At 44.0% G+C, this 121,896-nt stretch overlaps 1 protein-coding gene across 2 annotated transcripts; it reads left to right on the forward strand.

Annotated features, from left to right (window-relative positions):
- Nucleotides 1-19,846: 19,846 nt before the first annotated feature.
- XPO6 (exportin 6) lies at nucleotides 19,847-114,971 on the forward strand. 2 transcript variants are annotated; one of them, XM_069486774.1, is made up of 24 exons: nucleotides 19,847-20,465; nucleotides 49,382-49,472; nucleotides 52,838-52,950; nucleotides 53,785-53,982; nucleotides 57,969-58,128; nucleotides 59,314-59,391; nucleotides 63,762-64,215; nucleotides 68,027-68,153; nucleotides 75,477-75,586; nucleotides 84,789-84,897; nucleotides 86,143-86,235; nucleotides 87,367-87,436; nucleotides 94,268-94,427; nucleotides 98,352-98,444; nucleotides 98,979-99,123; nucleotides 101,664-101,810; nucleotides 102,656-102,845; nucleotides 105,637-105,792; nucleotides 106,878-106,992; nucleotides 107,168-107,339; nucleotides 108,700-108,861; nucleotides 111,096-111,194; nucleotides 111,359-111,589; nucleotides 114,300-114,971. In XM_069486774.1, exons 1-24 carry the CDS (start codon nucleotides 20,463-20,465, stop codon nucleotides 114,399-114,401), a joined length of 3,378 nt encoding a protein of 1,125 aa, XP_069342875.1. In that variant the 5' UTR covers nucleotides 19,847-20,462; the 3' UTR covers nucleotides 114,402-114,971. The 2 variants fall into 2 exon arrangements, with proteins under 2 accessions (XP_069342875.1, XP_069342876.1); XM_069486775.1 differs by having other exon boundaries at nucleotides 86,146-86,235.
- Nucleotides 114,972-121,896: the final 6,925 nt, after the last annotated feature.

Consider the following 121,896-nt stretch of genomic DNA (forward strand, 5'->3'; position numbering starts at 1 on the left):
ACTTGATGTTTTGAGTTGTTTCCCAGAAACGGTGGATTTTCTGCAAGACAAAGGAGCTGAGGTTCTGAAGGCCCCTGGGTCAACTTCCTGACAAGATACACGATCCCCCCAACTACCTGTCCCCAATGCACGTAGCCTCTTGTTAGTTACACCACGACTTGCCCCAAGGCACCTGGCCCCCTCCTTTAAAACCCCGTGATCTCCCTCAGAGAGACGGATTTAAGGCGGCTATTCCTATTCTCCCGACAAGGCCACAAGGCGTCTGTGGTCCACAAGGCGTCTGTGGTTCCTCTCTTCCTTGGCAACCCTCATTGTCTCCATAATTGGATCTTTCTGTGATGGGCAACCGGACCCAGATGAAAACAATGGTAAGTGCAACAAGAGGTAGAACAGTGAAGAGGGATGGGGTGGGAGGTTTGCAAGTTTAGATAAGGGGGTTGTGGATGGCCTCACTGATAAAGTGACACTTGAGTGGCCCAGACCTGAAGGAGATGAGTGGAGAGCTACGCAAATACTTGGAGGAAAAGCATTCCAGACAAAGGTTCCAGACAAAGGAGCAGGGACGGGGAATTCACTACCACCTGTGGCTGCTTTAGGCAATGCGAAGAGCTCCCTCTGCCTTCAGCCTCCTAGCCCTTTGTCTGTCCTTAGGGACTCATGCAAAATAAGTAGAATCCCTCCCCTGAGGACAGCCGTTCCATCAGCTGCCAGCAAGAGGGCTGCCCCTGCCGTGTGACCCCGTGTTGTGAGAAAGCTGCCCAAAAAACTGCAGTGGCACCTTAGTGGCCTCAGGGAAGGAGCTGGATTCTCAGCCCAGTGGGGTCAGTCCCTCGCCACAGGGGACTCTGCCCCCAAGTCTGGATTCTTCTCCTGGAGAGGTTTGTGGCATGAAGGAGGAACCAGGAGAGAGAGGGGGCTGGGAATGACATCTTTGGGAGGACAGACTTGGGTGGCTTCCAGAGAAGGTTGGTGGCCCGGGCCAGCAAACCTCAGCACTCTTGCAGGGTGTGCAGACCTCAGCAAGGCGGGTCTTGGATCTGCGAGAGCAGCCCTCTTAGGCTTTGTCGAGCCCTCCTTCTGAAGCCGGTAAGATCAGTTCCAGAATTTCTCTGTAGACGTCTTTGAGACGCAGGCAATCTAATTAAAAGAGGAAGAGAAGTGCTGGGGAGTTTGTTTCCGGGAGGCATTGGAGGGCAGGCGTGCTCTTTAACTCAGAATATGTTTATTTGGGAGGACTTTGGGCGGATTGAGCACATGGTAGTGTTACCAAAAGCCTGGCGCTTGTCCCCAAGGTTGCATCAGAAGAATGAGGACAAGTGGTTGAGAAAAAGGAAAAAGGTTTCTAAATTTGCCAGCAAATGAAGAAAATGGCAGACTCCTGCCTTAAAGTACCAATTCCCGATCACAAACAGAAATACAGAGCTTTTAAAGGGAGGGTTTTCAGTTGCAGGCTATCAGTTGATGATTCTAATTGGTCCCGTCTCTGGGGAAGGCAATCTCTTGACCTCCACCCAGGACGTCTGCATGAACAGTTCCAGCTGAACCGTCTCCTGTAGCTCAAAGAACAAAGGACACTCTCCTGCCCCTCTGACCACTGGCCTGAGTCAGGGATGCAGGTTTTAGCTCTCCAAGAGGAGTGGGGAAGGTTTTAAAGAGACGGAAATTCAGACCATTCTCTCTGTTACAGTGGGAGGGCTAAAGCCCCCTCAAGCCACCACACCTTGGCATGAGCATTGCCCCAGGGTCACAGGAACAGGACAGACCCCTAAATCCTTCTCGCTTCCCACCTGGCAGTGTGCCTCTTGCACCCCCCCTATGGACGGAGTCTACCACGTTTGCACGGTCTTGGCCTCAGCATTTCAAAGGTGAGTACAAAAGGGGTAGGTTTGAGCTTAATACCGGGCACAGGGGAATTTTATTCTTTTTTTTTTTTTTTTTTTTGAGACAGAGTCTCACTCTGTTGCCCAGGCTAGAGTGTCGTGGTGTCAGCCCAGCTCACAGCAACCTCAAACTCCTGGGCTTAAGCGATCCTCCTGCCTCAGCCTCCCGAGTAGCTGGGACTACAGGCATGCACCACCATGCCCGGCTAATTTATATATATATATATATATATATGTATAATTTTTTTTTTTTTAGTTGTCCAGCTAATTTCTTTCTATTTTTTTAGTAGAGACGGGGGTCTCGCTCTTGCTCAGGTTGGTCTCGAACTCCTGAGCTCAAATGATCCACCCGCCTTGGCCTCCCAGAGAGCTAGGATTACAGGCATGAGCCACTGTGGCAGGCCTGGAATTTTAAATTAGCGAGGAAAAGACGAGTCCTTGGAAAAATAGAAAGCTGTACTCTCAGTCATTAGATAACGCACTCTTTAAGACCTTGGAAACAACAGATGATCAGAGATTTCGAAGTTAAAAATGAAACTATAAAATAATTAGAAGACAATATGAATGATTTAAAAAAATAATCTCAACTGGAAAGGCATTTCCAGATGAGAAACCAAGTTCGGAAAGCATAAATTTGACTATAAAAATGTTAAAAATTGTCTATGCAGCAAAAACTACCACAAAATAAAAACAAATAGCAAACTGTTTTTAAAGTGTGTAACGCAAAGGACAGATAAAGGCTCATTTCTGTAAATCAAAATTAGCTCTCACAAATCAGAAAGAAAAAGACCGTGAACCCCACGGAAAAAAGAGCAGAGATTGTAAACTGGCAGTTCCAAAAACATAGAAACAGTAAGTACGTGGGAAAATAGTCCACTTCTCTCATTACTAGAAGGTCTTTGCACTTCCTGTTCCTTTGCCAGGAGCCCCCGTCCTCCAGGTAGTAAAGCAGCTTGCTACTCAGTTCCTTCAGTTCCATGTCACTCAAGAATCTAAGGGCAGGGGGAGGGGCAGAAAGAAAAAAAAGAAAAGACTCTAAGTTAGAATAGCTCAGTGGGAAGGACTGTCCAAGGTCATCTGGGCTAAGCATCCCGAGATTAGGCTGGTTTTGATCTTGATCCAAAAATAAGCAGAGGCCCATGACGGCAAGGGAGAGACATGATCAGATGTGTGATTTGGAAAGATCCCTCTGGGGGTGCAGGATGGTGATGGGGACCCATGCAGGAAGAGGTGCAGTGGTCCAGGCTAATGGTGACATTGCCCTGGACCAGATTGGTGGCAGTGAGGATGGGGAGAAGTGGATGAATGAGGATGATTTCTGGCGTGGGGATTTTGCCACTGAAACGGGGAGTACCAGAAGAGGATGTGGAAGGCAAGCTGGGCCTCATGGGCCCTGGGGCCGTGGAAGCATCCAGGTGGGGCCGTGGAAGCATCCAGGTGGGGCCGTGGAAGCGTCCTGGTGGGGCCGTGGAAGCGTCCAGGTGGGGCCGTGGAAGCGTCCAGGTGGGGCCGTGGAGCAGCAAGTTAGATGCACAGAACTGACTGCAAGGGGAGGTTGGGGCTGTGGATACAGCATAGAGACAGGGTGCGGGTGCCATTGATCAGATTCAGTGCGGGGTGAGAGGAAATGAGGACCTAGGACCCAGCCTTGAGGATCCCCAACATTTAACTGCAGCTTAGCAGGGAAGGAGTCCGCAAAGAGGATGGAGGAGGGGTAGCCAGCATCACAGAAGTCAGCTTTGCAAGAGGAGGGGGAGTCAACAGTGCCCAGTGCCATTGCAAGGCCGGGGTAGACGAAGACTTTTTAAAAGTCCACTGGATTTAACTTTGCTGTCGGAGGTAACTAACGCGGGATTTCTCACCCTCAGCACTGTTGACACTCCGGCTGGATAATTCTGTGTTTCGGGCCGGCTGTTCTGTGCCCCAGAGGATGGTTAGGCAGCAGCCCTGGGCCTTACTCACCAGATGCTAGTGGCACCCTATGCCCCAGTTGTGACAGCCAAAATTGTTTCCAGACATTGCCTAATGTCCCCTGGAGGGCAAAACGGTCTGGTCGAGAGCCCCTGCCTTGGCAATGTGCTTTGGGTAGGCATGCAAATGGAGGCAGTGACATTGCATAATTCTTTCTAGAAGTTTGCTTGTAGAGAAGAAACGAGAAATAAGGCAGTGTGTGGAGGGGGCAAGGGAGAGTTACTTCATTACTTTTTGAAGAGGGGGGAACCTTGAAATGTCTAAATATCGATGAACTGTCAAGCTTTTGGATTTTCTTGGCCACCCTTTGATGGTGAAAAATAGCCTCTCCGTGTGCGTTTGATGTGCGTTTCTCTTATCATCTGTGAACGTGGCATCTTTTCATAGGTTTTAGGGGAAATTTTTCTTTAGAGACTGCCTTTTAAAATGTTCTTTGCTCATTTTGCTCTTGGGTCATTGATCTTTTTCTTATTAATTTCCAGAATTCTATATCTTAGGCAGAATAGCCCTTCCTTTGTGATAGGAGTTGCAAATACCTTCCCCCTAGTTTGTCACCTTTCTTTTGACTCCAGGGGGGTGAAAAAGACACAGCTGCTTGTGTGCACTTCTGATGGCTTGTGCAAACTGGTGCCGGGCCTGTGATTGGCGGTTTGGGGTTGTCTATCAAAACTCCAGCTGCATTTACCCATTGACTCAGCAGTCTCACTTCTGGGAATTTTTTTTTTTTTTCTGATCAAACAGCTCAGATTGTATTTTTTTTTCTTTCATTTATTGATTTTCTTAAACACTTCCGGGAATTTTTGCTCCTTGACATGGATGAAAATATGTGTGTGTGTGTTGGCTGGTGCTGTTGACTTTTTTCTTGCAAGACTAGAAGTAGCCCAGGAGGTCTCAACAGGAGACTGATGAAATAAACTATGGTACATCCGTAAAATGGAGTATTTTGCTGCTATAAAATAATGAAGAAAGTTTCTATGTACTGTAATGAAAAGATCTCTAGGATATACTATTAACTGAAAAAAGCAAGAGGAAGAAGAGTATATGTAGTATGCCATCTTTTGTATAAGGCCTGGGGGAAATGGGCAATATAACAATATATTTGTATTTGCATAAAAACACAAATATAAATAAAGTATATTTGGGAATACAGTAAAAGGTGGTTACCATAGAGGGATTGGGGTGTGAAGAAAATGGAAACAGGGATGGCAAATGTAAGTTTATTTTTGTTTTTAGTCTTTATTGTTTTGAGACAGAGTCTTGCTCTGTCACCCTGGCTAGAGTGTACTGGCGTCATCATAGCTCACAGCAGCCTCAAACTCCTGGGCTCAAGTGATCCTCCTGCCTCAGCCTCCCAGGTAGCTGGTACTACAGGTGTGTGCCACCACACCTGGCTAATTTTTTCTACTTTTTTAGTAGAGACAGGGGTCTCACTCTTGCTCAGGCTAGTCTCGAACTCCTGGCCTCAAGTGATCCTCCTGCCTTGGCCTCCCAGAGTGCTAGGATTACGGGCATGAGCCACCTTGCCTGTCCTAGTCTATTTTTTTTAAAATGTGAATTATCTACTCTTTAAAAAGTTAATGAGAGGGATCCAATTGAGAGAAAGTGGTTGAAAATACAGAAGTTCCCGAGAAGGTGGGAGGGTGCAGGATTCAAGGCCCAGGTGGAAGTGTAAGTATTTGCCTCAGTTTCCCCATCCATACAATGGGGGTTCTGGAGCCAACCACGAAAAGCACTTGGCGCTGACTTTTGTCAAACTTAACTCTTGCCTCTTCGCTGAGGTCCAGGGCAGACTGGGCTCAGAGCCAGCGGGCAAATGCGAGCCTTGGGAACCACCCTTGTCTACGACTCCTCCAAGTGCCTCTCAGGAGGACAGTCAGTGGTCAGCGAAGGGCCTGAGCCCTTCCTCGAGCCTCACTGTGGGGAGGGCAGGGAGACCTCCAGCAAAGAGGGGGGAGGGAGCCTGCAGGCCTGGCGCCATCTCTTTGTGAGTCCACCCACACCCTTCTTCAGCTCCACCAAGCAAGCCCACGATGGGGACAGATTGGTCCTAAATTTAGCTAAAAAGCAGCCCCGGAAGGAGCTTTTAAGAAGCAAAATGAACAGCAGCAGCCATCGACACCTTAAGCCCTTTGGTTTACAAAAAAGGAAACTGAGGCTGAGCAAGGGCAGGGGCGTGTGCTTCCAGAGCTTCACTGCAAGGTAGGCCTGACTTCTGCTAGTAAGCGTGTACTATGAAATGAAATGTGTCCTCAGCCCCCCCAAATTCATATGTTGAGGCCCTAACGCCCAGTACCTCCGAATGTGACTGTATTTGGAGACAGGGCATTTAAAGAGGTAACTAAATTAAAATGAGGTCATATGGGTGGGCCCTAATCCAACAGGACTGTGTCCGTACAAGAAGAGAGATTAGGACAGATACACAGTGGGAAGACGCTGTGAAGACACAAGGAGAAGATGCCACCTACAAGCCAAGGAGAGAGGTCGCAGGAGAAACCAACCCTGCCCACACCTTGATCTTGGGCTTCCAGTCTCCAAAATTGTGAGAAAATAAATTTCTCTTGTTTAAGCCACCTACCTAGTCGGAGGTACGACATCCCTTGGTATCCGTGGAGGACTGGTTCCAGGACCGCCCCCCTTACCAAAATCTACAGATGCTCAAGTCCCTGACATTAAGTGGGCTGTAGCATTTGCAAATAACCTACGTACATTCTCCAGTGTACCTTAAATTATCCCTACGTTACTTATAATACCTAATGTAAATGATATGCAAGTAGTTGTTATATTGTATTGTTTTTTAGTTTATATATTTTTTACTATTGTATTGTTATTTTAAAAAACTTGTTTTCAGGGTTGGTGCTGTGGTGCATGCCTGTAATCCTAGCACGTTGGGAGGCCAAGGTGGAAGGATCTCTTGAGCCCAGGAAGTTGAGGTTGCAGTGAGCTATGATGATGCCACTGCACTCCAGCCTGGGCCACAGAGCGAGACCCTATCTCAATCAATCAATCAATCAATCAATAAAATTTTCAAATATTTTAGATCCACGGTTGGTTGAATCCGTGGATGGAGAGCCTGAGGTACAAAGAGCCAACCGCACTTTGTTACGGCGGCCCTACAAACTAATGCAGTGCATTCCCATTCGTGTCAACAACATCTAGAGGTGGGCAGCCCAAGACCCTATGGCCATGTCACAGAGACGCACACTCCATTTTCTTTTCCACCTTCCACCAATTTTCAAAGTCACCTCTTGGGCCGAGATGGCTGCTGTAGCTGCCTTATTGCAGCCACAAGGAAGAAGGGACAAAGCCTGTGTCCCTCCCTCTGAAGACAACTTCCTGCAAGTCCCACAGAGCAGTTTTGCTGACATCTTATTGGCCACCACTTGGTCACATGATGACAACTGGCTTTGAGGGAGCCTGGGAAATGTGCCCAGGTAAAAGTAAGGGTTCACTGCCAAGGAGGAGGGGAAGAATGTGTGCTGGGGGAAGTACCCAGCAGTCTCTGCACGGGCTACCATCACAGACCGCACGCTCAAGGGTGCGTGAAGAACTCTTGACTTTTCATATAACCCAGCAGAATTTCTATTGCAAGCTAGGATGGCACTTCCACTTTTCTTTGTGAATGTGTCTGTTTCCTCAGTGGCTTTGCAGTGCCAGGCTGTGGTGGTCAGTGTCCGTCCTGAAGTTCTCTGTCCATGCAGGTGTGCCCGACACAATACCCTCAGCCATGGGCCCTTGGCCGTCGGCTCTCTCAGGCTGCCCAGTTTCTGTGCAGTGGCTTTGGCCTCTCTGGCCATGTTCAAAGCTCAGAGGTCATTCTGCTGCCCCTGCACCTGCTGAGAACCAGGGCATTGTGTAAGGCATTCTCCCCGTCTGCTCTTGACCTTCTACAACCTCTCTCTGGGGTCTCACTGCTTTCCCCCCAAGAAATAGGGTTCAGAGCTTCTCCCTCTGAGACTTCTCAAACTCCCTCTCTTTTTCCCCATTACCTCTCCTCTGCCTGTCTCTTCTTCCCCTACCTCAGGGGCATCTGAAGGTGGCAAGCCCTATTTTTGGGCTTTATGTTTCTCCAGTAAGGACTTAAACTACAGGGACACAAAACCCAGAAATTCATGAACTTTATTCCTGCTTCCCACTCTCTTACATTCCTCTCCTGGGGTGATAAGGACAGGTTTTGACTTCACAGGAGGGAAGAAAAAAGAATATAAAGATTCAGAAAATTCAAAAGAACATAAGTTCATGTCTCAAAAAAATATGATCCTGCTATATTTACAATAAACTGTTCTGTGGTTGACACTATTTGGCATTCCTCATTCCCTTCCTCTTGCTATTGCCATGTACAATCTAGAAAAGCTAAATGTTTCCTCTCCCGGTCTCTCTTGTAGCTTATGCAGGTTGTATTTCCCAATTCTGGTCCATAAGATGGGAGCGGAAGTCTGCTTGAGGTTTACAGGAAGGGGATCAGACCAGCCTGAGCAACATAGTGAGACCCCCATCTCTACAAAAAATAGAAAAAATTAGCTGGTTGTGGTGGTACATGCTTGTAGTTCCAGCTACTTGGGAGGCTGAAGCAGGAGGATCGCTTGAGACCAGGAGTTTGAGGTTGCAATGAGCTATGGTGATGCACTGCATTCTAGTCCAGGCAACAGAGAGAGATCCTGTCTCCAACTCCATCCCCCAAGCAAAAAACCAAAAATAAACAAGGGAGCCAGGTGTGGCTAGCATCATCCCTTTCCTTCAGCTTCCAACTTGGAATGTGAACACAATGCCTGGAGCTACAGCAGTCATTTTGCCACCATGAGGGCAAGGCTAAGGGAATCATAGAAGCATGGTGCCATTGAGCAGCTGTGTCTGTACAGTATCATTTATTTACTATTAAGCAAGAAAAATAAACTCCATTTCTAAGTTTTTGTTACTTGCTACTGAAAGTATTCCTAATGTATATGATATAACTTTAAATTAGCACAAGTGCCTTTCTCTTTATTGTCACAAATGGTGACAGGTGTCTTGAATTCTGGACCCCATGGATATACGACAGTTCCTAACCATCCCTCTGTCCTAGTAAGCCCAGGTCCAGCTACCGGTTCTGTCCCAGTGTCCCCATGCTAGGCTCTACTTTTCAGAGTGAGTCATGTGGGTACCAAGTGGAAAATCTCAGCCCTTCAGGCAGGCTGGAGGATGGAGATCATCCTCAACTATTGTCACCCTTGGGACCCACCCCCTCTCCTTGGCACCCTGTCTGAGCAGCAGAGGCCTCAGAAACTGAGTGTTTGAAAAAAATCCAGAGCTGTCTACTAAAAGTTTTCTATAGGATATGTCATTGCTGTGCTTGGAATGTTTGTGTCCCTCCAAAATTCATACATTAAAGCCTAACCCCCAAGGTGATGGCATTAAGAGGTGGGGCCTTTGGGAGGTGGTTAGATTGCGAGGGTTCCATCCTCATGAATGGGATGAGTGCCCTTATGAAAGAGGTTTGAGAGAGCCCATTTGCCCTTCTGCCATGTGAGGACACAGCAACAAGGCGGCATTTGTGGGGAATGGGCCCTCACCCGGACACCAAGTATGCCAGCACCTTGACCTTGGACTTCCCAGCCCCCAGAACTGTGAGCAATAAGTTTCTGTTTATAAATTAGCCAGTCTAAGATGCTTTGTTATAGCAGCCCGCGTGGACTAAGGCAGTCATGATGTACTGCACAGGTTCCTGACTGCTCCAAGGGAAGGTCCCAGGCTAAGAGCTCCCCTTCTTTGAGGAGAAGTCACTTTGCTAGTCCCTCATTTTTACGTCCTCCCTCAGCTGAAGTCACCAAGGCTTGGAAATAGAGGCATGACAGAGTACAGATACGTTCAGCGTGTGGGACATGTATACCATGGACTTCAAATCAGATTCTGGCCAGCTCGAAAGCGATGGCCCAAGCCACACCAATCAGAATAAGTCGTAGGACTCTTTCCAGAACAATTCAGGAAGAGAAGCTTTCTTTCCTTTAGACTTAATCCTGAGAGGATGACCCCTTAGAATAGCCAGGGTCCATCTGTAGGGGTAAGCATGCCCAAAAGTAAAGCAAAAGCTAACAGAGAGACCAAGTACCCAGGACGTGGTAGGAACCCCTGGATCAGGCTATACCTGAAAGCCACCTACACCTAGACTTTTAGTATATGTGAATCAGAATATATCCCTGTTTTGTTAAAGCCAATTTCAATTGCTTTTCTCTCTTAAAAGTCTTGAGAATTTCAGCCCATGACAAACATTGTGATATGCAGACATTTAGGCTGAAACCTAAAGCCAAAATTGCCTGCAGTCAGATCCATTGCTATGCACTGATTGACCACAGGCTGAATCCAAAGTGTCCCTGGGAGAATTTATGTACACATAGCTTTTCCTGGTGTTTGTACTCTGCCTTGTCTCTGAGGGTTTCCCAGACCATTGGGTTTGGCCCAAAGTACCTCTCTCTGCACTCCACGTTTGTCAGTGCAGTGCATTTGGCACTGAAGTGTGTGCCATCTCATCTGTTATTGTCCTGGGCTGGTCTTTAAATCTTGGCAAACTTGGGCTGCTCTTCAACTTTTCTCTTTTGATGTCAATTCCTCCAGGCCAGGGACTGGCTCCTATTGATTTAATTTTTCCACACAGCTCTTAGCACAGAGCTCAGCACACAGATGGAAATTTTGGGTGGCAGCATGGGTTGATGGAAGAACCCTGGCTTTGAATCCTGGCTCTACTACTTACTAGCTGGACGATCTTTGGCAAGTTACTTAACTATGTTGAGCCTTATGAGAATTGCAAAGACTTAACACCATAACATGTCTTAATCCATTTGGGCTACTATATCAAAGGATACACTGGGTAGCTTATAAACAGCAAAAATGTATTGTTCTCAGTTCTGGAGGCTGGGAAGTCCAAGATCAAGGTGCTGGAAGATTTGGTCTGGGGAGGGCCTGCTTTTTGGTTCATATATGGCAGCTTCTAGCTGTGTCCTCACATAGTGGAAGGGGCAAGGCAACTCTCTGGGCCTTTTTTACAAGCTTACTCATCCCATTCATGAGGACTCCACCTCCATGACCAAATCACCTCCCAAAGACCCTGCGTCCTAATACCATCACATTGAGGGGTAGGATTTCAACATATGAATTTAGGGGATATACAAACATTCAAACCATAACTACATGCCATTCATTTGTTTGTTTATTCAATAGTTGTTTATTGAGTGCACACTCTACATCAGGCATGGGGCTAAGGACTGAAAATACAATGGTGAGTGTATCAGTTAAGATACACTTTGGTTGGTTGCAAGCAATAGTGGCAAACCCAGTTTCTTTATTCTTCTGGTATGCGATTATACTATATATCTTGGCCTCCTCTGCAGTTGGGTGGTGCCATATCACTAAGTTTTGGCCAATGGAATTTGGGCAGAAGTGATATAGGTCACTTCTAGGCCTTTCTCCTAAAACACCTCCCAGGAGAAGATCTGATACAGGTCCAAAGACCTATAGGACGGATGAGCCACAAGATGTAAAGGGCCTGGGTCCCTGAATGACTACGTGGAGCAGAGCCCCACTGCCAACCCACTGTGACTGTGACATGAATGAGAAATTGACTTTTTCTGTGTTAAGCTACTGGGATTTTAGGTTGTTTGCTATAGCAGCATAGCCTACTCTGATATCAACTGTGGCCAACTTAAGCAAAAGTGGATTTCTTGGAAGGAAATGGGCCACTCATGGAGTCAACAGGAGGCTTGGAAATGGGCATCTCCAGAGGCTAGAAAGGAGGACTGGTCACATAGAGCTGGCACTGCTGCCATCATCCAACAATTTCAATTTCTTTGTCTTTTTTTTTTTTTTTTTTGAGACAGAGTCTCACTCTGTTGCCCAGGCTAGAGTGAGTGCCGTGGCGTCAGCCTAGCTCACAGCAACCTCAAACTCCTGAGCTCAAGCGATCCTCCTGTCTCAGCCTCCCGAGTAGCTGGGACTACAGGCATGCACCACCATGCCCGGCTAATTTTTTCTATATATATTTTTAGCTGTCCATATAATTTCTTTCTATTTTTTAGTAGAGATGGGGTCTCGCTCTTGCTCAGGCTGGTCTCGAACTCCTGAGCTCAAACGATCCGCCCACCTCGGCCTCCCAGAGTGCTAGGATTACAGGCGTGAGCCACCGCGCCCGGCCTCTTTGTCTTGATATTAAAATTCCTGGAAAGAAGGGCTCATCTGGCCTAGTTTTGATCACATGCCCTGCCTTGGGTTAGAGGATAGCAGACCTTTGATTTCAATTTCTGCTAACTGTATTTGATGAGAGGGGGAAACGTCGAGAGGGAATTGGGGGAAGATGGATGACAGGGAGACTGAAAACAAGTGCTGCACACAGTGAGCACAGACCCTTCCCTTTTAGAGCTCTCAGCCCTTGGGAGGCCCATACTAATCACACGCTCCCACACAAGTGGTACAATGGATGGGAGTGACCTCCATGATGGGGAAGTACAGGCCAACCAGACTTGCTAAGGCTGAGAGGTCAAGGAGGGCTTCCCAGAGAAGGTGATACTTGAACTGGGGCTTGAAAAGTAAGAGGAGGGCCGGGTGTGGTGGCTCACGCCTGTAATCCTAGCACTCTGGGAGGCCGAGGCAGAAGGATCGCTCAAGGTCAGGAGTTCAAGACCAGCCTGAGCAAGAGCGAGACCCCGTCTTTACTAAAAATAGAAAGAAATGATCTGGACAACTAAAAATATATAGAAAAAATTAGCCGGGCATGGTGGTGCATGACTGTAGTCCCAGCTACTGGGGAGGCTGAGGCAGAAGGATTGCTTGAGCCCAGGAGTTTGAGGTTGCTGTGAGCTAGCCTGACACCATGGCACTCTAGCTCCGGCAACAGAGTAAGGTTCTGTCTCAAAAAAAAAAAAAAAAAAAAGAAAAGAAAGAAATGTAAGAGGAATATGCTATGTAAAGAGAGAGGGGCATGGCAAAGGAAAAAACAGATGTCAAGGCCAGGAAATGCAAATTTCTCTCCTCTTCCTCCTCACTGAATGTGCAAGGCTGAAGCATATGAGTTTTAGTTTTCTCTAGAAAAATGGGAAAAGGGAAATGAAATTAACATGATTTGCCGATGATGCAGCTTTATATCTGGAAAGTGAATCTGTTGCAAAATGAGCATTAAAAATATTCAGTTAGTTAGCAGGGTCAAAAATTAAAATAAGGAAATCAATAGCTTCCCTATTTATACCAACCCCAACCACTTAGAGGAATAATGGAAGCGGTGACCCCATTTACAGTAGCAACACAAAAGGTAATGGGCCTAAGAATAGACTTAACAAGAAATGCTTAAAATCTATACGAAGGGAACTTTAAAATGCGGCCGAATGCTGCAAAAGAAGACTAGAACTCATGGAATGGCAGATTCATACTCGAAAGAGAAAGGTGAACAGCATAAACATGCCACTTCTCCCTCAGATGATCTATACAATTAATGCTATTGCAATTAAAAATAATTCTCCATCTGTTAAAAGCTCACCAATTCTTTAGGGCTCAGCTCAAATTCAGACTCCTGGTCAGAATTTATTGCTTATAGTTCATTGACCTTTATTCTGCTTTTGGCCTTTTATTAGGATTTGTGGCTGATACATGTGACTCCCCTTTAAGAATAAGTACTTTTGGAAGGTAAGGACTCTCTCCCACCTGTCTCCATGTAATGGTGACCTTGAGACCCAGGAGGCTTGGAGCCACAGGATTTCCCAAAGATCAGGCAGGCTTTTTCTGGAGTGCAGAAGAAGCTTCCGAGTCCCTTCTGCTGGTCTCCTTGTCCCCTGCTGGCTGGGACCTTGGACTTGCCACCTGATTCTGCTTCTTGCCATCACCCTTGGTGGGACATGATGTTGCCTCCTGGTGTCCTGGAGTTTAAACTTGGCCAGTTCTGGACACTTCTTTTGTTCCATGCACCAGGTCCTGGCAACTGGCCTGGCCTCTTTCTGGGAACTAAGTCACCTTAGTCTGTCTCTGGTTTGGGTTTGTCTTCTTCTATCTCAAACAACAGCCTGGATTCATAGATACCTTGCACTATACACCAAAATAGACTCCAAGTAGATCAAAGATTTACCTGTTAAAAAAAAAAAACTATAAAAGAAATTGAAGAAAGCACAGACAAATTCCTTTACAACTTTGGCAGGGGCGTATCCTTTCTAATCATCACTCAAGATTCAGAAGCCATAAAAAATTGCTTCATCCAACTATAAAATATAAATTAAAAACAACCCAAGTTCCCATCAATACATAAGTGGATTAGTAAAATATGGTATATGTATACCATGGAGTACTACTCAGCCCCAAAAAACAATGGTGATTTGGCACCTCTTATATTATCCTGGATAGAGCTGGAACCCATTCTCCTAAGTGAAGTATCCCAAGAATGGAAAAATAACCACAAAATGTACTCACCATTAAATTGGTTTTAACTGATCAACACCTAAGTGTACATATAGGAATAACATTTATTGGGCGTCAAGCAGATGGGGGGAGAGGGGATGGGTATATACACACCTAATGAGTGTGTAATGGGGGACGGACATGCTTGAAGCTCTGACTCAGGTGGGGCAAAGGCAATACATGTAACCTAAACATTTGTACCCCCATAATATGCTGAAATAAAAAAGAAAAATAAATAAATTAAAAACTTGTTTTTTTTGTTTATTTTTCTGGTTTTTTTTTTTTTGTCTTTTCACTAACTTGGGATAAAAACCTAGTCATGAAAAAAAAGCAGAACCAAAATCAAAAGAAAAACAACAATCTGAGAAAAATATTTGCAAGTCATATCACAAATGATCTCCCTATTATATAAGAATTCTTAGAAATTGAGATAAACGAGCCCAATAACTCAATAGAAAAGAGGAGTAAAGTACATAAACAGGCAGTTCACAAAAAAAAAAAAAAATTGTGATGACAATGAGATACTATTTGTTACCTCTCAGATTGGCAAAAATCCAGAAGTTTGACAATATATGCTCTTGGCCAGTCTACGTGGAAATAGATACTGTGTTGCTGGTAGGAGCGCACGACTCCTGTGGAAGGTGATTTGGCACAATCTACCAAAAACACAAAGGCATTTATCCTTCGACCCACCAATCCCCTTTTGGGACTTTATCCTATAGACATACCTGCACACTTATAATAAGTACATGTATACATAAGGCTATTTTTACAGCGTTGGTTTTGTTAGTAAATGAATGGAAACCATATTAGCTTAGGTCACAAGCTCACTCCTGACACCAAGGGGTAGGGTCAGCCCCACCCACACTCCAAGAACCGAGCGTCAAGGCGCGATGGTCCTTCACAGGAAAACTGGAATTATCAGAAGAAGGATTGTGGGAAAAAAAGAAGAAAGTGTGAAAAAAAAAAAGCAGGAAAGTTTTAAGTTTTTTGCTATGGAGAGTGTGATGTAAGACCTCTCTTCCGTATCCTTATGAAATCTTCAGTAAAGGTAGTGCCCTATGGCATTGGTGTTGGGTTTCTCAGTTGAGGGTAGTACTGCTCCTAGGAGCATTGAAAATGGGGGATGGTTTTACTTCTCGAAGTGACTGCTGGGGTTGAGGGACATGATGTTACTCATTGGGGGACCAGAATCATTCAGAAATGGTGAGATGTCTCTTGCACAAGGCCAATGGCATCCACATTGGAAATATTGCTTTGATAGGAGTGAATTGTTTCAGGAAACTTAAAGATGTACTGAGTTTTACATCCAGGTTGACAGTGGGCAAAAAAAAGGCACCAGGAGCCAGAGGACAAAGAAACAGCTGACACCTGGATGGCACCTGTATTTAAGCCTTTGATTATATTGTAGCTACATGATTTCATGAATCTTTTTTTATATCTTCTCTCATTACAGCCCCAGATTTATTTCCTCATTTGTCATCTGCTTCATAATAAGTTGTCCTTTCAGTTTTCTGCATTTACTTTTTATTAGTTCTAATCTGCATATAAAATAGAGGTATTTTGCACTCAAATTGTATTCATTTATCCAAGGACCAGGACTCTTCTTTTGTCACATCATGTTTTTGGATCTATTTGTGATCTTGTATTATCCTCACTATTTTCATTTGCCATTAATAAAGGAATTATTGTTCAATAACACACTGAATTTCCTAAATTTAGATCTTGTCTGGGAAATAATCTAGATAAAAATAACTATTACACACACTGTTCAGAATTGAGGTATTGTAATTTCACAGTTTTTTTTCTATTCATAATCTATATACCCTGCTTTATTGCTTCACAATTTCTTCCAGCTCTCGCTGCTCTACCTTGCCCTATCTCAGGAGGTTGACCTCTATGAACTACATCACCAGGCTCCCTTGCTCTCTGGCTTGCAGTTGAATTTACCCAGTGGGACCCCCAGCAGGAGATTACAGAGTGGGAGGAGAGTGAGGTCAGAATATTTATTTATTCACTGTCTTTCTCCCTGCAGGATGACCTTGGCTGGCTGCTTCCCTCAGCTGCTCCCCTCAGCTGCTCTCACAAAATTCTTCCTTCCCAGATTCTGGCAAACAATTCCTCCTCTTGTCCCCTGAGGCTTAGCAACACTAATAGTCCTGCTGCTAGACCTGGGGTATCCTTCGTAGGGTTTCCTTATGCTTTGCTCTTTTTAAATAGTCCCCTTGTTAATTCTTTAAATCCTAATTTGAGTTTCCTGATAGAACCAGGCTGATACAAGTACCTACCCAGCCAAGCAGGTACTAGAATTCTTCCCATTTTATGAATGAGGAAACTGTGGTTACAAAGAGTTTAAGTGACTTGCTCAAAGGCCACACAGCTGCTTATAAGTCTGACTAAAGACTCAACCCGGACAGTCTGGCTACAAAGTTTCAAGGCTTTCAAAGGCTTTGAATGCAGAGTGTATTCTCATCACCTACAGAGGGTGCTAGACTGTCATCCTCTCTTCCTTCTTTCATTAAATCCATACTGAGTTGACGCTGTTACTCCTATGCCTGTTGAGAAACCGACATGTTTCTGTATCTGCAAAATGAGAGAAGTCTCCAAGCTCTGATGTCCTCACAGAGCTGTGGTGGGGCCCGGAAAGATCTTGGCCATTGAAAGAGCTATTCTGGAGCTTGGAGTAGCCTATAACCCAGGTCTAGCCAATCGGAGCATCACCGCATTCTGCCAGCCACAGTGATTGGCTCAGGAGTGGGCATGTGGCCCAATCAAAGCCAATGGGACTATTTTCCTGGGATATTGGTAGAAGAGGCATGCTCTCCTCTCTGCCAGGCTTCAACCTGGGAGAACATAAAGCCTGGATATGGGACCACCATGTGGCTAAAACCCCGAATCAAAAAAGCAGAATCGGCCGGTGGCTCACCCCTGTAATCCTAGCACTCTGGGAGGCTGAGGCGGGTGGATCGCTCAAGGTCAGGAGTTCGAGACCAGCCTGAGCAAGAGTGAGACCCCGTCTCTACTAAAAAAATAGAAAGAAATTATCTGACCAACTAAAATATATATAGAAAAAATTAGCCGGGCATGGTGGTGCATGCCTGTAGTCCCAGCTACTTGGGAGGCTGAGGCGGTAGGATCGCTTAAGCCCAGGAGTTTGAGGTTGCTGTGAGCTAGGCTGACGCCACAGCACTCACTCTAGCCCGGGCAACAAAGCGAGACTCTGTCTCAAAACAAAACAAAACAAAACAAAAAAAGCAGAATCAACAAATGGAGAGAAACTGACTTCTGTGATATTTCATACCCTGAATCCATCATATCTGAAATCCACCTAACCCCTTTGGAATAGTTCTTTTACATGAGACAATATATTCTCCTTTTTCCTTATGACAGAGTCCCAACTGTAGGGTCCCAATCTTGTCACTTGCAATGGAAAGAGTGCTGACACAGTGGAAGACAAGTTGGAGTGGGAAAAGGAGTGAAGATTCTGCAGCAGCTGGGTGAACTTCTATTTATCCATCAAGACCCAACCCAAAAGTTACCATTTTGTTCAGCCTTCCAACTACCCTCCCCGTCAGCTAGTTGCTTCCTCTCCACTTCCTTGCATGCTTAGAAAGTTCATGCACATCTCTGTTATATCACCTCTCACCCTGTGCTGGAATTGTTTGAGCGGCTGTTGCTGATCTAGGCAGTGAACAATTTGCGTGAACCTCATTCATCTTGGAATTCTTAGTTTTTAGCAAAAGGCCTGGCCCAAAGTTGATACTAACTTACTGAATGTTTGTTGAGCAAATAACTGAATGAATGAGACCAGGGCAGTAGCAATAGGAATGGGCAGGACGAGATGGATGGGGGCCAACAAAAAGTAATAGCAGCCTTAAATCTTTTTTTGGAATAAGACAGACTTGAGATTAATATTAATAGCAAGATGTTATTTAGTTGACTTGGCCAAAATCCCTGGAGTAAAATTAATAATAGCTGTGACTTATCTCATGCCTTATGTGCCAGGTGTTTTATGTACATTAAATTCAATCTTCACCCTTGCCTGGCAATGGAGGTATGATGTGGTCATTCCACACATTTGGTTTATTCTGAGGAACTGAAAGCAACTCCAGGGGAGGATTCTTTAAGCCAATCATAGCAATTCCTTTCTCTTTCACTGTGGCTAGATCAGGAATGGGCAGACCCAGGCCAATTAGGACCAACAGGATAAAGCTTATTGCCATAAAAAAATGATGTGCAAAAAGGTGCTCTGTCTTGCTGGATATGAAGAGGGAAGTTTGTGGCCCTGGCGGGTTCCTGGTAGGTATCTTGACAACATCCTGATACGTGGGGAGCAGAGCAAGGAAATCCCGGAGGAATGGATCCAGGCCTCCCGTCACACCCAATCTGAAGCTGACCTATTCCTGGAAGTCCAGTTCTGGGAGTTATGTCAGCCAAAGGCATACCTATTGAGATGGCTTCTCTTCACATGCTGTTTCTACTGCCTAGAATGTTCTATGCCTTTCTCTTTGCCTAGCAAACTCCAACTTATTTCAGGTCCCAACTTAAATGTCACTTCATGACTTCCTCCCTATCCTAAACTCCCAGATTCACTTAGATTCCTTGGCTATGTTAACATATAACTATGTTAGAGTTATCTCCTGGTGGTTTGAATTTTTCCTTCATTGCTCCTATCACAATTATAACTGGTTCATTATTGTATACTACTTTAAAAATTATTTGTCTCTAAATTCCATACGGGTACCAGTATGTCTGTTTTGCTCAGCACTGAATCCTTGGAACAGTGGCTGTCACTTAGTGGGCAATAATGAAGATTTGATAAAAGAATAAGTGAAAGCTATTGCTTGCTGTGGTAATGAGTGGTTCGAACTTCTGGGCTCATGAGATCCTCCTGCCTCAGCCTCCCAAAGTGCTGGGATTGCAGACTGAGCCACTGAGCCAGGCCTGGTTCATAGTTACTGAGTACAAGGGGCTTGTTGTCTGATGTGGATGGGAGTTAATATTCCAGCACTGGGTTTTTGAGAAATTTGCTACATTTCCGGTTTAACTCTTTGGGGCATGGTTTCAATAACACAGGACTGCTGGTAGTTTCTACAATTAATTTATTCATATGCTCTTTACTTGTTGTTCATGTGCTTTATCGAGGTCAGGGACTAGAGAAATTTTGTTTACCCCCCAGTCCTAGCACCCACAGCAGTGTCTGTGCCATGGCAGGGCCAAAGTGTGTGTGGACTGAATGAATGTAAGCTCCACGAGGTTGTGTGCCGCTAAAATTCTAGGCCGGTGATTGGCACGTAAAAGGCGCTCAACAAAGATTTACGGAATGAATTAGCTAAAGAAGCGAAAGAGAAACCGCGCCTTTACTAAAATGGCAGCCCCGGCTCCCTTTACCAAGATGGCTGCCCGCCCGCGTGGACGGGCGAGCGGTGGGCGCAGGGGGCGGGGCCAGAGGGAGGCGGGGCTCGCTGGAGTCGTCAGGTGCGGCCCCGCCCTCCACGCTCCGCCCGCTCTGCCCCCCTCCCTCTCGCCCGATTCCGGATTGGTCCGGTTCCAGCGCCGCAACCCGGCGGCCGCGCCGTGGGGCCGCCCGGCGCTCGCCACTTCCGGCGCGTTAGGGCTGTTGGTTGGGGGCGGCCGCGCAGCATGAGCGGGCGGCTCTGGGGCGGGCGCGCGTAGGGATGCTCTGGGGGGCGAAGGCGGCAGCCGAGTGGGCTGAGGAGGCGAGGACAGCGCGGGCCCCCGGGCCTCTCCTCTGAGCCCGCCGCCCGGGCCGCGTCGCCCCGCCAAGGCCCCTTCAGCCTCCGCCCCATCACCCTCGGGGCCGGGCCCGCCGCCACCTCTGTCCGCGGAGGCCGGGGATCCCCTGCCTGGGCCCGTAGCCTCCCCCGCGGGGGTCGGGCCCGGGCGGGGGGGGGGGCCCGAACCGCTGCCCTCCTCGTTGGCTTCCGAGCCCCATTTCCTGCTTTTTCAATTTCCTTGGGGAGGGACGGGTGGGTCTGGATGAATTGTCCCGGGAGCCCCCGATGAGACGGACTGGGCAGCCGTGCTCTTTTTAAAAGCGGGTCCCCGCGGGGCCCGGTGGGGAAGGGGTTGTCTTTGCATGGGCGGGGGACTTTCCAAGTCTGCCGGGACCATGACCTGAACTGTGCGAGCACGACGTGTCCGAAGCCCACGAGCTAGCTCACCTGAGCCGCCCCCTCCCCGGCCAGCATGGTAAGTGGGGTCGGAGTCCCCTTCCTTCCTCGGGCGTCCGGCCGGAGGGGTGGGAACCGGCCCCGGGGCTGCTGAGCCATCGCTGCTCTCCCCGGGGCGGGGAGAGGCTCGTGCCGTGCCTGGCCGGTGACACATGCGTGCAGGGTGTGTAGCCCGGCTCTGCTCTCCCATCCCCCCAGGGGTGTCTCAGGACCAGGAGGGCCTTGGAAGCGCAGCAGGCACAGCCTTTGCCTCTCTTACTGCAGCTCATCATGACGATAACTATCACTTATTTATTGAGGGCTTCCCATGCGCCAGGTCCTACGCTAAGTGATTGGCGTGTATTATTTAATCATCACACCAGCCCTTAGAACAGCCCTGTGTTCTGAAGTGGGGAGACTGAGGCACAGAGCAATTTACCCAGCTCAAGGTCAAGCGACATTTAAGTGACAGTGGTAAGATTTGGATCTAGGCAGTCTGACTTTGGAGCTCCTATTAAATATAATACACTTAAAAGAGCTGGATGGATTCTGGGAGAACATGTCATCTAGCTGTAAGTTTATGTATAGGGAAGCAGGGATTTTCAGAGGTCGCTTACATAGATAATGGCAAAGTCGGAAATGGTCTATTCTTTTGACACTGAGGCTGCTGTTCTTTCTGCTACATGCTCTCTGGCCTTTTCCCTGGTAGTGCCTGGAAAACCATCCTTTCAGGTCCAGCTCAGAAGCCACCTCGGAAGATACTGCCCACATTTTCTAGACCTATAGATATTCTCAGTACTCCCTTAGATTTGTGTACTCACATCAGTTTGTCAAGCATTTGTCTTTTCATTATTGAAATTATTTCTGAGACTTATCTGTCTATTACAGTGGACTCAGCTCCCTCAAAGATGAAATTGTCTGAACCTTTACCTGCCCCAGCTCTTGACACGTTGTAAGCCCAGGGTGAGTGGTTGATTGCCCAGGGCTGTGTTTGGGCACCTCTAGGGATAGAACTGTCCTCAGTGTCGCCCATTTTATCCCTGCCAAGTTAGTAGTGTGTAGAGAAAGGGCTGCAGCTACATCTTCTGTGATATAGATGTGAAGGCATGTGTGATTTTCAAAACATTCAAGAGGCCTGTGGTGGCGTGTTAGTTCCTGGTTATAGAAAGAGGATCTAAGGCATAGCCCTTGTCCTTATGGGGCTTACAACTAGCTGGATAAAATGCACCACTAATGCTGAGCAGCACTGTATGGTATATGCTACGTATGCTCTCTATTTAGTGTATTTTAATATATGTACACACACACAGTGTCTATAGTGGCAGATCATTTAAGCTCTTTGAGTTCTAATTTCCTCATCTATGAAATGTGGAGACAGGACTTCTCTTAGGAATAATCCAAAGATACGAGGTATAATGTTTACTGGTTGATGAAAGTAGTACTTATTCCTAACTTCATTTATTCTTTCAATGATTTTTAAATTTTTTTTTGATTGTAGTAAAATTTACCATTTTAACCATTTTTAAGTGTACAATTCAGTGGCATTAAGTACATTCACGCTGTTGTACAGCCACCACCGCCATACATCTCTGTAAGTTTTTTCATCTCCCAAAACTGAAACTCTTCTCATTTGACACTAAATCCTATTTTCCTTTTTCCCCAGTCCTTCCCTCTCCCACCCCACCCCCCACTCTTGACAACCACCATTTTACTTCCTGTCTCTATGAATTTGACTATGTTAGGGACCTCGTATAAATGGAATCATACAGTATTTGACGTTTTGTGACTGGTTGATTTCACTTAACATAATGTCTTCAAGTTTCAGCCATGTCAGAGCATGTGTTAGAATTTCCTTCCTTTTTAAGGCTGAATTCCATTGTGTGTGTGCACCAACGGTTTTGTTTATCCATTCATCCATCAGTGGCTACCTGGTTTGCTTCCACCTTTTGGCTATTGTGAATAATGCTGCTATGAATATGGATGTACAAATCTTTCAGTGAATTTTAAGTAGCTACTATATGCCAGGCCCTAGGGAATGTCCAGACAGACAAGACAAATAAGTTTCTTCCCACAGGAAACTTACAGTGTTGCTTTGGGACCCTTGGACAGAATTTTTGTTATCGAATAAGCTAGCCAAACACTCTTGTATTCAGGTTTCATTTGAATTGGCAGTCATAGAGCGTTATGAGAGTGATAGCCTTTGAGTAATTAATTGTACAGTAGTTGACTTCATGATCTCCATGTATATTTTTTTCTGAGGTAAGTTGTGAGTTTTTGTAACCTAGACCTGGATTATTTAGGCACGTAGTGGGTGGCCATAGTGGGTATGAAGTGTCTAATTGTGTCCTTTTTGTGTCACTGACACCAGTGGTTCATCTATAGGCATCTTAGGGTCAGGGGCTTGGTTAGGGGAGGGCTTGTCCCCCAAAGGCAAGGAAGCTATTGCCTGGTTTGTCTCTTGTAGGAAGAGAGTCTTTTCCCTGGAATTCCAGCTCTTTATTTATTCCAAGAACTTATTTCCTGCCCTTTTCTTACTGATTTAACATTTTTACTTCATACAGTATTAGTTGGCATAAACTTGAGCCTTTTTAGTATCTTTTTTTAAAACTTCAACTCTCATAAGACTTGCAAATGGGGCGGGCAGGGTGGCTCACACCTGTAATCCTAGCATTCTGGGAGGCTGAGGTGGGAGGATCCCTTGAGGTTAGGAGTTTGAGATCAGCCTGAGCAAGAGTGAGATTCCATCTCTGCAAAAAAAAGAAAAAATTAGCTGGATATGGTGACATCTGCCTTTAGTTGCAGCTACTTGGGAGGCTGAGGCAAAAGGATCACTTGAGCCCAGGAGTTTGAGATTGCAGTGAGCTATGATGACGCCACTGCACTCTAGCTGGGGTGACAGGGTGAGACTCTGTCTCAAAAAAAAAAAAAAAAACTTTGGAAAATGGTGTGACTTGATTTAAAAAAGCTTCTATTTATTAAGCATATTTGATATGCCAGCTACTTTTCACTTACTGCTTTTTCCTTTAGTCATTCAGTGTCATTAAACCATACTAGCCCTGCTAGGTTACATTACTGCTGTTACTACCAGAGGTGGGGATTAACAGACTTGCTCTAGGTTACCTGTTTGACAAGTGGTAGAGCTGGCATTTGACCCAAAGTGCTCTACTCCAAAGCCTGTGCTCTTTGCATTGTGCAGCCTCATGGGTAAGGTGATCAGAAATGTCATCCAAAACTTTGTTTTGTTTGGATCTGAGCTAGATACTGGTGGGGAATAGAGAGTATGGAGAATTTTCTTTAAAATCTCCCTCTAGGAGGAGGGATCTTGACCTGCACATTTAGAACCAGTTAAAAAGATTTGTAGTTGTAATATAGAATTACTAGGACAGCTAGCCGCACTCTACATTTGATTAAATCATCATTTTTGGTTGAATTCCCATGCCTTTTTTTTTTTTTTTGTTGAGACAGAGTCTCACTTTGTTGCCCAGGCTAGAGTGAGTGCCGCGGCGTCAGCTTAGCTCACAGCAACCTCAGACTCCTCGGCTTAAGCGATCCTACTGCCTCAGCCTCCCGAGTAGCTGGGACTACAGGCATGCGCCACTATGCCCGGCTAATTTTTTCTATATAGATTTTTAGTTGTCCATATAATGTCTTTCTATTTTTAGTAGAGACGGGGTCTCGCTCAGGCTGGTCTCGAACTCCTGACCTTGAGCAATCCACCCGCCTCGGCCTCCCAGAGTGCTAGGATTACAGGCGTGAGCCACCGCGCCCGGCCCCCATGCCTTTTTAAGTGGTATAACATGTTAGAAGCTCCCACTACTTCTCTGAAGAATTGTTACTTAATATTGAATGAGTTGTTAATATAGCAATTTTGTACAAAATTGAGTTCTTGCTTAAATTAGTGTTTCTTTTTTGGTTGCCTAGAAATTGAGTTGGTTACAAAGATTTCTTAATTTTTAATGTCCCCTACTATGAGTGGCCTCTGAAATGGAGTCAAAATCAAACCTTAAATTTGGCCACTCACATGGCATGTCTATTCATTTACAGCGTTGCATTGGACACCGTGCTGTGACATACTGGTATGAAGAAGCCGCGGTGGTGTAGGGAGATGGCAGGGAAAGATTCAGCAGGACCAGAGGTTCTGTATGTCAGTCACATCATTAGTCTGAGGAGAGTTAAATATCAAGAAATGACTTTGCTGAGTGTGGTGGCTCACACCTGTAATCCCAGCAACTTGGGAGGCTGAGGCAGCAGGATCACTTGTGCCTAGGAGTTTGCGGCTGCAGTGAGCTGTGATCATGCCACTGCACTCCAGCCTGCGTGAGAGCAAGAGCCTGTCTCTCAAAAAAAAAAAAAAAAAAAAAAGATTTTAACAGCTTTTGAAAAAATTAGTACATGACGTGGTTCAAATGATGAAATCACCCGATGAAGTAAACAAAAAATGTGGTAGACAAAATTAATGTGGTATGGGGAAATAATTCTCTTCAGTAAGCCAGAGCTCTTTAGTGTCTCAGGTTGTTCATTTGTGAAATAATTTATTGATTTCCTGCTATCAAGCTTAACACATTGACTGCCACACTAGAAAAAAAATTTTTTTCTTGGGGCCACAGTGTTTTATTACAAAAATAGAATAAAAACTTTGAAAGCAAAACACTCTTTTCTAATTTAATGAAAAATTTGTTTTTGACTTCTGTACATTTAATCCACGTTTTTAGAATTAAATTGTCGGTATTGTGACAATTAGAACATCAACAAGTAAGATTTTCACGAACCAACTGCAGAGTTTTGCCCAGATTTTGCTTCACAAGGCCCCGGGCTCAAAACTAGAGTGAGTTAAATAAAATTCACATGGCAGTTAATGTGTTAAAATCCTAGAAGCTGTATTACAGTATAGCAATATAATAGTTAATATGTACATAGGGCTTAGTATATGCCAGGCATTTTCCAAGCAATGCCAGGAGGTAGAGGGTATTTTTATTTCTCATTTTACTGGGAGGTTAGGCAACTTCCCAAGGTCACACTGCAAGCCTCAGTGCTCATAACTGTTACACTTTCAGGGTAATATTGCCCCTGTCCCCTAGGAGTCTGTTTAGTGGGGAAGATAAGACATATATTCTGATAAATACAAGACTCTGTGACAAAGGTGATAGTAGAAGAATATGTTGGTACAAAGAATACGTTGATAACCAACTTGAGGGAGATTGGCTGAGGAGAAGGGTCAGGGAAGGCTTCCCAGGAGACGATATTCGAGTCTTGAAGGATAAGGAGAGGTTTGACAGTTGGACAAGGAAAGAAAGGGCCTTCCAAGTAAAAGTTGTTTACAGAGAGTTACAAAGATCAGATATAGATCAGTAAAGATAATAGAACATAATGGGTGTCAAGTGAAAGTGAAGGAGGGAAGAATCATTTGTTGAGTGCTTAGGGCTTTCTAGGGCCTTATGTGCATATATGCATAGATACATGCACTGCACAAACATGCTATTTTTTCTCATCTTAAAACCTTTACTCGTATTTTCCTGGCCAGATGTTGCCCCATTTGTTTGTCCCCTTTGCAACAAAACTCCAGGAAACGGTGGTCTATACGTGGTTTCTTAATTCCTCCCTTTCCATTCTCTCCTAAGTTCTCTTGTCAAAGTCCTTCCCAGCACCGTTGCTAAATGCAGTGGTTAGCTCTCAGTCTTCATCTCATTTGATCTATCAGTAGCTTCAGATAAGTTCAACACTCCATCTGCAGTTGAGTCTGCCTTCACTTGGCCTCTAGGACACTAAGATGTACTCTTGATTATCCTCTGTGTTTTTTCTTCGTCTCATACAGCTGGAGTGCTGTAGGTCTCAGACTTAGTGAATTCTTCCAGGGCACCTATAAGCCAGAACACCTGGGCCAGACCTCTCTCCTCAGCTCCAGTTCTCAAATATCCAACTCACTGCTTAATGTCCAAGCTCATTTTCAGACGTGTCAAACTTACTCTCTGAGCTCACCTCCTCCACCCTTTGTTCACTCTGCTCCGGCTCCCCTGGCCTCCCGACTGTTCTTCAAACCTTCCGGGTGTGTTCCTGCTCCTGGGCTGTGGCCTGGCCATTGCCTCTGCTAGGCCTGTCCCCTAGGAATCTGCATGACTATGACTAAACCTTCAAGCCTTCTCAAGAGTGACCCTGCCAGGAGGCCTACCTTTACCACCCTATTTAAAATGGTAATCCCACTTCAGAACTCCAAGGCCCCCACATCCTGGTTTGCTTCTTTTTGTTCAGTTTTCTAACATTTTATATGCTTAATGTTATTTATGAGGCCTACTTTTTGTTGTCTCCTTGTGGTAAAGTATTAGCTCCATAAAGCTAGGGATCTCTCTTTTGTTCTTTGGTGTATCCCAAGAGTCTAGAACAATGCGTGGCATAGTAGACAGTTAATTGTGGCATAGAAATGCTGTGGAGGTCTTGGATGTTCCAAGGAGGTTTTAGAGAGGGAGTGAGTGAGGTTCCTAGGATGAGTAGAAGTTGCAGGGGATATTTCAGAAGAGAAGGTTAGATTGGTGTGGAAAACCAGATACAACACCATGCCTGTGTGGATGTGACAGGCCTGTTCTTGGATGTAGAACTAGGAGTGCAGAGGAAGACTTGGGCCAGAGAGTTGTTACTTAAAACTCTGATTCCAGAGTTAAGGGATGAAGAAGAAGGATGGCTCAAGCTGATTTTCGAAGGCTTTAACCTGGTGACTAGGAATAGTGGGAAGTTTTAATTAGTTGGTGATTTGGTAGGAATGGAAGAGATGGCAGGTAAAGAAACTGACAGGAAGAGACGACAGGAGATGGGCCACGTGCTGGTGAAATATGGGACTTGGCCATGTCTCTGGACAGGTGGGCAGTTGCAGCTATGTTGAGATGAAGGTAACTGGCACTGGGCAGGACAAAGATGTCGAAGTTAGGTAGCTGGATTGTCAACATGCATGTCCAAGTCAAGGAAGATGTGCTAGCATGGGCTGGGATGAAGAGGGTAGGAATTCTGAAATTGTAGCTGCTACTTTTTCAGCCTTCCACCCCTCCTTTCTCCCCAGTCATTCATTCCACAGTCCATTGCAGACCAACTCTTTGTATTCACCACTTCGCAAGATCACGTGTAACCTCTGTGTGCTGAGTCCAGTATAATGCACATTTTCAGTTTTTATGCCATCTGACTTTTCATTATGGCCTTGGCAGTCACTGGTCTCCTTTTCTTGAAACACTTTTTCTCAGCTGCCTTGGCATCCATGATCTTACTCTCTTGGTTTTAGTCTCTCTTGATCTTCTTTCCCATGGCTTCAGCTATGACCCATGTACCAATGAGAACTAAACCTTCCTCTCTAGCCTTGGATATACACCTAAGTGTGCTGTAGACCAGCGGTTCCCAATCTTTTTGGCACCAGGGACTGGTTTCATGGAAGACAGTTTTTCCCGGGGTAGGGGGGACCAGGGCTCAGGCAGTGGTGCGAGCGATGGGAGGCAGCTCTAAATACAGATGAAGCTTTGCTTGCTCACTGCTCACCTCCTGCTGTGCAGCTTAGTTACTAACAGGCCACAGACTGGTACTAGTCTAAGGCTCCAGGGGTTGGGGACTACAGCTGTAGACAGCAAATGAAGTTGTCTAAAGCAAATCTATCCCCTCAGATTAGTGCTTCCTCCACCATGCCCTAGTTCTGTTAATGGCCTTATTCACCAGTTACTCAAATGATAAACCTGAGTCATCTTTAACTTCCTCTTCTTCTTCAGTCTTCCCCTACCCCCCAGACCTGCTGCTGCTGCTGCTGCTAACATGCTTGTGTCCTGACCCTGGCCTTTCCCTCCATTCCCTCTCCTTTGCTCAGGCTGTCGTGGTCTCTCGCTCTGCCTGTTGCCATCTTGACCTGGCCCCACCTTCCAGGTTCTCTCTCCATCAGTCCTTCGTCTGTACTCCTGCGACGCTATTTCATGGAGCTCAGATGTGATCCTACTACTTGAACCCAAACCATTTAGAGCAGAGGGTCCCCAATATTATCAGAGAACGAGTTTTCATCATGGTGTAGAGGAGTGGCACATGGCCCTGAATTTTAAGACAGTTACACTTTTGGATGTCTCAGTAAGGATGAAGATGATTTATTAAATATTTGGAATGTCTTTTGAAGACTTCCCAAATTATACCTTGTTTTCTAGCCACAACAAACCACGTGTCCATTGCAGAACACTCAATGTACTTTAATACTTCTCTGCTTTTGCTCATGCTGTTCCCCTGCTTGAATGTCCTTCATTTTTGCAGGTGACACCTATCGATTCAAGGTTACCATAAACATCACCTCTTTGAGGCTTTCCGGCCACTAGTCTAACATATATCATCTTGGATTATAGTTAGGGTTTTTTTTGGCTTTCATTAATTTGATTTATTTGCTTTTGTTATGTAAAAATTACAAGACTACCTTCTTATAGTAAGTGTCAAATGATTCAGAAGTTTAAAGAGCAAAATGTGAAACTCTGCCTCCTTTCCTATTCTCTCCTCCTGGGGTGGGGAGGATTACTTTTCTCTGAGAGTCCATATCAGAGTGAGTCTTACTCCTTTTTGCTTCTCCAATGCCTAGTAAGCATTCAGCAGGTATGTGGATAATTAAAAGAGCCAGGTGCAAAAATAAACCCAAGAAGGTCAAGGTGGACCCTTAAGACTAGTAAGCCAGAGCAGCAGTATTTGGAGAGTGTGGTAAGATTGAAATAGAGTATGAGTACAGTAAACACCATGTTTTTCCAAAATTCATGCAACCAGCAAGCTCAGCTAAGTGTATTTTTCCCCTGTATGGGTGGAGGTGGGCAGCAGGTGAGCAGGGGGAAATGTTAGAACAAATGCCATGTAAGATGGTGTGCTTACTGGGAAGCTCCAAAAGCTAGTTGCTGCTGGTGGGGAACAATGAGGAGTTGGGGGAGGGAGTTGTGGGCACTGACTGGGGAAAGCCACAAGGCAGAGAAGTGAGGGAGGTGAACCAGGCGAATGGCAAGGGAAGGAAACTGGGCTGTAGAGGGACAAAAAGTTCTGTGTGTTTCAGAATTACACGGTACCAGCCATCGTTAAGGGGCTCTAATGCATACTGTGTACAGCACATCATTTAGTCTCTCACAGCCACCCTGCACGGTCGGTATCATGTTTCCATTTTACAGTTGAGGAAGATAAGGACACTGAGGCCCCGGGAGGGAGGAGGGTACTGCTAAGTAGCTTGTCCAGACTTACATAGCTAGTTGACAGAGCCAGGATTCAGACCCAAGGTCCCAACTGCAAAGCCCTTGGTTTTTCTAGATCGCTAGGTTTCTTCTTAAGCCTATGCACATAGACATAGGCATATTTACTTAAAATGTAGCCAAGTTGGGCATGCCGTACCAGGAAAAACCAGCTAATCTTAAAACTTGAAAAAATTTACCTCCTAGTGGAAAGGTCAGATGGTAAAAGTCTGCTGATGTGGTAACAAAAGAGAAAAATAGTTATCTCTGCATATCCTGTAATGTCATAGAATAGAAAAAGTGTAACTGTTGAGGGCATAACAGTAGTTGGTCCATGTTACAGGACATCAGCAGAAAGGAAGGTTGCTTGAATTGAGTTTCAGTTTAGGTAAGGCCATTAGGTAAGGCCACATGCAGTAGGTTCATTTACATTAGAGCAGCCTGCTGCTGTTTTATATGAGGGTTATAATGAAAAAGATCTCTGGTCTAGGGCTCCCTGAAAAGGTAAAGATATTTTATGAGCTAAGTGAAGCTGGGAGAAAAATCATTGATTTCTAAATTGGCTAATAATCAAATCTGGAAAGTTCTTCATTTTAGAGTAACAGCTGAGTAATTTTTATTAAAGTGACATATATACTCACTTAAATTGAAAAAGTACGAAGAACATGGCAAAAAAGTTATTCTACTCTACTTTTTACCCTAAACTGATTAACCTTATATAAACATTCCATATGTCTTTGTATCCATTTATATGGATAAGGGGGATGGATACCCAAAATAAGTACTTTTATTAAAAAAACGACTAATCCAATTTTTTGGATCACATTAGTTTTAAAAATAAAAGAAAAATAATGCCACTTGTATTTTTTTTTTTAAAACTTTATTTTGAAATGTATACTTAACAAGAAGTTGTAAAACTAGTACAGAGGAGGTCGTGACCATCCTGGGCAAGATACCGAGAGCTTGTTTCTTAAAAAAACCCAAACCCAAAAAACTAGTACAGAGTCCTGTGCATCTTTAACCTGGATTTCCCCATTGGTGACATCTTATATAGCTGTGTGCAATATCAAAACCAGGAAATTGACATTGGTACATGTCAATTATTGACTAGACTAACAGACCTTATTGAGTTTTCGCTTTTTTAAACCTGCATTCATTTGTGTGAGTATGGCTCTGTGCAGTTTATCCCATGTATTGGTTCATGTAACTAACAACACAAGGCACACAACTGTCCCACTGTCATAGAGGAAACTCTTTGTATGTGTAGCCTCCCCAGCAACTCCTCATCTGCTCTCCGTCTTTGTGGTTTTGTCATTTTGAGAATGTTATATGACTGTGATCAGAGTATGTGACCTTTTGAGGTTGACTTCTTTCACTAAAGCGTAATGCCTGTGAGGTCCATCCATCTCACTTAAATTTAATAGCAGAAAAAGAAACTAGTGAAACGGAGAGGAATTGTCAAATTCCTCTTCGCTTAAATAATGATTGGCTCTTGATAAATCCCTATAGGTTAAGGCCCGAGACTTAATGAAAAATTTTAAGAAGATGGCATCATTTTTTATATATATTGCATATTTAAGTTTTAGGCAGTATCAGTGAACTCAGGATAGGGAGATAAGAAAATTTGTACTCTTTCTACTTCTCCCTCCTCACTTTTGATTATTTTACTTTGTCAGTGGCCTAGAGCATTTGTAGTCTGCTTTATAACCATAAATTCCTTAGTATTTAGTATTTTATATTTTAAAGGATTCAATGTTCTCTACTGGTTCTTTTAACTAAGATTTTCTGTGTTGAATTCTTTGATTCCATCTCCCTGTTGGCTGGATTTTATTGTTCATTTTTAAAAAGAGTCCTTATTTGGTAAATTAAGAATGTCTGCCTTTTTGAAGGACATCTTGGCTAGGTATACCATTCTTGGATTGTATTCTCTTTTTTTTTTTTTTTTTTTTTTTTTTTTTTGAGACAGAGTCTCACCCTGTTGCCCAGGCTAGAGTGAGTGCCGTGGCGTCAGCCTAGCTCACAGCAACCTCAAACTCCTGAGCTCAAGCGATCCTCCTGTCTCGGCCTCCCGAGTAGCTGGGACTACAGGCATGCGCCACCATGCCCGGCTAATTTTTTCTATATATATTTTTAGCTGTCCATATAATTTCTTTCTATTTTTTTTTTTAGTAGAGGTGGGGTCTCGCTCTTGCTCAGGCTGGTCTCGAACTCCTGAGCTCAAACGATCCGCCCACCTCGGCCTCCCAGAGTGCTAGGATTACAGGCGTGAGCCACCGCGCCCGGCCGGATTGTATTCTCTTTTCCTCTGATTTTGTAGACATTGTTTTACCATCTGGGATTGAGTATCCTTTTGATCCTTTTAATACATTTAACATTCATTTGCTGATTTTTTTTTTCCCCCCAAAAGAGTTTGTGATTGCTGTATTCTCTGAATTACATGTTTAAAAATGTCTCTGTGTTGTCCTTATCCATGAATGGTAATCTGGCTGGGTATAATACTCATGGTTCATACCTTTTTTCCTTTTTTTGAGACAGGGTCTTGCTCTGTTTCCTGGGCTAGAGTGCAGTGTTGTCATCATAGCTCACTGCAGGCTCAAACGATTCTCCCACCTCCCAAAGTGCTGGGATTACTGGTGTGAGTCACCACACCCAACCCAAGGGAGACATTATCGATTTGCCCTGGAGCATGGTTCGCCTGCTTTACTGTATTTACCTAGTTCTGTAATGTTGGTTATTTTACATTTCCAGTATTTGCTGTTGCTACCATCAATACTGCAACAAACAAATTGAACATATCTTTGCATACTTTGTGTAGGATAAATTTCTAGAAGTAGAATTGTGGGCAGATGGTAAGTGCATTTAAAAATTTTGGTAGATAGTGCTAGTCCTCCAAAAAGTTTTTATCAGTTTACACTGTTACTAGTGGGATAGTTCCTGTTTCCCCACCTTGTGGACAACACAGTTAAAACTTTCATGTGAAGGGTGAAAATAGCACTTCAGGAATGACATGTGCAATCCTTTAGTTATAAGTGAAGTGGAACATCTTTTGATATTTTATTGCCATATGTATTTTTTTCCTACTTCAGCTAATTATTCTTGATCTCCTGATCTTTGTACATTTTTCTGCTGGGTCAACCAATATTTTTTTTTTAATGTAATTTGGCTGAATAATTTTAGAATGTTGATGAAATTGATCAAGTTTGTAATAGCTTGCATTTTTGGTTGAGCAGTTGCAAGATGCATTTCATGCTGCTGATTTTAGTAGGGTGGGGAACCTGCATTCTTGGGGCCACATGTGGCCTTCTGGATTCTTGAGTATGTCCTTTTGACCGAATCCAAACTTCACAGAACAAATTTAAAAGGATTTGTTCTGTAATTTGGATTTGGTTGAGGGGCGGCACTTGGGGATCTGGAGGGCCACATGTGGCCTTGAGGCCACAGGTTCCCCATTCCTAAAAGAACCCTTTAGAACTACAGGCTTAATTCTAGGTAAGCAATTCCATTACCAGAAAGCTGTGAAACTTTCTTAGTGAAGTGATCTCCTGGTAATTATTGCTGGTTCTGTTAGTTGGGTTTATGAACCAGAGTGTTAATTTAGAATGTTAAAGGCTGTTATGAACTAGCTTCACAGAAGAGTCTACTGGTCATGCTTACGGTTTCTCTAGTTTTCAGCTAAAATTCCCCTGATGGTAGAGAGAGCCCATACTTGGTCAAAGGAAGGCACCTATCCTGAGGCTGTGGGTCATAGCAGCTCTCTGTAAACTTGAAATTTCTTGAAAATCTTGGGTAGTACCCTAACCATTTATTGTTTAAAAATTAATATATCTGCTGTCAAGAGGGTACAGGAGAAAATAAAATAAAAGAAAAAAAATTAACGTATATTCCATCTATCCGTCTATCATAACTGTTTTCCCCAGTCTTCACAAGAAAATGAAAGGTCAAGACAGATATGTTATATTTGAGGAGCACTATGTGACCTTTATCTCATTTTACTTTTGGGGTGACTGGTCTATGTCTCTGGAACTCTGTGGACAGACATATAGTCGTGTGCCACATTATGACCTTTGGTCAAGAGGGGACCGCTTGTATGATGGTGGTCCTATAAGGTTGTAATACTGTATTTTTACTGTATCTTTTGTATGTTTAGATATGTTTAGATACACAAATACCATTGCTACAGTTGCCTACAGTATTTAGTACAGTAACACTCTGTACAGGTTTGTCATCTAGGGTCAGTAGGCTGTACCGTGTAGTCTAGGTGTGTATCTGGTCAATCATCTAGGTTTGTGTAAGTGCACTCTATGATGTTCACACAACAAAATCAATTGCCTGATGACATTTCTCAGGATGTATCTCTGTCGTTAAGTGACTAAGTGCTGAAAAGTCGTATCCTGGGGTATCTGTAAATGAGACTTCTTATGATGGGAAAAAACTTGAAGGCTTTTGAAAAGACTTCGAAGAAATACAAGAAAATATTTTGAGAAATAGTAAAGAATCCCCCTTTCCTCCTCAATAGTGAGTAGATTGAAAGTGAAAGAGTTTTGAGTTGACAGTTTTTATTGGGATATTCAGTAGACCCTTGATATTTCACATTTGTGTTTTTGACTGTCAGTAACCTTCAAAGTCTTTGATAAATAATTTGTTATTTTTGAGAAGATATGATTTGAGTTGCCTCCAGTTGTCTGGAGCAAGTCACTTAGCTGGCTGGTGAGTGGGCTCAGCTGAAAGCAGTTCCTAAAACAGTGAGTACAGGGCCATTGCAAAAACTGCTGATTACTTAGAGAAAGTTGTAAAGATGCTTGTGGTATGAATCTATGCGCTGAAAAGTGTGTAATTTGTAACTCTTTACTGAAACTGAAAGTCAAGATCAGGAGGAGGCATTGGTGAATCTGGGGGATCACTTGTAACAGAGTTGCAAAATAATTGGGAATGCATCTAGCCTACAGTTATTAAAAGGATGGAAATGGGTGAACAGAAGATCTGGAAGTTTCTAACCCTGGATGAGTTTCCAGCCTTGCGCATGTTAACAGATGATTACAGTGTTGGGTAATAAGTGCAGACAGAGAACCTTGGGAGAGGCACAGCTGCACTTAAAAAAAAAAAAGCCTGGCTAAATTGGGAGTGAGAAGGTTGTATCAGGGAAGGATTCCCAGGGGAGGTGATGACTAAGTTGGGTTTCAAAGCGAACATAGGGAAGTCACTAGGCAGAGAATTTGGGGCATGAGGTGGGGAAGCAGAAGGGCATTTGGGGAGATGGAGCCACAGATTCACATTAAAGGGGGAGATGGCTGAGTTGGCTCAGGTCAGTTTGTGAAGATGGAAGCTTTGAAATGTTGAGGAGTAAGGCTTCTAACAGGCAGCACAGGTGATTTCTGTGAAGGCAGCTGCTCCAGAAACAGCTTTGGTTTAATTCATGAGGAAAGGAGCCATGTGCTTTATTATTGCCCAGGAAATTATTCATCTACATTCTTCATTCTGTTGTTAGCGAAAGACAAATTAAGTGTTCTATCACAGATTTATTTATTTTAAACATCTTATTTTGAGATGATCTAAGACTTGTGGAAGAGTTGCAGAAATACTACAGTATCTGTATGTTCTTCTCCCACAGGAACTTATTAAAAAACAAAACCAAAAACCAAAATGATACTAGCCAACCCTGCCAACGTTTGTGACCAGTAATTTAGCTCAATTTCTGCACCTTCTTTATTCTAGTACCATTTGGCAATTAAAGTAGGTACTGATGCTACTATAGAATCACAAAATCTCTTGATTTTGCTTACATATTATTCTGATTGCAAAAAGTATTTTGAACTCTGTAGATTATTCGATAACTATTAAAAAAGACAGAAAATTACCATCTGGTTCAACCTCTAATAACATTTTGGTTTGCTTCCTTCTAGTCATTCTTCCAATTTACTTTTATAATATAGCTGAGATTACACTGAAAATGCACTTTTTTCTTCTGCCCTTTCCACTTAACATTATAGCATAAGTGGTTTTTCAAGTCATTAAATACTTCATAAATATTTACAATGACTGTATAATATTGCATTGCATGGATTCTTAAGCAATTAGATTGTTCCATTTTTTGCCATGGTAAATAATATGTGATTAATGTCTTTGCAGAAAGCTTTTTGTGCATTTTAAAAAATTGCCTTAGGATAGATTCCCAGAAAGGCCTAAGGGTATGAAGATTCTTTTTTTCCTTTTCTTTTTTAGAAACCTTTTATCTTACAACAGTTTTAGTCTGAACATTTTTAAAGCACTTCATCACATGTTTTCCAGAAAGGTTATACCGGTTTATTCTTCCCACCAGCTGTAGATAAATATACTCATCAGCTTTGGGTAATCTTAGGAAAATTATTGTTAATTTAATAGGTTAAAAAATGGCTTCTCGTTAGTCTTTCTCAATATCTTTTTTTGTGTGTGTGTGTAGGAAAAGTTATCACCAAGTTAGATTATATTTCTGTCCATTTATGGGAGACAGATCCCTTATGCTTACTTTACTTACTATTTACTTAAGTATCCCTTATACTTATTTTAAGGTATTAGAAATGTACCTTAATATATTTTTATTTTTTCCAGTCTTAAGATGGTTACTTTATTGTAGTCAAATATAACATAAAACTTGCCATTTTAAAATGTACAATTTGGTGACATTAAATATATTCACCATGTTGTGTAACCATCACCACACTCTAGTTTCAGGCTTTTTCATCATTCTAAAGGAAACCTGTACCTGCTAAGCAGTCACTCCCCATTTCCCCCTCCCCCAACCCCTGGCAACCACGCATCTGTTTTCTGTCTGTATGGATCTGCTTATTCTGGATATTTCCTACAAATGAAATCATTAAAGATATGGCCCCTCAGTATCTTCTAAAGCATTAAAAAAAAAAAATGAATTAAGGGAAGTTTGAATTGAATCTATGTATTGTATTTTAAAAATTGACAATTCATTTATGGCAACAGTCTTGAATTCAGCATATTTAATTGATCAGGATGCCCCACACCCAGCCATTAGGAAGAAATAGTGTACAATTATTGTCAGCCGATAGCTATACACATTGGTGTGGGATGGAACTTAAAATAGGGACAAAGACAGGAAAAGTATGGTGCTTGGAGAGTGAAAGCCAGTGAATGACAGCATGTTCTATGGGTGTGGTGGCTCATGCCTGTAATCCTAGTACTTTGGGAGGCTGAGACAGGAGTTCGAGACCAGCCTGAGGAAGAGCGAGACCCCTGTCTCTACTAAAAGTAGGAAAAATTAGCTGGATGTGGTGGTGTGCACCTGTAGTCCCAGCTACTTGGGAGGCTGAGGCAGGAGGATCGCTTGAGCCCAGGAGTTTGAGGTTGCTGTGAGCTAGGCTAATGCCACGGCACTCTAGCCTGGGCGACAGAGCAAGACTGTCTCCAAAAAAAAAAAAAAAAAAGAAAAGCCTCAGAAAGAAAGAAAAATAAATAAACAAATAAAAAAGGAACAACTTTTGCTGCAGGAATCTTGGATCTAGTCCCAAATACACATGGAGGACTGGAGGACGCTGTTGTGTCATTCTTAACATTTGTAAGCACTGGTAGGTGATCTGTATAAAAATGAAAGTGAAGGCATTTGGCATTCTTGGGATTTTTTTTGAGCATTTAGTTGGCTTGTTTTGTGGGATTTTTGTTTATTTTGTTTCTTCCTTTTTGTTTGTTTGTCTGTTTGTTTTCTTTAAGAGCTTTTGCCTCACCAGTGACACACAGTGAAATAGTTTTGCTCATTTATGCTTAAGGGTGCTAAGAGATTTACATACATTGATGTCATTTCATTCTCACCACTACCTGGTGAGAGGGAGTACTGTTGTAAGTTCATTTTGCAAGTGGAAAAGCTTGACGTCAGAGAGGTTAAGTAATTTGCCCTAGGTAGTGCTGATTAGTAAGTGAGGAAGTCCCAGTCAGATGCAGATCTGCCCTGTCTTCAGAGCCCACCCTTCAATTAAGGCATTCCCAGGACCACCAGTACCCAGCCGCCTGTTGGAGTGGAAGGCCCAGGAGGAATGGTGTGGGATTTCTAGTCACACTTGGCTTTGTGCTGGTTCCCCTGGTGAAGGAGCAGAGCTGGGATAGGAACCGAATCAAGGCAGCGTGTTGTCTTTACCTCTCCTCCTCTCCTTCCCCATATTCTAGCCGGGTCTGTTGAGAACTGCGGGAAGAATGACACCCGCCCCTCTCCCAAGCTAATTATGCTTGTGGTGTGGGGATTGGAGGCTGATAGAAAACTGCATGTAGAGTCATCCCTTCATTACCCGGGGATGTGAGCAAGGTCAGGGTCCCTGGCAGTGTTGGGTAATTGAACAGGAGCTAAGTACTTGTTTCCTTTCTCCTGTGCAGTGCACCCCTCCGCCAAAAAAGGGGTGCCGTCTGCTTTCCTGTTCTCACTGCAGCCACTGACACCACTGTTCTGCTTTTCTAATGCAGTGAATTGCCAGTGGTGTGGAGGAAGGGGGGAACCGTGTATAGTTCTCATATTGTGCAAGTTCCAGCTTTTTAAAAACCATAGTTTTATTACCAAGCATACTACTGAAAGTAAACCTGAACCAAATTGCAGTGACCAGTAGTATTGTGCAAAACCCAGAGCACGTGAGTCCCTGGTCAGAGAGTTACTGTGCAGCGTCTTCTCCCTTTGTGGAGAGCAATCATCTGTGGTGATGGGAGGAGCATTTAGAACCCCCTGGCCAGGAAGACCAATTTCCTACTGACACAGATCTCTGCTTGTGCAGCACCCTCACGCTTCCTGTGTAGTGTACTGCCATCAAAGGTCCCCCAGCAGCTGCTCCCATGAGCACAATTATCTATATTTTGTGGGATACTTAAGCACTCTCTGGCAATTGGTAATGATAGTTTGAGAGACTTTGAGGAATGTGACTGAACATGAATTAAAAATTAAAGTATTAAAGTGGCACTGGATGTACCTAGAGGGACAAGCTGGTGACAACTTAGGGGAATTTGCCTTTATAAAAACCCACACGTGGAATTTGTTTAAGAGAAACCTGTGGTGAGGTAGAGATAATTGTATTAGCTCGCACTTGCATAGTGTGTTATAACCAACACATAGTATACACACCTGCTTGCTTTCAAAACCAAGGATGCTTGAGGAGATTGCAGGATTTGCCCAAAGTAACACAAGCTATACTCAGTAGAGCCAGGCTCTGCCTGCCATACTTGTGCATGTACCTCTCTCAGTGGTAGCACTGGTTCCCAAGAAGCCTGTTGGTTTTGTTGTGTAGAGGGCATCCTTTCTGTGTCCCCTCATTCTTGCTTTGGCGTCTGTTCAGGGCGGTTGTCTGTACCCCGGGTCGTAGCAGTACTGGAGCACATTCTAATGGGCTTGTTCCCACCTGCTCATTTCTTCCTTTCCGCAGGAGTGATTTGTCTGATTGGTGCACTGGGGAGAGCTTCACACCATTGGCTCACATCTACCAAGCGTGAGGTCACTGCACCAGAACACTGCCTAGCTTTGTGCTTAACTCTCTCACCTTCTTTCCCTGCAGAGAAGCTTGTCCTTAGCTGTGTCCTACCTCTCTTTTGTGACTAGAACTTTCTCCCTAGGCCTGGAGGGGGCGGTAAGGCCAATGTAGAATGGGAAGGAGGAGGCGTCGCAGGTTTGCCAGTAGTGAAAAGGACATTAGGCTTGGATCTGCACTTGGTTTCCTGAGACTGTAGCAACTGGATGGAACCCACAGGGGAGAAAGGGAGTAACTATGCTATCCCAAGTCCCAATAGTCTATAATACAGACTGGAGATTTTTGCCAAAATCAATCAAATGTTATTTTAGCTGTTACTTAAAGTGCCAGGTCTTTCTGCAAATAATTCAGGATGAAGGTGGTGTAGGTTTTACGAAAGAGACTCACTCTTAAACAGTAGCAGTGATAATTGCAGCTGAAATGAAATTTTTTATATATGAGGGGTCTTGTTAATTGTGATTTTAGATTTGCAGCATGCTTTTACAGTGGTCTGTCAACATCACAATTATTCATTACCTGATGTCATCCAGTGCCAGGTAAGGCCAGCTCATTCATCATCCTTGAAACCCTTGGTGCAGAACGCTCTGTGCTGCTTCAGGGCTGGAGGGACTAACACTGGGAAAGAGCTCTGACCTGCCCCATGTCTTGACCTGACCAATAACTTGACTTTGGTCAAGACACTCTCTGAGCTTTGCTCTCCTCATCTGTAAAAGAAGATTGGACTTGCTGTTCTTTGGAGTTTGTTTATTTCTATCTTAAGATTCTGTGATCCTGTTTTAGGATTTCTTGGTAGCATGCCTTGTGTTAATGTGCTCAGTATCTTTGGAGTTTAATCGACTAAGCATGCGGTTATAAACATTCATCCTCCTGGGATATGTACCTGGGAAAGAGAAGCAGATGGAATTGTGAAGAGAGAGCCTGTTCTTGGCTGTATTACTTGTTTATTTTAGACAGTTTCTTACAGAGTAACTATTTTTATCATTTACTTCTTTGGCTGTCTAATTAAAGCATTCTGACTAGAATATAAGTAAATAAGTATATAAAATATATGTATTTTAGCTCCAAGGGGATATGATTGTTGCCTCATCGGTAAGGTGCAAAGTTTTTAATGTCTAGTCTGTGTAATATCCTTTTTCAAAAACAGTGGTAAAATAAAGCTGGCATCTGAGAGGATAAAGTAATGTCCCTCCTAGTGTATCGTTTTCTCACTTTCTCTTTCTCAGTTGCCAGCTGGCTGGGAGCAGTGAGGAGCAAGGTGGAGGGTCCCAGCCAAGAGATGATATTTAAAAAAACTTTTTATTTGGAAATGATTTCAAACTGATGGAAAGATTGCAAGATTACAAAGAACATTCTTAGACCCTTTACCCAGACTCACCTGTTGTTAACATTTTGCCCTGTTTGATTTATTATTTATGCTCTTGCATATGCTCTCTCTCTTCCTTGCTCACACTGTATAAATATACATGCACATACCTACCTACATAAGCTTTTGCAGTTGACACTCATATTTTTTTCCTAAACTATTTAAGAGTTAGTTGCCCTTGTTGTGGCCTGTTGTCCCTATATAGTGTATTTCCTAATAGGGATATTTTTCTGCACACATAACCTTAGCACAGTCATCATCTCCAGTTATTATAACATTGATTCAGACTTTAATCTACTACCTGTATTCCAATTTTGTTAGTTGGCTCAATCATGCCTTTTACAGCAATTTTCTCCCTCTAGTACGTACGGGACCAAGTCTAGGATCAGGTGTAGCATTTACTTGTCATGACTCTTTAATCTCCTTTAGATTTGTTTTAAGTTTTTGAAACCAGTGCACTTGTCTATTGGAGGCTAATTGGTTACTCTTGTTTTTATGTACTGTACGGTAGTACATGGAGAGCTTTTCCTAGCGTAAAACGTACTGTTCTCTGTATACAAAGATATTTCCTTTAATTGGTCCCTATGGGGACAGAATATGCCGCCTCAACCTTGTCATTACCACAGTGGGACCAGTTGAGCTTTCTGGCTCAGATGCCTGGCAGTCATCCTGCTTCTAACTCATGGTCCTCAGCAGTAATCAGATTCCTTTTGTTCATGGACAAGACAGAGAGATTGGGCACTTTGTGCAAAACCAATAAATACTAGAGGAATGTTCTGTCATTGATCAGCTTTATGGTAGTTTTAAATTAAAGCAGAAAAGTGCTTTTTGATGACTGGAATTATGTTTAGATGCAGCTGCAGTATATGTTTTAATCAAATATTAATTTTCTGCAAGAAGACATTATGCAAAGTTATTCCCAAAGGGCAGATATTATTGAGATTTAAACTGTGGGCAAGACAACAAGAAGCCCTTCTGATGCAAAGGGATAACTTTGTTAATTTCAGACACATGTTAATAGAGTGCTGAGTGCAGCTGTCCTGGCCTTAACTTTCCGGTGCCATGCTGTGGCTCTCTGTTTTTTTTGCTTCAGTAGAAGACATTTTTTTTCCATGCAACTTTTGTACATAATTTTTAGAATTAATTACATCCATATTTATTTGTACTCCTAATCCACCTCTGCTTAGCCTTGCCCCTACCTCCCTATCACAGACAGGCTAAGGAAACAAACTCAACATGTGTGCGGATGGGACCGAGAGTCCAGAGACGTGGCGCGCCGCTCTAGCTGCAAGTCTTGGAGCAAGTCACTGATGCCTCTGCGCCTCACTGACCGCCCTGCTGACTGTTGGACTTTGGAGGGTCAGCTGGTTTTTCAAGTTTACTTATAGAGAAATTGAGATTTCTATTTCAACGTGATGTGTTTAGTTTTTTAAGAAAAAAGTATCTGTAGACTGAGACACAAAAGAGCAGTGATGGGAGAGGTGGAGGAAGACTTGTTCTGTATGTCGTTCTCCTGACTGGGCTTCCTTGATGTGCTTTCCTGCTTTCTAGCTTTTTGAGCTGAGTGACTTCAGGAGGGGAAGAGGTAGTGTTATTTCGTCTCATAATTCTGTGCAGGCCTACTGGTCAAAGAGATTTTTTTTTCCCTCGTCTGTTTTCTTTGGCGTGGTGCAGGGTGTAGGGAAGTGAGAGTGTTCATTTGAGAGTTCAGACGTCTGTGGTAATCCTGTAAGCTTTCAGGGAGAGTTTACACGAGATTGAATTTCTTTGCTGATGGCATCTGTTGTAACAAACCAGGTATGTTTTGTATACTTTTTCACCTTGGTTGGCAGCAAGGATAGAATCACTTTTCTCAGAAACCATCTTTATATACAAGCAAATAGAGTAATAAAATTGTTCTAGACATGCCACTGGCATATTTGAATGGGACTCTGGGACGCTAGTCCTCATTTTGTTTAGGTTTGGTACCAAGGAGGCCATAAACCTGAATACAGAAAGCTGCTATAATTCACTTCCTAGTAGGATACATAGCATGTGGCTCTTGGAAAAGGTGGCAAAAAGCTTTTTAAAAAAATAGTCGTTTTTTTCCCCCAGTACTAATTTTGTGACATGATTATGCCATAGAGGGGGTTGTTTTAGAGGCCTATAGGTAAAACGTTACAGATTTTATCAGGGTTTAAGAAAACCGTCATCATTTGGGGGTGGAGGGGGGGAGAGACATATACCTACCTGATGGGTGCAATGCGCACTACCTGGGGAACGGACATGCCTGGAGCTCTGACTTGGGGGGAAAGGCGGTACATGGGCAACATATGTAACCTGCAATTCTGTATCCCCCATAACAATAAGATGAAAAAAAAAAAAAGACATTTCCTTACTATCTGTATATCCAATAACAACATGTTGTATACCTTAAATATACATAATAAAATTTATTTTTAAAAAAAAGAAAAAAAAAAACCGTCATCTAGGATCTAGGTACCTTATCTTAAGGGGCAAAACACCATATTATCCAGCTCCAGTCTCAGTGTTCTTTAAAATAAATTATTAGTAGTCTCTTATTTTTCACAGCGGATTCATTGAGTCTGTTTGTGAGCAAAGATCATTATGATCTGAGCCCTTAAAGGGGGAAATTTAAAGGGTCACGTGTGTCTGTCTGTCCTTCTTTTTTTTTTTGAAACAGGGTCTCACTCTGTTGCTCAGGCTAGAGTCCAGTGATGTCATCAGAGCTCACTGCAACCTCAAACTGCTGGGCTTAAGCGGTCCTTCTGCCTCAGCCTCCCAAAGTGCTAGGATTACAGGCATAAGCCACCGCACCCAGCCTAGCTGGGACTACAGGCGTGTGCCACTACACCTGGCTAATTTTTCTATTTTTTTTGTAGAGACGGAAGTCTTGCTCTTTTGCTCAGGCCAATCTTGAACTCCTCGGCCTCAAGCCATCCTCCTGCCTGGTCTCCCAGAGTGCTAGGATGACAGGCATGTGCCACTGCGCCCAGTTTTGTCTTAAATTTAGAGGAATTACCAGTATTCTTGAGAAACAAAAAGTGGAACCAATAGTCTTCTTGTTCCTTTTACTCTCCTGAATTTGGTCTGTGAAATGTCTGAGCACCAGTCCATGCTGGATATTATAGAAAATACAAATGTATTAGATAGAGTCTCTTTCCAGATAGCGTATGTTCTGGTTAGAGAAGCCTAATTTACCTGTGACGTATTAACAGTGATAGCTGTGACTTCAGTCCTTAACTTTATGCCTGGCATTGTGTTTATTATGTGCTTTACATTTTATTTAATCATCAGAACAACCCAGTATGTTAGGTACTCTTAATATCCCCAGTTGTACACAGGAGGAGAAAGTGGATAGATTAAATAACTGGGCCAAGGTTGAGGTGCATTTGGATTTGAACTCAGGGAACCTGACCCCAGAGCCTACATTCTTTAACTATTTTGGCATTCCGAAATGACCAGAGTACAGTACTACGGGCAAAACTCTGTGGTACTGATTACAAGACAAAGAAGATGAAAACAAAGAAGGGATCTACACTGTAATCTTTGTAGGAAATTTCATGAAAGTTGAACTATAAATTGCAGACCCAGCAGCAAATGCAGGATAGGACTAGACATTTATTTATGAGACCATGAGTGTTCAGACTAGAGTAACGGCGTCCTGTGGTGAGTAATGTTGAGTCAGGCATGCTTTCCTCCTCCTTTTCTTCCTGATAAACTCCTCTGCATTCTTCAAAACCCAAAATATATCATCACCCCTGTGAAGCTCTCCTTCAGAGTTTGTACTCTCTTTGGTCTCCTGAGGCTGTTAATTCCTATGCCATTCCTGAAGGGTGTAAACCTTCATAATCTACTTTTTATTCATAGGTTCTACCGTCTCTCCCCATCTTACTTGTCTTTGTATCTCAAGGGCTTAATTTAAGCAATATCAGGCACTTAGTGAGTATTGAGTTCCCGTTTGTCGATCACGTAGCTTAGTTTCTTAGTGGGTCCTGATTTAAAGTTAGGTTTAGAATAATTGGGGTAGAAAACCTTCAGGAGAGTTTACCTGGTGGCCAAGTACAGATGGTATTGGAATTGGAAAAGCTGGCCTCAAGGGGACCAGGTGAATCATGGCAGTGCAGGCAGGAGATGGTTAGGGCTTGGTGGAAACGGTGTGAAGCAGCAGCCAGCAGGCTTGGTGACATCTGTGGTGGGAATAGAGACTATGGGGACGAATCAAAGAAGATTTCAAATTATATGGCCCGTCCTGCTTCTTTCAAGTTTTTCTTGTAATTTTTTAGGTGATGATGGGTCTCGGTTGATTTAGTAGTTCCTTAATAAGTGAGTCAGTAGCACAGGTCTCTGAACTGCTGACCCGAGAACAGTGCTGTAAGAGGAGGAGGGAGATAAAAGTCAAGGCGGGCACAGTTAAAAGGTTATCAACTTTGTAGATTTTAACTGTTTATGGGATAGATAGGTCTCCAAGAGTATATTCTGAGCCAAGCTTAATTCATCATCCTGCCCAGAGATTTAAATTTCAAGTCTATATGCCATTTGCTATCAAGGTGAGCCAAGTAACTGCTGGGGAAGCATAGGCTTATGGGGTTGTACTACCTCACGTTTGCCACCCTGGGTAGTTCTGAAGATAGATAAGTGGTGGTTTTTTTTTTTTTTTTTTTTTTTTTTGAGACATGTGCCACCATGCCTGGCTAATTTTCTCTATTTTCAGTTGCCTATTTTTTTTTTTTTTTTTCCTATTTTTAGTAGAGATGGGGTCTCTCTCTTGCTCAGGCTGGTCTCAAACTCTTGAGCTCAAGTGATCCCTCTCGTCTTGGCCTCCCAGAGTGCTGGGATTACAGGCGTGAGCCACCCTGCCCAGCCAGCAGTAGTCATTTCTGTTGTCTTATGATAATCTGCTGTATGAATAAACCTATCTGGGTTCTTTCAACTTTTTGCATATTACGTGTAATGGTGCTGTGAACAATTGTGTGCATTTCTTTTGGTATACATGTACAGATTTCTCTTGGGAATATATCAAGGAGTAGAAGTGCAGGGTCATAAGATATGCATATGTTGAGCTGCCAAACAGTTTTCCAAAGTGGTTATGCCAGTTTGTGCTCCCACCAGCAGTGTGCGCATGTTCTAATTGCTCAGCGTCCTCACCAACACTTATTACTGTCAGTCCTTTTAATTGTACCTGTTCGAGTGGCTGTGTAGCACTATCTTGTTTTTAGTATTTCCCTTATGACTAATGAGGTTGAGTACTTATTTATATGCCTTTTATATACCCTCTTTTATAAGTAACTATTTGCCTGTCCCAAAAACATGAGTCATTTGTCTTTTCTTTACTGATCTGTAGAAGTTATTTTATATTCTGATAGTTCTGTCAGTTATCTGATGAATATTCCAATTTATCAGTCTTTTATGTTTAGTGCCTTATGTGTCTGTTTAATCAGTTTTTCTCTACCCCAGGTCATGAAGATATTCTCCTATATTATTTTCTAGAACCTTTATTTTACCTTTCACGTTTTGTATCTATAATCCAAATGGAATTTTTATGTGTGAATGTGTCTCACTTAGCTTTAAACTAATCTTATCTTTCCTTAGTTTATTAAAATCTGAGGCTTAAATCCCAAGCACAAGATGGGAAGCAGTCAGATATATACTGAGTGTTCTTCGTAAATTAGTCAGTGTAGTGCAGGACATAAAGTTTGAATAGCCTTTGGCAATTGAGCCTTCTCTCCCTACCACACAGTGGCACTTGTTTTTTTGTCCCTTTCATTACTTGAAAATATAGTCTGCAGGGAGTATTACCGCTTTCTTACTTGCCGTTAAGTCCTTAATTTAACACAGTCTGGATTCTGGCTTCACCACTTGCTTTAAACAGCTGGCAAGAAGGTTCCAGTGGCCTTCTTGCCAAAAGGGGTGAGGGAATTCTCCAGTATACTTTAACCATTTGTAGATCTTGAACATACCCTTTATGTCTTTCTACCTCTGTTCTGATTGTTTGACCTTGGCAAATTCTCAGCCTCCTTCTTTTATCCCCTGTAAATTTGTGTAGTTTCATTTTGAAATCTAGTCTGAAAAGACCTACAAGATGTGATTGGGACAAAGCCCCTAAGCCTGAAGGCGTGCGTCTCTAGTTTCAAAGCAGGCGTGACCACTTCTGTTGTTTTGCATTGGTCTTGCTGTGGTCTGTTTTCATTTGACATCTGAGAACAAATAAAAATGGAAGCAGCCATAACTCTGGATTCGATAATTCCTACAGTTTATGTATCAGTTTTACACGATCACCTCATTTGATCCTCATACACCCTGTGAGGCAGGTATTATAATTATAGAAGTGATTGAAAATGGGAACAGCGCATTATTTGTTCTTGTTGAGAAATACCCGGTTAGCTTTTGGAGTTTTTTTTATGTAACCATTATTTAATGTGGGCATCCATCTGGGATTCTTATGGGTACTTCTGTCTTTACAATTTCCACGGGACCCATAGCTTCTTGTGTTGGGGCAGGGAGTGTGGGGTAGATAGGACTGGGGATGGAGATAGAGTTGGATTCTTTTGGAAGTTTTTTTTTTTTTTTTTTTTGGTGGAGATTGCATCTTGCTTGTTGCCCAGGCTGAAGTACTGTGGGACAGTCATAGTTCATTGTAACTTTGAACTCTTGGGCTCAAGCCATCCTCCTGCCTCAGCCTCCCAAGCGGCTGGGACTACAGGCATGTGCCACCACTCCTGGCTTATTTTTTATTTTTTGTAGAGACGGGGTCTTGCTATGTTGCGCAGGATAGTCTCGAACTCATGGCCTTAAGCAATCCTCTGGCCTTGGCCTCCCAAAACGCACTGGGGTTACAGGCTCCAGCCACCACACCCAGCTCTTTTAGGAGATTGTCGGGAACTTGTCAATAATCATTAAGTTCACAAACCTCTACCTCCAGAACCAGTACTAAGTAAATGTTGGTGCCTGGATGTGATGAACTTAGGTTTTTTTCTAGGATCTACTCTAAAATGATTCAACACAAGAAAAAGTTGTGAAGAGGGGTGATTTAAAGATGTGACCTTAATTTTCAGGAATCCATTTTGGCTCCAGAAGAACTATTGATTTATTTTAACTAAATAGCTGATTTTAGTTCAACAGATACTTCTTGATTTATGTTTATTTTTATTTTTTTTGGCAGTGAGTTGTTGTTATTCTTGATTCTTCTATATCTTCCCACAGCCTTTTTATTTTAAACAGCAAATCCTTTTTTTCCCCAAATTAAATGGTATATCAAACTTGATTTAGACCATAGCAGTCTTTTATTTATATAAGTTCATTTTAGAAGTTTGAATTTATAACATTTACTTACAAAGTCAGTGAGAACAGTGAGGCTGTTTTGGTCAACACAAACACTTGAAATAGATTTAAAAAGATTGCAGTCTTATTTTAGCCTCACTTTTCAGTTTATTTCTGCATTTGAAAAAATAGATAGTTTTTAATAAAACAGCTTGGCTTGCAAGCCAAGAATATTTTTTAACTAAACTGATACAGAAATTTGAAAGAGGAGTAGAGGGCTACTCTTTATCATAAATATAAAATCCAGATGGTCCCTCAAAATCACAAGTGCTAAAACGATTGTATAGTAATTCATCACTTAGCATGTCAGAGTTGAGTTGTCATTGCACAGCCATCATTCTGTGACCGCGGTATGGGAGGGACAGCTGTGCCTGGCACTGCGTAAGTGTGGCCCCCATGTTCTGTGTGGTGTACTTGCGTGTGCTGGTTGATGTAGTTGGGCTCGTGTAAGTCTGATTCAGCCTCGTAATTGGTCCCAGTCCTGAGAAGTGCTGGTTTATCCACAGAGTGGCCTAAGTTCCTGTTTCCACAAAAGTAAACTACCAGGTAGAAGCCTCTGGTCTCTTACATTTTAACATACAACACATGTGAGCATGGGCTTCTATTAAAAGGCAGCTTTTATATCAGCTCTTGCTCCATGGGTAATGGAGAGGATGTGGGGAAGGGAGATGGGTAGGCAGAAAGGAATTAAGAGACAATGAACAAAACAGAACTGCTCTTGGCTCGTGATGCTCTCTGAGGATTCCGAAGTGGTCTGGGGATGCTAACCTTTTTGTAGACAGGTGTGTGAAGGAGTGTTACTCACGCTTATTGCTACAGCTGACATCCTCCTACTTCAGTGAGAGACAAGGACGTGAGTTTGGGGGCTCCATGTGGAATAGGGAGAGGATGAGCACTGGGCATCTTGGGCCCTCTCTCTTCTCATTCCCAGCCTGAGCAGTTATGCTGAGCGTCTGTCTCTGTGAGACTGTGGTGTAGACGTGCTGTCTGATTTTGAGTCCTTGTTAGCTTGCTTCTCAGCTGCACCCTGGTCTCCGTTGGCTGCTCACATGAGCTGGACAGTTGACTGTCTATGAGTCCTGATGAAGCACCTTCAAGAAAACCCCTAAGAATCCATGCAGCAGTTGGATACAATTGCTCTGAATCAAAATATGGCCAATTATTCAGACACGGGGGAAATGTATTATGGACGGATAATCTAGAAGGAGCCCCAACCTTCTCCCTGAATCTCCTCACTCTGCTTATTCAGGCAGGGCCTAGGCCGTTAATTTGCTTTCAACATGTTTCCAGAATTGATTTTTAAATTATTGGTCCCCTTTTCCTCAGCATAAATAATTGAACATAGAATGCACGGTAGCATGAATTTATAGAGAGTATTAAAACTTAGGGTTTTGAGCCAGCTGGGAAATTCTCTTCAGTTTTTCTGGCTTATATCATGCATTTGAAGAATGTTGAACCAAGATGTTTTGAGGAAGTAAGTTGCTCTTGCTGTCGAATGTGACCTGGAAGGAACCCGAGGAACAGTAGAACTGAAGATGCAGTTTATTGATGTTTTTTCAAATTCCTTTGTTAGGCATCTGAAGAAGCCTCCCTCAGGGCACTGGAAAGTCTGATGACAGAATTTTTTCACGATTGTACGACCAATGAAAGAAAACGTGAGATAGGTAAGTGGAGTGTGGCATTGTAAAGAGTAATTTATAAGGAGAAGGCCCAGTGGGGAGGAAGGAGTTGTCTGCAGCCTTGGCTGCTCAAATTTGCATGTTTCCCTCTTGAGTTCTTGCTCCTTTTGCTCTGTCTGGTTCTCCTGATTTGTGGCTGGTGAGGTCTACAAGCCTAAGGACATATTGATAGATTTTCTTTCCTTTGGTGAAGCAGAAAGCCCTTCCCTCACTTTGTCGTAATTGCAGCAATGTTATTAAACTGTCATAAGAAGCCTGCGACTGTTAAAAAAACCTCACGGTGTCAAAATGTTAAGTCAAAATGAACATGTTTTCGTGTGCAGAGGTCTAATATGAACCTAATCTAATGCTCAGAGAGTCCTTAACTGTTCTTCTTTTGGGGGCTTCTGGCTTCTGTTTTCCATTTCTCCACTATTCTCTTTCCCATTCTGCAAATTTGGGTGAATAAAGGCTTCAAACAACAGAGGTATAAGTATAATCACTTCAGGTCTTCTGGGAACCTCAGCACTTTTGTAGAATCTACTTTTGAATTTTATATTCATTCACATAAACAATATTCATTAAAACATAATCGTAAAGTAGAAATTGTATTCAAGTGTTAGATCTTTGCTCCAGGGACACTGTGGTCCTAGAGCAATCTTTTTTTTTTCCTGAGTCCTCACTTGAGAATGAAAAATATCTTTCTCTTTCCGAACCTAAAGACTTTTCCTTTGGGTGACCAGCAGGTCTGTACTGGTAATGTAATGTAAATTCATTATTTCTACCTCCTTGGAGTTCTTTTTCTGAGGCTCTGGGACCCTGGAGGCCTCTCCTCCATATCTATCTATCTCTCTCTCTCTCTCTCTCTCTCTCTGCTTCGCTAAGTGACGTTGGCAGTTAAATGTTATGGCTGATTTCCACCTTTGATCTAAAGCCTGGTTGGGGTTCAGATTTCCAGGTGGCCAGTAGACCTTTGGGTACAGCCCATTTCCCCCTGTACCCTTTAAGTATCATCAGCTCCTGATAGATGTTAACTTCTTTTTTTTTTTTTTTTGAGACAGAGTCTCACTCTGTTGCCCTGGCTAGAGTGCCATAGCGTCAGCCTAGCTCACAGCAACTTCAAACTCCTGGGCTCAAGTGATCCTCCTGCCTCAGCCTCCCGAGTATCTGGGACTACAGGCATGTGCCACCACGCCCAGCTCATTTTTTATATTTTTTCTTTAGTTGTCCCGTAATTTGTTTTGTGTGTTTTTTTTTTTTTTTTTAGTAGAGATGGGGTCTTGCTCTTGCTCAGGCTGGTCTTGAACTCCTGAGCTCAAGCGATCCTCCTGCCTCAGCTTCCCAGAGTGTTAGGATTATAGGCGTGAGCCACCGTGCCTGGCCAGATGTTAGCTTCTAAACTTTTAATTTTAAACTTGGTGGTCTCTTTTGGGCCTGCCCCTACATGCCTTGTTTTTCTGAGTGAGTGCACTGTGGAGAACCAGAGCATTTAGAAACCAGGAATCTCTGGCAGAAGCTGAGCCCAACAGGTGAACAGGTATTTGGCTTAGCAGACCCACCCTGCTTGTCCCCCTAGGTTTTCTTGTTACTCACTTGGGCTTACTTTTCTCCCATCCCCCAAATGATCCCCTTGTTAGTTTTGCTACTAAAGTATCTCATACTTACAGTGAAAATATCAGTGGTGATTTTTACCAAAAGAGGTGGAGGATCTTTCCCTTATCTTATCCCTAAGTCTGCTTTATTCCTACACTCTAATTTTTTCAAAGTCTTTTTTTTTTAAAGCTTATAATTGAAATACTTTTGGTTCTTCTCTTAATTTTTGTGTTGCAGATCAAATATTGCTCACCTTGTGTGTTCATGAATTAAAAGTGTGAACCCTCTGAACATTTTCGTATTCTAACCTGATTTTAAAATAGCTTTAAATAACTAGATGCTACAAATGTCTAATTTAAATGCAGGCTATGGGGAATCCGGGGGTTTGGTTCTCTACAGTGAGTGTGTCTTAGTTCAGTTCTCTTTGTACTTAGTCATTGTAGATTTATTCGAGTGTGTGGGCAGGAACCACTTGCTTCTTTTCTGTTGCCTTAGGATAAATTAACTGCTTTTCCTAGCTAGGTGGGAGAAAGGAGGGAGGCCTTTTCTTAAAAGGGCTCCACCCACCCTCCAGCAAAGGTGAGTTCCTAGTGCTCTAGGGATTAGGTTGATAGAGCTGTTAGCAAGGAGCTCAGGAGATCATCTGGTCATTTTACTGGCAGCAGAAATGGAAGTGTCAAGGAAGAATGATGACTTGTGTGGGGTCAGACTCTGTGAATTAGGGGCAAGGTCTAGAACAGAGCCCAGAGTTCCTCATTTCCAGCCACAGCCTTGGGTTTGATTTCACCTCTGGGATACATAGAAACTTTTGCTTAATTATTAGGACAGGTCATTAGCTTCCTTTTACGGAATATTTGGTAAGGCTGCTTTGTTGCATTTAGCCCAGGTCGTAGGGAACTAGCAGAGCAGTGACTTTAGGATTAAAAGGAGCGGCTGTGTGTGCATTCTGCTTTTCCAAAGGCTTTCCTAGAATCTCTTGGGGTTGTTGGCCCACACACTGTCACCCTTTTTGGATTATATTTCAGGTCCAGTGCAGCAGGTCAAGGTGACTAAGGGGCAGCATATCCAGAAACATGGCGACAGACTCTTAATGCTCGCCACCTTGTGGACTCTGGCTGTGCTTGTCAGCAGCCTGTGGCGAGGAAAGCCATCTCTAAATGATCTGACATGTGGACAGGGCTGCTCCTGGCAACTCTCATGATAGTTACACTTACTTACTTATCTATTTGGGTGGTGCTTTAAAATAAAACCAAGCCACATGAAGACAGTTAGCCATCTTGAACTCCCTTGCATGTTTCCTATTCCTGTCTTTGTAACATTAATCTTAATTGTTTCTTTCTCTCCTTCTCTAGCCGTGGTTTTGTAATGTGTGTATGAACAATTTCAATTTTACTGAAGATGTGTAGAGGAGTGGCGAGGACGCCATGGGAAATAAGCTAGCCATCATTTTCAAGAAGATGAAATGATACTGTTAAAACATTCCATACACACATTAGGTTAAATAAATAAGATCTTTAGCAATGAAAGTTTCTCTGCCTAAAGAAGTATTCATAGCAAAGTTATCGGCTTTTAGATGGCTGAAGACACTGTCAGTGTTGATGTTTACCTCTGAGTCAGAAAAATATTATATGATTTATTCTATCTTGAAGAACCAGCTGGAATTGATCTCACATTATATGGAGAGAGGCATGTTTAAAAAGAAATAATAAGACAGCCCAGTCTTACGTTAATTTCATGTATTTTGATAACCACCTTTTGTTGCTGTTTAACTTTTCCAGAGGAGCTTCTTAATAATTTTGCCCAGCAGATAGGAGCTTGGAGATTCTGCCTGTATTTTCTCTCCAGCACTAGGAATGACTATGTAATGATGTACAGTTTAACGGTTTTTGAGGTAAGTGGTCAGATAATTTTATACTCTTGTGAAAAGTATTTTGTAGTCAGATTGCCATGTCATTGGCCCTAGAGTTTGGCTTTAATGTGCAGATGAGTGGGAAAGAGTGGGAACTCAGCTCAGGGGCTTCTTCCCACCTGCTGCCTTTATCTCCATGTCTGGCGGCTCCTTTCCATCCATTCTCAACACCGGAAAGGTAAGATGAATGATTGGCTTTAGAGTTAAGTAGGTAGGTTGTTTACAGTGATGTGTAACTTTTCCTTCCTGTTATCATTTAAGAGAGAAAGATAATTGCAGAAAAATATTTTGAGAGGAGGGATGATATCTATAATACCACCATCCCCAACCACAAAAACTTTTATTTATATCTCCTCTTTTCCAGTCCTTGTTTTCTGTGCACACATTAAAAGAAATATATAATTACAATCATATTGCACATGCCATTTTGTATTCTTCTTTTTCCTGCTCACCTTTATATTATATTATATTCCCATACATGGTTGTGACATTCACAAAGCTGTTCTCCTATTTTTGAAGACTGAGATTGTTTCAGTTGTTTTTTGATGGCCGTTAGAGACAGTGAAATATTAGAAAGTTTTTGCACATACAGTTGTTTGTTTCTGTTAATTTATTTAGCAGATCTACGTAGGAATGGAAGTGTTGTGTTATAGAATTTGAATATTTTTATTGTTGTTATTGCCAAATTGCCCTAAACATTTATTTTTAAAAAAAAGAGTTTCTTGTTTATTGAGGTGTTATAACTAACTGTGAGATGAAAACCAGTTATTTTTGTGTGTAGGTTGTTAGCTTAAAAGATGTATATTTGTTTTTCAGAATCTGATCAATAAAATGTGGCTTGGGGTCCCATCTCAGGATAAGATGGAAATTCGTAGCTGCCTGCCCAAACTCCTTTTGGCTCACCATAAAACCTTACCTTACTTTATCCGGAACAAACTCTGCAAAGTCATTGTTGATATTGGACGTCAAGATTGGCCCATGTTCTACCATGACTTTTTTACTAACATTTTACAGGTAAGAATATACCTAAGGAAACTTTACCTTGTAAATTGTTTGTAGAAGTGATTATTTCCTTGTCTCAAAGAGGAATTTTAAGGTCAGCATTTTGGAACTGCAGTAATGAGGTTATTTTGATAGATTATTGCATTCTCTTAGTTTTGTGTTCTTGAGACATGTCCTTTGTGTGGTGGAGAAAGGGGGAAAAACCCAATCACTTTGTTAACCTCTTGTGAAATTCTGTTCAGTAAGTATCTGAAAGCCTGGCAGGTACTGCACAGGTGCTGGGGGTGCAAGGGTGAGGCCTTCAGTAGTTCAGAATTTAGTGAGGAAATAGCTGTGCAGACAATAATTACCATATTGTTGAAGAGGATGGAGAGCCACAGTCCTGATTGTAGCAGGTGGGGAGGAGCCAGATTTCCACCCTGCTGAGAACAGAACATTTCCTGTCTTCCTTAGAAGTAGAATTATTTATAACAAATGAGAATTTGGAAGAGCATTTTCAGGTGAAGCGCTCACAGAGGTTCAAAAGGGCTAGTTGTTCTCCTCTGTTCTTCGCCAGCTCCCCCTTTCCGTCCTTCAGAAATGACTCCTTTACCCTCATGTAGTCATCATGGCTCTGAAACGCCACATAGTGGAAAGAGCACTGGATCGGGAGGCAGCAGGTTGCATCTGTCTTTGTGTAAAATCATCTTTGATTTTAGCAACTCTTGCCATTTACATGAGGCTTTGTTTCCTTCTTTGTAAAATGAGAGGGTTGGACTAAGCGATCTTTAAAGTTCTTTCCAATTGTGTTATTTCTCACTTCTTATTTATCCTTGTGAAGCATGCAGTGGCACATAAGCTACGTCAAGAATGGTGAGCGTTCAGTTGCTGACATTTGAGATAATGACAATAAAGTACAGTTGTCCATTTCTATCTGGAGGGGGGTTGGTTCCAGGACCTTCAGAGATGCCAGTATTTGTGATGCTCAAGTCCCTGATATTAAAGGGCATAGTATTTGCATATGACCTATGCATATCCTCCTGTACAATTTAAGCCATCTCCAGATTATCTGTAATACCTAATATAATGTAAGTGCTATGTAAATAGTTGTCATACTACATTGTTTAGGGAATAGTGACAAGGAAAAGAGTCTGTACATGTTCAGTGCAGACGCAACCATCTTTTTTCCCTCCACATATTTTTGATCCGTGATTGGTGGAATCCATCGATGTGGAACCCAATACCGAGGGCTGACTGTAAACCTTTTCTTCAGATATTGAACGCCAAACTGGTTCTGGAATCAGTTTCATCATCACACAATCCTTTGAGTAAACCATCTAAAATGTTATTATTATTTTTTTTTTCCTGAAGTCCATCATGGTCTGTTTTCAGTTTGGGGTGCATAGGTTTTTTTTAACCTCTGTGACAATTGGCTGGGCATTTATACAGTTCATATTATAATTGTGGTGACCATGATACCAGGCAGAGAGGAGTTGATTTGGGGCCCCAGAAAGATACGGTTCTGTGGGTTGGTTGTACCTTTTCTAGGCCACTAGAGAAGGAAGTGATTGGAGTTGAACCTGACCCCTGTTCTCTTTGCCTCCCCTACACATGCACCAGCACACAAGCAGCACCTTTGTAGAATCTATTCTTCAGATTCCTGAAATCTGCTGAGGCGAACCTGTGGTCACATTGTGCCTAGGGCCAGATAGTTAAGGGCGGGCAACATAGGAAAGAATTGCTGTTTCTTCTTTGATGGGGTTGTATAATAAGGACTGTTGAACCTTTTCAGAAGTTCGCACTAGAAACTTGATCTTCTACCGAAGGAGCTTACTGTCTTAAAATAAATTGCAAATATTACCTGTTATAAGCTTAAATTGTATACATGAAGGTGGTAAAGGGAAACACCACTTTAATAAAAAGCTTTCTGGATACAAAGCTAATGAGAAGAAAAATTACACATTTTATCAAGCTCTTCCTTCAAGTGAAGCATAGCTTGCTTTTTCCTTCTGGCTTCTTGCCTGACCTTCTCCCCTTCCCCTAAATGATGAGAGAAAGGAGAGCTTTAAGAAACATTTTCCATGTTAAAGGAATTTTTTATTTCTGGGGAGCAGACAAGCCTGCCTTATCTACAGGAGAGTTTATATTGCCAAGTGGAATGTCCTGCTGAGAGATCCCAGCTGAGAGTAAGAATGAGGGCTGGGGGTGGGGGTGGGGGTGGGGGGGATAGAGACAAAAGAGGTAGAGAAGAAAGAAAGAAATGAAAAGGGGGGAGCAATAGAAATCTTAGAATACAGATTGATAACCCAAAGGTCTCCAAATGTAAAGAGATGCTTATAGAGGGTCAGTTCTACTTTATTCTGTAAGAAAAATTGGTAGAAGAGGGATTTCCTGTTCCTCCCATACTGCATTATCTGAATTTAAGTCAGTGTTAGAAATAATCCAAATTTGTAGAAAATGAAGAAAAAATTGTGGAAGATGTACTTGAAGTTTTAGCGTTCAAGAGAACTGATTTTACAGAGATCATTTTTTTTTTTTTTTTTTTTTTTGAGACAGAGTCTCACTCTGTTGCCTAGGCTAGAGTGAGTGCCGTGGCGTCAGCCTAGCTCACAGCAACCTCAGACTCCTGAGCTCAGGCGATCCTCCTGTCTCAGCCTCCCGAGTAGCTGGGACTACAGGCATGCGCCACCATGCCCGGCTAATTTTTTCTATATATATATTTTAGCTGTCCATATAATTTCTTTCTATTTTTAGTAGAGATGGGGTCTCGCTCTTGCTCAGGCTGGTCTCGAACTCCTGAGCTCAAACGATCCGCCCACCTCGGCCTCCCAGAGTGCTAGGATTACAGGCGTGAGCCACCGCGCCCGGCCCAGAGATCATTTTTAACACACTATTCACTGCTGTTCATTTTATATAATGCTACTTCTGAAGACAGTTGAATTTATTTTAAGTTCCCATTATTGAATACTTTCCTGCTCTTTGGGGATGAGCTTTTCCTTGGTCTGTGATGGGAAAGGTGTTTTCAAGGGAAAGGAAGGTGCCCTGTACTTCTTTAAGGATATATGGTCTGTGTGGGTGCAGTTCCTGAGTATCCTCTTCCTTGAAACTTACATTCTGTAGCTTGAGTAAGTAGAAAAACTTAACTTGTATTAGAGAATGAACTACATTTAAATTTGATTATGATTAAAGGAAAAGGTAAAATACTCCTTAAATTGTTTGCTTTTTTTATAGACTGCAGTATATAACTCAACAGAGAATTTTAGTGGCAACTCGCTCACTTTTATCACTTCTGGAAACTAAAAGATAAATGTAACAGTAATACCTTAAAATGATTAGGAAGATATAAGTAGTGTTATGCTATACCTTTTTTTATTTCTTATTTAAACTTTCTTATGGTGGAAAGAATATTACAGGAGATAGAAAAAGTAACTTAATTTGCTACACAGCTATTTGCAAAATCAACCATAGTCATAGTTTAATGACATGGATGCCTGTTGTTCGCCCTGCTGCATTCTTGATTGTGAACTTTTCTGAAGCATGCAAAGCTTAGAAACGTAAAGTTGATTTAACCTGAATGTTAAAGGTATCACAAATTGATATGCACATCTTAATCGTGTGTGTGTGTGTGTGTGTGTGTGTGTATATATATATATATCTCACTAATATCATATACACACATACAAAGCTTGGTTAATGGTCAAAGTAACCAAGACACTATTAGGAATCTGATCATGTATAAGAGTTGCTGGGATTATAAGAACATTTTTTTTCTAGCTGTTTTTAAGTCATGTTATTAGAATTTTCTCCTTAAAATAAGGTGAGAATATATTTTGAATGGTTACTAAAGAAAAGTTACGTAAATGTACTCTAAGTGATTTTTCTCAGGTGTTGATTTATGTGGCTTGTTTGTGCAAGATTAAACATACACAGAGGTATTTCACAGGTTTAATGCTACTAAGTCCTCTGTTTACCTTATTAGTCTGACACTCTTTTCAGAACTTGCTTTTTCCCCCTGGCAGTTGATCCAGTCCCCTGTGACAACCCCCCTTGGGCTGATTATGTTGAAGACAACTTCGGAAGAGCTGGCCTGTCCCCGTGAGGACCTCAGTGTGGCCCGGAAGGAGGAGTTGCGGAAGCTGCTGCTAGACCAGGTGCAGACAGTGCTTGGGCTGCTGACAGGTGAGCAGTTCAGTGGTGCCAAGAGACAGAGGCCTGCCTGCAGGCACCCAGAGCTCAGGCCCTGGCACTCAGCATTTCTGAGCAGTTGTTGGAGCTGTTCCTGAGACTGAGCATAAAAATGAAAAAAGTTTAGTGCTGTATTCCCAGCACTTACAGCCTAGTGAGGTCCACACAGGACCTCAAAAGAGATTTGTAACTTATTTTCCTTGTAGTCTTTCATTAATTGGTCCTCAGGTCCTCATTGTAACTATGATTAATGAGGTAGAATGCAGGTCATGGAATATGATCACAATGCCAATTACTGCATTTGAAGTAAGGTGGGTGGCAAGCATGTTATTTAAAATAATTTGAATTTAAGATCAGAAGATGTTGGAGGAGTAGGAAGATGTGAAAATTTCCCATTCTGTGTAGGGAAGTGAGGCAAGGTGTGGAATCTGCCCCCTGTGCACTAGATTCTAGTTGTTTGTAGCATTTCACTTCTCCTGTTTGATTAGAGCCTCACGACAATGTGTGAAGGGTAAGGACAACAGAAAGCAAACCACAAAATGAGACAGGAAGACAGAAAGAGAGTGGAGCACTCTGCGTCAGAGGGCCAGAGGGCCGTGGCTGCTGTGCTCCCTCCTGTGAGGGAGGCGCATGTGCAGCACCTGGCCATGAGGCCCTCAAGGTGCTGGGAGCCTGGCCTTGCTGCTGTAGGAATCTTGTAGTGAAAAGTATTTTTATCTTTAGCTTCTCTGCCCAGATTTTTTCTTAGATGTCTAGGGACCTTTTCTTTTGTATTTCTAGTTTAGTGCTTGGCACGTGGTGGGCACTTAACATTGGTTGAAAGAATGATTGGAACAGCACAGAGTGGTCAAGGAGGATAAGGGTTAACATGACCACTGAATGGATGGAGCATCCAGGTAACCTTGGCAAAGAGCAGTGTTGATGGAAATAGTGGGGAGAAGCTGCATTGCAAGGTCAAGGTGAAGCAATAGAGATCCTCTGAGTGGGGACAATACTTTCCTGAAGATAGCTGGAAGTGAAATAGGCACAGCCATCAGCTAGAGGGGGACATATGGTCAAGAGAGGGATGTTTAAATACTGGTGTTTGATCAAAGATATTAATACATCGTTTTTCTAAATCTGATTTTTATATGTTAGACTTCACTTCTCTTTTAAACTCTGCTTCCCGTTTCTTGGTAGGTATCTTGGAGACTGTCTGGGACAAGCACAGTGTTACTGCCGCCACTCCACCACCATCCCCCACCTCAGGAGAAAGTGGTATGACCTGCCCGCTGGGTGTGCCAGCATTCCTCTTTTTAAATGCACTTGGGGGGTCTCAGCAGGGAGTAGCAATAGCTTATCTACACCAGATACAGATGCTGATTCTTCCTTAATCTATTTCTGGCCTTTCTGCCTATGTTTTTTGAGCAGATCGCTTTCTCTTCTTCCTCATAAATACTTGTGCTTTCTAGTATAATATTTTGAACAACATGGCTTGCTTCTTCTTGCCTGTCATAAAGATGGCACCTTCGACCTTTTGTCATCCAGCTCTGTCCCCTTTAAGCTTATAATTGCTTTCCCTCTATCTAGTTTGTTGCCCTTGCTTTTCTCTTTTTCACAAATTTCATGGCTGTGTTGCTTGTGCTGAGGTTGGTATGAGCCTGGGGCCTTGACAGGTGCACTTTGTCATTCTGCAGGGGTGGCAGGAGATGGGCAGCAGCCTGGAGGAGAGGATGTAGGAATGTAGAGTGCATTTTCTTCTCCGCTGGATACACGGAGAAGTCACGTTGGCCAAGACAGATTGGGGGCCGGTGTGCAGTAGTCAGCATTGAATTCACGCCAGTTAAGAATAATTTGATAAAGCCTGGGCATATTTGCAGTTGTTATTAAATAGATTGCTGGTTGCTAGTTATTGTTCACAGTTATATTAATATCTGTTTCAAAATTCAGAGTACAGTTCATCTAAAGATGACTACTTTCAAGGATGGATGGAAAGAGGAAATTGTATCTGAGCAGGAAATTTTAGTTTCTAAATACTTATGCTTACACTAAGTGATCACAGATGCTTTTCAAGTAGAGTACATCCTGTGAATTGGCACTTATTTCTTCCCCTATTGTAAAGGTTGATGTGGCTAATGAGAAATATTTCTACATCTTTCTCCTTTACCCCAAGGAAATGGGATGTTGAAATCAGACATTTCTAAGCTCAAACTGTTTTATGTAGCCTATTGTTAATATGTGGAAGTTGAAATTCTTGTGCAGTTACCATAGAATTGAAAATATATCATGAAATTTTGAGGATTGCTCAAAGTACACTAATTTATTTGAAATTCCATTTATCGTACTTGGATTAGAGAGGCATTTTTTCATATTGCTTAGATTAAAAACTGCTACAGAGTTCTAGAGTGCATTAAAAGCTCACAGGAAATTGAACCTTAATTTGTATTTGGGGGCACACCTTTATTCTTAGAGTGGATATTTGAGGTCTCTCAAGAGATTTCTATATTTTGCACAATCCAAATGATTAAAGAAAAATTTGCAAATGATTCAGAGATTTGATTTTATGAGCGAGTGAGCACCTTGGAGTATCTGCAGTTTGGCTAGTCTTTAAATTTACCATTTTATTGAATTACAGTTTGAGATTAGTTCTTTTGAGTTAGTTGAATACTAGTTTGGCATCCATTATTAGCAGCAGTGTTTACTGCAGAGAAACTTATTTGTTTTTCTGAGATCATTTTCTTGTACCAAAAGCTATGTGTTTTGGTTGGCTTTGTTCAGATATATGTTCTGAGCTAACTGAATTTATACTTTCATATACTTTATTTTCCTCAGGGCCAGGTTGAGGACTATCAGATAATATAAACTAGAAATATGTGCTTACCTCTTTTATGTGTTGCTTAGGTTTTATGAGGTTAGGTAAAATAAAATATGAACCAACTTGACATTTCCATGTAACAAAACTTAAAAATATGGTGCATACTTCTTGAGAATTGCCTTTTAGACACTATTAAATTTTTTCAAAATGTTGAATTTTAGTATTTGAGAAAAAGCAAAATAAGTTGAGACTGTGTAGGGCCTAGGGAGTTAAGTAAGCTTTTAAGTTGGTATACTTCCCCTTTCAAAAAAAAAAAAAAAAAAAAAAGGATTGCTTGTTCATTTGTTATGACATTTTTCTTTCTCTTTATGATAACTGTAAGTGAAGTCATCAGATCTGGCTCCATTATTTGGACAGTGCTTATGATTTATTTAATCAACATTCATTTTGATGCTTTTGCTCAACTGTCTTTGTGCACTGAAGACACCAAGTTAAACAGTAAAGCTTCCAGAAAATTGTTCAGCTTTCTGGACCGTAAGCTCGGTTTTGTAGTGGAAATTTATTTTGAGAAACCTTAGGGTTCAGTGAATCAACCAAACTAATATCTGCTGGACTCTCCCTGCCCTGCCTGAATTCCTGTGTAGTTCCCTGTCAGATTTAGGGGAGCTCCCAAGGGGCTCCCCTTAGACTTTTCGTCTTTTTTCTCTGTATACTTTTTTTTTTTTTGGAGACAGAGTCTTGCTCTGCCACCTGGGCTAGAGTGCCATGGCGTCGCAGGATAGCTCACAGCAACCTCAAACTGCTGAGCTCAAGCGATCCTCCTGCCTCAGCCTCTCCAGTAGCTGGGACTATAGGCATGTGCCACCACACCCAGCTAATTTTTTTTTCTATTTTAGTTGCCCAACTAATTTCTTTCTATTTTTGGTAGAGTTGGGGGGTCTTGCTCTACTGAGGCTGGTCTCGAACTCCTGATTTCAAGTGATCCTCTCACCTCTCTGAGTGCTAGAATTACAGGTGTGAGCCACCAGGACCAGCCCAGGGTCTTGCTTTGTTGCGCAGGCTGGAGTACAGTGGCCTGATCATAGATTACTACAGGCTCGAGCTCCTGGGCTCAAGTGATCCTCCCGCCTCAGCCTCCTGAGGTGCTGGGACTACAAGTGTGTGCCACCTCACCTGACTAATTTTTTATTTCTTATAGACACGTGGTCTCGCTATGTTGCCCAGGCTGGTCTCAAACTCCTGGCCTCAAGCGACCCTCTTGCCTTAGCCACCAAAAGTGCTGGGATTACAGGCATGAACCAGTGAGCCCCGTCCAGATTTTATTTATAATTTCAAACCACAGGTGCAGATCATTGCACTAATCATACTGTCCAATTCGCTGCACTTGTGTGTCACTGGTCTGTAGAAGGCCCCTCTCCTTAATTTATTCTCCTTCATGCCCATTCTTCTCCTATTTGCCTTTCCCACAATGAGCAGCCATTGTAATGTAGATAATGTGGACCCCCCCCCACTTTTTGGGTAACATGTTGTTGTAAAAACTTAATGTTTTGTGTCCCTAGCTTTTAACATAGGTAAATGGTGTGGTAGTACTGAATTCTGTTTCTTAATTTTTATTCAAAAGTATCCTTTTAGGGTTTCTCCCAGCTTTTGCCTGTGTCCTTAGTCTACCGCTTCTACTCACTGCGTGATGTCATCCGCATCCCCAGCGTTTTACTCGACTTCTCCCCGCAGTGAGGAACCAGCTTGTTGTGACTCCCCAGCTGCACGCACCCCTAGCTGTCCCCTCATAGACCTGGGTGAGGGTCGCTTTAGGAGGGGAATGGTCAGGTGGTGGGATTTAATGACCATTTGGCAGGACTGCGGAGTGCCGGGGTCCTCTTCAGTGTGGCCGTTCCTCCCGCATGGATGTTCCATGTCCATCTCTCGCCCTCCACACTTGACGGTCTCCATATTCTTACTTTTTTTCAGTCGCCTTTTAATTTGCACTTTCTGGTTCCTAAGGAATTTGATATCTCTTTACATGCTTTTGAGTTTCTTCTTCTGAAAATTGTCTCTTCATATCAGCTGCCTGTTTTTATGTTGTGATTGTACTTGTTGACGTGCAGCATTTTTCTTATATATTTTAGCTTTTAGTCCTTTTTAGAAATTGTCGGTATCTTCTTTTGGTCTGTTATCTGCCTGGTAACTTTCTCTTAATGTTTTTCATTGATTAGAAACTCTTAATTTTGATGCTATTAAATTTATCAGTAATTTTTGTTAAGATTTCCATTTTAGTAGTTTTAATAAGTTCCCCCCCTCCTTTCCCTATAGCTGAGATACTTGTATATTTTCTTCTGTTAACTTTAAAGTATTGTCTTTAGATTAAGTCTTTAATTCATTTGGTGTCTAACTCTATATGTGATGTTAGGGATTTTTATTATTTAATGGCCATGTATAATTTTTTTCAAAGATAATGTCACGATTTTGGAGGAGAGTAGAAAGAAAAGAATAACTTGGGTGGGCGCGGGGGTTACAGCTAGAGAATAGTCCTGTCCTTATCTCCACTGCTGTCTCTTGGGAAACTGCTATTCTACAGATCTCACTAAAGCTGAATTTAAGTGAAAACACTGAAGATTATATCCAGATGTTTTTCCCCCACGAATGACAATCTTATTTTGCTATGCTGTTAACTTTTTCTAATTGGTGTTTTAACATTTAGCATATTGATTTTATTTTTTTACTTCATAGGTAACTAAACTGATTTTCTTTTTTTTTTTTAAAGCAAAGACAATCACTTGAAATGGTTTGTAGGAGATTTGATAATGGATATCTTAAAAGCCTTTTCTATTTTCAGGTGACTTACTAAGTAACCTGTTGCAGAGTCCTAGTTCCGCCAAACTATTGAATCAGCCAATCCCCATCCTTGATGCGGAGAGTGAGTATATCTGTTCCCTGGCCTTGGAGTGCCTGGCCCATCTCTTCAGTTGGATTCCTCTGTCTGCCAGCATCACCCCGTCCCTCCTTACCACCATCTTCCACTTTGCACGCTTTGGCTGTGACATCCGGGCCAGAAAGATGGCATCAGTTAACGGCAGCAGCCAGAACTGTGTCTTGGGTCAGGAGCGCGGCCGGCTTGGGGTCCTGGCCATGTCCTGCATCAATGAACTCATGTCCAAGAACTGTGTGCCTATGGAATTTGAGGAGTATTTACTGCGTATGTTCCAGCAGACATTCTACCTCCTGCAGAAAATCACCAAGGATAACAATGCCCACACAGTGAAGAGCAGGCTAGAAGAGCTCGATGAGAGGTAATGAGAACAGGTGTGGAGCTGGTATGCCCTGAGAAAGGGCCCTGACTGTTTATCATACTGTGCCGCATAGCATCTATAATCCTCTTTGATTTCAGAATATGGGGCTCCCGGTGAGGAACAGAAAGGTAGGTGTGTACCAGTAAGTCTAAGATTAGCTGGAAGGGATAGGGTGGTTAAGGGAAATGAGTTGAGTTTGAAAAGTGATTGTGGATTGTGTAGGTTTGTTGTCTTTTTTCCCCCATCCACCTCCTGTCCTCCCTTCCACTCCTCTTTCCCCCTCTTCCTCACTATTTACCTGCAGGTCTGAGGTGGTGCAGGAACTGAGACTGCTGCTCATGCGTAGCCAGGAACAGGAGAAGAGGTCCATGGAGGTACAGGAGTTACAATCGCCTTTCTCACTTGGTGTTGCTTGTCAGTTTTTACTATTTGACTTTTCCCAAGTGAACATCTTGCAGTGTATAGGAATGTCCTTTTAATTGTCAGTTTTATACAAATGGCAAGTTTTCATCCAAAGATAGGAGAAGCCAGGTGTGGTGGTGGCATGTACCTGTAGTACCAGCTACTTGGGAGGCTGAGGCAGGAGGATTGCTTGAGCCCAGGAGTTTGAATCCAGCCTGGACAACATATCATGACCTTGTCTCTTTAAAAAAAAAAAGAAAGAAAAAAAGAAAAGAAAGAAAGAAAAGAAAGGAGAGATGTTAATGTGGGCACAGCTTAATGTGACACATATCTATATTTCTTTGTTATTGTTCTCTTGAATGGAGCTTGAGATTACCTAGCCTTTTTTTCTTGCAGTACTCCAAAAGATGACTCCATCAGAGTACTCTGAGGCAGGGCCTTATTATTTATTTCCCTTATAGATGATGTCATTTATGTATCTTGTAGCTTTTACTGATGCAATGGTACTGCTATAGAAAAACAAGAGGAAATTGGAGACTTACATTATGAACAATCATGTTGACTGTTCAGAAACTTTCAAGTAGTTAAATTGTATTGAATTAGTAAATATTTATAGATTGCCTGACAGTAAAAGCTGTTAATATTGGATTGTCTTTTGTTACTAAGCTATACGGAGTTAAGCTCTTTCCTTTTCCTTAGAGTAAATAGCAGAATATTAATTAAGTCAAGTGCCTAAAATTAAGAAACTTTCAGTGCTTTTTAAATTGAGCAGTTTAATTTTTTCTAAAGTTAAAAAAATTGATTTGTAAGATTATTTTTGGTTTGGTTTACTGTAAACAAGGTTTATGTGACATTTGCTTTGTATAATCACAAAAGAACTCATATGGTAGTATTTTTTTATTATTTGGTGATAGCTTTCTATATGAATTCAATTCACACATTTTTAAATCCTTTCTAGCTTTGGTTAAGAAAGGCTGTATTATCTTCATATGTTAATTAAAAGATGTAGATGCTTATACTATCAGTTGGGTTGTCTTACTTTAAGTGTAATATAGTCACAGATACTTTGTCGTGACTCATATTTGGATAGTATGGAAATATCATATGGTTTATCTGTGTGCTGATTTTGTTATGTGTAACTTTTGTGCCCTTGGTTTTGTATTTTAATCCTATGCTTCCTATTGCCCCGTGAAAGCTGAGAGGTGCCTGGGAGCAGAAAGGTGACATAGATAATACTGTGTGCTTGCTTCCTGGTCTGGGGTCCCTCACCACTAATTCTAAACCGCTCCATCCATTCTCAGTTGTTTAGGGGCTGCTTAACCAGGTCCTTGGCTTTTCTTCTCCTCTGCTGCCTTTTTTGCTAACTTTATACTGTTCATTAGCACCTGTACCAGAAGGTGGGCAAGGGAAAGAAAATGAGGTAAAATAAAATATGTAGTTTTAGGTATTGAACAGCATTGTTTGTATTTTTTTTTTTAATTGGGTTGGAGATTAAAGTAAAATTGAGACCACTTGATGTTTTGCCTGTGACTTCTCTTTGTTCTTTTATGGGTGGTAGAGCATTGAGTGCACCTTCCTAAAGAACAGGAAACTGGTTGATGACTTTGAATGTCCATGTGAAACTATAATGTAATACATGAGCTGAGTGATGAATGAGGAGTTCTTACTCTTAAGTCTTAGTGGTTGAAGGCACCAGGGAGAAGTCTCTCTGTGCTTTCCTGTCTCTAAAAACAACTGATTTTAGTGCCTTACTGTTTTTTAAGTTCATAGCCCCATGATCCACAGAAACAGCCATTTTCCTTATCAAAATATTTTTTCAAAGCTGCAAATAAGCTCACATATGTGTGAGCCAGTTCCAGAGGTCAGACAGGCAGCTTGCCCACCCCCAGGGAGATAGGTCCCAGGAACACTATGGGATACTATTTCTGGGCCAGTTTTACTTTTCTTTCTTTCTTTCTTTCTTTTATTTTTCTGTGTTTTTTTTTTTTTTTTTCCTTTTTATTTATTTATTTTTTAGAGACAGGGTCTTGCTCTGTCGCCAGGCTGGAGTGCAGTAACATGATCATAGCTCACTGCAACCTCGAACTCCTGGGCTCAAGCAACTCTCTCGCTTCAGCCTCCTGTATAGCTGGGACTATTGGTGTGTGCCACTATACCTGGCTAATTAAAATTTTGTAGAGATGGGGTCTCACTATATTGCCCAGGCTGGTCTTGAACCCCTGGCCTCAAGTGATCCTCCCACCTCAGCCTCCCAAAGTGCTGGGCTTAGAGGTGTGAGCCACTATGCCTGTCCCCAATTTTGCTTTTCTGAGGAGTAGTCATCTTCTCCCCCTCTATTATTTCACTTATTTCTGCTTTAACAAATAGCTTTTTGCAGTTATGAATTTCAGAATTGCATTTAGCCATTTAATTTTTAGCTAAGGCCTAGTATGTCTTTACCTTTTTTGTTGGTCTCTGAAATGTGATTTATGAACTTACGTCCATCTCATTTTCTAATCACCTTTTGGTATTTAGGGGCTTAAAAATGACAGTTTCTGAAATGTGAGAGTGATGATGTGCTGTGTATTTAATAACAGATATCTCTTATCCTTGCAGCTATGACCCACACTCTTCTGTGAAATCATTTTATGAATACAAATGAATTGGGGATTCACTGTGATGTTAAAGAAAGAGCACTGGATTGGGAGTGGGTGATAGTCCTGTTCTGCCATGAGCTGGCCGAGTGACTTTGAGCTGGTCACTTTATCTCTGTGGGCCTCGTCTGTAAAATGGAAGTACCAGGCTAAAGTTCCTGAGGCTTGTCCAGCTCTAACAGACATCGCTTATATTTGAAACCACTTTTAGAGTGGATTTGGATGTGCTATGTTTAATTAGCAACAGGAGCCAGGCTGTTTTCCCAGGGGGAGAAAATGAACATTAGGTTGCAAGCCTGAATATATCTTACCTGGATGCTGTGCCCTTTGTATAGCCTGGTTTTGTTTTTGTGTCTTTAGCACGGTTCATTTTGTTATAATATTTTGGCCTCCTAGCAAAGATAGCCAGCCTTCTACACTTAACAGATTGAAATGACACAGTGATCTGCCCAACAGCTTTTTACTGTTATTTCGTTTCACTTTAATTGGGTCATAACACTAATGAATTAGAAAATATAAGAGCACTAGCTTATAAGAAGCCGTAGTAGACAGTGTCTGAGGATTAAAGTTGCTTTTCTGCTATGTTTCAGGTGGTAATGGAATGAAGGGTTGCCTGTCCTGTAGGTAATTGTTGCAGGCCTTTATATTTTTAACTAAAAATATATTATAAATCTGTATAGTTCTGTACTGAAAGAAATTTGGATTGAATTTAAGTTCTCTTCTAAGGAGGTGGCTGGGTTTCTCATTGTTGCCTTTTGTTGTCTTGTCTCATTTAGCTACATTGAGAAGTTTACTGACTTTCTGCGGCTCTTTGTGAGTGTTCACCTAAGAAGAATCGAGTCCTACTCTCAGTTTCCTGTGGTGGAGTTTTTGACACTTTTGTTCAAGTACACATTTCATCAGGTAAAGCACCAAAACCATCCTTCTCTTCCAGAGAAAAGGTGTACCTTGTTATTTTCAGGAGAAAGAACTTTAATTTTATTTCCCAAATATTTACATAATGCTTAACTATGTGAAGATTAACACGTGTAATCTTCATAACAGCCCTGTGAGGTAGGTACTGTTCATCCCCATTTCACGGATTAAGAGACTGAGCCACAGAGGAACTTGCCTGAGCATACAGGCTTACCGGCCATACGATTAGTAAGTGGTGGAGCCGGGATTTAAATCCAGAGTATATGCTCTTAACCACTGTTGTGTTAGAGAAGCAAAATACAGAAAAAGTTTGAAATTAGGGTCTTTAGTTCTATTCTGTAGCTGTCACCAAAATGATCCACAAGATTATATAATATATAGTGAAGCTTTCAAGAGTTAAGTTTTAATGATGGCCAATTTTTGCCCCAGGATGGCAACAAATTTTTTGAGCTCCTATTGTATTTCAGGGGCTAGGCATGTAACCTTCACAAGCAAAGTCCTTGTGTTCATTGGGAGTTTACATTCTAGTGACCCAGTATTTTTATAAATATAGATAAACAGCTTTACTGAAGTATAATTTTATATACCATGAAATTCATTAATTGTAATTATACAGTTCGTTGATGTTCAGAGAATGGATAGAGGTGTACAGCTGTCACCACTGTCCAATTTTAGATATTTCTGTCACACCCTATCCCTTGTGCCTGTTTGTATGTGTTGTTAAAAACAATTTTTTATTGAACTATGACGTATATACAGAAAAGTGCATAAATCATATGTGTGTAGTTGGATGACGAGTTTTCCCAGAATGAACATACCTATATAACTACTACCTAAGTCAAGTAATAGAATGTTCCCAGCACCCCCGGGACACCCTCATGTGCTTTCCAATCACTTCCCCTCTCTCCTCTCAGATGAGCAGCCCCAGTCCTGACCTTAACAACACAGATTAGAACTTCTCTGAACCAAAGCATATAATATACATTTGTTTTGTCTGTTTTTTATTTGTTTGTTTGACATGTTTATGAGATTCATTCGTGTTGTGTGTTGCAGTAGTTTTGCATTTCCATTGTGTTACACTAAATCATTGTCTGAAAATCCATTCCACTGCTGATTTGGCTAGTTCTAGTTCTTGGTGACCATGAATCATGTTGCAGTGAACATTCTTACACAGGTGCTTTTTGATGTGCTTAGGTAGCTTTTCTGTTGGAATATACCAGGGACGAAACTCCCAGGTCAGTGAGGGCATCTGCTTTTTAAAAGTAGGGGTTTTTTTGGTTAAAAAACAACTAGTTTTGTAGCTTAGTGTGGCTGGAGGAGAGGCAAGGGTCTGGGCCGTGGTGGTGGTTGTGTATGTGATGGTGGATTTGGAGCAAGGGTTTGGCGTGGAAGCTGGCCTTTCTCTTAGAAGGACTTGGCATGTGCAAATGAAAGTACCCAGTGGTAAGGGCAAACCATTCCTGGGAGTGAGGGGCGGGGGCCACAGGTGGAGGGGGAGGACCAAGGCTTGAAGAAGCGTCAAGGTGTCTGCTAGAGGGGCCAGTGTGTCTACAGCAAGAAGGAAAACATGCTGAGCTCACCAGATCCAGGAACAGAAGAGATTAGGGGAGGGGAAGGATATGGGGAGAAGCATCAGGTGGGACAGTTTTGAGATGGATCCAGAGAAACCTTAAAGGAGATCAGGAAAAAAGGAGGATTTGAGAGAGTGTTGAGTGAGTGTTAAGTAGGTGTTTTAGGAAAAGTGAGGCAGAAGTGAAAGCGAGAAGGAGCCAGTGCTGGGGTTGCAAAGAAGGGGCTTATTTGGGGAAATGGAATGAAAATATCTTGAAATTTTATTCCTTATGTAAAATGGGATTTTTAAAAAGCACATATAACATAGAAGAAAGCTAAAAAAATGTTTTAAAGTATGCAGTCTTATGCCTACTTCTCTGGACTTGGACTCAAAGGTTGTGTTTGAGCTCTGGGTATTTCTATTAGGGCTGTGTCCTTGGACAAGTCTTTTTATAATAATTTCCTTAGATTTCGGTTTCCTCACGTAAGAAGATAGATGGCAGTGGTATCTTCAGGGTCTTTCCCAGTGTTTATCTTTTGTGATTCTTTCACTAGACTGGTATGTATTAGTTTTCCACTGAACTTAAAGTGGTGGTTTTGTTTTTATATATTATATTTATTTATTGGGAAAAGAAATAGACATGTGGTCATGAAGCAAACAACAAGCTTCTTTCTTCCTCCCTGTACCTGAAGGCCATTGTCAGGCAAGCTCCTTCCTGCTCTCCTGGCCTCCTGTAAGAGGACCTTCCTTTCCGGGTGCAGGCTTGGCAGCTGTGGAGTGGGCATGTCCTTGAGGTCCAGACAGCATCATATTCTGAGCACAAGGGGGATAGGAACCCGGAAGGTCAAGGCCTGGGAGTAGGGGAGTACTTTGGGATAAGATTTAAAAGTAAGCAATTATTAGGTCATTAAATATGAAATGTCCGATTTCAGATCAAAAGTGTAGTTTATTATATCTCAAACAGGAAGCAGCACGACTAATCAAATTATGTGCCTAAACTCGACATGGTTTGGCTTTTTTTGAGACAAAGTCTCACTCCATTGCCCTGAGTAGAGTGCCGTGGCATCAGCCTAGCTCACAGCAACCTCAAACTCCTGGGCTCAAGCGATCCTCCTGCTTCAGCCTCCTGAGTAGCTGGGACTATGGGTATGTGCCACCACACCCAGCTATATTTTTCTTTTTTTAGTAGAGATGGGGGTCTTGCTCTTGCTGAGGCTGGTCTTGAACTCCTGAGCTCAAGTTATCCTCCCGCCTCAGCCTCCCAGAGTGCTAGGATTACAGACGTGAGCCACCGTGCCTGGCTGAGTTTTGCCATCTTAACGGTAGCTTGTTTATGCGAGCAGTGAAGATGCCTGGAGAGCAAGTGGTGATGAAATCTTGAAAGACATTTTCCACAGCTTATTGAGAATTGAATATTTTTCCTTATAAGAACTGTTCTAAAGCCTAGAAGAAGTGGTAGTCAATTGTTGCAAGCTCTGGTGAAGACGTATGGCAGAGAGTTTCCAAGTCCGGCTGCTGTAGTTTAAGCAACGTTGTTTGCATGACATGTGGTCAAACGTTGTCTTGCAAGAGGATTGGCCTGTCTCTATTGACCGGTCTCGGCTGCTTACTTGCAAGCATCCCCATCATTTCGTCCTGTTGGTTGCAGTAGACATGTGGTATAATCAACTGAGCAGGTTTCATGAAGCTGTAGTGGATAATGCCAGTGGTGGACCACCAAACAGACACCATTAGCTTTTTTTAATGGTATTCAGTTTTGGGCTGTGTTTTGGCACTTCATCTTTATCCAGCCATTGTGCCGAATGCCTGAGATTGTCAAAAAGAATCTATTTTTCATCACTCGTAACATTATAGTGTAGAAATGGTTCGCTTTTATGTCGTGACAGCAAAGAAAGGCAAGCTTCGAGATGATTTCTCTTCTGACGTCTGTTTAATTCATGCAGAACCCATCCATTCAGCTTCGTTGCCTTGCTGATTTGTTTCAAATGGTCCAATATTGTTGGAATAGTAACGTCAGAACTTGCTGCTAATTCACATGTAGGTTGAGATGGATTTACTTCCACTATAGCTTTCAGTTCATCATTATCCACTTTGGTCTCAGGTCACCCACATGCCTCATTTTCAAGATTAAAATCACCATAACAGAACTTCTCAAACCGTCGACATACTATGTATTCATTAGCCACAGCCTTCCCAAACATTTCATTGATATTTTGAACCAGTCTGTGCTGCACTGGTTCCACGACGAAACTCCTATTCGAAAGTAACACGAATTTTTGACTTAGCCATGTTCTAAAAAAAAAAAAATTTGAAAGATAATTACAAGCCAAAATGTGCGTTTGAAAGACTGAAGATGTACTTTCACAATAAAAATAAAACAAGAAGTGTCAAAGTGAAATGTCAGAGATACCAACAGTCAAACTTGCTACTTAAGTACATTTCATAGTTAATACATTTCATAGTTAATAACAGACATTTCATAGTTAACCTAATACGTGACCTTGAGAGAGCTTTATGTTCTCGTGTGTTCACTAACAGTATGATCTTACTTTATCGTAGCTTTATTACTTGTGAAGTGGGAAAACGTACCTTTTCTCTTTCTTATCTAGGGGGTTATTATGAGTATGCTCAGTTTTTTTGGCCTTTTCTTTCTAAATCACACAGAAAGTTTAGTCCAGTTGTACATCACTTATTGACAGGTATATGTTCTGAGGATGCATCGTTAGGCGATTTTGTTGTTGTGTGAACATCTTGGAGTGCACTTACACAAACCTAGATGGTAGAGCCCACTACACACCTAGGCTACATGGCACAGCCCAACCTGTAGTGTGTGTTACTGTATTGAATACTGTAGGCAACTGTAACACAATGGTGAATATTTCTATATCTAAATGTAGGAAAGATACAGTAAAAATACAGTATTATAATCTATGGGACAGCAGTCATATATATGATCCGTTGTTGACTGAAATGTTACGCAGTGCATGACTGTACTGGTAAACATTTTGGAAGAACAGTAATAAGACAAAAGATGGTGCTAGTATCTTTGTTTAACCACTTCTCCTTTTTTATTTCTTTTCCTGCATTTTTCTTTAACCTGAGTGTCCTGCCACCTGTCCCTCTGGCCACTAATGCTCCCAGGTATTGGCCTCTACTGTGACTTTCCTTTCTTGCTGAGCCTCTGGAGGCGGCTGTCCAAGCCCATGATTTCTCTGTCACCCTGCCCCTAATCTTACTACATCTTCACCAGTTCCTTCTCAGTCTAGCACTTTTCATTTTGCCCCTTCTTTCTAAAACAGGGCCTGAGGTGGTATGACCGGGGGGAGAGGGCTCTGGACTGGGAGTCTTAGGATCCACATTCTACTTCTGATTCTGGTCCTTAATTGTCTTGTTACCTTAGGCAAGTCACTTAACTTATTAGCCTTGGTTTTTTTTTGTCCCCCCCCCCCCCCCCCCGCCCTTTTCTTTTTTTTGAGACAGGGTGTCTTGCTGTATTGCCTGGCCTGGAGTACAGTGATGTCATCATAGGTCATTGCAGCCTTGAACTCCTGGGCTCAGGTGATCTCAGCCTCCCAAGTAGCCAGGACTACAGGTGTGCCACCATGCCTGGCTAATTTTTCTTAGTTTTTTTAGATATAGGGTCTCACTATTGTTGCCCAGGCTGATCTTGAACTCCTGGCACCTTGGCCTCCCAAAGTGCTAGGATTACAGGTGTAAGCCACTGCACCAGGTTGGTTTCTTTATCTGTAAGATGGGAAGAAGAAAAATAGCTATCTGTCCACTTTCCAAGCCTGTTGTAAAGATCAAATAAACCAATGCAAATGGAAACCAAACATTGTAAACCACTTGGAAGATAAGAGTGGTATCATTAGTTTCTTAAGGAAACTTGTCAGGAATTTCGGTGCTCAAATAGCCCTGGAATCTGGAAAGTAAATCTGAACACAGGTACATTTTAAAAATGGGTCTGTGAAGGTTTTGAAAAGTGAAGTGACTCCAAAAGTAGAGCCAGCCTATCACCCTTATGACCTCAATGACCTGTGTCCGCAGCGATTGTCAAAGGCCGGATCATGGGCAGCCTGTGGGCAGTGGGTCCTGCAGGTATGGATGTGAGTGGTGGTGTTTGTAGGTAGTACAGGAGGTACATCTGCTCACTTTTTTGCCCCAGCCTTGAGCCTTATATTAAGAGTAAATCCTTAATTCAAAGGCAAGAGGATGACATGTATAATTGTAAAGTACTTTTACGTATCCATAAAACTTGGATTTTTATAGTGGCTTTTCTCAAAAGCACTTCCATATGCATATGATCAGTTAGGTTTTTTTCAGTGGCCTGGTGGGCATTTTTAAATCAGGGAAAGACAGACTGGGTGACTGACTTAAGGGAAGCTCAGCAAGTCGAAGCCAGGACGAGGCTCTGTTTCCTGGGTTTGCAAGTTGAGTGGCCTGTCCACTGACTACTTGTGTTATTTCCACATGGCTTATTAATTGTTCTTCCTGGCTTTTCTCCTGGTTCATTTCATGTTCCAGACATCCTGGCTTTTGCCAGGTATGAAGTGGAAACAGGACATGGTCATTGGTTTTCTAAGGTTGGTCCTGTCAGTGGTCCTGAATGAGTTATAGAAGTCTAGTTCCAGGGCTGCCCTGGTTGTGGGTAGCGAGTTTGCAGTCTGCTTGGTTTTTTAAGTTATAGTTCTTCTGTCTCAGACTTGAGCTTGGGTGCAGAACTCCCATTGCACACTACCACACAATCTTAGTTATTTCTTAGGCAAATTTTTAATATGCATGTGTAAACTTCTGGATCTCCTTGTGGATCAGAAATGGAAGGAAACTGACCCAAGAAGGTTAAGGATATTTTGCCTTTCCGTAACTGATATTGCTACTAAATATGTGGTTCAATGAAGCAGTCACTAGAAAAACCAATGGGTTCTTACAGGTGGTGAGAATTTGAGTGACTGTGTCAGGGATTGGGGGCCACAAGTTGAACCTGAATGTGTGTGGGAAGGATTTGGAGATTATAATGCCTAGATTTTGCATGGAATAGAATCTCAAAGCTCTTGAGAAAGTTAACCAGTGCAAGGGTCTAGGCACCAGGATCCTGCAAAGACTTGCTCGTCTCACTTTGTCCTTATCCATACCTGGTTAGAGTTTGCCCTTAGCCTGTTTGACACCCTACTTTTGCAAATAGGATAATGCCCTGAGGGTCAGACTTAATGAGCTCATTTTTAATCTTTTATATAGGAAGACTGCAAATATGACTTTCCTCACATTCCAGTGGGTGAACTTGTCACCTGTGGAGCCACTGAAACTTATTTTTGGTTTTTTAATTGTTCATAATGGAAAGAACATTGGCTGGAGGAAGAAGGACCTGTTCCTACCCCTGACTTTGAGCAGCTTGTATCTTTGGATCTCAATTTCTTTCCTTCTAAAATAAATTTGAATTAGCTGATCCGTGAGAGCCCTCTCCAGCACAGTCTCAGATTTTAGGATAGGCTTATGCTTGGCTTATTTTGTAACTCAGTTCATCCCCCACAGTATCTCCCTGATGATGTGTTCTCTGGTACCCTTGTCTTGTCTAGGTTCCATAGCGCCCAATGGTGAAGACTGACTGGAAGGGCCAGTTTTGGTTACTGGGAAAGTGAGGGAACGGAACATAGGCTTATGGTTTTACCATTCTGGTTTTGGAAGAAACACTGGCGTGTGTGTGCCTCTAAGGAATAGTTGCATTAAATAATTTCATTGTCTGGATTTCTTTTGTACCATAGCCTACTCATGAAGGTTACTTCTCTTGTTTGGATATCTGGACGCTCTTTTTGGACTATCTGACAAGTAAAATAAAAAGTCGTCTTGGAGACAAGGAAGCAGTTCTCAACAGGTAAATTCTACAAACACTGATAACTAGACACAGTAATTTTTACCCGTTTTTCTTGTGGTTTAAAGGGACAGCCATGCAGCTGGATCTCTTCGGGGAAATCGAGTCACATCAGCTGTTTAGGCAGTAATGCCATTAAGCATTTTCTTCTTTTTTCTTTTAAATATCTTGTTTTCTTAAAACATTTTTTTCTGATTAAAAAGTAGCATTTATTAATTTTTAGGTATATTAATGCTTTTGTGGTATGTTTTTTACATTTTTTAAAATGGCCCTTATTTTAGAGACATATACTGAAGTATTTATTGGATAAAATGATGTGACATCTTTTTGTTTTAAAATAACCCAGTGGGGGTAGACGGGAAGTAGGTTGGTGTAGAAAAGAAACAGGGCTGGCTGTGTTGGTAATTGAAGTTGGTTGATAGGAACTTGGGGTTCATTATGTTCTCACTCCTTTTGTATGTGTTTGAAAATTCCCTAAATAAATGAATAAATACATGTCATTAAAAATGTATTTATTTTGAAAACTAGGAAAAGATAGAGAAAAATGTAAAGAAGATAAGTTATTCATCATCTCACACTCCAGAGATACTTGCTTTTATGCTTTTTATTGTATTTCTTAAAAATGGAAAATGGGACAAGGTTTGTTTTTTTCCCCCATATGTTTCTCAAACCCATTTTTCTTGCTTGCAGGCAGAAAGTGTATTTTCTGTACAGTAAGATCTTAGTGCCACTGGGTGGGGAGAAGAGGAGGGGAAGTTGGAGATTCAGCATGCCAGGGAGATAATAGCAGGGTCCACGTATGGGGAAAATAAATAGATGGCTGTTTTCTTAGCAGCAATATACCTGTCATAGTTTCAGTATGCATTCCAGTCACATGGCAGTTATGAAGGAGGCAAGAAAATGTATTTTACATTGTAGGATCACAGTAGTTTCCTATTAAACTAACCCTGATTCTTATATTTCTATTGCATAGATGCAGTTATGATATGAGGTTACAAACTAGGTGATGTGGCCCTAGGTACTTTATCACACTTACTTGAGAGAGTGCCTGCGGATTTCACTCAGTTTGGTTATGGCTCTTGCTTCTTTGTACAGTATTTATAAGAGCGATTTCAGATGAGGTGGCCATAGTGTGCAAAACCTGTCCAGTGGATGAGGGAGGGAGGTTCTGTGGTGTGGAGGCCATGACTGGGAATCAGGCAGACCTGGAATCCTGCTTTTGTAGTTCCTACCTGGGTAAGTTACTTAGCCCCTGGAAGCTTCTGTTTCCTCATTTGTGAAATGGAGATGATAAAGATTTGTTATGGGCTGGGTGTGGTTCATGCCTGTAATCGTAACACTCTGGCAGGCCGAGATTGCTTGAGCTCAGGAGTTCGAGACCAGCCTTAGCAAGAGCAAGACCCTGTCTCTACTAAAAATAGAAAAAAATTAGCTGGGTGTGGTGGCACGCGCCTGTAGTCCTAGCTACTCAGGAGGCTGAGGCAGGAGGATGGCTTGAGCCCAGGAGTTTGAGGTTGCTGTGAGCTAGGCTGATGCCATGGCACTCTAGCCCAGGCAACAGAATGGAAACTCTGTCTCCAAAAAAAAAAAAAAAGGCGAGGGGGGTGGTTCTTGAGACAGTTTATTTATTTATTTTTTTTTTGGGGGGGGGAGGAGGGGAGACAGAGTCTTGCTCTGTTGCCCGGGCTAGAGTGCTGTAGCGTCAGCCTAGCTCACAGCAACCTCAAACTCTTGGGCTTAAGCGATCCTTCTGCCTCAGCCTCCCAAGTAGCTGGGACTACAGGCATGTGCCACCATGCCCAGCAAATTTTTTTTCTATATATATTTTTAGTTGTCCAGATAATTTCTTTCTATTTTTAGTAGAGACGGGGTCTTGCTCTTGCTCAGGCTGGTCTCGAACTCCTGACCTCGAGTGATCCTCCCGCCTCAGCCTCCCAGAGTGCTAGGATTATAGGCGTGAGTCACTGCACCTGGCCTTGAGACATTAAATGAAATAATAAACTAATGTATTTAGAATGCTCGACACATTGTAAGTGCTTAGTAAATGGTACCAATTTTTTTTTTTTTTTTTTTTTGTTTTTAGGATAGTTAGAATTTAAGGAAATCATGTAGGTAAAATACCTGGTGGCACGGTGTCTGGATGTATTAGGTACTTGGTAAATGGTCACAGTGATGACAACAAGTCGTAGATGATGTTACTGCCATTTGACTGTGGCGGTGACCATGGAGTTAGGTGACAGGGTCCCTGGATGGTGTAAAGGCATTTGGCCCAGCCCCAGATGTTTACCTTCCTGCCCAGCCATCTGTCATCTGTTGTCACAGTTGTTAGTGGTTCTGGCTGACCACTTTAAACACTAGGAATTTTTCATTGATTGTTTGATTATCATCTTAAATGAGGCTTTCTAATGACTTATTTTTTTAAACATATATGTAACACTTTTTTTTTAAAGACAAGATCTCACCCTGTTGCCCAGGCTGGAGTACAGTGACCTGATCATAGCTCACTATAACCTCAAACCCCTAAGATCAAGGGATCCTCCTGCCTCGGCCTCCTCAGTAGCTACAGGAGCACACCACTGTGCTTGGCTAATTTTTATGCGTTTTGTAGAGACAGGGTCTCACTGTGTTGCTCAGGCCAGCCTCAAACTTCTAGCCTCAACAATCCTTCCACCTCCACCTCCTGGAGTGCTAGGATTACAGGCATGAGCCACTGTGCACAGCCTACATAACACTTTTATGCCTTTAAAAAATGAAAAACCTCTCAAAGCCTGCCTGTGGTTTATGCTGTTAAAGAATAACTACTATCTGGGGAACTGCTTGTGGTCTAGGACAGTAGATTACAAAGAAGGGTGTATCAGGTGTTCCCTTCGGGTGCACAAAGAAAATATCTGAACTTCAGCTTATAGTTTTTTTCTGTCACCCTTACATTATACATTTATACAAATGAGTGCTCAAAAGCTTTTAAATGAAAATTTTAAGTTTGGCAGTGACTACTCTAGGTTCTGAGAGACCCTGATATGGCAGAGATGTGGTTTTTTGTAGCAACAGCTGATGAAGAGCACTGGCTACTGGCAGTTACCACCTTCACCCAACTGAGAGCATGTAAATGCAATCAAATGTTTTTCAACTGATAAAATGTATCTAAGACAAGATAAGATGCTTTTGGAATCAAATTTGTGACTTAAGCCAGAATTTCAGAAGCAACTGATCTCGCAGGAAGTAGTCAGAAATGTTTTCTTGGTATCTTAAATGGGAAACGTAGGTGTGGTTAAGTCACAAAGGCAGCACTCAGTTCCTGTCCCTTGTGGTTTAAAGGTTTTGCATCATTCATCACAACAAAGTGTGGTAAGCATTGTAGTCTACAAATTTAGAAGCACAAGTGTACATGGATTTATTTTTGGTCCTAGGAACTTGGAAATTGGAGTTCTGAATGTTCCTTGCCTAGTGAGAATGCTTGAGAGTTTCTTGGTCAGAGCTGGCAGGGACTTGAGAGAACTGAGTCCCCGTGTTAACGGGATAAACGTTCAGTAACATACCCTGCTGGGCAAAATGGCTAATGGGGTAGACTGTCCTGATTGCCATTTTGAGGAGGTGGTATGGAAGGGCCCACATTTCAATTTCCTTTTTCTCATTTGTACTGGGGGATGGTTATGCCTTCCCCACAAGCACTTGAGAAAGTGGAATGGACCAGTGTGTGTCAAGTTTCTTGGCTGACATAGGTGCTCTGAGAGTGAGTTTGGTTCTCTTCCTCTTTCTCTCTCACTTCTTTCTCTTTGTGCTCGTCAATGTAAAGCGGGTCACCTGTGTAGAAACTTATTTTTATAGGAAGATGAAGAAACCAGAATGTGTGAAGCAATCTAAAGGCATTGAGTCATGTCCTGTGAACCCCTTTGTCACGAGAATACTGGCAAGTGCTGGCCACAGGCCAACATAGGGATTCTGGGTGACATTAGGTTAGACTGTAAACAAATGTGGGTGAGCATGAGAAAAATTACTGCTCTCTTTGGAGTGGGTTATTCTGCTTAATAAAGAGGAAGTGCCACTGTTACACGTGACATATTGATGCAATTAATAAAAGGAGTTAACTAGGTTTAGATCAGGTTCCAGTAGCTTTCTAGCTCCTGCTAAGAGAAATCCATGTTTTCATCTGCCCCAAAGAGCAAGTGAATGGGGTCTTATTTCATTGAGTTGGAAAAACTATCCAGAATTTGTTAGGTCCGGAGCTGAGAGAGACATACAAAGCGTCATGTGTAACAAAATGCTCTTTATTTTGAGCATCTGGGTGCAAATGGGTGGAGGCTGAAAAAGGCGTCCACAAGAGAGAAGGGGAGAGCCTTGGATTTTATAGAGGGTTTTTCTGGGAGAAGTAAATAAATTCTTTTCAAAAAACCAGGAGGGATAAGGAAAGTAAATTCCCCTCCTGCATTCCATTCCTTTATCTCCCTGGGGAACAACAGGGAGGGATAACTGTTGTCCTTATCAAGAGGGATAAGGAAAGTAAGTTCCCCCTTTGCATTTCATTCCCGTTATCTCTCTGGGGGTCTGGCAAAGGCTATGTGCTTCATACATGCCTAGGAAGGGGAGCCTAGGAAGGGGAGAGCGGTGGGTTTTATAGGAGGTTTGGATGGAAGTTTAGGGAGGGTGAATTCTTTAAGCCTAACAGAATTATGCTTCAGTCCTTTGCAGTTATCCAAGTTGAAATTTTGTCGATTTATTGCCTGTGTGTTTTTAATTCGTTTCTTTGTTCATTTGTCCTGTATTCATATTTATTGGGCACCTACTATTTAGTTGCCTTAACATGTATAATTTCATTTAACTTCCAGAACTTGTGAGGACTATAGGCTTATCTCCATTGTGTATAGAAGCATTTAATGTTATAAGTTTCCCTCTAAGCGCTGCTTTATCTTTATTCATCAAATTTTAATAGATTGTACTTTCATTTGATTTAAAATATTTTCTCTTTAAATATTTCTCTTTAAAATTTCTCTTTGGATTTCCTCTTTGTTTAATTTCCCAAGATTTGGGAACTTTTCCATATATCTTTTTTGTTATTGTTTTCTAGTTAATTTTATTAAGATCTGCCAACATAATTTGTGTGATTTTAGTTCTTTTACGTTTTTTCATGTTTGTCTTGTGACCCCAGTCTTCTTGGAGATTGTTTAGTGTGCACTTGAAAAAAATGTGTGTTCTGTTGTTGGTAGAGTGTTCTGTAAATGTCAGTTAGGTCAGATTGGTTGCACGTGTCTCCTTTATCCTACTTGTTCTATCAATTACTGAGAGAGGTGAATTCTCTAGGTATAATTGTGGATTTATCTGTCCCCTTTTAGTTTTATCAGTTTTTGCTTCATTTATTTTGATCCCCTGATGTTAGTTGTATACACATGTAGTTTTCCTTTTTGATGTTATCTATTGACTGTATCTCTCTATGTGGGTATTTTAATGGTTGCTCTGGGTATTATATATATTTAACTTTTCACATTAACATTTCACCACAAGTGTAATATGGAAACCTCACCACCATATAGAATCCTTTACCCTCCCTTCTGTATTTTGCAGTTGCCGTATGTTTTCCATCTACACACTTTGAAAACCCATCAGGCAACATTCTAAATTATGCTTTTACCCATCATCCATATTTTAAAGATCTTGGGAGAGGAATAGTCTATTATGTTTACTGAGACAGTTGCCAGTTCTCTTGCTTTTCCTGCATTCTTGAAGTTCCAGGTTCTTTCTCGTATCGTTCACCTTCTCTGTTAGTCAGCTTGTGCTGCCTTATCAAAACACCACAGGCTTGGTGGCTTAAACGACAGTTTATTTTCTCACAGTTCTAGAGACTAGAAGTTCCAGATCAAGGTGCTGGCAGATTCAGTTTCTGTCCTGGGGAGAACTCTCGTGGTGGGCCTGTCTGTGTTCTCATGTTGTCTTTCCGCCGGGCACGCGTGGAGAGATTGCTCTCTTGTGTTTCTTCCTCCTCTTACAAGGGCATCAGTCCTAGTGGATTAAGGTCCTACCCCATGAGCTCACCTAACCTTTATCACCTCTGTATAGGCCCTGTCTCCACATACGGTCACCCTGAAGTTTAGGGATCAACATGAGAATTGGAGGTGGGGGTGGGGGGGGCTGCTGCAACACAATTCAGTCCATAGCCTTCCATCTGACGACTGTTACTATAGCTGCGTTAAAGTCATTGTTAACTCTAACATCTGTGTCATCTTGAGGTTGGTATCTGTTGATTGTCTTTCCCTTGAGAAATAGTGTCTCTGTTCTTTGTCGGGTAATTTTTGGATCCTTTCACCTGTTTGTTCCACCAGTGTTAGGCATGGCTTTCCTCTCCACTGCCACCTTGTGGTCAAAGGTGGGTGCTGCATGGTGCTGCAGACCGCACACCCATGATTTATGCAGGAGGAATGAAAAGTGGGATAGCCTGGGCTAAAACAGCTTTCCCAAGTCCCACCCGCTGACGACTTCTAGCGTCTCACTGACCACCCTGTCTATCTGCAAAGGAGGCTGGGAAGTGTGGTCTTTCAATTGGCCTCAATGCCAGTGTTCTTTTACTAAGGAAGAAGGGGATGATGGGTTACTGGGCAGGCCAGTATCTGCCATATCCACGTATGTCCCCGGCTCCCACCGCACACTCTGGGAGGTCAATTATTTATATGCCCTTTAGCTTGGGATTAATTTAAGTGTTTTGTTTTTGTTTTTCTACAGCCAGAGTTGCCAACTGCCAGTTAGGATTTTAGGTCTAATTTAGGATTATCCTTTGCATTTATAGCTTCTAAATTTCCTTTTAGTTTAGCAAGACAACTTATCAGTGACAGAATCCATCCATCCTCTGGTCTGCAGTAGATTTTTCTTTCCTAGCAAAATTGTGAAAATGTTTTGGTTTGTCATAGCAATTTATAGCGTGAAATTTCTGTCACTTTAATAATTATGTCCTGAATAAATAGCAAATGTAAGCATTTGATCTTACTTTTTGTGAAGTCTCTGAAGTAGGATTTTGACTTTAGTGGGTGATTTTTCCCACAGATGTTGCCAATTTTATTAGGAATTTTTCCTGCCAGTGCTCTTTCCTGGGACATGCTCAGTTGCCAAGGACATGCTCTAGGACTGGCATTTGTTAGGTTGTTACATCATTTGCAAACAGTGAGGGAGTCATTGTTGAAGGTGGGGTGGGTAGCCAGTGTCTCTGTCTCTAGTTAAGAAATGAGCTGTTGTGCCTCCGGAACTCTGAAATAGGAGAGTCCAGGAGTGTTTGTAAGTGGTCAGGAGACTGTCTCTACGGAGTCTCATCTCAGGGATTGTAGCTCTTACTTAGATTAGGTGGACTGTATTTGGTCTTGGCATTCGATGTCTTTTGGCTTTGGTTATCTTGTTGTCCAGTACTCATTGTATTAGATTGGTTGGTGTATTAGGGTCCCACCAGGAAAACAGAAACCACACTAAATTAACAGAGAATTCAAAGTAGGAAATTGATGAAATAGGTTTTAGAGGACTAGAAAAGCAAAAAGGGAACACTGAGAAAACACATGATAACTACAGGAAGCAGCTCCACCCGGAAGGCTAGGGGTACAAAGCAAAGAGGTTGGGGTTAGCAAAATCTAGATGATCAGAGGGATGGGGCCCCATGCAGTCTGGGCTCAGATCTCTGAAGGGAGGCTGGGGCGCCCACCCAGCTGCTGCAGGAGCCCAGAGGAAGGGTTCCATGGAGCTGGGACCCATTCCTTTGAGGAGAGGGTGTTGCCTGGCTGCTGCTGGCACCTCTGAGGGTGTAGGGTATTGGTTCTGGGAAAGTGGAAGAGCCACTCGCTGCTGCCAGGTCACTATTGCTGGGGCAGCAGTGCCAGGACAGCCAGCCCACAGGAAGAATGAAGTCCCATTGCCCCTCCTTCTGCCTTCCAGTGTTCCTTCAGTGTCCCCGTTGACAGAACTTAACAGAGTGGGGAGAAAGGTGCTTTCCGTAGTCTCAGCCCCAGCGCAACAAAGTATGGCAGGTAGATGGGTGCTGAGAGCTCACTAACCAGTGTGGGTGGTTTGTTTAATGAGTGGAAGCAGTCCCTTAACTTGTCTTAGAAGCATTTCAGGACAGGGGAGCATTTAGGCGACATGATTTGTTTTTGCAAATGAGTCGTTTTTTGGTCCTTGTGGTAGCAACTGTTGCATATAATAACTTGGTATCTTCTGAGTTAGGTTCTTATCACATGTGGGAAACATCCAAACCTAGGGCTCTGAGTATTTTCTTTGAGAAATTATTCTTAGATACAGCTCAAAGGGTCAGGGTTTCCCCAGGCTTTTTCCATTTCTTCTTTTAGTTTCTAAGTCTTCTTCAAATTGATCTAAGATTAGGTTTTGAGGGTTGGGTAGAGCAGGCTCAAAACCCATTGGTGATTTATACGTACAGAGAATGTGAGATTTTGAATCAAGGAGCCATGGGTTCAAAATAGTTAGCTTTGTGACTTTCAGCAATTTATTTAACTTCCTCATGAGAAAAATATTGATACCATTTATACTTTACAGCTGTTAAAAGCATTGAATTACTGAATTAAATGATATTTATCTATATTACATATAATTCCCAGGGCAACTACCAAGATAATAACTTAAAAATATATAATAAAAGAAATGACAAAGGACTTAAAAGACTACACTGGAAAATACCAATTTAACACAAAAGAAGGCAGAATAGAGAAATTGAGGAACATAAGACAGAAATCCTTCCTTATCAGCAATTACATTAAATATAGTAGATTAGATTCTCCTGGTAAAAGGCAGAGAATGGATTTAAAAACCATGATCCAACTACATGTTATCTACAAAAGACTTTAGATTCAGACACAAATAGATTAAAAGGATGGAAAAAGATATTCCATGCAAACAAAAACCAAAAGGAAGCTAGAGTAGCTATACTAATATCTGACAAAATAGACTTTAAGATAAAAATTGTTACGGGAGACAAAGAAGGGTATTATGTCACGGGTCAATCCATTGGGAAGGTATATGGTGCTTGGCACATAGTTAAATGCATACCCCTGCTGCTGTTCCACTCACACGCTTGCTGACCCATGAACTAGGCATCAGGAATTTAGATGCTTCTTACGCGTGGTAATCCAACATGGACACCATTCCCTTTATATTGCAGGAGGCATCTTTGAAATCCTAGGCTAAAAGCCGCCTTTCACCTGATGTTGAATTTCTTCCTGCCCCGTAGGTACGAAGATGCCCTGGTCCTCTTGCTCACAGAGGTGTTGAATCGAATCCAGTTCAGATACAACCAGGCCCAGTTGGAGGAGTTGGATGATGAGACTCTGGATGACGATGTGAGTGGCATTCCCTAATTGACTTAACGTCATTGTCACATTGTGATGTGAGTCAGAATGGAGACTTGGAACCTGCAACCCCTCTGCTCCAGAGACCATGCTTAAAACAGAATAGCTTTACAGTTTAAGTTATACATTTGAAAAATTTTTTATCTCCTACTGGTTCCTTTGGGCTTATTGACTATAAAAAATGTTTTACAGGCATTTTTACCTATATGGACAAGAGATTTAAGTAGAGAAACCATATGTACAATGAAAAGCAGTTTAGTGAGATCTCTGTCCTTTGTATTTCCCCTCCTCGCACCCCACCTGTGCTCCCCACCCTGGGCAACAAATGATAGTTCAATACTGGTGGAAATAGTTGAAAGAGATACTTATAAATAATAAGGCTAGAATGAAAGGAAGTCTATTTTGAGTATATTCTACAAACTATTTCTTAAAATCAGTCTTTATTGATGCTGATATACCCAACATTAATAAGGAAAATGTCTTTAGGGACAGAACTCCAGGTTTTTTTTCTTAACCACCAGGCACTTTAAAATTTTAGAGTAACTGTTAATCATTCTCAAAACAAGAGTGACCATGGCATGGTCAGGACCTTATGGGTAGCCATGTTTGGGTTAAAAAGGCCCTGTGGACTTGGAACCAGATGGTCTGGATTTGAATCTCTGCAACCTTGGGCACGGAGGAAATAGAGGGCTGGGTCTAGAATGTCTCTGAGCCTTAATTTCCTCATCTCCCACAAGGGGAATGATATGTCTTGCTTCTTAAACCTCATCATGGATAAGAGTCATTGGAACAGCTAGTTAAAACAGATTTTGATTCTGAAGGGTTGGGGTAGGGACCACCGAATTTGTGTTTCTGATGAGCCCCCAGGGGATGCTGATGCTGGCTGTCTGTGGCCACACTCTGCGTGGCCGAGTCAGTAGTTGTATGCATGGGAGTGCAGTTCATGTCGGGGGGACCGATGCCTTTTACAAGTGCCTCTCTGTCTCTGTTTGCTAGGGGGAAAAGTAGGTTGTTCTACATGGATCCTTTGCTTTCTGAGGAGGTAGCTTTTTATGAAATTAATTCATTGTTAAAAAATATATTTTAGCTTGACCTTTTAAAAGTTCCAAATAACCTGGTTGCATCATTTTCCATTTCTTCAAAATTTTTTGTCTTGAGGCAAAGGAGAGGTTGGCAAGGAAGATGGCAAGATTGTGCCTTCCTGGGAGAGCTGATTCTTTTGTGTTTCCCCCACAGCAGCAGACGGAGTGGCAGCGGTACTTACGTCAGAGCTTGGAGGTGGTGGCCAAAGTGATGGAGCTCCTTCCCACACACGCCTTCTCAACACTGGTAACTCACCATTTGAAGGGGATTGAATAGTCTAATTATGTCCCTGTACGTAGAGCATGGCGTGCATATATCGTGCATATATATAAATATATATATGAATTTTTAAAAAACAGAATAATAATTATCATAACCTCAAATTTATCAGATGTTAACATTCTTACAAAATATCTTGTCAACTTTTGGAATCCCTGTTTAGTCTTAGATATAATGTGAATGCTATCAGCGCCTCTAATGCCTTCATCAGTATCTCGAAAGTGGCCAGGCCAAGCAGGAGATGTCATTTATTAAGCTATATTGCTGACAAGCTAGTCTTTGTAAAGCTTACCCTTGGCAAATTGCTAGGCCTCTCTGCCTGTGTTTATGTGCTGGAATCTTTAGTCATAAGGGCTGATTTCACTCATTAAGTAGTACTTATTATTTGAAGAGATTTCATTAAATCCATCTCTTCTTCAAAGGCAAGATAATTTATTGGGGTCAGCTTTCATATTTACAGCCCAGCTTTATCTTGTGTTCTCTCGTGGAAAGTGCCATTTTACTTTGCCATTTGCCTTTCTTAAGGGCCAGTCATATTTAAGTCTTGTTTTTATCTTAATGGTGAGCATAGCAGCTTTAGAAAGAAAGACACAACTCCGATTATGAAGTTCTATCTGCTACGTGAGCAAGGGAAACTGATTTTGCAATAATTTGGCCTGTCTTTTCACTTTGCCATGCACTTTAATAAGGCCTGTCTGATATTTCTCTCAAGGGTGGTAGGGGTCCCCTTGGATTTGAAGGGAGATATGGCCCTGTCTCAGCTCTAGAAGGTGTAGATCATTTGGGAACTTGATGTCCTCAGTTAGGCATGTAATTAAGTCATACTCTAGTCTTCTTAGCTTTCCTTAAAAAAAAAGTATCAAACTTTTTTGATACATTGTTTTTTATTCTGTGTGTTCATTGATGATCTGTCTCAATTAGAGAGCTTGTTGGGGGTACTGCAGGGGAGCCACCTCTTCTCAGCTACTGTAAAGTTTCCCAGAGAAAAGTTTTTGATGCTGCCCCTCGCCCCATACTTGTAATGTTTTAATGTTAAAATGCTGTTTAAACTTGGTTTATGATTTTTTTTAAAAAAAATCTTTATTTCTTTGTTTTCAGTTCCCAGTTCTTCAGGACAATTTAGAAGTTTATTTGGGATTACAGCAGTTTATAGTTACTTCGGGGTCAGGTAAACTGGCTAATATTTTCTAATTTAATCAAACATTGCAAAAACCATTAGACTAATATTTCATTAGTGCCACCTTTGCTGTCAGAACATTTCTTCCCTGCAGCCCCCCGCTCCCCACTTGTAAACAGGGAAAATTTTAAGACTAGTGATAAAGAGAAGCTGTGGGGAAGGTAAAATACGAGGTTATGACAGTATATTCTAAAGAAGTGTCTGGAAAAGAAGCTAATTTGGAGCAAAGAGATAGGACTTACTAAAAATTCTAGAATATTTCCTTATGTCCTTTACACCAGCAAGTACCCTAGAAAGAAAATGGCCTTAGACGTTCCTGTGATGTGCTGTTTCTTCTCTGGTTTTTAGAATCAGAAGGGCATCGTAGCAGCTCCAGAGCAGGCAGGGTCATGGTGGTGCACACGGGTAGTTAGTGATCGTTAGCTCTCCTGTTGTACGGCCCATGGGAGCCTGAGTGTAGCTGCTTGGGAAGGCTCTTGGCTGCCATTCACAGGCCCTACCTGTTTGGGGTTTGGGGTTAGCATTTTTTGTTTTTGTTGGTAATAATGATGATAATAGCTTCTTTTTGTAGAGCTCTCATTGCATACGAGGTACTGTGTTATTCACTTATGTTATTTAATTTTCCCAATTGTCCTGTGAGGTGTAAATACTCTTACTAGTCACCCCTATTTTATAGAAGAGGAGATTGGTTTTCACAGCTTATTAGTACTAATCCCAAGATGGTATAATGGGGAATGATAGCAAGTTGAAATAACTGGGATCTGACACTCATCTTTGCCAGCTGAAAACACCAGAAACTTAAAGGCACACATGCCCTCCCCACCCCATCACCTGCGTATGCCACTTCACAGTGCTGCTGCTTTGGTGTTTTTCTTACAGGAGTCACGCCTGGCCCTGGCTTGCAGCCCCTCTTTTGTGCAACTCTTGTTGTTTCAGCCTCACACAGAGATGCCCAGAGTGCAGCCCATCTCCTGGATGAGCTTGTTATTCATGGCAGAACCGCCAAGGGAGGCTCTTTCTGAGGCTGCCCTTCTTGGTGGCCCTTGACGGCTTGTTTCCATGGCTATACTAGCTTCTAAATAATCAAATGGGCCCCAGGAGGTTGATGGGACTTGGCATGACCCAAGTACAGGCCCTGGCTTTGTAGACAGGGTAAGAACTTTAAAAAGACACTTTTCAAAACAAACATGCCTCTAAAATGTGCTGTCAACACTAATGAAAATCATTGGTGTAAAAGTGCTACAGATGTTTCTGGAATCTATTCTTGGAATAATGGTGCCCAGGTGGTCTTTCCTTCAGGGCCACTATTCAATTTAGAGTGTACTCAGGACCCTAAATTGTGCTTGAGCTATTTAAAAAAAAAAAAAATCAAGCATGTCTTCTTGACCCCTCCCTCCCTCCCCCAAATTGACCCTTAGGTTTCCAGATTGGTGTTTTGTTTGTTTGTTTGTTTTTTTGAGACAAAGTCTCGCTCTTTTGCCCTGGGTAGAGTGCAGTAGCGTCATCGTAGCCCACTGTAACCTCAAACTGCTGGGCTCAAGTGATCCTCCTGCCTCAGCCTCCCATGTAGTTGAAACTACAGGCATGTGCCATGACACCTGGCTAATTTTTCTATTTTTAGTAGAGACAGGGTCTCACTCTTGCTCAGGCTCAAGCTTGAGCTCTGGATGTCAGAGCTCAAGCAATCCTACTGCCTCGGCCTCCCAAAGTGCTAAGATTACAGGTGTGAGCCCTCTTGCTGGCCCAAATCGATATTGTAGTTGACTTTTTAACATTCTGCTGAGTCTATCTTCAGGTGAAAATCTGCAGTGAGTCTTAAATCCTTTTTCTGAGACATAACTAATAACTCATAGTTCTCATCCTAGAGGATAATTTGGCTTATTTTTCTCTAAATAAAATACCATATATCTGCTCTCACTGAAGCCTGTTTACTTGCAATTTCATAGAGCATTTGGCTCTTCTAGATATTTATAAATCTCATCTCAACACTGATCCTTGGTGTGTACTCCAATGGCAAAACCTCTCAGGCTAGAGAAATACTTATTTCCTGTTTCAAAATGAGCTCTCTTGTCCATGATGAAGCATTCCCCCATCCCTTGGTGGCTCACAAGCCAAGTTTCCAAGGCAAAGGCTATTAAAAAGTTGAAACTCTGGTACATTGAGTTCCCTGGTTCCCATAGTCATCTACCCCCTCAAACAACCTCCCTACTGTGGTAGCCTCACTGCCTCTTAGCAGAGCCATGTTCTCTTTTCCCCATAGTTCATGGCCCCTCCTTTCATTTGCATTTACCCTCTAGCCCAGCCTTTAATTCCTGGGTTTCCTGTGGAACCTGCGTAAGTGGGAGTCAGCCACGATTCTTGCCCTGTCCTGGTACTGTGATCATTTATGGCAATAGGGTGTACATTTTGGCCGGCAGTGAGACCTATAGAGTTGTTGCCCAGCAAGGACGCCCCCGCCTCCCAGCCCATCCCCACCCCTGTTGTCAGGGCATTCAAATTCAGAAGATTCTGTGTGCTTCTTACTATTTCTTTCTGCTGCTGCTGGTCTCCTTTCTACTTCCTCCGTAAAGACCAAAGGCAAAGCCTGTGGTGTTGCTGCGGCACATAAGGTGCTGTGTGCCTCTCTCCCGGCAGGTCATCCCTTGCTCTTCCTGTTTGTCTTTCCTACTGGATATGGATTAAGAAACCTTCTCTTTGGTGGTTGTTTTTCTTATACAGCATTTATGTCCTTACATTTATGTGCTACAGTATCCGTTCTGTATTTGGCTTCTGCCGCTCCTCATTGAGGCAGTATTTCTGTGTTAAGTAACCCCTCTAACTTTTCTAGTTAGCCTTGCAAGCTTTCCTGCCTAAGAGATTGTTTCAGCTACAATATATAAGACTTTTAGACTTAGATTTTCTGTTCTGCTTGGGTTCATTTATGATTTATTTGTTCTTTAGGGTATAGTACTTCAAATACTAATTTTTATACCTCTATCTCCTTCACCCCCCTCAAAAGAGAAAACCAAATTATGGGGTTTTTCTGGGGGGGGGGGCCTTTTCTTTTTTTGAGACAGGGTCTCGCTCTGTTGCCCAGGCTGGAGTGCAGTGGTGTCATCATAGCTCACTGCAACCTCCAACTCCTGGGTCCTCCTTCCTCAGCCTGAGTGGCTGGGACTACTTAGGCTTGTTTTTTTGTTTTTTTGTTCTGGCTTGTCCTTCAGATTCTTCAAAAAAGAAAAAAGGTTTTTTTCCAGGGCAGTGATTTGCCAAGGAGTTATTCTTTGGATGTGGCTTAGAGCACATCTAGACAGCTTCAGAATGATTTATGGAAGGTAGGACTAGCGTAGCCATTATATTTTGTCCCTCTAAACCTATATGTAGAATTATTCTCATGTGATTGTTCTACTTTGCAGATGTTCTGTGTTTTGGGGAGGAAAGAAATCTAAGCCTTAGCCAAATAGAGGAAAATGTGGGTGGATCTGAACAGCTTTTCACAGTGGGCCTCTGTCCTGCCCCCTCAAGTTTAGTTGGTGCCTTGCATGATTTTGCTGTGGTGATATTAGGTTTCTAGGCTAGAGAGTGACAGGGGTAGAGAATTTGATTAGGGGTACTTACTGCCCATGTATTTGTCTGCCTTGCAGCAGAACAGAAAAGAACCAGTTACAGTTTAGATTAACACAAACCTTAAATGGCATATGTGTGTGAAGTTGAATTATATGGAATTACAGTTTTGTTAGGTTAGAAGTCATCAAATATCAGGAATTTTGTGTGGTTCAGATAGTAGTTTAAAACATACACAGCACTTCCAAGCTGTTTCTCATTCTAGGTACTGCACTTTGCTAGGGCACATTTAGAGGGAGTGATCAGGAGGGCAAGGATTCTCAGAAGGAGGGTACTAGGGGAAATGGAAGGGACCCAGGGCTGTTTAAGCCAGGAGGAGATTTGGAAGGATGTCACCCCTGTCTTTGCATCTCCCCCTGGCTGTCATGTGTCAGCAGGCTCTGGCCAGTTATGTGTTCTACCCTAGAAGGCAGGGAGAGTAAGGAGGAATTACAGACATTTTTTTTTTCTGTTTTTGACCAAGTTGTCCAAAGACGGAAGGGCCCCCTCAGGAGGCACTGCGTTCCTTAGCATTTAGTGCAGCTGTCCAGGGAGAGACTGAGGGCCAGGTGGGGATGGGGAAGTGCAAGGGCAAAGGGGAGAGGGCACAGCTTGGGCAGGATGCCTTCTCAGCTCTCTAAGGTCCATACTTAAATGGAAACTTGGTTTTAGGGTGGTGTTTGGGTTTGGTTTTTAAAGGAGAAACACAGAATGTTCCCCTTATGTGCTTAAAATGATTAAGAACCTAGTTCTTAGGTATTCCCAAGGGTATTTAGTTTAAGGTATTAAGTACAATGATTACGTTGAAAACTAGTGAACAGGGTAAGGCTTGGTGGGGAGGTAGAGTTGAAAGTGAAGGTTTGCATACGGGAAGAATGAGGGGCTTCCACGTGGCTCTTTGAAAGAAAAGGTGGCCTCACCTCTTTTTGGGCCTATACTGCTCCCGTACCCAATTTCAGGGTGTAGTTTTCATAACGATTAGTTTCCCACAGAGCCCTCAGGTTTGGTTGGTAAGCAAAGGAGCAACAGGAGACGTTGACTCTGGAGCATAGCTATGACTTTGAATATCCCATTGACATTCAAAAGGTATCTAACTGGGAGATTAGGGCCATTGCATTCTGTGGCCCACGGAGGCAGTGTCCCTTTCGCATGACCAAGCATGACCAAAAGTACCTCTGTTTGTTCTGTGGGCTCATCTGGCTGAGGTGTGGGTGGCCACCCTCTTTCTCTGGCTGGAGGAACTGGCTCTCGCTCCTTAGCTGCCCACCGCCAGCTCTGTAGGGCTGCCTGCTGGCTGAGTGCCATTTCCTGCGCCAAGCCACTGCGTCCGTGTCAAGTGGAGGAAGGAACAGGTGACTTAGCTGGCCTTTGTCACTGCCTGTCTCCTTGTAAGGTCCTTCCTTGAGTTGCCCCTTCTTTTTGCTCCTGTTCCTTGGGGTGCAGCCACAACACCCTGGCCAAAGTCCCCTCTTCTAGGGTCCTGTCTTCTTTGGGGTCTGTTCCAGGCACTGTTACTGGCCTCATCACTTGGAAGTTGGTGTTGGATCCGAGGCGTTAAGCCTGTTACTTTATCTGCCACATCAGTGTGAGCGAATGAAGCTCCGTGAGACTTCCCTGTCCTGCTCTAGTTTGCTGTATCTAAGTCATTCATACAGTTATGGTCACTGACTCTGTACCAGGCACTGTGCTGACTGCTGGGCATAGCCCCTCACCACGAGGGCTTTCATAGTCAGTAAAGATACAGACTTGCCAGTCACTAGTTTATCTGCTTACAAGCTTGGGTGCCAGGAGGCTTGCAGGAGTGGGAGAGGGGAAGAGATGATGCCCATGTGAGTCTGAGGGGTATGGGGAGACTTGCGAGGCTTGGGTGGGCAGAGGATTTAATGATGGGTGGTCCAGGCAGAAAAAACAGTTTATTCAGAGGCACAGAGACACAAGGCACCAGGGTTTCTCAGTGGGTCCAGATGACATAGCAGCATAGGTGAAGGTGGTGAGGCCTTGAGAGACCTAAGAATTGACACTAGAGAGTCTCAGTTCCCCTCCTTTAGCGGGAGAGAGCCTCGGAGGGGTCGAACACCTTGCTTAAGGGGAATGTGTGCTTGGTCTGAGTTCTGGGAAGATGGCCGTGCAGCACCGTGGGAGGAGGTGGAGCACAGAGATGGAGCACCGTGGGAGGAGATGGAGCACCGTGGGACTGGGGTTGGTGATGACCAGTCAGGAGGCTCTTGTCTCCTACAGAGAGGAGAGGAGTGAAGTAGCAGAGGGAGGGAGCAGGTTTGAAAAGTGTTCAGCTGGTAGTGGGGTTGTAGCCGCCCTAGGAACAGTGTTCGGACTGTCACTGCCCCTCCCTCCCACCCTGAGGAGGAGGGCTGTGTCAGACTTAGAGGGCTCTTTGCTGGCCTGAAAATTGTGCTGTCTTGTGGATGTGTGTGAGGGCAGGGATTCAAAAAACAAGGAGGTGACTGAATTGAGGATGTTCTTGTCCTTCATCTTAGCATCTTCCTGGTTCAGCTTGAAGAAATTACGTTGAAAAGTAAGATTCAGACCTTGGAAAAGCACTAGCTCTCTGTTATTCATAATGATTACAAACACTGGATAATGTTCTATAGCTTAGAGGGGTTTTTTTAATGCAATCTAAGTTAGCCCTTACAATAGTGAATTAAATAGTAGCATTTTTTTCCCATTTTAAAGATGAGGAAACAGACTTGGGAGGGTTGGATAAGGCACAGAGCCAGCAAGTGGCAGGGAGTCTGTGTCCTCTGAGTCTGAGTCCTGTGCCCTTCATTCCATAGCTACCTAAAAACCTGGGGTGCAGTGCACCTCTGTTCTTCTAGCAGAGGCAGATCCTACCTGTCAGCCCATGGAGATTTCACTCTGAAACAGGGCCATGTGCAAAAGGCGGCAGATTTGGAGTCACATAGACTTAGCTTAGAATATCAGCTTTGCCCTGGAAATCGACCCATACTGGGCAAGTTACTGGGCCTCCCTGGGTGTTCTTCCTTGTGTATAAAAACAGTGGTATCCTTACAGGATCCTTGGGGATCAGATTAGATTCATGGTAGCACACCCTATGCTGTCTGTCCCTCCCCCTCTACTTTAGATCACATGTCATGTTGGGTATAGCTTTAGGTGAAGGCCGTGCCCACGTTCCCTGCTTACTACTGAGAAACAGCCTGTGGGTTGCTTTGTTTTGAGACTTGGTTCCTCCTGTGACAAACTGTCTGAGGGGTTCTGTTCCAGGACACAGGTTGAACATCACAGCAGAGAACGACTGCCGGCGGCTGCACTGCTCCCTGCGAGACCTGAGCTCCCTGCTGCAGGCCGTGGGCCGCTTGGCCGAGTACTTCATCGGAGATGTGTTTGCTGCGCGGTTCAATGATGCCCACACGGTCGTGGAGAGGTAGGCCGGCAGTTACGTTCCGGAGCCTCCTTCAGGGCTCAGTTAAAACTTACCTTCTTGTGTGAGGGGCAGCATATTGCCAGGTAGTTTCCACTCCGGTGCCAGGTGAATCTAGGCTTTGCCTCGTACAAGCTGATAGGGAGTAGATTACCTGTAACCCCCCTGAACTTCAGGTCCCTCATCTGTAAAATGAAGTGGAAGTTGTGATTGATGAGATAGGGCACTTAGCACAGTGCCTAAGTGCATGGCAAAACACTCAGTAACACAAGCCGATATTTCATTGAAGATCTTGTATTAATACACAGATAGAAAGACAGTATTAGAAGAAGCCTGGTGAGGTTGATCTTCATATTTTTCCTCATAGGATAAAGAAACATTAAAAAAGCCCTACTGGCCGGGCGCGGTGGCTCATGCCTGTAATCCCCGCCCTTTGGGAGGCCGAAGTGGGAGGATCTCTTGAGCTCAGGAGTTTGTGACCAGCCTGAGCAAAAGCGAGACCCCACCTACAAAAAATAGAAAAATTAGCCAGGCGTGGTGGTGCACACCTGTATTCTCAGCCACTCGGGAGGGTGAGGCAGGAGGATCGCTAAAGCCCAGGAAGTGTGAGGTTGCAGTGAGCTGTGATGACGCCACTGCACTCTAGCCTGGGTGATAGAGCGAGACCCTATCTCCAAAAAAAAAAGCCCTACTGATACTGGGACACCAGCCCTATCCAAGTAGGCAGCTAGATGGCACAGCTGGGGCTTTTTGTGTTTTCTCCAGTCCTGTGAGGGCCCTCAGGAATGAAAGCTGGGCAGTCCCCAAGCCTGGCCTGACCTTTTTGGCACCAGGGACTGGTTCCGTGGAAGACAATTTTTCCACAGCTGGAGGTGGGGGATGGTTTTGGGATGATTCAAGCGCATTACATTTATTATGCAGCCAAACCTCTTTGCTAATGCTAATCTGTATTCCCAGCCGCTCCCCAGCGCTAGCATCACTGCCTCAGCTCCACCTCAGATCATCAGGCATTAGATTCTCATAAGGAGCCACAACCTACATCCCTCACATGTGCACTTCACAGTAGGGCTCACGCTCCTAGGAGAATCTAATGCTGCCACTAATCTGACAGGAGGCGAAGCTTATGCAGTGATGTGAGTGATGGGGAGCGGCTGTAAATACAGATGAAGCTTCGCTGGCCTGCCTGCCGCTCACCTCCTGCTGTGTGGCCCGGTTCCTTACAGGTCACGGACACTGGGGGTTGGGGACCACAGCCATATAGGGTTTACAGCTGCATTTGTTGAGGAACATTTCATTCTATCCACTGTACACTTAAAAAGTCAGGTATAAATGATAGAAGATTTAGATCATTTCAAAGTAAGTGATAGATTGGTTAGGTCAAAACTAGTAGATGTGAATCCGGCCAAAGCCAAGACACTTGATGCTTTCATTGGCCCAGTAGCCAGATCACTGGTAACGTACGGAGGGGGAAAAAGAGCCCCAAGAGCTAGTTACATGGCATCCAGATTTTTTGTTAACTGGTACATTTTCTGCTCAAAAGCAGAGATAACTAAGACTTTAAATCCCTTAAAGCCAAGTTAATATTAATAATAAAAGCAGCATACAATAGTAGGAAAATTTCAGAAGTGTTTTACACATTTTATTTCATTTCATTCTATACTTTGAGAGACAGGTATTACCATTTTATTGTTGAGTAAACCGTGTCTCAGAGATGGTAAGTACCTTGCCGCAGTTCACACAGTTCCTGAGAGGAAGCATATGGATTTTAGACCAGTTTCCTGAGTCCAATTGTTGTGCTCTTTCCAAACTGCAGCGTTTCTACCTCCAGATTCTGTTTTTCCTCCTGTTCCTGTGCTAGGCCCGTTTGCACCGATGGTTGTTAGCAGGGATGGGACGTGTCTTTCTGTCTGAAAGCCATAGAACAGAGACCATTATTTGAATTTACTCTGTTAAGCAACACAGATAGGTCTTCCAGTCTTGTCAACTTTGGAGTGAGATGGTATTTCAGAGATCCTGAATCATTTTATAGGTCCTTTTACATACATCTTTCTGCACTGCTTCGACTTGAAAGCTTCGTACTTAAAGATACTTGGTATTTCGTCTTTATGTAGAATAAAGTGTGAGAGGAGGCTCTTGTTACGGCTGCGCGATCTTAATAGTGTGATTAGCAGTGTTTCACTTAACTAATGTTTTTTCATCTAAAAACATGGCTAATATTAAAACTGTTAAACATAGAAATATTAAAAGGCACATATAGAAGCCCATTTTTAGTGCAGCACAGGATTTAAAGAGCTAAACACCAGGTGCACATCAGTATATTGCTTAGTGATAGTAACTGTTTTGATCCCTAGCTATCACCAGGACTTCCTAGGACTTCAGGTTAAGAACCATGGCTCTTTCATCCTCACTTTCTTGACTGCCTGGAAGTTCCCCTTTCTGACTGCTCCTCAACCCTGACCAATTTGTGGCCCAAGCCTGGGGTTTTCTATCTGGAGTAAAGTCCTGCTTTCTGTCCCCCATCAGAGAGGAGTCATTTTCGTCATTTTCAGAGTGTGATTCCCCCATGCCTCATGCTTTTCAGAGATGCTGTCTTCCAGGCCCCTCTTCACACCTGCACAATCTGTTTGCTGGATAGGACCAGGCGATTTGCATTTGCAACAAGTTCCCCAGTTAATTGTTATACTCCGAAAAACAAATACTGTCTTGTCTGGCATCAGCCTCAGATCTGGTCCCAGGTTTCCGTACAGAGTGGGCAAAGGGAGAACTTAGCCAGCTCTTGGATTTTTTCCCCTTTCATTCAGAAAGGAATGTCTTTCTGTCTCTAATGAGAGAGGCATTTCCTGTTTCCTAATAGAGCTGGTTATTAGTTACTGTATTTATTGTTTACTTATATACAGTGAGCCCTTGAGCAAACAGTAGGCTCAACAACTTGCTTCTGAAAGAATTGTACTGGAACTTAAAAACACCTCGGTTTATTATAGAAACATTTTGTCCTCTCATTCTCTTTTCTTTCTTTTTTTTTTGTTTCAACATATTATGGGGCTACAAGTGCTTAGGTTACTTATATATATTGCTTTTGGCCCACCCTCCTCTCATTTTCTTTCTCCAAAGTTTTATCACAAACATTTTCATATCTTTAGAAAAGTTGAAAGAATTGTATAGGGAATACCCGTATACCCACCACCTAGATCTTACAGTGGATAATTTGCTATATGTTATTATATCCACCTGAAACATTTCCTTTTAAAAATGATTTTAAATAAAAGCTAAGATGGTTTTTTCATTGTAAATTTTATCAAAAGGTCCATGTCAACCTATTGAGGTAAACTATCAAAAGAGCACGTCTGCTTTTTAAAGGCTATTATTCTCATTTATAAGAGCATTATGTATTCCTCATACATTTGGAAATATAGAACAGTAGGGAATGAAAATCATCCATGGTCTACTCACTTCATCCTGCCGCCAAAACAAGTAATACTAGCAAGCATATTCTGGTGAAAATTCTTTCAGCTTTTTTTCTGTTAGCAGATACACATTTTAAAAACAAAATTGGAATATATTTTGTATATATATTTGTTATAGCATTTTCACGTTGCAAGTATCTTCACTATTTGTCATTAAATAGTCTAAGCATAGTTTTTATTGTATATGTTGTATTACATTGTATTACATCCTCTGTAGTAGATATTTATATTGTTTTCAAAATTTTTGACACTGTAAATAATGCTTTAGTTAATATGCTTGAATATAATTCTTTATGCACATCTCAAATATTTTCCTTGACATAAAATTGAAGTGTCTAGTCTTGATTTTTTTTTTTTTATATAAAATAAAGTCTGTCCTTGGGACCTTTGTTGGCACCTTGTCTATTTTTCTGTTTTAGTCCATAAGCTGAATGTTCTTGTTTACTTGCTTCTTTGCCAACAGGTTGGTCAAAGTCACTCTGTATGGATCTCAGATAAAACTGTACAACATTGAAACTGCTGTGCCATCAGTATTGAAGCCTGACCTCATTGATGTGTAAGTCTAGAGTTTGGTGTTTGTGCGTTCTCAGGGAAAACCTTGTTTTCCACCTCCAAAAGATTTCATAGAGAAAAGGGAACATGAGGGAAAAACTCTTAAACTCCAAACCCAGAGAGATGGTTTGATTGTATGTTTCAAGGTTGGAGAAAGTGGAATTAGGCAGATGAGAGCTGGGGTGGACGTTCTGTGGAGTAGGCATTTCAGGAGGAAGGAACAGTACGAGCTGTGACAGAGTCACACAGTTAGGGAGGTGAGCACTTTGTGTGGTGGGAGATGAGACTGGGTAGGTATATGGGGACTAATGTGGAAACACCTTGGATGCCGTGAATCTTACCCTGTAGACCATTGGCTGAAACTGTAGGGTACAGTGTTTACATGATTTTTTATTTAGGTCCTATGTGAGCAAGTAAATGATTTCCATACTGTCACCTAAATGCAGCAAGTGGAATTCTTACCTTCTGTGGAAACAAGCTTAACGCTAATAAATTTTCACCATGGCCTTTAAAATCCCATCTTCTCTCGTTTCTGCAGGCATGCCCAGTCCCTGGCTGCGCTCCAGGCTTACTCTCACTGGTTAGCGCAGTACTGCAGCGAAGCTCATCGGCAGAACACGCAGCAGTTTGTGACGCTAATCTCTACCGCCATGGATGCAATCACACCTCTAATCAGCACCAAGGTCTTGAAACAGCGAGGGCTAGACCTTTTTTCTAACTCTCTGTCTGTCCTTCTGTCCGTATATCTATTGACTATAAAATCAAAATATTACGCAGATCCATAATTCTTACCACTGATATAACTGTGTGTTATTTCATGTTTCTTTTGAGTTATAGTGCACATACATTAAAATATAACTTTATTGTTTTAGTTGTCGAAGTCCCAGATGAATATATATATGCTCATTGTGTAGAAGTAAAACATTGTTCAAATTTACAGGCTTAAAAAGTTGTACTTTTTAATCCCTTCCTCTGAAACATGTTCCTTCCCAAGGTAAGCACTGTCAGGAGTTGGTTGGTCAGGCATACCTCACTTTATTGCACTTTGTAGATAGTGCTTTTTTTTTTTTTTTTTAAACACAAATTGAAAGTTTATGGCAATCCTGCGTTGAGCAAGTCTATCAGTGCCATTTTTCCAACAGTTCGTGCTGTATCCATTATGGTGATTTGTGATTGGTGATCTTCAATGTTACTATCGTAATTGCTTTGGGGTGCATGAAGCACGCCTGTAGAAGACCATGAACTTAATGAATGTGTGTGTTCTGACTGCTCCACTACTGACCATTCCCCCACTCCCTGACCTCAGGCCTTCCTATTCCTTGAGGCACAAGAGTATTGAAATTAGGCCAGTAATAACCCTATAATGGCCTCTGAGTGTCCAGGTGAAAGGAAGAGTTGCACGTCTCTCACTTTAAATCAAAATAGAAACAATTATGCTTAGTGAGGAAGGCATGTCGAAAGGTGAGAGAGGATAAAAGCTAGGTCTCTTACACCAAATAGGTGGCCAAGTTGTGAGTGCAAAGGAAAAGTTCTTGAAGGAAATTAAAAGTGCTACTCTGGTGAACACATGAATTATAAGAAAGCAAAGCAGCTTTATTGCAATTTTGAAGGCTGAGAAAAGTGAGGAAACTGCGGAAGAAAAGTTTGAAGTTAGCAGAGGTTGGTTGATGAGGTTTCAGGAGAGAAGCCATCTCCATAGCATGGCAGTACAAGGTGAAGAGCGAGTGTTGATGCAGAAGCTACAGCAGGTTATCCAGATCATGGATGAAGGTGGTTATACTAAACACGTTTCAGTGTAGAGGAAACACTACAGTATAGCGTAAAGATAACTTAACTCACTGGGAAACCAAAAAGTTCATGTGCCTTGCTTTATTACAATATTTGCTTTGTTGTGGTGGTCTGGAACTGAACCTGCAATACCTCTGAGGTATGCCTCTACTTGCTTCCAGACTTCTTTCCATTTTTATGTTACAAGTAAAAGTTAGTGGATAGCTAGATGGAGAGCTATTTTTGCCTAACAATATGCCTTGGTTTCCTTTACATATGTATGTAGAGCGACTTCAGTCTTTTAAATTGCCCAATGTTATTGTTTTGTGAGAATGTGTTATAATTTTCCTGGTGATGGAAAGGAGCTCCTTTTGTGTCCATCTTTCTCCACATACGCTAGTGGGCCTGTAGGGTGGATTCTTGGAAGTAGGATTATTGCGTCAAAGGTCATATCCATGGAAAATTTGACAGATTCTGTTAAGTTGTCCTCTAAGAAAACTACCAATTTATATTACTCGAGCATACACATCGTTATTTTTCTAATTTTTTCTTGTAGTTTTAATCACAAATAGCCTTTTGTACCACTTTTAGCAATGTATTATTTTTATAAGAGCAGTGTATTATTTTTCATAAATTTATATTGTGTTTATAATTATAATTTGTAAAAGAATTATAATATTTCATCAGAAGTATGTTTCGTAATTTACCTAGCCATTGCTAGACTCTTAGGCTGCCTACATTAAAAAAAAAAAAAAATTACAAAGTATTCTGAAATTCGTGCATTCATGAATGTAGCTTTGTCCTTTTAGGTAATTTCCTTAGAAGTAGAGTTAAGTGGGTTAAAGGTTAGGAATATTTTGTGGTTCTAGGAGATGATACTAATGCTTCTGTCCTAAATAATTCTACCTGCCCTGACTCTTAGGTGCGCTGTTTTCACCGGTCTTACTAGCATTAGGTCCTAATCTGTAAAACGTTTTCTCTTTTTGCTAATTTGAAAGTGACAATGGTACTTGAACCAAGTATTTGATAGGCATGTGGAGGTGAGAAAAGTAGGAGAGACTGGCGTGACTGATGAAGCACAGGAAGTGGGGGATTCAGAGAGATCTTGAGGAGTGAGATGAGGAGTCCCAGATTGTTTGAAGGGCCTGAGTTGGCTGATACGCCAAGAAGTTTGCCACGTGATTTCATAGCTGACAAGGAGCGACTGTAGGTTCTTGGGCTGAGAAGTGACGGAGTTCCAAGCTGCCAGTGACTATGAAGGAGGAGCTGTGAGGGCAGGCATGATGGACACGACAGTGAAGAGGGGTTCCTTGTTGAGGACATTTCTGGAGCTAGAGCCTCGGTGGTATCATCTGGCGGCCAAGAACCGTATTTAACTCGTGGCTGCCTCAGCAGAGTTCTTCTAAAACCAGTCTCGAAGGGGCTGTAGTGAGCTGATGTCTTCTTCCCTCTCCAGGTCCAAGACAAGTTGCTGCTCTCTGCGTGCCACTTACTGGTCTCCCTGGCCACCACCGTGCGGCCCGTCTTTCTAATCAGCATCCCTGCAGTGCAGAAAGTGTTCAGCAGCATCACTGATGCCTCTGCCCAGCGACTTGTCGATAAGGTGAGGCTCTAGAACTCCCCCAGAGCCAGGCGGCTTAGACCTGAGGAAGCTGAGGAAGAAGAGTCTCGAACTTATTTTTGCATTCAGAGCTTCCAGGCCACACCAACGTAGATTTCTTACGTGTGTGGCACTGACATAGCCTCGGTGGTTCTTATAATGCTCTTTCTGATGCAGAGTCGATGTGCTGGTGTGGATGTGTAGCAGCTGCTGGTCACCTGGTAATTTGGCCAGTGCTGTGAGAGTCCTTTTTGTGTTGTTTTTGGTTCTAATAGTCTGCTTTTTGTTGCTGTCATTGTTTGTTAAGTGTTTTTTTTTTTTTAAGGTTGAGAATCTCCAGTCAAGTGTATTCTTCAGAATCTTCCTGGGAGGCTAAGGTGGGGAGGGGAGGGGAGTTGAAGCAGGTACTTAGGAGCACCTGGATTTGAGTGCGTTACTCCATCCTGGAGCTAAGGACACATGGACTGAGATTCTCCTAACAACCCAGTTCTAAGTAGCTTCTCAGAGGGTGTCAGAAGGCAACAGCTGAGGGACATGTTAGATCAGTGTCTACAGTGTGATTTCTCCTCTATGCTTCCATTACCAGGTTAGAGGGGAAGTGAGGGCACCAGGAATGATTGTTGAGACTGGCCTTGGGTTATGCTATACCCAGACAGGGTGTTTTTGTTCATTTCTTTTTCTTCTCCAGGCTGCCTTAGGGTGGACCAAAGGCCCTGCCCAGGTTATAGGAAAGCCTGGAGGCCTGAGCTCAAAAGTGTGCAGTGGGTGCTGAAGGCTGTGTTAGGCACAGCTGCTCTGCTCTCTGTTGCTCTTTGACCTCTGATGGGTGCCTTTGGGGTCTCTCCTAGGCTCAGGTGTTGGTCTGCCGAGCGCTCTCCAACATCTTGCTGCTCCCGTGGCCAAACCTTCCAGAGAATGAGCAGCAGTGGCCTGTGCGTTCCATCAATCATGCCAGCCTCATCTCCGCACTCTCCCGTGACTATCGCAACCTGAAACCCAATGCTGTTGCCCCACAGAGAAAGATGCCACTGGATGACAGTAAGTGACGCTAGGCAGGGACAATACAGGGAGGGAGGTGGGGCAGGCATTGTTCTTCCTCTGTGGCAGATGAGATTTGCACCTGAGGCTCCTGAGGTGCATTCCTTTGTCCCTAGTCACGCAGCTGCCAAGCAGGAAAGCCAGACTAAGGTGGCAGAATCCTGCTTGTCTATGGAATTCAGTCAGCACAGCAGGTGGACAGATTTCCTGAATGCACACTGCCCCTTCTCTTATTTAAGATGAAAAAAAATGCTGGGGCCCTAAGAAAAACATCCACAGAAGACACTCTTGGTGGTGCCTTCTGTAGATAAAATAAATCCTATGGAGATTGTTGATCCATTTCAGGTGTTTGTATAAGCAAACAAAGCAGTTCACCTCTACATACTGGGAAAATGAAAATTTTTTTTTTAAGCCATCCATTTTTCTGGAAGAAAGCATGGTTTTTAATACCTTTATAGTATCCCACTTATATGGTTTGGATGTTTGGCCCCTCCAAATCTCACGCTGAAATTTGATCCTCAGTGTTGGAGGTGGGGCCTGGTGGGAGGTTGTTTTGGGCATAGGGGCACATCCCTCATGAATGCCCTGGTGCCCTTGCTGCGATAATTAGTTCACACCAGAGCTGGGTTCAAAGGAGCTGGGTACCACCTCCCTCTCTGACTCCCTCAGTGGCCATGTGACACGCCTGCTCCCCTCCCCCTTCACTGTTTGCCACAACTGGAAGCTCCCTGAGGCCCTCACGAGAAGCAGATGCCGTGCTGCTTGTACAGCCTGCACAAGTGTGAGCCAAATAAACCTCTTTTCTTTATAAATTACTCAGCCTCAGGGATTCCTTTACACAAAACAGACCAACACACCTACCCTGCAGCGTACCACAGTTTACCCATCCTCCTATTAGTACATACTTAGAGTGCTTTCAATTTTTCACTTGCACATTTTTGCAAATCTTGGTTTTGTGTTTCAGTTTCCTTCAATATCAGAGGTCAGATTTTGGTCTCTTGACTCTGTTGACTTTTTCTCCTAAACTGCTTCTCTTGGGGCTTGTGCTTTCTTGAGGAAATGTCTGTCCTAAGTGTGATTTCCTGGCTTGGTAAAAGTCCATGTGCTTGTTGTAGTTGTGAGTCGCCCCTTAATCAGTAGTGTGGGTTTGTCTTTCAACGTCACTTCCCAACGTCACTATGGACATGGACCAGTCCTGTTATGAGCTATTGTCTTCCTTCGTCCTCAGTCCTGTGAGTGAGGTGATGCTCTCTGTCCACATTTTCAGGTGAGGAACCCAAGACTCAGAATTTAGCAAAGTTAGGGTCTGAACCTGATTCCGTCCACTTCCTAAGCATGTCTCCTTTCTGCTTTACCCTTCCCTGGAAGCTTCTCCAGCCCCATCGAGGCTGGCGAGTACTGTGTTCAGGACGGTCCAGAGAATGCTGCCGGGTGGAGGGTGACTTTCTCAGCCCAGCTCTGGCTCAGCCTCTGGGGTCGTCAGTTGAGATTGCCAGGCTCAGGCAAGCCATAGGGGTCTCCTTGGGGAGGCCGGTGGGAAGCTCCTTGTCTCAGGGGAAGGATGACCCCACTCATGCTGGGGGATGAAGACAGCTTCTTACATGCCAGGTGCATTGCTAGGACTGTTCTGAGCCTTGTCTCTAAAATCCTTACAGTACACCTGCAAAGGTGGGGCTGCTGGCTGCTCCCAGTGCACCGATCCTGGCTACGGTGTACAGCCATCTAGTGATCATCTGTGGCTCATATCGAGGGTTCTCTGGCCTCCTGCCTGTTCGCTGGCCACTGCCTCTATTTGTGCTATATGGAATCATGATGTGAACTCATACATCAGGGTATTGTTAGAATTATTATCGCCAATAATAATAATAATTACACATGTTATCAGGCTATAGGTCTGATAGGCGAAAGATTGATCAGGGCATTTATTCCTGAACCCAGCACCATCACATGTGCATGACAGGGTGTTTGTGTGGATTATCTGGCTACAGTAGTATCTGTCCTTGAAGGAGAACATTTGATCTGCATGTATCCATTCTTGGCTATGGTAATGACCTTGTGACACTTTTGTCACCAGTCTGTTCACTGTCTTTTAGTTTTGAGTAAGTACAAGGCGTCTCACCTGGAGATACATTGTATCTTGTCTTCTCTGTGGACTTACTGCTTGTGGTAGAGGCAAAATTGAGACAAAAACCTGAGCAGGCAGGCAGCTGGAGTCTGGCAGTAACATGGGAAAAAAACCAAAAACAAAAATGAAAAGAGGCCGGGCGCGGTGGCTCACGCCTGTAATCCTAGCACTCTGGGAGGCCGAGGTGGGCGGATCGTTTGAGCTCAGGAGTTCGAGACCAGCCTGAGCAAGAGCGAGACCCCATCTCTACTAAAAATAGAAAGAAATTATATGGACAGCTAAAAATATATATAGAAAAAATTAGCCGGGCATGGTGGTGCATGCCTGTAGTCCCAGCTACTCGGGAGGCTGAGACAGGAGGATCGCTTGAGCCCAGGAGTTTGAGGTTGCTGTGAGCTAGGCTGACGCCACGGCACTCACTCTAGCCTGGGCAACAGAATGAGACTCTGTCTCAAAAAAAAAAAAAAATAAAAAAAAAAAAATAAAAATAAAAATGAAAAGAGAGAGGGATACAGACTGAAGAATGTGGAACGTGATCAGGAACATTCCTTTAGCAAGACTTCGGATGCCTTCGCAAGTGTCTTCCCCTCGCCTTGTGCTTTACTCCCTCTTACTGGGCTTTATCCTCGGACGAGTCATAACCTGCAACTTAACCTTGATTTGCAGCCAAAGTGATTATCCACCAGACACTTAGTGTCTTAGACGATATCGTGGAGAATATCTCTGGGGAGTCCACCAAGTCCCGACAGATCTGCTACCAGTCGCTGCAGGAATCCGTTCAGGTCTCCCTGGCCCTCTTTCCAGCTTTCATCCACCAGTCAGGTAGGAGCTAGCCCTGCGGCCTCACTGGTGGGTGGTACTACGAGAGCCAGAACAACGGCTTACGTCTGTCGGGCACACCGAGTTGGGCAGGGCAGGCCTGGGCTTTCTCAGCCAAGGAAAACCCGATGCTGAAGGCAGAGGGCAGCGATGTCTATTCGTAGGGTCTGAGACCAATGCCCCATGGAAAAGTGAGCAGAGCCCTCAGTACAGGCCTTGGCACCTGTGTCATGTGTCACTGAGGCACTTGAGGCCTCCTGCCTCGTTTAACTGAAATGGATGGGGGAGTAACGGGGGCATTGTACAAGAGAAGCAAAAGGACTTTTTCAGATTAGTGGTACTGTTATGTGGCAAGGTGCGTTTTGCTGAGATGGTTCCCCTCGCTGTCACTATAGAGGCTCTCTCTAGCTCTGTGGATGTACTTGCCCAGCTCTTAGGAGAGCATTTATAGTAGTCTCATCAGCCTTACAAGAGAAATATCAGGCACTTCTTAGTCAGCAAGTATTCATTGATTGCCTCTTGCAAGCAGATTGTGTGCGGTTAGAGCCAAAACGTATTGTACAAGATGATTGTTGAGATCTAGACTTGAAACTGCACTAAATGTAACCAATATTTTCTGCAGTTAATTCATGTGATGGACCAGGGCCATGCAACCTAAATACACCTTCATTATCCACTTTTAGCCACTTAACCCCTGACCCAACTGCAGGAATTACTGGACACAGAAATGGCTCAAGCACTCAGGTGTTGGCCCAGTTCAACAGTTCTATCAGTGTGAGCACAAAATTATCCATCTGCAGCGAAAACTCTGACCATTGGTAGATGTTGGGCAATTAGGGAATCTGTGACCTTCATTTGCTATAGTGAGCCATCAGGCAGAGGGTCCTGGACTAGAACTACTTTCTCAGCATGTCCTTAATCATTTTCCACTTCCCATCATTGGCTGTGATGGTGTTGGGAAATTTTTCCAGCAGGAAGCCTTAGAGAGAGATGATGGTGCAGACTGCAGAAGAGAGTCGATCCAGCCAAGGGCTTCTGTTTATCCCTGTGTGCATTCCTTTGACCATTTGCTTGGTCCCTCCATTCAGATGTGACTGATGAGATGCTGAGCTTCTTCCTCACTCTGTTTCGAGGCCTTAGAGTACAGATGGGCGTGCCTTTCACTGAGCAGATCATACAGACTTTCCTCAATATGTTTACCAGGTAACCACAGACCTGCTGTCCCTGGTTTTCAGATTCAAGTGAGAAGTAGTGGGGCCTGGGTACAAAGCGTGGGACTTTTTGCTCCTTTTTTTCACTTGCCGCAAGCATCGGTTTTCATGCTGGTTCCCCAAGGAAACATTTCTTTGGTTATTATGTGGTTTTCTCTTGTCTGTAGAGAGCAGTTGGCTGAGAGCATCCTCCACGAGGGCAGCACTGGCTGCCGGGTGGTGGAGAAGTTCCTGAAGATCCTGCAGGTGGTGGTCCAGGAGCCCGGCCAGGTGTTCAAGCCCTTCCTCCCCAGCATCATCTCCCTGTGCATGGAGCAGGTGTACCCCATCATTGCTGAGGTAGGAGGGACTAGGGTGGTCCCCGTGCTGCCTCCCATCTCGACACTGGGGAGGGAGTGAAATATCAAGGCAAATGCATTGTGTTTTAAGGTTCCTTTTTAGTTATTTTAATATTCTTGTAAAATAGTTTTTTCCAAAAAAGAATGCCTTTAGCTTGGTTCAGTCTTTTTATATCGGTTGAGTTCATTAGAACTAGTCTAGTGTAAGCATAGCAAGTTAATCATCACAAGGTTGGTTAGTAAGATCAGTTTCCTATGGCAAATAATTCGTAACTTGAAGTGAATATGTGGTTTTCTGCAGCAAATATTGTAAGAAATGTACTTTCCTATGAAATATATTCATAGTCCCAAGGATACAAGGCACGTTCTCAGAACCATTCAAATAAACCTTTCAGTGTTATAGGAAAGCTCTTTGTCCTTCTTAGAAAAGAGACAGGCACTCAGCACGACAAGATCCAGAGTAAGTATAGATTTAATTTAAATTTTATGGTAATAATTATGTAAATAAGAGCTAATCTTTTTGACTGTCCAGACTAAGACTAAGACAAGTCCAGTTGCTTTGAGTCACGAAACACACTTGGGCCCTGCAAGGCTTCCTGCAGAGGAAGCTTGTGACCTCTGGTATCAATTTAATTTTTAATCAAGACTGAATTAAATATATCTGGGCCTTATAATTTTGAATTCTGTGGAGACATCTGGACTAATGTGACCTGCATACTCTCCAGTGATTTGGAGGTTTTTGATTAAGTTAGAAAATACTGCTGAGCCTGCCCCTTTCTCCTCGCCTACTCTGAGAGTCCTGGCTGCCAGCAGGAGGGGACAGGCCCGGAGGGCACTTAGCACAGCGCACTGCCTCCACCAGGCTTCTGTCTGCGGTTCCTAAGTGCTCTTCAAACCTTCGTTTTTTCCTTAGAGAGCAGAACTGCTTTTAAGGCATGGTATTTGTCCTCAGCCTCAGGACAGCATCATTTATCCTGGGAAAAGGAACCACCAAGAAGATATGACGGATCAAAAACCAGCTGCTTTCCGAATGGAAAATCCATATTCTTAATTGTTCATCCACTTAGTAGCTTTTTTTCCTAGTGTAAAAAGCTGAGTGTCTCCATCAGAAAAGGGGGCCCTTGGCCCTGACCCATGCATTCTGTCTCAAACGGGGGCCATGTCTCTGCCAAAGTACTCTTGTAAACTGCCGACCCCCTTGGGGACTTGATGCTTTCTGCACAGGAAGTGACGGGAATGTAGGTGGACTGCTGACACCCTGCTTGCTGTTACCAGGGACCTCTTAGGCTTCTTTGTTGCTCTGGGCCCAAGCCGTGAGTGCCTCCCCAGGCTGCAGGTTTGAGCTGTGTGTGTCTCCACAGCGTCCCTCCCCTGATGTGAAAGCTGAGCTGTTTGAGCTCCTCTTCCGGACGCTGCATCACAACTGGAGGTACTTCTTCAAGTCCACTGTCTTGGCCAGCGTCCAGAGGGGGATTGCTGAGGAGCAGATGGAGAACGAGCCCCAGTTCAGTGCCATCATGCAGGTAACATGGAAGAGCTGGCGAGGCTGCCGTGTGTTCCGAGAACAGACGAGCTTCATTCCCTGCGTCCGTTGGCCTGTCCGTCCCTTAGTTTGCTTCTCTGGCATATGGTCCCACTTCCTCTGACCCGGCCACTGGAACAAGTACTGTCTTTGAAGTCTTGGATCTGAAGCTCAGCTATACCTCTTAGTATCTATGAAGTTAGTTTCTTAGCGCCTCATTCAGTCTCTTCGTCTGTAAAGTGGGGCTGATGCTGCCTGTTTCATGAGTTTGTTGCGGGTTAAATAAGATAACATATGCAAAGTACGTGTCACTTTTAGGTGCTTGATAAATGTCAGTCCCCTTTTTACATCATAGCATTGTTTCCCCATGTGTAAAGAGACTGTATCAGAGTCACTTGGGGCCCTCCTTAGGAAATTAACGGAGTAGGAGTTATACTCACTCTCAGATCAAGTGTGACTTGTATCTGATAAGAGTGAGCATATCCGGTAAGAGTGAGCTGTCCGGGGGCGAAGCACACGTTGCTGTGGAAGACTTGGGATGGTGTCCCCTTGCCAGGACAGCCAGGCTGGTTTGGGGCTGCTTCCAGGCGCCGTCCTGTGTTCTGCACTCAGGTGTGTAACTTTGTCATTCTAAGTCCCAGTCTAAGTAGAGGGCTCTCTTTTTGTTTTTTCCGTGGCTGTTTTTCCTCATGGAGAAACCAGAAGGATTTCTACGCTCCCTCCCTTCAGTTCCCCACCAACGTACAACATACATGTGGGTGCGTGTACACGCGCCATCTTGGTCCTTCCATCTCCAACACCCCACCCAGGGCTTGGGTTTGCAGTTTTCATGTTTGCTCCCCTCCTGTCTCCCTCTTGTGCTCCATCCTTGCTTTTAAGACTTTTTTGGCAGCCTGATGCCTGGTCCCCCACTCAGGGCTGATAAAAGGCACTGTGGAAAGTAGTTGCACAGTTTGGCAGTTTCTTATAAAGTTAAATATGTAGTTACTGTATTACTTAGCCAGCCTACTGGCTAAGTACTTTCCCTGAGATAAATGAAAGCATATGTGCACACAGCCTGTACACAGATGTTTATATAGCTTTTTCATAATTGCCAAGAACGGGAAGCAATCCAATATCCACCAGCTGAATGATAGACAAACTGGTGCATGCATGTAACGGAGGACTATCCGCAACAAAAAGGAACATGTTACTGGTACAGACAGCAGCTTGGATGATTCATATATGTTATGCTAGGTGACAGAAGCCAGGTCCACAAGGCTGCATACTACATGATTCCATTCCATTATGTGACATTCTGGAAAAGGCAAAACTATGGGGACGGGGGATGAGTGGCGCTTGCCTAGTTGCTACAAAGCGGGTGTGAGGGAACGTCTTGAGGGGAGGGAAAGGTTCTGTGTCTTGATTGTGCCGGGTGGCACGCTGTGTGGTGTTCAGAATTCATGCAGTGACAAACCTCAAAAGTTTTGTGTTATACCTCAGTAAACCCAAGTTTAAATAATAAATAAATGGAACCTGTTGGTCATCATGGAGATCTTATCACTGTAGCAGAGATTACAGGATCCCCTTCTGGTAGCTTAGAGGCCCAGGGACAGGATGACAAAGCAGTCACCCCTTGTTCTAGGGAGGGGTCCTGCAGACCACTGGCCTCCCCCACTCCCCCTGGGGTCACTTTCTTTTGGAGCAGGGTGCTTTGTGTTTTGGGGGATGTGTTTCTTTTTGCTTCTGAACTAGTAACTTCTATACCCAGAAATTCCAAAGCTGTTTAAAATTTGCCATTGCTTAACCCCAAGGCAGAGGCAGCCGGGTGTGGAGGAGCCTCTAAGGATTTGTGGCTTATGAGACGTGAGATTCGAGCAGGGGATTGGCTGGCCTGAGGGGAGGCAGGCAGGCCTTGGTGTCTGCTGAGATTGCTGAGGGATTTGACTAGAGCCGTGAGCTGCAAAGACAGGTCCTGTGAAGGACTTCCAGAGGTTTGTTACAAAAGGTGCAAGATGAGACCAAAGTAAGTGAGGCTCAGAGGGGAACACTCAGGAGCTAAGACTTGCGAGGAGCCTTCCAGAGGGCTGAGCAGATTCAGAAGGTTTGAGATAGTGCGTCCTTTGCCCCAGCTGTCGGTATAAGGAGCCACTCACTCATGGCATATCCGTTCTCCTGGCACAGGGTGGATGTCACAGAAGGGCATGGTCTGGAGGAGTTTAATGCTGTTTATAAAATGGTGGTCTTATTTCCTAGGCTTTTGGGCAGTCCTTTCTCCAGCCTGACATCCACCTTTTTAAACAAAATCTCTTCTACTTGGAGACTCTCAACACCAAGCAGAAGCTATACCACAAGGTAAGCGCCCTTCTCTCTTGGAAAGATTCCTTCATGAGGGGCCTCATGGACTAAGCCCACCCCCTCAGGCCAATTGCTAGAAACCATGGCAGGAAGGAGGGTGGGACCCCAGGGGCCTGAGCGAGCCCTCACGGCCAGCCTCTCACCCGGTCTCTCACCTGCAGAAGATCTTCCGGACCACCATGCTGTTCCAGTTTGTGAATGTGCTGCTCCAGGTTCTGGTTCACAAGTCCCACGACCTTCTGCAAGAGGAGATTGGCATTGCCATTTACAACATGGCCTCTGTCGACTTTGATGGCTTCTTCGCGGCCTTCCTCCCAGAGTTCCTGACCAGCTGTGATGGTGTGGATGCCAACCAGAAGAATGTGCTGGGGCGGAATTTCAAGATGGATCGGGTGAGGAGAGAAAGAGGCCAGGCTAAAAGGGGGGCAGCGTGGGATCTCAAGCCTGGCGCCTGTTCACTGAGGAGGGGGCAGGCTGCCTCGGGGGCACATCAGGGCCTCTGGGCATGGTGTGTACCCATGCTGCAGCTTGGTAACATCTTGAGCAGTGCCTGGATGACTCAGTGCTTGGCTGGATTGAGGGGCACACGCTTTTTCCCAGTCCCTGGCCTGAGCAGTCCATCCGGTTTGTCTGGGTATCTTTGAATTTACCACCCCCCGCCCCCACCCCCAGTCAGAGCACATCAGGGCCCTGCCGTTTCCTCATGGGTGATGAACCCTGGGGCTGGTGCTAAAGTGTGGTAGGAGCCACACTTGTCACTCTGCCCAGATTTGTAGACGGGCTGAGGTGGCTGGGGCTTGGGAGCTGCACCTTTGTGTCTCCAGGGTTGGAAATGGGACCTAGGTTCCTGGGATGCCCTGGGCTCTTCCCAGACTGACCCTGGCTGAGCTTGGGCTGACCTGCTGCCACATCCTGGAGCCCTCATAACACACCCTCTTGTCCCACTGCTGCCTGCCCGGGAAGGTCAGGTGGGCCGTCCCAGCCTGTGTAGCACCTGGCAGGGGCTGGGGTGCAGCTGTTGCTGGATGTACACGAAGCCATCTTTGCTGGTGTGTTGGGGCCCACGGTGCCCAGCTTCCCCATCCTGGGCCTCCTTCCTGGGAGCTCACCCGCCCTCCTCTTCCTGTTTCAGGTGTCTGCATCGCTGCTTCTTGGGGATAGGCTCTTCTTGGGTCTTTTCCTACAGAATAAGTAACTTTCCTCTTTCACCCCCTGACACTGGGTGACGTTTAGGGCAGGCGTCCATCCTCGCTTTCTCCCACGTCCTCTTGGCGTTCTTGACGTGACCCTTGTGCTGGTCTGTCCACCGGTCCGCTTTAGTGTTCAGATTTACGTATTGCTCTTGCTGGAGCAAACTTTGCTGCTTTTCTCATTTGTGATACGTGCCAGGATAGTATTTTCTTAGATTCAAGTCCTGTTTTCCTTTGTCTTGAAATCTTCCTCTCCTTGAGATCTATCTTGTTCTCTTCTAAGCTTCTTCAGGTTCACTTCAGCCACAAGGTGTTTTTTTCCCTCTTCCTAGAGGCCAGATCCTAATATTTAATGATCAGTTTGTGATGATGTCAGTATCAGTCAATTTTTTAATTTAAAGCAGTGGTTTCAAAATTCAATTATATGTCAGAGACACCTGGGGGGTGCATTAAAAATAGAGAAACAGACTCGTGTGTTCTACCGAGGAGATTCTGGTTTGGCATTTGGGAACCACCGATTAGAGAGATATCCCTTGTTTGGTTTTTTGGAGGATGAAATAGGAATCACCACCTTCTGCTCGTTCATTCACTGTGTATTTGAAGCTGGCTGTCCCTTGAGCCCGATGCCAGGTGCTGGGGCACGAGTCCCTGCCTTCACCGGGTCTGCAGTGAAGACAGGCGCCCTCTGCGGACGACACCGTGCCAAGCGCTTCACGTGCCCTGGAGTGTTTAAGCCTCCCAGCAGCCTCTGCAGCACGGCACTGTTAGCCCATTTCACAGCTGACCTGGGCTCAGGAGGTCAGCAGTGAGCTGGCAGTTACAGAACTTGGAAGTGGTAGAGCCAGGAAGCGGATTCAGACATGGCGTTCTGGCTCCAGGGCCTGCACACACTCCCCAAAGCTCGCTGGACGCGGCGCTGAGAGAGCTTGGGGCAGCAGTGCCGGCCTTGCCACCAGGGCCAGGGAGTAGGACTGTTTGAGCAGCCTTCAAGTGGAATTCTGAAAGCAGAGTGGAGGCCGGCCAGGCAGAGTGTGGGGTTGGGTGGCGGAGAGCCGGCAGTGCCTTCAGCTGTGCCCCGTACCCGGTCCTGCCACTTGGGTTTAGGAAGGCACCACCTGAGCACCACCAGCCAGGGCAGGGCACCCGCTCGCTCCGACAGGGCTCGGTGTACATTTTATTTTGCTCCTCACGTGGATTTAGGCAGTTGGAACTCGGCAATCCCACCCTAAAGAAGGACAGTCTCGTGGTGGTATGTGGTAGTTCAGGGTCAGTCTGTTCGGGCCTCTCATGCCACAGCCTGGGTGCTTTCCGTAGTCCACGCTGTTCCCGGCAGCACAGGTGTAGGTGGCATGGGTGCCGTGTCACCGCTGAGTGGCAGGGGCTTCCTGGAGCGCCGTTGGGGGAAGGATTCTGCAGACATCACTGGGAGCAAGTGTGTCACCTCGATTGTCCGTATCTGCAGCCACGCCAGTCTGAGGTCCCAGACACGGGAGCAAGCGTGCTGATTCCAGTCTGGACACCCCTGCCCCTCCCGTCTGCGCAACCTGGCGCAGGTTTCTTCATCTCTCTGTGCTTCCGTTTCTTCGCCCTTACAGCAGTGGTTCTGATAGGACCTGTATCGGAGGGCTGTAGTGAGGACTCGGCGAGCTCACATCTTTTAATTGCTTGCGACAGTGTGTGGCACAGGCCAGCCCAGGGAGGTGTTTGCTAGTACTCTCTTCCTCCCGCAGTGCCTTGCACAGCCCTGCTGACACACAGTGCAAGAATGAGTAGCACTTTGGAGTTTTGGAAAATGTTCCCATAGCTCCAGCGCACACTCTGGTGGGGTCTGGGGGGTGGGTGATTTGGGGTGCTGGGTGCGGACAGGGGGGCCTGAGGGGGGCCGGGCTGCAGCTGTGCCCCTGCCTTCCAGGACCTGCCCTCGTTCACCCAGAATGTGCACAGGCTGGTCAACGACCTGCGCTACTACAGACTCTGCAACGACAGCCTGCCCCCTGGCACCGTGAAGCTCTAGGCCCGGCCCTGCTTGCCTCTCCGGCCTGCTCACCGCCCGAGGGACACGAACTTCTGCCGGTGCCACCTGCATCACCTCCACCCTCCAGCACAGGAGTCTCGGTCACACTCCTTGGATTCTCACGCCCTGAGTGGTGTTGCCTGCCTCTGCCCCTCCACTTCCCTCTCGCCGCCACCAGCAGTGCTGGCTTCAGGGTCCGTCTTAGCACTGGTTGGCATTGCCAGGGCGTTTGGAGCAGGCGGAGGGTCGTGTGGCCAGGTACCAGGGCGGCACCAGGGAATCCCGTGGGTGATGTGTGCAGATCATGGGCCTATCAGTCATGGGGCAGAAACGCCAAGGACAGCTCACAGCAGTGCCACCTTCTCACCATTCCACCTCCCCACCCTCCTTGGCCCCGGCAGCCAGCCAAGGAGAGACGTGACGTCAGACTATTTTGGCACTTCCGTCAAGTCTCCCCCGCCCCGATTGCCTTCAAGTCTCTGCTCTTTGTCAGAGATTTGCAAAGACTCATGTTTTGGTTCTTGTTTTCTCATCATTCCATTGTGATACTAAGAAACTAAGAAGCTTAATGGAAAATAAAATGCTTATGTTGTTGTTATATACATGCTGGTTAGGGAGCTTCCTTCCACGCAGAGCCGCCCGAGGCCAGCGCCCTGGTGAGGGCGACCTTCCTAGCGGGGGAGTGGGGCAGTGAGGGGACGGCGTCAAGGCCGGGGTTTGGGCCTTGGAAGAACACATCAGAGGGGGACTGACTCGTGTCGGTCTGGCCATCCTCCACCGTTTTCTACATGGTACCTTCTTTAAGCCATGTTAGGAACGGGCTCCCCATTTCTCAGACTCAGAGGGGGAGTCCCCCTGACAGTTGACCTGGTGGTGGAGGGAGGCGGGGAGTCCAAGCCCCCCGACTCCCACGGGCCCTGTGGTGTCTACCTCCCTGCTCCTCAGTGTGGTGTGGCGCGTGGGCCCTGCCTCCCAAGGTCCCTTCCCAAGATGCCCAGCCAGGAATTGTCCCTCTGTGGACTGAGGTTTTGCTGGAGGACAGCAGGGAGGTAGGGGTCTCTTGATGGATTGCCTGGCTGAGAGTAGAGGTAGGAGGGTGGGAGAGAGGGCGTGGCTCTGCGAGGGACTCTGCTCTAGGGGGGTCTGAGAGCTGGGACCTTGCGCAGCCATTCATGTGTGGAAACAGCACTTGTCCTCGAATTTTTCAGAAGAATGAATCAACAGCTCCTTCCGCTCTCCTTGTCACAACAACTGGACAGGCAGGACCAGGGTAGATTCTTGCAGGGAATACAACACCTGGCAGGAAGAGATTTGCTCTTCTGGCAGTGACAGTGGGGTTGTCCAGGAAGCAGGAGGGTGAACATGGATTGGCTTGTTGGTAGAACTGGGGAAGAAGGGAGCGGTGGGCACATGACTTCTAGCTCTGAGGCTTTGTAAGAATCACTTGGGGGTTGTGGTGGTTTGAGGTGTGTGTGTGCTTGTGTGTGTGTGCACACACAGTTCCCTTGCTCCGTGTCAGTCACAGCCTCCCCGCTGTGGCCGGCCTCACTGCAGAGTTCAGAAAGGAGGGAATGGAAACGCCAGTTGCTCTTCTGCAGAAAGGAATTAACATCCGATTATCCCCAGGCTATAAATACACCTTACCTGCCTGCTAGGGAAGGCCAGGGCTGCTGTCACTGCTTCATATGGTAAAAGCGCTTTTTATATGCCTGGAGAGAGGGTGCGGGAATGGGGTTTGTTTGTCGCTTGTGAGCCCCAGATGACAGAGCACAAGCTGGTTTCTGGAGAGTAGAGGGAAGGCCACACAGCAAGGTGGGCTGGGCTGGGGTATTTCTGTTCCAGGGCTGGTGGGCGTGGCCGTCCTGGAGACAGGCAGGCAGGTCCCTGATCTGGTCCTGCAGGTACAACTGCAGTCCCCACATGGGGCCTGGCACAGGGCAGGCTTTAGGGACTGTGGGCGGATGTGGATGAGTTCTCAGGCCCTAGACAAATCCGGAAAATGTCTTTGCGCCCTGGGGAAGGGGACGGAGAGAGGACAGACAGAGATGGCCAAGTGTGCGCCTTGGGGCAGTCTCAGGCAGGGGCTCGAGTGTGAGGAGGCCGTCCTGTCTCCATTCAGGGGGCCGTGGCCTGCTTTTCTGGTTTCTGTCATTCACATCCCAGGGCACAGCCCCCCTGGCTTGGGGAAGAGACCTGATGAAACTTTATCTTCAGGATTTCCAGCATTTTCCTCCACTGCCTACCATTGGCCTCAGGCCATGCTTGAATTCTTTTTTTAATGGCACTTAATTTTTCTCTTGACGAAATGTTTGTTGTGGAGTAAGCAAAATATTTGGAAAACTCTAAAACATAAAGTCATCGAATTCCAGTACCCAGAGAAAAACCATTGCTAATATTTCGGTATGTTTTCTTTCCACATTTCCCTGTGTGAGCAAATATGTATGGCTTTGGCTTTTTCTTCTCGTTTTTTTTGGTAAAATTGAGCTCCTGCTGTTTTGTAGACTCCTGTTTATTTACTTAACATGTTGTGACCATTTTCTCATGTTACTGAATATTCTACAAAAACACGATTTTTACCGGCAGGTGGTATTTCATCATATGGATATACCATCATGTGTTTACAGTTTTTTTTTTTTTCATTACAAGTGATGCCGCTGTGAGCATCCTTGTATAGAAATCTTCGTGCCCGTCTGATTGATTCTGTAGGTTAAATTTCCACACGGGAACTTGCTGGGCAAATGTGTTTGAGGCTTGTGATGGATCTTGCTGGGGCCTGATTTCTGTTCTAAAGAAGGATAAATGTTACCCACGTGGTTGCAAAATGCCGTGCAGTGAGGCTGCATTGGGTCCATTTGACCACATTCCCCCCTGGTTTGTGGATCTTGGAGATCAGAGCTCTTACTGCCTAGTGGCAGGGCCTCGCCAGGCTTCCTGCTCACTTCTGGGCCACATCCTTTGCCGGTGCCCCTGCAGGCCAGTGTGACACCTCTGCAGGACAGCTGAGACCAGGAGAGGAAGGGAGCTGACAGTTCCAGCTGGCTCTTTGGGCCTTGGTGGAAGAACCATGATTGATGGCTGTGCATTAATTTAATAAACGTCATTTGTCGGATTCTCCTGCAAGCCGCGTGCAGGGCTGCAGGTGGAGGGCTGGGAGACTAATAAGATACCACCTGTGTCTCCCCCCCCCCCCCCCAGGACTGCACAGACCAGCGGGGAGAAGGGCAAACCGACTGTGCAGAATGATTGCTAAGTACTGTGATGGCGGTGGGGGTTGGGGAGGATTCTAGAAGGAATAGGTGGGGCTGAAGATCAGGGAAGGTGTCACTGCAGGTGACAGTCATCTGGGCCGGTCCCCAGAGCACGTGAGGAGGAGCTCACCAGCAGGCAAGTGGGTGAGGTGGCGAGGGCTTCCTCTGGAGGGGAGAAGGGGCAGAGGTGTGACAGTGTCTTCAAGACTGGCATAAGCCGGTGGCAGCTGACGGGAGACATTGAAGGTGGCCAAGAAGCTTTGATGTGGTCACGGGTAGCACGACTGTAATTTTCCCTCCCAAGCCAGGACCTGTTGAGTGACAAGAGACACTATTAGTAATAATTCTGGGACAACAGGTGTAAATGGGGACTTCTGTCTCCCTAGTCATGGAAAAGTGCCAGGCTCGGGGAGGCTCGTCGTGCCAGCCTAGAAGAGCGAGGACGAAGTCCCAGGAGTGCTCCTTCCCCTTCACGGGCAGCAGCCTGGTTCCTCAGGCGACACCCTTTCCGAGTGGCTGAGCACCGAGGCAGCGGTGACGAGCGTACCCTGCCCGTCCAGCGCGTGGGCGGACGCCGTGTGGCCAGCTGGGCTCATCTCCACGCCCAGCCGGGGGGCAGCCGAGGTCTCTGTGGCTCCTCAGACTGACCTGGCTGCGGGCCCACCCCCCTCCCCAGGGGCCGCCCCTGCCTCTCTGTCCTCTGTGATGCTCCTGGAGCGCCCCTGCCCCGCCCCCCCCACAGCACCCTCGGCCCCTCTTGTCACCGGTGCCGTGGTGTCGCCCCCCAACATGAGGACTCGAAGGCAGGGGCTGTGTGTGTCCCCAGCGCTCGGCGTAGGGCTTGGCTCAGAGCAGGAGCCCCACTGATGCTGAGTGGGTGAGGATTTTTAAGATTTATCCAAATAGAGTTTTCCTCACAGGAAGACGCCTGGCGTCACACTGAGGTGTCTTCTGACTAATGTTCTACATAATGAAGCCACGTCCTTGGTGTCTGCTCGGAGCGCCTTGGCCGAGCCTCTCAGGGCTCCTTGGGGAGAAGCACTTAAGTGAGAGGCTCTTCAGCCGAGCATTTCTTCAGCTCAAGGACTCCCTTCCCTGCTCCTTCCTGTCTGTGTCATTTGAATTCCATTTGGAAACAGCTTTGAAAAGCCTGGTTAATTAACCGGCCAGGCGCTTGGAGGTGGCGGGGTTGATCGGGTGGATGGTGGGCAGGGGTTTGGTGGCCTCCTGGGTGCGCCGAGAGCCCCCGGTGGTGCCAGTCGGAACCTGGCTCGGAGCCCCCAGGGAGCTTCCGCTGGGTCAGGGTCAGGGTCAGGGACCAGGCGCTGGGTTGGAAAATTATTTAAATGAATCATCCAGGAGCTCCACAGGCCTGACGCAGGCATCGTGGCGACCGATTTTCTTTTAAAAATAAGCTTGGTTTTTCTTTTCCTTCTTTTTATTAAAGAAATAATACATCTTTGTAGATAAAAAAAAAGAAAAGAAGACTCTCCCTTAGTCATTTAATAGCATCTCTTTGGGTGGCCTTCCAGACCTTTCCTTGTATTTATACACGTGCTCATCCACACACCTCTTTCGGTGGGGATAAGGTCAGGTTACCTGTGTGACCGGGCTCTGCCACTAAGGCGCACACACCTGGTGGGTCTCTTGGTCCCTAGAGACCCCGGCTGTCTGTGGCTGTTTCAGCCCAAGCCGTGTGCTGGGCCCACTCAGGTGGCAGTGGCCTCTGCAGAACATTGTCCCTGACCCATGCTGGTGTCTGGAGCTGTCCTGGGGTGCTGACGCCAGTGACAGATATGTTGTCATTCTCGGAGCCCCCTGAGCATGGCATAGTCCCCATTTTGCAGAGGCAGAGCCTGAGGTCCAGAGGCTGCGCTGCCCACACGTGCCCTCCCCTCCCCCGTGTGCCGCGCCGGAGTCGGTCCCCAAGCTCTGGAGTCTCAGCGACCTTGCTTGCGGCCTCTGAAGGGCGGCGAGTGAAAGCGATTCGGACTCTGGAGAAGGACTCACACGGCATCTTCGTCTCCCCTCTCCAAGCCTGCCTGGGGAGGGAGCTCTGGGGGCTTTTATTGTGTTGATGACCCACCTGTGCTGTGGCATTTCCAGAGATGGTTTCCTTCCCCGGGAGCGGGAGGGTACCAGCCTGGGCTGCCTCGAGCAGGCGCCCGCCTACCCCCTTAGGATTCCCAAATGCTTGTCCATGAGGCAGTGGAGGCTCAGAGAGGGGAAGTGACTTGCCCAAGGCCACACAGCCAGTCTCTGGCAAAGCTGGGCTCTGATTTCAAATCAGGCTTCAGAGCCTGCTTTCTTTGTGCTGTGCCAGTGCTCTGCCACCTTGTGGCCACACTGAAGACACCAAGGCCACTGTGCGCTCTTCAGATTTTAGGGGCCTGGGAATCCCCTCTGTGCTCACCACAGTTATTCATAAACTTCACGTTCTGATGGCTCAAGGAGACAGGGCTTTTGTCACAGTTCCCATTGAACCGGAAGGACATTGAGGCCCAGCAGTTACAAGACTTGCCTGGCTCTGTACCTAGTCGGTTCTGCTTCCCCTAGTGGATTTGAGAGCTGTCTGCACAGAATCGGGTGTGCAGGGGACGCAGGTGGGGCTGTGCTTGGGGGAGGCCCTGGCACTCGGCTCCGTCCCTTGAGTGTGAGGTCTCTGGGTGTCTCTGGACAGGGCTCTGGCTTCCCTTTGCAGATGGCAAAGCATGTCTGACCTTGTGCTCCCACCCTGAGCTCAGGGACGCATCTCTTAGGCATCAGTCCTTCAGTCTTGTCACTAGACAAGTCCTAAAGCTCTGCTCCGGGACAGGTGCTGGATCCAGAAGTAGGAACAAGGCATGGGTGACATATGGTTTCTGTCCTCCAGAGAGGAAGGGGTGGGCTGGACGAGGTTGCTTTTTACATGAACATAACTCACGTGCATGTATGTGTGTGGGTGTGTAAGGTGGTTGGCAAAAGGTACTCTGTACTCTGGCTTGACTCAGATGCGCACAAAATGTACCTGTTATAACTGCTCTTATTTTGCACTGAAAAACTGATGGCAGGAAAAACAACATTTAAAAAAAATTTCTAGTTAAGCAGAACTCATTTTCTCCAGATTTAAAAGGGCTTCTTCTGTATAAAATATTCAGTTAAATTTCAAACTTTAGACAGGCTTTGTGGAAATTTCAAAAGACACCTCTTTCTTCAAGCAGCTGGTACAGCTGTGCCAGGCGAGTGGACAAGGTTTCAGCCACCTTTGCTTCCTTGCACAGTGAGCAACCTGCATAGCTGTCCATGGTGGTTTAGTCAAACTCCCTACTGAGGCTATTTGTCTGGTCTCAAGAGGTCTCCCTTCTCCTTCCTCTCTCCTCCTCTTTCCCACGTGGCTTCGGGGGAGGCAGCTCACGTGTCTGTGGGGTTGGGAAGGGACCTGTGGCCCTCGTTTTGGACTTTAGTTCCTCAGATCGAAAGGCCATGTCTCCCTCAGGACTGAATATCCAAAATGGACTCAATTCTGTCTCTGAGGCTGGCACATCTGCAGGCCGCACCCCAGAGTGCAGGGACAGGAGGCCATTGGGGGCTGGAGCTGGGGTCGGGGAGAGCTGGCCAGCGGAAAGGGGCTGAGCAGGGCTGCCCCTGCCTTCCCTGGTCCTCCCAGGCTGGGGCGGGTGGGGACGGACAAGGCAGAAGCTGCAGCCACTCCCTGTCCCCTGCCTGACCTGTGGGCCTCGTCTGGGGCAGGCCTGGGGTGCCCGGGGTTGTTGAATGGCACGTTTTTTCCCCCACCCGTGAAGCCAGACTCCACCCTCCAGTCCACCCGGGCACTGGGGCCTTCAGGGCTTCCCACCCTCGACCACCCGCTTGGGGTCCGGCTCCCACTGAGAGGCCATGCCATTGAAAAGGGAGCTGGCTATTAGAAGTGACGTCAGAGGGGCAGGGCCTGAGCTCAGGGCACAGTTGGCGCCTGTCCTGCTGCCCCGGGAAGTCCTCAGAGGACACCAGCGGGAAGCTGTGCCACGGTGGCTCCGGAGGGGCTTCGCTTACTCGCCAGCCCGCCCTGCATTAGCTTGGGCGTGGTGATGGCCTTTCAGCTGACACTTGACCTGGAAAGGGTGGGGAGGGCTTGAGCAAAGCCTCTGACCCTCGGGCGGGTGTAGACACGAGGCAGTTTGCACTGAACGCGGATGGTTTTCACACCATCATAAAGTCAAGAAATTGTAAATTGAGGATTGTAAGTCGGGGACTGTCTGTATTATAGC

The sequence above is a fragment of the Eulemur rufifrons genome, chromosome 14, assembly GCF_041146395.1.
Source record: "Eulemur rufifrons isolate Redbay chromosome 14, OSU_ERuf_1, whole genome shotgun sequence".
In the NCBI taxonomy this organism is placed as follows: Eukaryota; Metazoa; Chordata; class Mammalia; order Primates; family Lemuridae; genus Eulemur; species Eulemur rufifrons.

Bases quoted from the DNA above. Each gene is read 5' to 3' on its own strand.
- XPO6 (XM_069486774.1), top strand. The intron at 53,983-57,968 runs GTAAGAATATAC...TCCCCCTGGCAG, and splicing joins TTTTTACTAACATTTTACAG to TTGATCCAGTCCCCTGTGAC. The intron at 64,216-68,026 runs GTAATGAGAACA...TGTCTCATTTAG, and splicing joins CTAGAAGAGCTCGATGAGAG to CTACATTGAGAAGTTTACTG.